The sequence below is a fragment of the Oncorhynchus clarkii genome, chromosome 17, assembly GCF_045791955.1.
Source record: "Oncorhynchus clarkii lewisi isolate Uvic-CL-2024 chromosome 17, UVic_Ocla_1.0, whole genome shotgun sequence".
NCBI lineage: Eukaryota > Metazoa > Chordata > Actinopteri > Salmoniformes > Salmonidae > Oncorhynchus > Oncorhynchus clarkii.
Window position 1 is genome coordinate 46,286,029 of NC_092163.1, and position 131,243 is coordinate 46,417,271.

Consider the following 131,243-nt stretch of genomic DNA (forward strand, 5'->3'; position numbering starts at 1 on the left):
GTTACTTCTACCGTAACTTTGATTGGACTGATCATCTCGACATCATAGGCTACTTTCAAAATATTAGCTATCAAGCTAGATTAGATAGCGAGGCAAGCAGTCATCATCATGAATCACGTCAAGAATATACTGTAAAATTATTTTCAATCCTTGTCATATGAAGAGAAATTACAAATAAATGTATTAGTGCTCATCAGCCATTGGACATAAACATCACACAACAAGACGGAAATCGAAAATTCAACAATGAGTGGTTTGGAAGGAATCAGTGGCTAACTGCAAGCAAGCGATCACTATTTTGCTTCCCCTGCCAGCTATTTGGTTGAAAGGGTGTGTGTTCCAAGTCCGGGTTTAAGGATTTAAAACATGTCTAAAAGGGTCTCTTTTCCAAGCTTAAAGGGTTAAACATTCACACACAGCACCATCGGCCAGAAAAGATTTAATACATTGTCCATGCTGTCAATTCAGGATGACTTTTGTCGCATTCAAAACAACTGGGAACTCAGAACGTGGAACTCCGAAATCTCCAACTTCAGTGCATTCAAGACAATTGGGAACTCGCAAAAAAATGAACTCCGACTGGGAAAATACATTTTGAATGGTCATCCAACTCGGAATTCCAAGTCGGGAACTCGGGCCTCTTTCTAGAGTACTTTAAGAACTGCCCATGTTCTGAATTCTGTCGCTGTCCATTTCAAAAGTAATAGACCCATGTAATTCTAGTTGATATTGCAAGGGTTGTTTTGTTTGTCCAATGCGCTGTCTATGCATTTGTATACTGTCTATAAAAGTTGATCCTTGTGATTGTATTTTCCTTTTTCCCTTTTAGACCATATAGGTGTCCATTTTGAAAGTGCTGAACGAACGCCTACCTTGTTGCAGCTTGTTTGCTTGCACTTGCACTCGTAAAAGTATTCAGACCCCTTGACTTGTTCCACATTTTCTTACATTACAGCCTTAATCTAAAAAAAATCCTCATCAATCTACACTCAATACCCCATAATGACAAAGCGAAAACAGCTTTTTAGAAATTCTAGCAAAAAATAAAAAAACAGAAATACCTTATTTACATAAGTGTTCAGACCCTTTGCTATGAGACTCGAAATGGAGGTCAGGTGCATCCTGTTTCCATTGATCATCCTTGAGATGTTTCTACAACTTGATTGGAGTCCATCTGGGTAAATTCAATTGATTGGACATGATTTGGAAAGGCAAACACCTGTCTAGAGCTCCAGAGTTCCTCTGTGGAGATGGAAGAACATTCCAGAAGGACAACCATCGCTGCAGCACTCCACCAATCAGGCCTTTATGGTAGAGTGGTATGATGGAATCCACTCCTCACTAAAAGGCATGACAGCCTGCTTGGAGTTTGCCAAAAAGCACAGAAAGGACTCTCAGACCATTAGAATCAAGATTCTCTGGTCTGATGAAACCAAGATTCAAATCAAATGTTATTGGTCACATACACATGGTTAGCAGATGTTAATGCAAGTGTTGCGAAATGCTTGTGCTTCTAGTTCTGACAGTGCAGTAATGTCTAACCGTCTTACAATTCCACAGCACCTACCTAATACACACAAGTCTAAGTAAAGGGATGGAATAAGAATATATATACATATAGAAGAACAGTTGAAACTGGAGCAGCAGCACGACCAGGTGGACTGGGGACAGCAAGGAGTTATCAGGCCAGGTAGTCCTGAGGCATGGTCCAAGGGCTCAGGTCCTCCGATAGAGAGAGAGAGAGAAAGAAAGAAGTAGAGAAAAAGAGAAAGCATACTTAAATTCACACAGGACACCGGATAAGACAGGAGAAATACTCCAGATATAACAGACTGACCCTAGCCCCCCGACACAAACTATTGCAGCACAAATACTGCAGGCTGAGACAGGAGGGGTCGGGAGACACTGTGGCTCCGTCCGACGATACCCTCGGACAAGGTCAAACAGGCAGGATATAACCCCACACACTTTGCCAAAGCACAGCCCCCCACGGGGTTATCTTCAACCACCAACTTACTATCCTAAGACAAGGCCGAGTATAGCCCACAAAGATCCCCACGGCACAAACCCAGGTGGAGGGTCGCCAACCCGGACAGGAAGATCATGTCAGTGACTCAACCCACTCAAGTGACGCACCCCTCCTAGGGACGGAGATGAGTCTTCAATAAAGACTTAAAGGTCGAGACTCTACATGAGAAAGCCCTGCCTCCAGCTGTTTGCTTAGAAATTCTAGGGACAGTAAGGAGGCCTGCGTCTTGTGACCGTAGTGTACGTGTAGGTATGTACGGCAGGACCAAATCGGAAAGATAGGTAGGAGCAAGCCCATGTAATGATTTGTAGTTTAGCAGTAAAACCTTGAAATCAGCCCTAGCCTCAACAGGGAGCCAGTATAGAGAGGCTAGCACTGGAGTATTATGATACATTCTTTTGGTTCTAGTCAAGATTCTAGCAGCGGTGTTTAGCACTAACTAAAGTTTATTTAGTGCGTTATCCGGGTAGCCAGAAAGTAAAGCATTGCAGTAGTCTGAAGTGACATACTTTTTGGACAGAAAGTTTCAGATTTTTGCAATTAAGATAGATGGAAAAAAACTGTCCTTGAAACAGTCTTGATATGTTCGTCAAAAGAGAGATCAGGGTCCAGAGTAACGCTGAGGTCCTTCACAGTTTTATTTATTTATTTATTTTATTTATTTATTTTTACCCCTTTTTCTCCCCAATTTCGTAGTATCCAATTGTTGTAGTAGCTACTATCTTGTCTCATCGCTACAACTCCCGTACGGGCTCGGGAGAGACGAAGGTTGAAAGTCATGCGTCCTCCGATACACAACCAACCAAGCCGCTGCTTCTTTAACACAGCGCACATCCAACCCGGAAGCCAGCCGCACCAATGCGCCGGAGGAAACACCGTGCACCTGGCCACCTTGGCTAGCGTACACTGCGCCCAGCCTGCCACAGGAGTCGCTGGTGCGCGATGAGACAAGGACACCCCTACCGACCAAGCCCTCCCTAACCCGGGCGACGCCAGGCCAATTGTGCGTCGCCCCACGGACCTCCCCGTCGCGGCCGGTTACGACAGAGCCTGGGCGCGAACCCAGGACTCTGATGGCACAGCTGGCGCTGCAGTACAGCGCCCTTAACCACTGCGCCACCCGGGAGGCCCCTTCACAGTTTTATTTGAGACGACTGCACAACCATCAAGATTAATTGTCAGATTCAACAGAAGATCTCTTTGTTTCTTGGGACCTAGAACTAGCATCTCTGTTTTGTCTGAGTTTAAAAGTAGAAAGTTTGCCGCCATCCCACTTCCTTATGTCTGAAACACAAGCTTACAGGGAGGGCAATTTTGGGGCTCCACCATGTTTCATCGAGATGTACAGCTGTGTGTCATCCGCACAGCAGTGAAAGTTAACATTATGTTTCCGAATGACATCAACAAGAGGTAAAATATATAGTGAAAACAATAGTGGTCCTAAAATGGAGCCTAGAGGAACACCTACATTTACAGTTGATTTGTCAGAGGACAAACCATCTATAGAGACAAACTGATATCTTTCCAACAGATAAGATCTAAACCAGGCCAGAACTTGTCCATGTAGATCAATTTGGGTTTCCAATCTCTCCAAAATAATGTAGTGATCGATGGTATCAAAAGCAGCACTTAGGCCTAGGAGCACGAGGACAGATGCAGAGCCTTGGTCTGACGCCATTAAAAGGTAATTTACCACATTCACAAGTACCGTCTCAGTGCTATGATGGGGTCTAAAAGCAGACTGAAGCGTTTCGTATACGTTGTTTGTCTTCGGGAAGGCAGTGAGTTGCTGTGCAACAGCTTTTCCCAACATTTTTGAGATAAATGGGAGATTTGATGTAGGCCAATAGTTTTTTTTTATATTTTCTGGGTCAAGGTTGGCTTTTTCAAGAGAGGCTTTATTACTGCCACTTTTAGTGAGTTTGGTACACATCCGGTGGATAGAGAGCCGTTTATTATGTTCAGCATAGGAGGGCCAAGCACAGGAAGCAGCTCTTTCAGTAGTTTAGTTGGAATAGGGTTCAGTATGCCGCTTGAAGGTTTAGAGGCCATGACTATTTTCATCAATGTGTCAAAAGATATAGTATTAAAAAACTTGAGTGTCTCCCTTGATCCTAGGTCCTGGCAGTGTTGTGCACTCAGGACAACTGAGCTTTGGAGAAATATGCAGATTTAAAGAGGAGTCCGTAATTTGCTTTTTAATGATCATGATCTTTTCGTCAAAGAAGTTCATGAATATATCACTGCTGAAGTGAAAGCCATCCTCTCTTGGGGAATGCTGCTTTTTAGTTAGCTTTGCAACAGTATCAAAAATAAATTTTGGATTGTTCTTATTTTCCACAATTAAGTTGGAAAAATAGGATGATCGAGCAGCAGCGAGGGCTCTTCGATACTGCACAGTACCGTCTTTCCAAGCTAGTCGGAAGACTTCCAGTTTGGTGTAGCACCATTTCCGTTCCAATTTTCTGTAAGCCTGCTTCAGGGCTTGGGTATTTTCTGTATACCAGGGAACTAGTTTCTTATGACAAATGTTTTTTGTTTTTAGGGGTGTGACTGCATCTAGAGTATTACGCAAGGTTAAACTGAGTTCCTCAGTTAGGTGGTTAACTGATTTTTGTACTCTGACGTCTTTGGGTAGGTGGAGGGAGTCTGGAAGGGCATCTAGGAATCTTTGGGTTTGAGATTATTTATTTTATTTTTTTATTTTATTTTTTTACCCCTTTTTCTCCCCAATTTTGTGGTATCCAATTGTTGTAGTAGCTACTATCTTGTCTCATCGCTACAACTCCCATACGGGCTCGGGAGAGACGAAGGTTGAATGTCCTCCGATACACAACCCAATCAGCCGCACTGCTTCTTAACACAGCGCGCATCCAACCCGGAAGCCAGCCACACCAATGTGTCGGAGGCTACACCGTGCACCTGGGAACCTTGGCTAGCGCGCACTGCGCCCGGCCCGCCACAGGAGTCGCAGGTGCGCGATGAGATAAGGACATCCCTACCGACCAAGCCCTCCCTAACCCGGACGACGCTAGGCCAATTGTGCGTCGCCCCACGGACCTCCCGGTCGCGGCCGGTTACGACAGCGCCTGGGCGCGAACCCAGGGACTATGATGGCCCTTAACCACTGCACCACCCGGGAGGCCCTGGTTTGAGAAATTATTGCACGGCTTTTGGTGATCCTTGGTTGGGGTCTGAGCAGATGATTTGTTGCGATTTCAAACGTAATAAAATGGTGGTCCAATAGTCCAGGATTATGAGGAAAAATATTAAGATCCACAACATTTATTCCACGGGACAAAACTAGGTCCAGAGTATGACTGTGACAGTGAGTATGTCCGGAGACATGTTGGACAAAACCCACTGAGTCGATGATGGCTCCGAAAGCCTTTTGAAGTGGGTCTGTGGACTTCTCCATGTGAGTATTAAAGTCAACCAAAATTAGAATATTATCTGCCATGACTATAAGATCCGATAGGAATCCAGGGAACTTAGTGAGGAACCCTGTATACGGCCCAGGAGGCCTGTAAACAGTAGCTATACAAACTGAGTAAGCTGCATAGATTTAATGACTAGAAGCTCAAAAGACAAAAAAGCAGTCTTTTTTTTTTGTAAATTGAAATTTGCTACAGTAAATGTTAGCAACACCTCCACCTTTGCAGGATGCGTGGGGGATATGGTCACGTGTAACCAGGAGGAGAGGCCTCATTTAACACAATAAATTCATCAGGCTTAAGCCATGTTTCAGTCAGGCCAATCACATCAAGATTACGATCAGTGATTAGTTAATTGACTATAACTGCTTTGGAAGTGAGGGATCTAACATTAAGTAGCCCTATTCTGAGATGTGAAATATCACAATCTCTTTCAATAATGACAGAAATGGAGGAGGTCTTTATTCCAGTGAGATTGCTAAAGAGAACACCGCCATGTTTAGTTTTGCCCAACCTAGATCGACACACAGACACAGTCTCAATGGGGATAGCTGAGCTGACTACACTGACTGTGCTAGTGGCAGACTCCACTAAGCTGGCAGGCTGGCAAACAGCCTGCTGCCTGGCCTGCACCCTAATCGATGCCAAAGGTGCTTCAACAAAGTACTAGAGTAAAAGGCCTGAATACTTATATAATTGTGATTTATCTTTATTTGTAATAAATTTGCAAAAATGTCTAAAAGCCTGTTTCTGTTTCGTCATTATGGGGTATTGTGTGTAGATTGATGAGGGAATAATTATATTTATTTATTTATTTCACCTTTATTTAACCTGTTAGGCCAGTTTAGAACAAGTTCTCATTTACATCTGCAACCTAGCCAAGATAAAGCAAAACAGTGTGACACAAACAACAACACAGAGTTACACATGGAATAAACAAACATACAGTCAATAACACAATATAAAAAGTGTATATACAATGTGTGCTAATGAGGTAAGATAAGGGAGGTAAGGCAATAAACAGGCCATAGTGACAAAAATAATGACAGTTTAGCAATTAAACACTGGAGTGATAGATGCGCAGAAGATGAATCTGCAAGTAGAGTGTACTGTAGTGCAAAGGAGCAAAAAATAAATAAATAAATAACAGTATGGGGATGAGGTAGTTGGATGGGCTATTTACAGATGGGCTACGTACAGGTGCAGTGATCTGTGAGCTGCTCTGACAGCTCGTGCTTAAAGTTAGTGAGGGAGATAAAAATCAGCTTCAGTGATTTTTGCAATAAGGCTGTAACGTAACAAAATGTGGAAAAAGTAAAGGGGTCTGAATACTTTCCGATGCACTGTACTTAGAGCTAAGTGTTCATGAAATAATAACAAACATTATGAAATTACTGAACATAAATGTAATAATGTTTGTGTATGGTTCAAAAGTCAAAACTCATTCCGGCATTAATATTGAAGGAGAATGCGGTTCTTATCGAGTTACACAAATCCACAAGGAGTCAGTAGAAATCATATTTACTTACGGAAGTCAGTCATATCAGCTATGTTTTTTTAAGGCAGTAAATGAGGCTGAATGAACTGTTTCGCTGCCAGACAAGGCTCGGCTGATAGCCAGGTGTAGCGGTGGTAAGGATTCATTCACTCCGTGGTGCTGAAAGGAAAGTTCTAACAGTTTGTAGGCACCGTTTGTCACCATTATCGTGCAATTAATTAATTGTTTAGTGTTCTGCTATGTAGTGGCTTTTCTGGCACCATCTAAAAAAATTGGTTGAGTTTGCCCCAGCAACATTTACAAGCTAAAATCGCCACTGGATCACGGGGTCTGGGGAGGGGCTCCCGAGTTGCGCAGCGGTCTAAGACACTGCATCTCCAGTCCCTGGTTCGAATCCAGGCTGATTCACATCTGGCCGTGATTGTGAGTCCCATAGGGTGGCACACACTTTGCCCAGCGTTGTCATCGTTTGGCCGAGGTAGTCCGTCATTTTTAATAAGAATTTGATCTGAACTAACTTGCCTAGTTAAATAAAGGTTAAATAAAAACAAATCCAGGCACAACTGTCTTCACCGGTGTAACAAATGAAACACCAAAATATTTTGGACATTCCTCGCGAATACCTTTTGGGCTGTTGTTGCATTGCATGCGCCATCACAACAGCTGTTCCTCACTTGGCTGTCATTCGGAAAATTCCTTCTTGGATCAGATGATGTGTGAAAATATCACGGCGTAACTAATCAGCTGGACACCAAACACGCATCCAACAAGTATTATGCATAATTATTGAAAAACCACGTTAATCATAGTATCGATTTAGGTTTTATGTATCAAGGTAAGGTGACTTTTTTGGTTAGAAGTATTTGATTTCTCAATTGCATTTATTATTTGGATTTGTGTGCGCATAAAAACGGTTTTCACCATGTAATATAAGGAGACACAATATGTTACATAGCTACAATGTATTTCTGAGTGTCACGTTCGTTATAAAGATCGGACCAAGGCGCAGCGTGGTATGCGTACATTCTTATTTATTAAAAGAATGAACACTGAACAAACTAACAAAATAACAAACCGAACCATGACGCTATACAAACGAGTGCTGACAGGCAACTACACATAGACAAGATCCCACAAACACCAAAGGGAAATGGCTACCTAAATATGATCTCCAATCAGAGACAACGATAAACAGCTGTCTCTGATTGGGAACCATATCAGGCCAACATAGAATTACAAAAACCCCTAGACCTAGAAAACCCTAGACAATACACAAATCCGAGACAATTCAAAACTAGCATACCCACCCTAGTCACACCCTGACCTAACCAAAATATAAAGAATATCTCAGGTCAGGGCGTGACACTGAGCTCTATACCAAAAACTGTCCGACAGCTAGATACAGGATTCTTATAGGGTTAAAGTTCAATGTCTATTTTAACTGATTCATGCTTAATATATTACATAACGACAACTTACACTGCCATAAATGCAAGGACAGAATTTGTTTATGCCACACGATTTTAGACAATTCTGTCAAGACACCAACCATGAAAAAGTGTTAAACACAGGATTTACATAAACTTGTACATTTGACTGAATATAGCTATGATCCCCCTTACATCTTAATTTAATGACATGAAGAAAATGGCAGATTACTATCAATGACGTATCAACAGATGTAACAAGTTGTACATTTGATTGAATATAGCTATGATCCCCCTTACATCTTAATTTAATGACATGAAGAAAATGGCAGATTACTATCAATGACGTATCAACAGATGTAACAAGTTGTACATTTGATTGAATATAGCTATGATCCCCCTTACATCTTAATTTAATGACATGAAGAAAATGGCAGATTACTATCAATGACGTATCAACAGATGTAACAAGTTGTACATTTGATTGAATATAGCTATGATCCCCCTTACATCTTAATTTAATGACATGAAGAAAATGGCAGATTACTATCAATGCCGTATCAACAGATGTAACAAGTTGTACATTTGATTGAATATAGCTATGATCCCCCTTACATCTTAATTTAATGACATGAAGAAAATGGCAGATTACTATCAATGACGTATCAACAGATGTAACAAGTTGTACATTTGATTGAATATAGCTATGATCCCCCTTACATCTTAATTTAATGACATGAAGAAAATGGCAGATTACTATCAATGCCGTATCAACAGATGTAACAAGTTGTACATTTGATTGAATATAGCTATGATCCCCCTTACATCTTAATTTAATGACATGAAGAAAATGGTCAAGTTGTCCAGTGTAGGAAATCACTGGTACCCTAGTTTACAGAAAGACTCACATACACACACACACACAAATATTTGCAGACAGTCATCTTACAACCAGATCCACAGCAGAACACAACCACGCCAACAAAAGCTTGGAGTCAAAACAAGAGCAACAAAAGTTACATGTCGTTGATATTGAAATACATCTGGATGCATATAGCAATTATAGGATATTATGACTGTATTAAAAGAGTAGATTGAAATGTCTCTAAAAGTACACCAATATCATATATTATGTCTACGTAAAGACATAAAGGTCAGCAAAAAAACATGGAAATGCCCTTGAGAGGGAAAAATGCTGGGCTATCTGTTCACCCAATATGACTTTCTGTTTCTGGTAATGAGTAATGCTTTCTGACCACTTCTCAGCCGTTTGTAGCGTACCTACGCCCCCCTTTCCCGGGCCTGTCACTTTTTCCAGCAAGAAGAACTTGCTATGACATTGCCCTTCCACAATTAGCTCTGTCAGAGAGAGAGCGTGTGCGTGCGTGTGTTGCTCGTGCGTGTGTGTATGTAGGGGAATACCAATGTTATCAGACACTCCCTTCACAGAAAAAGATTTACCTCTCAGCACTTCCTTTTTTTATTTTTTTTAGTGGAAACCAAACCAAAGAGTCCCCAACGAGGCTGTGAACACCAGATAAGCACTTCCCTTTCGCAGAGGGTGAATTTCTGGGGGGGGTGTTGTTGTTTTTTCCTGTGGGTGTTACTGTACGGTTGGCGCCCAATCAAAACTGTTAAACTTGGGAGTCTACAAACTAGATCTCCATGATTAATTGAGTCAATATATGGATGACAGATGTCAATGTATTTTATTGTGTCTGTAGGCACTAAACATTAAGAAATGCTCATTTTAGGTCATGTTATTTCAACAACCACAGGTTAACAGACAATGACAGTGACATCCCTACTGATGGATGCATAACTACTATATGCATTTACATTATGTAGCATGTATGAATATATTACACATAGTTCATGAATATGTTATGCGTTTCCAGTCAAAAAAAAGCATAACGTTTCCAGTCAATTCCTTTTCCTCTTCAGCACCTGGCACTGAAAACTCATGATCCAACATACACGCTCACCTCCTGCAACTCTCATGCAATCTATGAATAGAACTGCATTTTCCATTGCTGTTGAATCCTGTGGTGCCGCTTGAAACACGCAAGCAGACTATGTGTGTGGAGAGGTGATGCCTAAGTGTTGGTCATCATTGCACACTGATTGCAACTCGTTACGGCATGATAGCAGTCAGTCCCGCTCTGCTCCATCTGTTGCAATGGAGACACTGTTATTGCCTGGCATTGCATTTGACGGTGTACACTACAGTATGTACACGGCCCTGTCTGGGCAGTTGTGTCATCCCTAAGAGCTTATACACACACACACACACACACACACACACACACACACACACACACACACACACACACACACACACACACACACACACACACACACACACACACACACACACACACACAAGCCTTAACCGTGGCGCTCTGAGGTCAGAAAAAGGGCTCTAACATGAAGAAAAATCATTCCTGAGTGAAAAAGTTCACCTCAAGGTACAGTGATCAGACTGGTGTGTAGTACTGGTCTAAACAATTTTTCTCTCTTTCTCTTCCACTTTTTCCTCACTTTCTTTGCTTCCCATTCTCTCCCTCTCAGTCAGTCTCTCCTTTACTCACTTTCTGTGCCTCTACTTCTTTCTCAACCTGTGGCTTGTCTGCTTCTGTTTCTTTTTACTTTCTCTCTCTCTCTGCTCTCTCCTTTCTACCTGTCAATTATGCTCCTTGCCAATTTCTTAGCCCATCTACTCTCTCACTCACTTTTTAATTATGTCCCTAGCTACTTCTCATTCACACACTGTCTGACTCAATACCTGTCAATCTCTTGGTTTCTCTTTCACTTCTTATCAATGCTCGTCTTCCCTTTGAATCTTTCTCCTCTTCTTTACTCTTCCTCTCTTAACCTTTTCTCTCAACCTTTCTTTATATCTACCTCTTGTCTTCTCCACTCTTCCTCTCTCTCCCCCTGTCTCTCTATTTCTTCCTCTCTCTTGCTCACCCCCTCATGTGTTTCTGCCTGCCACTGTTCAGCAGGTGTCAGGTCTTGCACAACCTCCCCTGTGTGCTGGGTTGTCTGTCTGTGTAGCTGTGCAGCCAGTGGAGCTGGAGCAGTATTTGCATGGCATTACCTCAATCCCGCTCCTCTGACACGTATCACATTCCTAGAAGAGGCTTGACTTTCAGCCACACAGACAGATTCACTAGCTCATACCTGAAAGTGAAGGGGGCCAGCTTACGCAATGGCCCAGGGGATTGCTCAACCTCTCCCTCACCGCCAACAGGAACTGTGTCGACACACCAGGAGCGAAAACAAAAGTCAGCGCAAAGAAGTCACTATAGTAACTATCAACACATGCTACCAGCAATTAAATATTCAAAAATGTGGCCCTCCTCCTCTCTTCTCAAAACAAATCGTTGAGAGAGGTTGCTGCACTCCCAGATTAGCCCGAGGCATGTTACTGTAGTTAATTATATACAGGTTTCACTGTCTGTGCTCGTTTGTGGTGCATCTGTATGGAAAATCTGAGTGTGTGGTGTGAGAAATACTCATCATCACCATCATCATCTAGCCTCGTACAACCATCCTGATCTCACAGAATTTATGAGGCTAATTATCATCTCAGACAAGCAAACATTTCAGGAGAGTCACACTGAGTTATAAGAATACACCACATGACAGTGGTCTGAGGCAGAGGCCACCTTGAGGACACCCAAACCCATCTGATCCTACTCTGTTGTTAGAAGTATGACATTAACACAGTTACACACTGCCTCTTTGTTTAAACCCAGAAGTTCAGTGGAACTATGTTGAGACTGAGGTAATAGGGAGGTTGCTTTTTCCTCATAGCATGCTCTTTGAAATAGGGATGTTCCACAGAATTGATTCCTACCGCCGATTGCAAAAACGTCTACTTAATTTATCAGGAAGAAGGAAGGCTCATATTATCACAGGCTTTAACTCGTGACAGAAACCCTACCTTTCAGAATCCTACTTCTCCAGAGTTCTCACAAGACTCTGTGTCGTTTTCATTAAGTGCATGTGATTATGTCTGAATTGCATCATGCAGCGCTGTACACACTCTCCCCAGTGGGAGTTCGCAAGAAAAATAAAAACTATTTAAAGTTATTTTTATTCAACTGTCAAAAGTGAACAATGCCTGCAATTTGAACCAAACAGAGTGCCGATGGTAGAGGAAGATTATTTTGACCCTGGTGTATGACCCTCTATTGAATTGTCATGCCGACATGCGGCATTACAGAGTGTTTCATCAGAGTTCCAATCCCAAGCCTGCGTGCACTGAAATGGCTGCCACTACCCTAGCAGTCATCTGGGCAAGTGGAGTTAGGTGTTGTATTAGGAATGCGGGTGATATAAGCCTGAAGTAATAAGAAGAATGGGGTTGGGGTTATAAGTGAATTCCTGTATAAATCTGCAGATTTACAGTTAATTCAGAAAGTATTCAGACCCCTTGACTTTTTCCACATTTTGATACGTTACAGCCTTATTCTAAAATGTATTAAATAAATGGTTTTTCTCATCAATCTACACACAATATACCATAATGATGAAGTGAAAACAGATTTTTTGAACATTTTGCAAATTTATAAAAAATACAAAACACAAACACCCGATTTACATAAGTATTCAGACCCTTCGCTATGAGACTCGAAATTGAGCTCAGGTGCATCTTGTTTCCATTGATCATCCTTGAGATGTTTCTACAACTTGATTGGAGTCCACCTGTGGTAAATTCAATTGATTGGACATGATTTGGAAAGACACACACCTGTCTATATAAGGTCCCACAGTTGACAGTGCATTTCAGAGCAAAAACCAAGCCATGAGGTCAAAGGAGTTGTCCGTAGCACTCCGACACAGGATTGTGTCGAGGCACAGATCTGAGGAAGGGTACCTAAAAATGTCTGCAGTGTTGAAGGTCCCCAAGAACACAATGACCTCCATCATTATTAAATGGAAGAAGTTTGGAGCCATCAAGACTCTCCCTAGAGCTGGACTCCTGGCCAAACTGAGCATTCAGGGGTGAAGGGTCTTGGTCAGGGAACTTGATGGTCACTCTGACAGAGCTCCAGAGTTCCTCTGTGGAGATGAGAGAACATTCCAGAAGGACAACCATCTATGCAGCACTCCACCCACTAGGCCTTTATGGTAGAGTGGCCAGATGGAAGCCACTCCTCAGTAAAATACATATGACAGCCCGCTTGGAGTTTGCCAAAAGGCACCTAAAGACTCTCAGACCATGAGAAACAAGATTCTCTGGTCTGTTGAAACCAAGATTGCACTTTTTGGCCTGAATGTTAAGCTTTTTGTAGTCCGTGATTGCCTGTAGACTCTGCCACATAGGTCTCGTGTCTGAGCTGTCTCAATTGCGATTGAGATTTGAGATTGAATTCTTCTGCCTGAATACCAAGCGTCACATCTGGAGGAAACCTGGCAACATCCCTACGGTGAAGCATGTTGGTGGCCGCATCATGCTGTGGGGATGTTTTTCAGCGGCAGAGACTGGGAGACTACTCAGGATCGAGGTAGAGATGAACGGAGCAAAGTACAAAGAAATCATTGATGAAAACCTGCTCCATAGTGCTCCGGACCTCAGACTGGGGCGAAGGTTCACCTTCCAACAGGACAATGACCTTAAGCACACAGCCAAGACAACGCAGGAGTGGCTTCGGGACAAGTCTCTAAATAGCCTTGAGTGGCCCAGCCAGAGCCCGGACTTGAACCCGATCGAACATCTCTGGAGAGACCTGAAAATAGTTGTACAGTGACGCTCCCCATCCAACCTGACAGAGCTTGAGAGGATCTGCAGAGACGAATGGGAAAAACTTCCCAAATACAGGTGTGTCAAGCTTATACCCAAGAAGACTCAAGGCTGTAATCGCTGCCAAAGTTGCTTCAACAAAGTACTGACTACTTAAGTAAATGTGATATTTCAGTTTTTTATCTTTAATAAACTTGCTAAATTAAAAAAAAAACATTTTTGCTTTGTCATTATGGGGTATTGTGTGTAGATTGATGAGGGAAAAAATACTATTTAATCAATTGTAGAATAAGTTTGTAACTTAAAATGTGGGGGGGTCTGAAAACTTTACGAATGCACCGTATATGGGAACTACAGTACAGTGCTATTGCTATTTTATCAACTGTAATCTCGGAAGTATATCGTAACCTATTCATACTACTGCATTAATTAGTATCTAGTGTATATCAAATCCCCTCTATCAATCAATATTTAATTCTTGACTGGGTATGAATACTGTACAACCACGCTGACTAGTCCTCATTAAAGTTGCACACAGGATGAACTCCTTCAGTTCCAGGACATTTCTCATGTATCTGTCTGTACCCACCCAGCTATGCAAACGACGTGTTCACTTCCCTTTCCTTCCTGGTGTGCGACTCGGCTGCATGGGCGACAGGGAGACGGATGCTGTGGTGGCCGAGGGGAAAGCACTAGTACAAAGGAGGATATGAGGAAATCAATCAAAGCTCAGATAAAGCACAGACAGTCCCATCAGTTTCTTGCTCCTAGCAGGATGAAGCTCCCAACACTGAGATGAGTTGGCAACTGCTGATAAGAGTTATTTTCTAATGAACGGCAGTATTATTTTATCTACATTTGAATGACCTTGTCATGAGAGATATCAAATGGTATTTTCCCTGATCTCAATGTGCTAGACTCATATCAGTCTGTCAAATGTGTCAAGGTGCTAGTCAAGTCAAGTGTTTTTCGACATGGATTTCACAACCCTCCACATGCAGTTCTGGGGCCTGTTCTACCCGCAGCTGCATGGTCTAGGGGGTCTGGTTACTCACAGGAGTCATATGAGTGGGGAGCGGAAACGCTGGCTAAACCACAGACCTCAGCCCCACCACTTCACTACAGTAGTTTCACCCTTTCCTGCTGGAATGGGCCTTGTTGTTGCCAATGGACCTGTGTGGGACTTTGATGGGGGCTGAGATGGGAAATCCTCTCAGAGAATCCAATGGGAAGTGTCCCAGATAATTGCATCCTGATTCCTGACTACTGTCCCAGCCCTGTCTCCAGGGTCCTTAGTGAAATCCCTTGATCACAGAGAACTATTTTAGACTCCAAAACTTCAAAAAGCTGTCTGGTGGAGAATCAATCACATGGAACCCCTTTACATCTATATCTAGCTACCCACTGTCTTAGTTCATCAGAATGACAGAGATCAGTTCAGTCAAAATAGTCCTCTCTCTCCTAAATACAGCTTGGAAAGCAACTAAGATGTTACCTGTTAGTAACACATGTATCAGGGTGTGATAGAGAGGAGCCAGCAGAGGGCAAGGTACCAGGTGTAAAATGATCAGTAAAACTACAGAACAATCTACTTTAAAGCAACATTCTTATTGGGGAATCCCACAGGTTGTGACACGCCAAGCCAGTGAGAAAACACACAAACAGTCACTATGGAGTCAACACCAAACCCTACTACCCACACTAGAGACCGTGTAATCTGTACCACAGTCACAGAAAGACTGAGTCATTTATACCTTTGACAGCTGAACACATCTGTGAACTCAATAGCTCACTACTAGCCACTCAATATACAGTAGACTCTTCCAAATCAAACAGAAGGAAACCCCAGGTTAAGACTATTGAATCTGATTTTGATTGATGTCCATGTGGTGGACATATCAATCTGTCAATTGTGTCAAGGTGCTAGTCAAGCCAAGTGTCTCTGTATAGCCTTTCCTTCTTTTGCTTTAGCTTTCGACATGGATTGATTGCACATCCCTCATCCAATAAATAGATATTTTGGGAAATATAGTCTGACAAAACAAGCCTAAAAGGTGATACTGTGAGGAAGTTAAAGTGAGTGAGAGAGAGCAAATAAGACTCTGTTTTGATGATCAGACCTTCATTTTGGATGGGAAAACAGAGCTTAACAATAAGCCAAGGAGAACCCTGCTGTTTTGGTCCATACTGTATGTATGTGTTAAGTGTAGCCAGACCAGACCAGGCTGTGCTCTGTCTCTGGGCATAGCCTGGCGTTAATGGCAGACCACCGTTGAGTCAGAGCACTTGGCCTCTGATTTCATCACATTTTGTTATGAAAGGCATGCGATTCAGAGAGAAAACGCAGCTGACTCGAAAAGGCCACTTTTGTGGCTGGGTGTGGAAATGCATCTGAAATGTCATTCTCAATATAGAGATAGATCCGTTGCACCAGCTAGCAGCGATGGAACGAGATGAAACACAGTGGCTTGGAGGCCTTTAAAAATCACATCTCTTTGCATCCCAAAATGGCACCCTGTTCTCTGGGGTCCTAGCCAGGAGTCATGCACTATATAGTGAATAGGATGCCAGCCCTAGTGGTTTACATCTAGCTTGGACTGAAGGCTACAGTGAGCCATGGCAACACTCAGCAACACATACAGCATTACTCTTTACAAATGTATAAATCCTTTTCCTCATTTATTTTCCTTTTTACATGATAATTCCGCATTGGACACAAAATGAAGCATTTGGTTGACCCAAATCCTGCCAGCGATAATCCCATGTTAATTTAGTGTTCTGTTGAAAATAGGAAATTGCTGATGTGTCATGTGTAAATCTCTTGTGTATTTGTTTGTGGTTTGCCTTAATGGTAGAGACACACATACTGTAGACTATAGGGAAGAGAATGGGCTCATTGTGTGTGGCCTTGTCAGCAAAAAACAAAATACATTTCTCAGTATTTCACTGCATGCTCAACACAGGGTCTTAGTTATTAATTCTCTTTTGACCTGGGCATCCACTGGCTCTGTTCATGTAGACCCAGGCTCCTCAGCTTCTATGCCAGGTCGGTATGATTTCACTTAGCCCACATTATGATTTCATTACAGTCATAAGGCTCTCGTGAGATTGTATTGGTTGCCCTCGGCTACCGGCTCTGTTCACTTGTGAAAGGTCATTTCAGTTTCAGAGGCCCCATTCTATGTTTACACAAGACTCGAAGATATGTGTTTTACACGACTCACATAAACACAAAGGCAGGAGTTCATTGTGGAGACAGGCTTTTTTATTGTTTTGATAGAAAAGGGCACAAAACAGCTGAACTAACGTTAGGGAGGGGATCAAAGATAGATTGTCTGCACCTTTCCAGTGGCTAACGTTAGGGAGGGGATCAAAGATAAATTGTCTGCACCTTTCCAGTGGCTAACGTTAGGCAATAGCCTACAGCAGGAGAATGAACTGGTTCAAACAGCTGTTCAATGTTCATAGATTTTTTTTCTTCATTTACCAAAATGTACCAAAATAAGTTACAATAGAAGAAAGTCTGTGTTAATTCGTCATTATTATTAACCAGAAAATATCCAGCTAACCCCCCCAAAAAACTTGCCAACTGCTTGGAGAGACTTTCGGTTTCCTTCATAGTCATCACTTCCGAATAATTATTGCATCGTTAGGGACGTGACTTATAATTGTGAAATCTTTCACAAGAACTGCTTAACTCAGCATTTTCCGCTTTGTTTCTGAGTTAAGTTATGCCACACATTTCATCTGAAATAAACAAATAAGGGGAATGAACAGGGAAGTCCCTAATAGGTTATTGGGTGTCATGCTATGCTATCAATGTGAGCGATTGAGTTGAACTTTTTTCCCCCTCAAGTCTATAATCATACACCACTTAAATTAGCATTCCCATCTTTCCTCCCAATCATTTCTTAAATATTTCATCACGTAGTACACACTCTATGGAGTGCATTCACAATCATTTAAACGCTAGATTCCTTAGTTGCTAAATCCATTTGTGGACTTATAAATGAGTGGGGTCTGAAAATGTCAACCTTGATAAAGATGTGCAATAATGACTGTATAAAATAACTAATTTAAATACTGTGTTACAGTGCCTAGTGAAAGTCTACACACCTCTTGGAGTATTCACATTTTGCTGCCTCAAAATTTAATCTAAAAAGGGAACCAATTATATAATTTTTCTACAGATCTACACAACCTACAACCTGCTTATAGAAATGTTCCTTATTAATCCAAAAATAAACAAAGATGTCTTGATTGCATGTCTTCACACCCCAGAGTTAATACTTGTTGGAAGCACATTTGGCAGCCATTACAGCTGTGATCATTTAGAAAAAATATTATACAAACTTTTCACAACTCTTAGGGCAATATATGTCCATTGTTTTTGTCACAATTGCTCAAGTTTAGGTACATTTAGTTTGGAATCATTGATGGACAGCAATACTCAAACCTTGTCTCTGATTTTCAAGCTAATTTAAGTCAGGACTGAGACTAGACCACTCAGGAACACGCAACACCTCTTGGAAAGCCATTCAGGTGGGTCTTTGGCATAACAATGTGTGTAATTGTCTCTGACAAATACAACTCTCTCCCAGGGTTAGGTTTTCAGAAGACTGAGGAGGCTGGTTCTTCCACCAAGTCTTTACTTACCTGATCCTCCTTGATATTTTATTCGGAGTAAAAAGCACGTATTCACCATCACATGTACTTGAAATGTTATTGTGAAATAAATGTATATGATAGATATTTATTAATGCCATTGAAATTGTGAAATGATTCCAATGCATCGAGTACCATTTACCTTTTTGATGAAATTGAGCACATTGATAGATATTAAGTCAACTTTGAATAAGACCGTAATTGAAACTGTACAGCCTACGGACTTTGTTTGATATCATTCTTCATTGGAGACTATCTGTGCTGGTGGACATCTGCAAATTGGTGCTGGCAGGCTTAAATAATAAATTAATGTCAAGTTGTTGTTATTTTTGTTTGCTGTCACAGTTTACTATGAGGTGTAAAAAAATTACCAAAAAAAATGTGTAACTAGTACTTAAGTAGTTTTCTGTCTGGATACTTTTTTAGTCTCACAGTACTTGAGTAGTTTCTTTGGATAGCTAATTTTACTTCAGTAAATTACAATCTAAGTAACAGTACTTTTACTTAAGTACAGATTTTCAGTACTCTACCCACCTCTGGTTAACCTTTTCAAAAATAACAGGTCAAGAGAAACATGACCACAGTATATAATTGATTGTGGATTAGCCAGAGGCGGCAGTGCCCTTAAACATTCCTCATTCCGACCACACAGAAGCATTCAATTCGGTCAATACCCAGAACATCTATTAGCCAAAACTATACTGAACAAAAATATAAACGCAACACGCAACAATTTCAAAGATTTTACTGAGTTACATTTCATATAAGGAAAGCAGTCAATTGAAATCAATTCATTAGGCCCTAATCTATGGATTTCACATGACTGGGAATACAGATATGCATCTGTTGGTTACAAATACCTAAAAATTAAAGAAAGTAGGGTCGTGGATCAGAAAACCAGTCAGTTTCTGATGTGACCACCATTTGCCTCATGAAGCACAAGCACAAAACATTTCCTTTGCATAGAGTTGATCAGGCAGTTAATTGTGGCCTGTAGAATGTTGTCACACTAATTTGCTGGATATTGGCGGGAACTGGAACATGCTGTCGTACATGTAAAACCAGAGCATCCCAAACATGCTCAATTGGTGACATGTCTGATCAGTATGTAGGTAATGGAAGAACTGGGACATTTTCAGCTTCCAGGAATTGTGTACAGATCCTTGCGACATGGTGCTGTGCATTATCATGCTGAAACATGGTGATGGCGGCGGATGAATGGCACGACAATGGGCTTCAGGATCTCGTCACGGTATCTCTGTGCATTCAAATTGTCATCAATAAAATGCAATTGTCTTCATTGTCTGTAGAAATGCCTGCCCATACCATAACCCCACCATGGGGCACTCTGTTCATAACATTGACATTAGCAAACCGCTCACCCACACGACACCATACACGTTGTCTGCGGTTGTGAGGCTGGTTGTACGTACTGCCAAAATCTCTGAAATTATGTTGGAGGCAGTTTATGGTAGATAAATGAACATTAAATTATATGGCAACAGCTCTGATGGACATTCCTGCAGGCAGCATGCCAGATGCAAGCTCCCTCAAAACCTGAGACTAGAGGTCGACCGATTATGATTTTTCAACGCCGGTACCGATTATTGGAGAACCAAAAAAGCCGATACCGATTAATCGGCCAATTTTTATTTATTTATTTGTAATAATGACAATTACAACAATACTGAATGAACACTTATTTTAACTTAATATAATACATCAATAAAATCAATTTAGCCTCAAATAAATAATGAAACATGTTAAATTTGGTTTAAGTAATGCAAAAACAATGTGCTGGAAAAGAAAGTAAAAGTGCAATATGTGCTATGTAAGAAAGCTAACGTTTCAGTTCCTTGCTCAGAACATGAGAACATGTGAAAGCTGGTGGTTCCTTTTAACATGAGTCTTCAATATTTCCAGGTAAGAAGTTTTAGGTTGTAGTTATTATAGGAATTATAGGACTATTTCCCTCTATACCATTTGTATTTCATTAACCTTCGACTATTAGATGTTCTTATAGGCACTTTAGTATTGCCAGTGTAACAGTACAGCTTCCGTCCCTCTCCTCGCTCCTCCCTGGGCTCGAACCAGCAACACAACGACAACAGCCACCATCGAAGAAACGTTACCCATGCAGAGCAAGGGGAACAACTACTAGAAGGCTCAGAGCGAGTGACATTTGAAACGCTATTAGCGCGTGCTAACTAGCTAGCCATTTCACTTCGGTTATACCAGCCTCATCTCGGGAGTTGATAGGCTTGAAGTCATAAACAGTGCAATGCTTGACGCACAAGGAAGAGCTGCTGGCAAAACGCACAAAAGTGCTGTTTGAATGAATGTTTACGCGCCTGCTTCTGCCTACCACCGCTCAGTCAGATACTTAGATACTTGTATGCTTGTATGCTCAGTCAGATTATATGCAACGCAGGACACGCTAGATAATATCTAGTAATATCATCAAACATGTGTAGTTAACTAGTGATTATGATTGATTGTTTTTTATAAGATAAGTTTAATGCTAGCTAGCAACTTACCTTGGCTTACTGCATTCGCGTAACAGGCAGTCTCCTTGTGGAGTGCAACGAGAGAGAGGCAGGTCGTTATTGCGTTGGACTAGTTAATTGTAAGGTTGCAAGATTGGATCCCCCGAGCTGACAAGGTGAAAATCTGTCGTTCTGCCCCTGAACGAGGCAGTTAACCCACCGTTAAGCCGTCATTGAAAATAAGAATGTGTTCTTAACTGACTTGCCTAGTTAAATAAAGGTATTTTAAAAAATATATATTTTTAAATCGGCGCCGAAAAATACTGATTTCCGATTGTTATGAAAACTTGAAATCGGCCCTAATTAAATCGGCAATTCCGATTAATCGGTCGACCTCTACTTGAGACACCTGTGGCATTGTTCTGTGTGATAAAACTGCACATTTTAAAGTGGCTTTATATTGTCCCCAGCACAAGGTGCACCTGTGTAATGATCATGCTGTTTAATCAGGTCATGAAACATGGGACCAACACTTTACATGTTGCGTTTTTTTGTTCAGTGTACATGTTACTTTCTTAAGGGCGTTGGTTTAAAAGGATCAAATGTCTCTGGTGATTTGTTTAGGGGATAATATAAATATTTGGGGTAGGTCATGGAATCTATTTAAAACTGTATAGTCTCGGGACCTTGTTTGCACAACAGCATTTTGGATGCATCACTCTTTAGAAATGGTTTGAACTGCCATTAAAAGTAATGTGCAGATAATGCAGTAGGCACAAAGGACTGAAAGCAAAACTCTGTCGTCACTGAGCTAGAATAAATAAATAAATAGGGACTGGTGATGGGGGGGGGGGAAGGGGAAGACCATGGGGATTTACTGCTTCCTCAAAGGGCATTAGACATTAATGAGCCATTAGAAACAATACACAAACTGTGCCTCCCTACGCAATACACAAACACCCACAGCCCAGCTGTGGTGGAGCTACTCCACCACAGCCAGCAGTAAGAAGCGTTAAAGGCCAGTCATAATGGAACCTGACGCCTGCGACTTTTGATCTGTAAAGAGATTAGCGCTCAGTGTCTAATGAGGGGGAGGTCTGTCAGTGCACAGCTAGTTACAGTCAACAGGGCTAAATAGGTCACGATAGGTTCCAATACAATGTCTGGATGAAGGCCTTAGGACAGGCCATAAGGGACGGTGGCAGCAGTGTGGCCTCTTATAATTCAATTCTAGAAAGAAGCATACATTGACAGATGCCAGCTAATTGAATCTCCTCTCCATTGAAAGGCTAGAGGAAGGTGACAGGTACTTTGTAGCTTCTGCTTCAAAGGACAAATCTTTAATGTGATTAATAAAAGAGCAAACCAGATGGCATCATCAGGTTAAGTGGATAAATTAACACAATTATGAAGCTGTATTATAACTGTTCTGTTTAGTTAATGGGAAAATCAGGCTCAGTTTCCTTTTAATCTGTCTAATCAATCAATCAATCAAATGTATTTATAAAGCCTTTTTTACATCAGCTGATGTCACAAGTTATTGTCTTCATTAAATACCTTTAAGAACAATGAGCTATAACTGAAATAGAAGTTTTGTCAAATGTAATTGGGGAGCATGAGCGGCTTTTTTCAGGAGCACGGTCAGAGGAGCAGGTACCATTTGCCTGAGAAGAACACCACTGTCTAACTTGTTTATGCAAAAAGACCTGTCGCTGCAATGGAATTTCTGCTTTCGTAATCTCTTGCATTGCTGTGGCCGTGCCAGAATGAGGCCAAGCCGAGTATGGTTGGCTCTGCTGTTATTTATCTTCCTGGTCACAGTTAAAAAGTCCTGCAGATATTTTCCCTAACAGAGAACCATCCACCACAAAAGCAGCATTATGATGCAATACCCCAAACTTGCCCTTTTCTTTCCCCTGACTGAATCATTACAGTAGTGGGAAGAGGCCCAATTCATGGTAGTGTCTGCCTGTTGTGAATGCCAGGAACTCTGTGGTCTGATAGCTGAAGACCCAAACTCCAAAAGAGCCATTGAAACCCCTAGAAGTACTGATAATCCAATTACCCACATAAATAAAAGCTATAACCTCTTTGTTAGCTAGGCTAATTGAGCTAGCCCTCTCATTGAGCCAGCCCTCTCCAATCCATGTTCCCCAGGCTGAGAGTCTGTCACCACTGAACATTGTGTAGGGGTTACCAGGACATTTTGTATCATGGGTTACCAGAACAGCCAAGTCTACATGACTCCAGCATCAAGGCACGCCACTGTGAGAACAGCGACTTATGCTCCCATTGCGATAGGCCTACTGTTGCTCAACCCAGGAAGTATGACTTCAACACAGCTGAGAGTTTCAGAAAAATCTAGTCATTTTCCCCCACTAATCAATTTCCTCTGATTGCCATCTATTGTACTGAGATAGTTATTGGTTTATCATTGCACTATTTGCAGACTGCTATGGTGCCAACACAAATTATTCTGTTTCATAATCCTTCCATGTAAATGTTAATACAGAGGGTGATTCATTCATCATCAAACTGTGACTCACAGAGTTAATGAAGGAAGATTGAGGCAGCAGGCAGGCAGGGAGAGAAAGGCTCCCAGAGAATATTTTAGGATATTTAGTGCTGCCAAGTTACATTGCGACGAGTGACAATTTCATGGCTGTAGCCTCAGGCAATGTCTCTACCAGTCATGCAACGCTGTGTGTGCAATTGAAATGTTTCAATATTAAGGCAAGGATGATCTCCCACTCATAGGTCTGACTAGGTGTCATCACGGCACAGGCACAGGACGCTTCCCTCACCCACACACACGTTGGTTTTACTACCCAAGTAGGGACCAAAACTTTATTCCCATTCAAAATCATATATTTCCTAAACCTTAAATTAACCTAACCCTAATCTTAACCCCTAACCCTAATCGCAACCTTAATTGTAACCCTAACCCTAAAATGTAATTCTTTCTTTAGGTTGCCAGCAAAATGTCCCCACACATTTTCCTTGAATTACTATCCTTGTGAGGACTGTTGGAACCCAAAAGCAGTAAAATTAGTCAAATGAGACCACACACAAACACACACCCTCTGACTCAGCTCAGGACCACACCAGTAATGAAGCATTACATCCTATCTTTGGTCACACAAAGACGACTTTGAAGTGAACGTTGTGCAACTCAAGCACAAGCTCAGGCCATTAAAAGCTACCCTACCTATGCAGTACTAAAGATCCATGTGTTTCATTGACATTAATAATGTGAAACTGTCCTCCACGTGTGTGTTAGTGAGGCATACATACGTGGAGGACAGTTGTTGTATCAATAGCCGGATAAAATGTATTTGATCCAGGCTACTGAATTTGTTTAGCTCTGTAATCAATGTTAGGCACTTTTTTCTGATACTTGCAAAATGTGTTGAACATAGATGGTGAGGACAACACACTTCTACTTTCAAAGTCAATTTCTCTACTTTTCCATAGTTACAACAATCAAACAGATATTTGCTAACCCAAAATAACCAATGATTTACATATACACAAGATTACTTGACAGGGGCCTCTGTTTTGAAGCCACCGCGCCTCCATCTTAGCAGGTGTTAAAAATATTTTGGAAGATATAGAAATGCATTTATTTAATTTCTATATTTGTTTTTGCCACTTTTATGCTATTACAGACACCTTAATGCATACTTGTAAATGATATTATGTGAGCTAAACATAAAACAATATATATATAATAATTAAAAAATATAGAGAGATTTTCCTTCAAGTATATATTTTTTATGTACTAATGTTACTGTCCCCACTACAACAAAACATATTTCAATAAATGTTGTCCTTGAAACATTTAATTGAAATACTGTAGAATTCCATTCATTTCTATTTAGGTCTGCTTTTCTGAGGAGTGCCAATATGGCCAACCAGTGGCTTCAAAGCCTGTCCTTGGTCAATGCATAGCATCAGCAATCCATGGTTTATATACATGATTAATATTAACCCATCCCCATGTGCATGCCATCCAGAGAGCATGCATTGTGAAGAATGGTGCAATACAATCATTGCTATTGAGTCATAGCAGGGGTGTGGCAAACCCTGTCCAACATATGGTTGGGTTTATAGTGACAATTTGTTTTATCTTATTAAATAACATGCCCAATGTCCTTTGGAGAAAAATTAAAAATAATTATATATGCAACTCTTGCATGTAGAGTAAATCGTTTTGAATTAATTTGGTCAGTGCACATTTGGATGTATTCCACCTCAACTGGATTTTGTCACATAATTACTTTATGATCAATGACTTGCGCCACACCTTGCAATTTCAGATTTAAATTGCAAGATTAGTTTTGTTCCATTCAATAGATGTAAACTGCCTGGGTGACTATTGCGACGTTCCCCGGCTGATGTCGTCAGACCAGGGGGGTGGAGCTACGATGTTGCAATCATTCTCAGTCGCGCATCACCAACTTCACTGCTGTAACAGAAAGGATATTTGAAGCCAATGTGCTGTCCAGTCCATTCTCAATCAGTCGGTGGGGGCACGTCTGATTAGAAATCTACTTTTTAGGGACTACATTTGGAAATTAAAGGTTTACTATGCAATTGACCAAATAGGGGACGTGTAGCTTACTCTTTCTTCCCTTTGACCAATTATTTATCTGGACGCGTCCACGAGTTTCCATAACTACTTCGGACAAGTAGGCGCTCTTTCTTCATTATTGTGCAAGAGTCTTTAAACGTGTATTTTCACTATTTATAGAAGGTTTTGCTGGTTTTCTACTAAAAGTCGCTGGCTTTTTCGCAAGGAAAACACTGGATACACAAGTCGCTACACACCGGGAATGGAACAAAGGCATCTGTACCAACAACAGTAGAGACACCAGTGTTGCCGCCTCTCTTCAAAGCAAAATAACCTATTCAATTTGTCAAGGACTTTAATACATATTTTGCTTTGGATATGTGAACAGACATCCCGCACAACAAACGACGAAAGCTAATTTGAACTCGTATGTTATGGTTACATATTTTGCACATGCAACTGTATATACGTTAGACTCCCTTTAACCACTTTCTTCTAGAAGGAAGAAAAACATTTTGTCTGAAGCGATCAAAATTATTTGGTTTCCTCTACACAGCAAGGGTTTTGCTACGTTTACTGCACATTTCGAGTTTCTTGACAAGCAAAGCACTACACCAAAAGCTGGAGTTACCATACCATTGTTCTGTTCTGGAGAGCTGACCCCTTTGTCTTCCACTGCCAAGGTAAGAACTTGTTCACAATTTTCACCCTATCTCAGTATCCTATTTTTATCATACAGTTGAAGGGGTTGCTTGCAGTCCCGACATGTATTGACAATTCATACCTTTTTTAGTTGTATGTTGTCGTGAAACAACAATGTTAAACTTTTAGAAAGTGATGGTGCAACTCTCCCTTCCACTCTTCGCGCTCGTGAAGTATCCCGAGGTCGCTCTATTTCTCAGAATTGCTCGCTGGTCTGACCAGTTTTACCCGGTTCAACAAATATTTATTTCGACTAATAACATAACCCCATGTGACCTCTTCTAGTTATAATGTAAATGTATCATGTTTATTTTACTTGTAAAACTTCAGGCCTTGGCGCAAGCTAAGGGAAGCCTGACGTCACTTTTATCATGACGTCCGTCCATGTATTTAACTTTTTTTTTTCATTTGGCTGGCTGAGAGTGACTGACTCACAAGCCACATTTCGAAAGAAACCGTCAGTAATTTGAGTAATGCATATGACAGACATTGCTCATCAGTCAAGGCTCGATGGCGTCATCCAATAACTTGTAGCCTGTTATTTAGCACTGTTTAATGGTGGATATGATTCACATCTCTTCTCCAAGTTCCCCAAGTTGTAAATTATGCTTTGTATGTGCAATAAAAAATATACAGTATTTGCACACAGTAAGTTTTTATAGGTAGTTATTTCACTGTGTATTTGAAATGTGGTTATCAGCATATCCAATCAAACACAAATCATACAACCCACTAGGATGACCCTACCCTACATGTGGTTCAGTCACGTCCTACACATATTGCAATGAAACCCACTAAAACAATCCATGTGACTCTTTCAGATGAGTGTGAACATCTCTCCCGCCCCTGCGCCTACTCGTCCCCTGCGGCTGAAGCGGCTGGAGCTGGATGACCCCCAGGACTACACAGAGGCCCTGAAATGCAAGCGTCCTCGACTGAGCCTGCCACCCTCATCCCCCGGCCTGGCCCCATGCCTGAGGCCCCTGAGACACAGTCCGGGTCCTGTGGGCTCCGACCACCACTGTGTGTCCTGCATCGGGCCCTACGTCCTCCTTGAACCCACAGAGGGAACAGAGACTTACAGGGCCGTCCATAGGGTCACAGAGCAGGAGTACACCTGCAAGGTATGTATTGTAGCTACATGACCAGATAGTGGTGTGACTGTTTGCTTAATCAAGTCGCCCAACTGTCTGTCGGTACTTGCTTGATACTGTGCCTGTGAAATCGACCTATGCACACACATCCCTTTTGTGCCGTTCAAGTTCAGCTTATTTGTCATATGCACAGGAACACACGGTGTTCTTTGACACTCGAATGGGTACATTATCCTCAGGCAATAAAGAATATGCATAGCTGTACTGTAGTTCGGTCTGTAATTTGACCATGAACTTATGAATTGTAACCTAATTCTACCCCATGTCCTCTACCAGGTGTTTTCTATGAGGCGGTACCAGGAGCTCATCGCCCCCTACGCCCGCCTACTGCCCCACGACAACATCTGCCGCATCGCAGAGGTGGTGATGGGCGAGCGCAGCGTCTACGTCTTCTTTCAGCATAACTACGGTGACATGCACTCTTACGTGCGCACGTGCAAGCGGCTCCAGGAGGAGGAGGCGGTCCGTCTCTTCAGCCAGATGGCAGCGGCGGTGGCCCACTGTCACGAGCACGGCGTTGTCCTGCGTGACCTCAAGCTGCGCAAGTTTGTCTTCGTGGACCAGCAGAGGTTAGTAGTTGACACTTTTCTTAACTTAAATCGAGTTTTAGCTGAGGAACATGATCATCTGTTTGCAGGTTAGATTGCCTTACAGTAGTGACTGAGACCTGTCCCAAATTCATCATCTGAATGTTTAGACAGACCACATATGCCTGGCCATGTTAACTTCCGTTATGTCACGGCTAAAGAAAGCCCTTTAGTTGGGTAACTGTTAAAATGACTCTAAAGATCTTCATAATGTCTTAATCATGACATCATAACTGTCATATAGGACTGCAATTTCTCCAACCCTGTAAACTCCAGTGTTATTCCAGACAGTTATGTAAGCCACTGTATTATGCATGCATATGACCCAGTGCACCACCTGTAAATCACACAAAGCAGAAAACATGATGTCCCACCATGGGGGTTTGATTACTATGATGACTCAACCTCTCTCTCTGGTTTTCCTTAGGACCAAGCTTGTTCTTCAGAACCTGGAAGACTCCTGTCTGCTCCATGGGGACGACGACTCTCTGACGGACAAGCACGGCTGCCCGGCCTACGTGGGCCCCGAGATCCTCAACTCGCACCACTCCTACTCAGGGAAGGCTGCCGACGTGTGGAGCCTGGGTGTGGTGCTGTACACCATGGTGGTGGGACGTTACCCTTTCCAAGACGTGGAGCCTGCTGCGCTCTTCAGTAAGATCCGCCGGGGGGCATTCACAGTGCCAGAGTCACTCTCAGTGCAGGCCAAGTCGCTGGTGTGCTGCATGCTGCGAAAAGCTCCCTCAGAGAGACTGGAGGCCTCGGAGCTGTTGTTCCACCCGTGGCTGAACTGTTCCAACAACACAACACCTCCCAACACGCACCTCAACCCCAGGAACTGCACTGACCAAGTGGTCCCCAGCTACACCGACGACACGTGTTTCTAGAATAAAAATGTTAAATATCCTCTGTCCTTCATCGTCCACTTTGTCCTACTGATGCAAGTACAGCGGCATAATCTCCATATAGGAAATACTGGTAATGCAGTTTCTTTTCTCCCTACCTGAAATCTTTGGTGACATTTAAGAAACATAAGGCATTGCAAATGTCTACAACTGCAGTGTTGTTAACCTGCTGTTAGACATTAGCATGTATATATGTTGAAGTTGTGAACCTGTTATGCATGGCCGTCAATCTGAAGTGTTACCAAATGTATAACATAGTTCTGTGTCAAAGCATCTGTTGGCATTGCAGACAACAAAGCAGTAACTACCAAATACTGTATCTCCTGGCCACGTGTACACCTACCTCCGTCGAGGTAGTTGTACACTTGCTGGTCTAGGGTCCAATGCAGTTAGTTCCACACTGCTGTGAAACATCAAGAGAGGTGCTTTTCAAAAGCTACCCAACTATTGTGCTTCAACCAATGAAAATGTTTTGTTGACTCAATGGGAAGAACAGGTGAAAAATCTTCAGATAACATGCCCTATAGAAGCAGTCTGTCGAGCTGTATTCCCCTTCACAAAAAGCAGTAATTTTACTATTTTTTTGTCGAGCAACTCCGTTGGGAACACTAAATCGAAGATCTATATCTGACCGGATTGATACCTGATACCTCCGAACTTGACGAAATCCTGGAATACTTGATGCACGTTTTGTGCCTTTTTATGTAGGCCTACTGTTTATATATTTCAGTGACCGATGGATCCTACCAACCGTTGAAGTGCCTTGTTTTCATAACCACAGTTTATGTTTAGTCCCCCTCCTTATATCCCTATCAGAAGTTGAGTTTTGCTTTACCAAAGACTAATGCTGCATTCATAACCAAGTGGGAAGGTGGCATTTACCACATACGACTGGGAAAGTCCACTTGAACGCCCCTCCAACTGGTAATTACTAGTGGAAAACTCGTCTATCATCCCTGACTTCTCTTACATGCTGATCTGAGGTCACCTACTAAGGAAATTTCAGCAGTTAAATGCAACAAAACATTTATAAAAAGCAATCTATTAATATGGTTTTTGAACACTTTGTTCACAAGCATGATAGCTGTGCTTTTAGTTGTTGACAACTTGTTGGCCATTACCCAACTCGGCATTCTCAACAAGTTTAAAGCATCAATACATCCAACTGGTATTTACGACTTGACAACTGGTAATTACCACCTTCCCACTTGGTTATGAATGCAGCACTAGGCTACCCTCAATCATCACTTGTGGTGTGCTGATAGTTTGTCATCTGTGATTCAGTGACCGTTCGCCTCGGTCACAGGGTTTGTATGTTTTCTGACAAACGTATGATGTCAGAGTTAGCATGGTGTCCTAGATTCCTAGACAAGTGTAGTCATTACCTCAGGCGTGAGTTAATGTCTGTAGAAGTATATAGTGCAGTGGGTTAGATCCTGAAGAATACAGTGCTGTAGTGTACTTTAAACATCTTGAAAACCCATATAATGGTGAAACCGTGTTAGTATCTGTTGACCTGAAGAAACAAAGGCATCACATACATTACACAGTACTGTGTGTTAGTCGTGATGCCTGCATGCAGTTTGCTGACCCTAAATAGATCTAAGATCCTACACTAAGCCACAGCTCTTATTGTGACTTTGTAAATACTTTTTTGTAAGAAAAGTACACACTTTTTCTGATGTTTGTTTGGTGGATGTACTTTAGTGAACAAGTATTTGTTGCCAGTAAAAAATAAATCCTTGAACTGACTGTTTGCAAATGAGCTTTTTTTGTGATGAGACCAAACTGTGTTGTCAGAGATGGTTGTAACACTTCATTACCCAATCTCTATTTTCCGGGTCAGAAAAATAATTGCATTGAATCAAGAAATGATTTAACTATAAGCACGCCTTGATTCAGCTTGGACTATTACCAGGATGTAACGTGCAAGGACCGAGGTTATGGCCAATTCATACTTAATAGTAAAGATTCTGTCGGGTGTCTGCTACGGCTGACAATAGTAATGATGCACTACCTAGCCTCATTCCAAGTCTTGAACTGGTTGGATTACACCGATTTTGAAGAAAAACACTCACCCGAGTTTGTCAAGAAAATAACACATCTACATGATTTAAATCAGTGTTATAAAAACATGTTTTAGTCAAGACCTTTGTTGTACATGGTGAGTTGGTGACAAATGGAGAAAAACAACAAGTATGAGGTCTTTAAAAGGTGCCAGAAAGAAAATTAAACTATTTTGCAATGTATTAAATAAATAGGTCAACCTTGCGATGGGAATTTAAAACCAAATGTTTTGACAGATAATATATCCTGGTCTTTAACACAGACTAAAATAAATGTGTCTCTGATACAAAAGCATTAGCCTTCTTTAGCAATATTATCTTGCTTCTTAGTATGTAATTGGACCATATCATCAGGAAGTCAGAAAAAAAGCTTGCCTGTCCCTACCATGACAACCACCTGGTCATCACACATGGGCCAAATTGATCACAACAAATCAACAGTGACATCTACAGTACCAGTCAAACGTTTGGACACAGCTACGAGGGTTTCTTTATTTTCTACAATGTAGAATAATAGTGAAGTCATAAAAATATGAAATAACATATGGTAGGTATCATGTAGTAACCAAAAAAAGTGTTAAACAAAACAAAATATATTTGAGATTCTTCAAAAGTAGCCACCCTTTGCCTTGATGACAGCCTTGCAGTCTCTCAATTACCTTCATGAGGAATGCTTTTCCAAGTCTTAAACGAGTTCCCACATATGCTGAGCACTTGTTGGTTGCTTTTCCTTCACTCTGTGGTCCAACTCATCCCAAACCATCTCAATTGGGTTGAGGTCAGGTGATTGTGGAGGCTAGGTCATCTGATGCAGCACCATCACACTCCTTCTTGGTCAAATAGCCCTTACACAGCCTGGAGGTGTGTTGGGCCATTGTCCTGTTGAAAAACAAATGATAGTGGGACTAAGCGCAAACCAGATGTGATTGGGTATCGCTGCAGAATGTTGTGGTAGCCATGCTGGTTAAGTGTGCCTTGGATTCTAAATAAATCGCCAACAGTGTCACCAGCAAAGCACCCCACACCTTCTCCATGTTTCATGGTGGGAACCACACATGCGGAGACCATCTGTTCACCTATTCTGCATCTCACAAAGACACAGCAGTTGGAACCAAAAATCTTCACTCATCAGACCAAAGGACAGATTTCCACCAGTCTAATGTCCATTGCTTGTGTCTCTTGGCCCAAGCAAGTCTCTTATTTAATGTCCTTTAGTAGTGGTTTCTTTGCAGCAATTCGACCATGAAGGCCTGATTCACCCAGTCTGCTCTGAACAGTTGATGTTGAGATGTGTCTGTTACTTGAACTCTGTGAAGCATTTATTTGGGCTGCAATCTGAGGTGCAGCAGAGGTAACTCTGGGTCTTCCTTTCCTGTGGCGGTCCTCACGAGAGCCAGTTTCATCATCATAGCGCTTGATGGTTTTTGCAACTGCACTCGAAGAAACTTTCTTGAAATGTTCCGGATTGACTGACCTTCATGTCTTAAAGTAGTGATGGACTGTTGTTTCTCTTTGCTTATTTGAGTCGTTCTTGCCATCACATGGACTTGGTCTTTTACCAAATAGGGCTATCTTCTGTATACCCTACCTTGTCACAACACAACTGATTGGCTCAAACGCAATAAGGAAATCAACTCCACAAATGTACTTTTAACAAGGCACAGCTGTTAATTGAAATGCATTCCAGGTGACTACCTCATGAAGAGGTTGAGAGAATACCAAGTGTGCAAAGATGTCTTCAAATTCAAATAACATTTTATTGGTCGCATACACATGACTAGCAGATGTTAATGTGAGTGTAGCGAAATGCTTGTGCTTCTAGTGCACAGTAATATCTAACAAGTAATCTAACAATTCCACAAAAACTACCTCATACACACAAATGTAAAGGGATGGAATAAGAATATGTACATATAAATATATGGATGAGCGATGGCCAAGCGGCATCAAGGCAATGGGTGGCTACTTTGAAGAATCTCATATATTTTGATTTGTTTAACACTGTTGGTTTCTACATGATTCCATGTGTTATTTCATAGTTTTGATGTCTTCACTATTATTCTACAACATAGAAAATAGTAAAAATAAAGAAAAACCCTTGAATGTGCAGGTGTGTCCAAACTTTTCACGTACGTCTAAAACGTCTGTTAAGTAGACAAAGAATAAGACAATCAACAAGGAAATATGTACTGTAGCCATATCTACCTGCACAAAGTATGTATGTCTAAAGCTAATACGCTGATCACTTTGGATGTTGTTGACATTTGAAATCAATATCTGAGTAAATTCAGGACAGGTTTGCGTTAACATCTCTAGGGAGCATGTTCTACACTAGAGGCAGATAGATATACATCACATAGAAGGGACTGGATGCAACTTTAGAATACCCACCTGTATTTTTCTACTATTTTGTACCCAAAGTACAAAGGATGTGTCTTTGTCACATTTTACTTGAACAAAAACAGCCAAGAGCAAGACTTATGCCACATACAGATATAGGATCTTAATTTGAGCCCGTTTGCTCCACTAGGAAAATAATCCTGCAGCAACAGGAAATGTGAATTATAATTAATTGACATGTTTTGTAAGGGAAAATCCGGTCTAAAATTTCAAAGTGGAAATTACTTTTTAAACCTTAAGTACACTTACGTTTAAAATGTCCTGCATTGCAGGAAAGTTCACCTGCAACAGGGTGATCAAATGAATATCCTACATCTGTTAGAGTAACACTGTCCAGGTATTCAGTAGGACAAACACAATACTGATACAGTGGCTGTGAGGATCGATATCCAGCTAACCAACCACTCAAACTACTAGCCCTAAATAGGTAGCCTTCAGTCCTCCCATTAATCACAAATGCTTTATTCTATATTAAGTACATTTCCATTGTGTCATTTGATAAGGAAAGTTGGACGATAGGCATCACAGATCTCTACTGGCAGTTTTTTAGTGAAAGGAAACTCAGACTAGATTTGTTTTGAAACTAGAAGTCTAAAATTACATTTCAAAACACCACACACGGTGAGAGAGCAACAGTTGGACTAAACGGAAACTGCTCTATAGCTAGACTTCTGCGGTCATAAACTCTTCAGACAAACTAAAAACTGTTCAACTAAAGCAATACCTAAAAAGACTTTAAAGTTATTAAAACACAAGATATGTAAATTAGGTTCAAACAGTACACTCTACAGGCAGAGTTTGTATTTGGTGTGAGAATGCACGTCACACTCATCCTTAAAACACATCATAGGATTGAGAACCAGAACTAGATTCTGCTGTACTTTTGGAACAGCGATGCAGCAGAATTGTATTTGCTGGCTTGACCCATAAAACTATAGACTGCACTAAGTCCTGTCGCTAAATAAATAAAAACATTGTAGGTTTGAGTAGCATTGGTATGGAAGGCATAACATATCCAAGAGGCAGACTGATTCAAGCTGGTATGTGAGTTTTCCATCAGCTAAGTTGAGCATGCCCCCTTGTGTTCAAACATGCCCTCAAGCATGCAGTCTGAGAATGGTCCTAAACCTAAGTTGAGTCAATTTGGTAGACAACATCCTACACTTTGGAATGGTAAAGCTTGAAAAACAGAACATGATCATAAAAATCCCAAACTGTGCTTACCAACACCAGCATAGACAATGTGAAATATGTTGCAAATTAATGAGTGCCAGAACTTGCTCCAATACCAGGTCAAACAACACACACCAAACATAAATTATTTTGCTTCTGATAAACAAGGTAAGGAGAACATAGCAATGGAAAACTAAAATGAGACACAAATAAAGTAACAGAGTAACAGAGCTCCAAGCTCACAGTCTGACTTCAGTAAAACATGAGGTCCACCAAACAAATGAATAAGAAAAATGTTTAAATAAAATCCCAACCCGAACGAGTTTAAGATTGTAAGAGAAATGGTGGCGACGCGGGTACAGACAGACATCCAAGTATACGGTCTGCTCCTGCATGAGAATGGGACTGGCGCGTCACTGGGCACACAGGGCACCATACCTACTGAGAGAAGAAATACATGGTTCAGATTAGAAGATTAGACCGCCCCAAACTATGCATCCACGAACAGTACTAACTCAACAAAGACTGTAAAACAGTTTCATTCTCCATGTTTTCCATACCAATCACATTTTCGGTTTTCTATTTGGGGAAACATTTCTGTGAAGAATGCAGGCAGTGTGTCCTCCTCACCTCTCTTCATCCATGTTCTCATCATAACAATCTTCATCCAGCTCCAGGTCCAGTTCGTTGCCAATGCCAGAGTCCCGTGGGGCCATGAATAAACTAACATGCGGAGACAAAGGCAAATGTTACTCACCACAGACCATTTCAATGTATAAGAAATTCTTTCAGGGATGGCAGATAAGTATTTTGGGCATTCGCCAGTCGGAGTAGTAGACAGATTTCTACTGGCCCAGGTAACAGTCGGTCCAAAATCGGTGCCATGCGATGTTTGAAAAGACAAATATCACTGCCGGGTTAGTTTCTAACAGCCCAGTCTGAAAAGTACTAGCCTCAGGCTAGTGGGCTAGCTTAATTTCTATCCCTTCCCTGGTTCTTTGGCTATGTTGACTGACAGCCAAGGATATTTATCCATGCATTGAGCTTTGAGCAAAAGTTAAGTATTTATTTTGTTGATCGTATTGCCAGTATGCAGTTATATTGTCTTTGACCAACCATGTTCAGATCGTAAACAGATGATTTCTACTCAGATAAAAGAATACCATACCCAGACAACTGTCACTTCAAATGGACTTGAGAAGTAAAAAAAAAAGTATAGGTCACTCAAAAATAATACATTCATATTTGGTTAATTAGTCCATTTTTAATACAACCCCAAAGAACTGTGCACATCAATCAAGATTATTAAAATTGAGGACTTTCAATAGAGCACAAAACTGTAATAATGATGTGTTTTGCAGTCTTCAGTCTTACCTGACCGAGCGGCATGTGAAGAAGACGATCCTCTTCAGCCTCGTGTTGTAGAAGAAGTAGTTGAAGGACCACATGTTGCCCTCCTCTCCGTACGGGTCAGAGTCCAGGTCTGGGTTGTAGCTGCAACATCCAAAACAAAATGGCCTTTACATTCTGGTTTACAAATTACATGTACAGGTAACTACCAAAATAAAGCAAACCCTTGAGTAAATGACTATACAAAGTATTTTAAAAGCAGGTGCTTCCACACAGGTGTGGTTCCTGGATTAATTAAGGAATTAACATCCCATCATGCTTAAGTTGATGTATAAAAATGCCCAGTTGCCCATTATTTTGGCTACCATGACTAGAAGAAAATACCTCAGTGACTTTGAAAGAGGGGTCTCAAAGGAGCATAGGGGGTTTACAGGGTGTGTGTCTCAGTCACCAGATCTCAACCCAATTGAACACTTATGGGAGACTCTGGAGCGGCGCTTGAGACAGTGTTTTCTACCACCATCAACAAAGCAAATGATGGAATTTATTGTGGAAGAATGATGTCGCATCCCTCCAATAGAGTTCCAGACACTTGTAGAATCTATGCCACGGTGTTTTGAAGCTGTTCTGGCTCGTGGTGGAGCAATGCCCTATTAAGACACTACGTTGGTGTCTCCTTTATTTTGTCAGTTACCGGTATGTCTCCTCGCATATGTTTAAAGGTGGCGGTGCTCGTGCCGGAGCCTGGTGTAGTGATAGCACTGCCAACTCCAGACCACACATACCCTCTCTACCTTTAAGAAAAAATGGAATTGCTCACCTGTAGATGTCACACTCCGACAGGCAGATCTCTGTGTCAATGGCCTCCCATAGCTGGGGCTGTAGCCGACTGTACTCCTCCCCAGCCGCCGCCGACAGACTGCTGTTCACCGCGTTGAACACCTAACATCATACACTGTGTTAATAATGCCATATAAACACAGAACTTTCGTGTTTATCAGGCCCTGTTAGGATTTAGCCAACACTGACCATGTCTAGACATCAACTAATAGATTCAAGCACAGTGTCCAAAACTTCATTTTGGAGTTGATCTGTTAGTCCCCTTCCCAAGCCTTTTGTCCTCCAGGTAATGGATTACAGTCTCACACCACATGAGACCAGACAGGCTTTGGGTCGTGTACAAGCTGCCTCGGCACGTCAAGCCCAATCAACTCCAGCTACTGTGTAGTGAAAGCCAAGACGCAAAACCAGCAGAATACGCTGGTTCTGGTGTAAGCAATTCCTACCAGCAACGTGAGGCAGGTACAGGCACAGTTATGTAGGTAGGAGATATTAAATCCTCACCCAGTTTATGCTGGGCTCTCTGCTGAAGTCGTGGCTCTTGGTGCGGCTGAAGTCATAGTCGGGGCGGAAGGATTCGTTGAGGGTGGCAATCAGGTAGAAGAGGGTCTTCCTGCTGCACTTGTCAGAGAGAGGCCCCTCTCCCTCATCTCCACTCTGACTCTGGCTCAACCTACACCACAGCACAAAACCACACCCTAGTTAGTGTTATGAAGATGTTCAGTGCACACTTGTGAATACTTGTCATTCACACTGTCTGCTTGACAGGAACTAAAGGATTCTTCTAGGTCTTCCAAGTGACCAGGCCATGATCATTACAGAATACAGATAGAAGTGTAATGACTAGAACACATTCAATTCACTATCACTATATTATACATCTACTATAAAGTGTGTGTGAACACTACATGCATTAGTTACATTTATCTGAAAAACACTGACCATTTCTCCCAAGTACTGAATAGATCACTACTTCCTAAGGCGGCTGAAGAAAATCGACATGCTGCCCCGGGTCCTCTCCAAATACTACCGCTGCACCACCGAAAGCATCCTGACCGGGTGGTGAAGACGGCCCAGTAAATCACTGGGACCGTGCTCCCACCCATCCGGGACATCTACTCGAAACGGTGCCTGAGGAAGGCACGCAACATCATCTAGGACCCCATACACGAGCTGTTCTCTCCCTTACCGTCAGGCAGGCGGTATCGGAGCATGAGGTCTGATACCAACTAGTGATAGGTCGTTCGCGAACGAACAGCTCTTTTTGAAGGGCTGTTTTTGGTGAATGTCTGGAACCGAATCACCTCAGTGAAAGAGCTGTTCATTTAGCTCTCTGATTTGCATACTGCTATTACTGCTTCTTGAGCTCAAACAATGTTTTTCTGCAGATCTGTAGTCTTACTTGTTGGGGCTGATTCCTGAGGACTGTGGAGGGGACAGGGCTTCCAGGACATGAGGCAGTCCCTCCTGGCAGAACTGTTTGAACATCTGCTTGTCCTCGCCCGCCATCTTGCAAGAGTAGCTTTCGATCCTGAGGAAAGACACAGTGCAAAACAAAAAATGGTTCTTCACATCATGCATCTACTTAAGCAAATGATGTGATTGTGAAAATCAACTTCCTGTGTAACAAAGTTAAGTTGTGTTAGGTCTGTTAAATTCTGTGCAAATGTTTTCCCATTTCTAGGTCTACATACCAAATGGGTTGGTGGCACATTGAAGTGTTGAAAACTTACCTTCCTATTATCTGACAGTCCCCCATTTCAATGGTGAGTCTGGTGTTTATGGCTTCAAAACTTGAATTTTCCAGGAGTTTCATCTTGAGTTTGTTTTCTTATGCAAAATATATATTGTTTAAAATCCACTCATCCCCTGTTTAGCACCTAGGTTTGAATACTACACTGCTATTTGTCACCACCAGGAGGTCAAGTCATCAATTCTGATAAACAAAATTACACTTGTCTTTACACCCCTGTCTTGCTTTGTACACTTTAGTTAGATATTCAACAATGGTCGTACTAATTTAGTTAGGCTAACAATTAGCTATGCACTGGCCCACAACAAACTCGGTCAAATGTCTCGTTCAAAAAAACAGCAAGCGCTTAAACTTTTCAGGCCTATCAAGCTGCGTAGCTAATGGAGCTAGCCATTTTGCTAATCCTGCAACAAAGCTTGCCTTGCATTTAATACCTCCGAGACAACGGGCCGTGGAGAAGAAAGATCCTCAGCTCGCGCGCACAAAACAGTTCGGTGTATTTTGCGCTCGCTTAACTCAACACCAAAGTAACCAATTTCAATAACACACTTCAAATTCAATATTGCACGATTAATTTACGGATGATGTAAATACCTTTGTCGATGGCTTAAGGCACTTATATTTCTGATAAAAATATCTTCCTTTTTACTGTGAAATTTCCAATACCTGCCATTAAATAAACTGAAATTAGATACAAAAATCTTCATCCCAGCTTTTGTATCAGAACTTAAAGAGAAATCCCAGGCTTCTCGAAGCCTTTCGCATTCGATATGCACCTGAATTTGTCTATTAAAACAGCAAAACAATTTTGTTGTTTTGATCCTTCCTCAGTGTAACTGCACTTCCTTCTTCCCTACAAGCTCTTCCTCTTTCAGCCCATTTTGCCTCGAGGGGGCGCCATGGGGCCATATAAACATGCAATGACGTATTATCATAACACCCCCTCTTCGTCCATTTGTAGTATACTTGCACTTGCATTAGAAGTTAACACACAAAAAGCAAATATCATGTAATAAATTATTAAAATACATATTGGTCTATCTGGATGTTATGAAACGGCAGTCTCTCATCACTATCTATGTACAGTACTGATATGTCATAAATTGCAATATGCAAATGAATCCTTTAAAAACGTACTTCCTGAATATAGCTAGCTAAGTTTCGTTTCACTTTTCATTCCGCTAGCCTTATAATCTTGATAATGAAGTAGCTACACGTAAAGAGAAGTGGTTTCAAGTTCTATAATTACGTAAAATTTTGTGGCAAGAGAAAGGTAAATGAATTGTCAACAGATTAGGAAACTCTATGAAGAAGCCTGATAGCCCTATTACGTAACTGCGCGCTGATCAGGTGAGAAACCCATTTGCAGTTTTATCAACTTGAAGCTCGAGCGCCTTTACCACCTTCACTCTGCTGTGTGACCCATTCTATGTAAATTTCTCTCTCAATTTTGGTAGTCTCTGGATACTTATGGGTAAAGTATCACATGTCGTTTAGCATACAATACAATATTAATAGTAATGGTCTTCCTTATGGGATAGAGTACTGTCAAAGTGAACGTTTCCGTTTCACATGATGTTGTTTTTCACTGTGTGTTATTCTTCTCTGCATCATTACTTTCTTATTCTTGTCATTTCTTAAAATAGGTCTAACTATGACTTCTCCTGAGGTCTTCACAAGCAACTTAGTAGAGGGTAAGAATAGAGAGTTTTCATAATAGTCTCCTATCTGATTTCCTGATCATGTCTAAATGGGCAGGTCAATAAACGGCCAAAGAGCAATGATAGTATGACATCATATGAACGTGAAACGTACAATAGCTGGTCTATTTTTGACCAAGTTTAATTGAGTATCGAGTGTTCTGTGCATTGATGAAAATGTCATTTTTCTATTGCAGCGGAGGAGCTAGCCCAGTTTTTGAGTGAGGCCATCAGCTGTGGTGACAAAGAGGAAGCCAAAAGGTGTTCAGAGCAGCTTGCAGAGTTGTGTGTACCAGTATCTGTCATGATCTCCCGCAAGGCTTACTCCCAAGACTCTATTCGGTAGGTGGAATCATTTAGTAGTATTCTGTTGGGTCATACTTTACATTAGTTACATAGGATTAGCCTATAACAGAATAAACGCAAGTGGAATAATCAACATGTAATTAGTCTGTAACAAGCTATTAGGTACAAGCGATTGTGGATTACTTACTTTACTCTATCGCTCACCACCTTGAAAAACGTAAGATGCACTATGCAGAAATCGCCCCACCATTTCCTGGTTGCTACAAGTCTAATTGTTAAAACAAACAAGTAGAGTGTAGAAAATCATTGTACCATTCAAACCGCTATGAAATATATTTTCCATAAACAAAATTATTGCATTTTAAGCTGTTTGAAGCTGGTGTACCAAACCGAAAGTAAAATATGGAAATATGAAATTTAAGCACGTGAAGCATAGAAATAGTGCACATAGAACTTCTTATGCTTGCTTTCAATGAGAATGTTACATCTATAACACCAATCTGTATGTGAATTTGGTTGGTTGGCCCACAAAGGGACATATTGCAGCTTTAATCAATTGTAACACCTTTGTAACTGTGTTGTTTTAGTGCTGAGACATTCAGACCCAGTTACCTATATTGGTTACTTTGCTGCAGGTTGAAGGTGGGAGTCGGGGATGCACAGTCAGAAAACTATATTCCGGTTACTTTGTTGGTAACACTTGACATGACCATTTCAGATCTGAAAGAAAAGGTAAAATAAATAATTGTTGCAACCCATTTTCACCAACAGCTCTGATATTTACTCATTATCTTGAACATACATATTTGCAGTGAAAAAAAGTGGAGACCGAGACCCCATGCATTCTTGAATTTCTCTCTACAGATCAATACTGACTATGGATTTCATCCATCTCTGCAAAGCTGGGTGATCGGTAAGCGTCTGGCACGGGACTCTAAAACTCTGTACAGCCATGGGGTAAGGAAGAATGGAGACCAAGCCTACCTGTACATCAAGTCTGCCCAGGCTGCCAACCTCAGCCGGGAGCAAGTGAACCAGGAGGAGGAGCACCGTCGGCTAGACAGTAAGGATACTCTGTCATACAGCACTGACTAGTCTTCCAATAAGAACCTAGTATACTGAGCAAGGCACAGGTTGTCAACGTATCAGCTTGTGACACACACATGCACACTTACACCAACCTATACCTTAAAATATTTCCCTCCATTATAGACAGCCATGTTTGTATTTTGACTTGTTGCCATCATGGTATAGGTATCATTGAGTCATTGAGTCCTCTACTGGCCAGAGGAGCAACTGGACCAACCCCACCTCCCAAAACTAAACAACCAGCACCTCCTCCTCTGCAACCAAAGCCTCCGGTAAGATTATAATGCAAACTGTGCAATGACTCATTGTATACATATACGATAACCATGACCGTTTCTACAATAATGTGTGCTTGCATATGTGTGTGGGGACAACTAGGTGGGTTGGTCATGCTCTGTGTGCACCTATGCTAACAAGCCAACGAGGCCGGGCTGTGAGATGTGTGGGTCTGAAAGACCAGAAGATTATAAAGTACCTGAGGTTTACCAGCCTGATGAGCAGGAGATCCAGAGACTCCAGCGAGAGGAGATGGCCAATCTACAGTACCAGCAGGTATGCTTTAAACAAGATATGAGTTGCAAGATATGAGATATACACGTGTTACTCAGATTTTCGTGACAATCATGCCATAATTACATATAGCTAAAAAGACACTTGGTATGACTGTTTTAATGTGTGTACCCACCTTATTAAATGAGAAAGACAGCGTTCCCTTAATTTTACCGCTCTGTTGCTGTGGGACGATGAAGGCATTGGATGAAGAGCGGGAGAGGAATTTCTTGAGTCTGGTGGAAACAGACGCCCACAGCCTCGTCCCCAACACAGAGGAGCTTGACTGTCCTATTTGCCTCTGCTCCATTCCGCCAGGGGAGGGAGCCACACTGCGGGAGTGCCTGCATGTTTTCTGCAGGTATAGCACATCTTGGCTACATCTCAGTAAGGGGGTAAATGTTATTTATAATAGGGTTACATGGAGAAAATCGGACCTCTCTGAAATGAAAAATGGACTGCCCTCCCTTCAGCAAAATATATTTGACTTAAACCCTCTGAACGCTTGAAAAAAGTGACCATCCCCTATACCCAAAATAATAATTAAAATAAAAAAGATAGCAGAGAATATGTATACCGTTTACCCTCACTTCCTGGACAGACCAGAGCCTTAGATACACAGTTTTAGAAACTGTTCTTCATCCTGTAAGCATTACATGGCAATGCAGGAAGAGTGATAGCGCAGAGGGCTGCAGGCCAGGAGGTTGTGGGTGGAGGAATTGACCGACAAAATTTATGGCTATAGCCTAATTTAATCTGTCAAACAGGTAGGCCTACCTCTTATTTCTTAAATAGGAAGAAATAGAGTCAAATATAAAGCCTTGTTGTTGTTAGTTAAGTCTAATTAAAATTTTAAAAAATGGTTGAAATGAATTATGTCTACTTGAATTTGCCTACTTTCAGCACCATGAGGTGTCCGTTTCCGATTTATTGTGACGCGGCTGCTGCTTTAGGTTTTAGCCCCACGATGTAAACTACTCAAATTTGGCTTATTGTGATGTCAATAAATATGATAACTACATCATGGACAAGAAACATATTGTTTTTAATAAAATTAATTAAAGTATTAGCAAGCTATCAAAGTTGACCTCCGGTCCTCCTTCTCATTTTCGCGCTCTCTTCAAACTGATCAGAACATAGGATATAGGCTAGTCCGCGCGCAAGATAGTGCATTTTGTGGACTTGGCCTAATAAATAAAAACATTTGGAAGCAGCCTTTGACTCTCCTACTGAACTGCCACTGTAAGCCTACACAGCACAGCCATTGGCAGCAGACAAAAAGTTTTGGATCAGCAAGAGCAGAGCAGGCCGGGGCTCAGGGTTGGAATATCCATTGCCGTGTGTAATGCAGCCTAGTTTTATTTTCACTGCGGCTATCTTAGAAATATAACTTTGTTCTGTGCCTCTCCGAGCATGCACTTCATAGCCTATGGTCTATAGGCTATGGATCATTGGATTGAGACCAGACTAAATTTCCTATAGGCACACTTGATATTGCACGCCCAGCGGCAAATCAGAGATGAGGAGCGGCATCGAGCACACATTGATATATAGCCTAATAAGCAACTAATTCTAAAACACGGAGAAATATTGAAATTTCGTCAATTACAAATTACATGACCCTCCCCTGGATTAGATTGAAAAAGTACTAAACCCTCCCCTTGACTGAGATTGAAAAAGGAGGACCCTACGCAATTTCCCTCCAGGTACATTTTGATCAATCCTTAATATTATAAAATGGCTTCCATTACTTGTCTCATGCACGAGGAAACAAAGCTACAACTATTGAGACACAGCCCTGGCTGGTACTCACTGTCGCTCCACTGCTATCAATAATATATAAATTAAATACTTACTGACCTTGTATCAATTTTAGAGATGTTCCCATAAATGTTTTATCTGTAATAAATAAAAAAACGACCATCTAAATAATAAAATATTTTGAGACATACAGGTTAAATGCCTTCTTATTTGCGTGTTTTCTTTAAACAGGGAGTGTCTTAAAGGAACCATAGTGAATAGCATGGATCCAGAGGTGACCTGCCCTTATGGGGATGAAGACTACAGCTGTGATAGAAAGCTGCAGGACAGGGAGATCCAATCTGTGAGTCCTGCTGGTGCTCTCGCCATTAGCCTGGCAGCCAGTCAGTTTATGCTTGGTTGGCTAAAGAAAAAACAGAGCTGTACCCAGGCTATCTCACTATAGCTCTCTGTATCAAGTGATGTTAATGCCTTGTATCATTTATGTAGGGTGCTTATAATAATAATAAATAATAATACATGGCATTTATATAGTGCTTTTCAAAGACCCAAAGATGATTTTTGTGAAAGATATTCATCACCATAACATATATTTCATCCATTCCATTGTACTCTACAGTGTCCTGTTCTTTGTCTCTTTAGCTTCTCTCTCAGGAGGAGCACCAGAAGCTTCTAGAGCTGAGGCTCAGTATTGCTGAGACGCGGAGTGAGAACAGCTACCACTGCAAAACCCCCGACTGCGCTGGCTGGTGCATCTTTGAGGACGAAGTCAATGAGTTTATTTGTGAGCTCTGCAAAGAGACCAATTGCCTCCTCTGCAAGGTGTGTCAACTTTCTCTCTCTCACTCTTCCTCCTTTGTCCCCCCTTGAATGCTAAAATAAATTATGAAGATAACAATAGGTGCTTGGCCAACAACCTTTTTGTCAACCTCTTTTTAAGGCCATCCACAAAGACATGAACTGCAAGGAGTATCAAGATGATCTCCGGATCAGAGCTGAGAATGACGTGGCTGCAAAACAGACCACACAGATGCTGGAGGTAATGTGGTAACAGGCAGATAGTATTCCCTTTCAGTGATATAGCACTGTCTTGGATTGAACATGACATACTACACTACTGAACTTATATTTGAAGTCTGTTTTTTTGGGGGTGAAACATACTATCGGCCTATTATAGTTTTGAACTGAAATATGAAGCTTATGGGTTTAGATTACACATACTGTCAGCCTATTACACTACCGAACCCATATGTGAAGTCTACTGGTATACCTAATCTTGATTAAACCCACTATTGGGTTATTATACGACTGTACTGTGATATGATATCAATGGGTAAACCTAACCTGGAGCTCCTGTTGTCTTCTTCGATAGTCCTTACTGCAGAACGGGGAGGCCATGCAATGTCCTAAGTGTAAGGTCATAGTTCAGAAGAAGGACGGCTGTGATTGGATCTGCTGCCTGATGTGTAAGACGGAGATCTGCTGGGTCACTAAGCAGGCTCGCTGGGGACCAAACGTAAGACAGTTAAGGCCAAATCAAACGAAACATGAATGAGCGTTGCTCGTTCGACGCAAGAAAAATATATTTGCTGTCTAATTTGAAGCGCATGGCGATTTTGACGGCATCGACGCTCGCGGCCCATCTGATTTCTGTCATTCACTACCACTACCGTTTCGTTTGATTTGCCCTTCAGTTACAATAAACTGTACTCTTACAGCTACTTCCTCCCCACTCTAATACCTCACCGTGCTAGACCATTCTAAGAAGAACCTACCCTATGGCACAATTTCAAACATACACTACATGACCAAAAGTATGTGGATACCTGCTCGTCGAACATCTCATTCCAAAATCATGGGTGTTAATGTGGAGTTGGTCGCCCCTTTGCTTCCATAACAGCCTCCACTCTTATGGGAAGGCTTTCCACTAGATGTTGGAACATTGTTGCGGGGACTTGCTTCCATTCAGCCACGAGCGCATTAGTGAGGTCGGGAACGGATGTTGGGCGATTAGGCCTGGCTCGCAGTCTGCGTTCTAATTCATCCCAAAGGTGTTTGATGGGCTTGAAGTCAGGTCAAGTTCTTCCACACCGAGCTCAACAAACCATTTCTGTATGGACCTCGCTTTGTCATGCTGAAACAAAAAAGGGCCTTCCCCAAACTGTTCCACATGTTGGAAGCACAGAATTGTTTAGATTGTCATTGTATGCTATAGTGTTAATTTCCCTTCACTGGAACTAATGGACCTAGCCCGAACTATGAAAAACAGCCCCAGACCATTGTTCCTCCTCAACCAAACTTTACAGTTAGCACTATGCATTCAGGCAGGTTGCATTCTCCTGGCATCCGCCAAACCCAGATTCGTCTGTCGGACTGATGGTGAAGTGTGTTTCATCACTCCAGAGAACGTGTTTCCACTGCTCCAGAGTCCAATGGCGGTGAGCTAGACACCACTCCTGCCGATGCTTTGCATTGCGCATGGTGATCTTAGGCATGTGTGCAGCTGCTTAGCCATGGCAACTAATTTCATGAAGCTCCCGACGAACAGTTCTTGTACTAACATTGCTTCCAGAGGCAGTTTGGAACTCGGTAGTGAGTGTTGCAACCAGACGATTTTTACACGCTTCAGCACTCGCCGTCCTGTTCTGTAAGCTTGTGTGGCCTACCACTTCATAGCAAAGCCTTCATTGCTCCTAGACGTTTATATTTCACAATAACAGCATTTATAGTGCTCTAGCGGGGCAGAAATTTAACAAACTGACTGACTTGTTGGAAATGTGGCATCCAATGACGGTGCCACGTTGAAAGTCACTGAGCTCTTCAGTTACACCATGCCCAAACCGGACGCATGCGTGCGTGCGCCATCGTGCGCAAATTGATTTTGTCCCCCCACATCAAACGTGATCACGACATGCAGGTTGAAATAAACTCTGAACCAATTATATTTTGGGGACAGGTCAAAAAGCATTAAACATTTATGGCAATTTAGCTAGCTAGCTTGCTGTTGCTAGCTAATTTGTCCTGGGATATAAACATTGAGTTGTTATTTTACCTGAAATGCACAAGGTCCTCTACTCTATTAATCTACACGTAAAACAGTCAACTGAATCGTTTTTAGTCATCTCTCCTCCTTCCAGGATTATTTTTCTTCTTTGGACTATATGGCTTTTGACAACTAACTTTCATAATAAGGTGCATTACCACAACCGACCTCAGTTTATCTTTCAATCACCCACGTGGGTATATGTTCCAAAAAACCAATGAGAAGATGGCACGTGGATATATGCTTCTAAAGACCAATGAGGAGATGGAGAGGCACGACTTGCAGCGCGTTCTGCATCACAAATAGAATCAACTTCTATTTTAGCGTCTGGCAACGCAGACACGCATTGGCGCGCGCGAGCAGTGTGGGTGCAATGATTGAATAACATGTATGTGTAAATTTATTTTGCAACACTCGCTCATGCGACGCGACCGGTGTGGTCAGCATGTAAGGTCATTCTACTGCCATTGTTAATGTATTGCATGGCTGTGTGCTCGATTTTATACACCTGTCAGCAACGGGTGTGGCTGAAATAGCCGAAACCACTAATTTGAAGGGATGTGCCATCGGAAAGCATTCAGACCCCTTGACTTTTTTTCACATTTTGTTAGGTTACAGCCTTATTCTAAAATTGATTAAATTGTTTTTTTCCCCCCTCATCAATCTACACACATTACCCCATAATGACAAAACAAAAACAGGATGTTAGACATTTTTGCTAATTTATAAAAAAAAAATGGAAATATGACATTTACATAAGTATTCAGACCCTTTACTCAGTACTTTGTTGAAGCACCTTTGGTAGCGATTACAGCCTCGAGTCTTCTTGCGTATGACGCTACAAGTTTGGCACACCTGTATTTGGAGAGTTTCTCCCATTCTTCTCTGCAGATCCTCTCAAGCTATGTCAGGTTGGATCGGGAGCATCGCTGCACAGCTATTTTCAGGTCTCTCCAGAGATGTTCGATCAGGTTCAAGTCCTGGCCACTCTGTCTGGGCCACTCAAAAGACATTCAGAGACTTGTCCCGAAGTCACTCCTGAGTTGTCTTGGCTGTGTGCTTAGGGTCGTTGTCCTGTTGGAAGATGAACCTTTGCCCCAGTATGAGATCCTGAGTGCTCTAGAGCCAGTTTTCATCAAGAATCTCTGTACTTTGTTTCGTTCATCTTTCCCTCGTTCAAATTAAATTGGATTGTATTTGTCACATGCGCTGAATACAACAGGTTTGGCACACCTTACAGTGAAATGCTTACTTACAAGCCCTTAACCAACTTAACCAGTTAAGAAAAGTACCTAAAAAAATAAGAAATAAAAGTAACAAATAATTAAAGAGCAGCAGTAAAATAACAATAGCGCGGCTATATACAGGGGGTACCGGTACAGAGTCAATGTGCGGGGGAACCGGTTAGTCGAGGTAATTGAGGTAACATGTACATGTAGGTAGAGTTATTAAAGTGACTATTCATAGATAATAAACAGAGAGTAGCAGCAGTATAAAAGGGGGGGGGGGGGTTCAATGCAAATAGTCAGGGTAGCCATTTGTTGGCTTGGGGGTAGAACCTGTATAGAAGCCTCTTGGACCTAGACTTGAAGCTCTGGTACTGCTTGCCGTCCGGTAGCGGAGAGAACAGTCTATGGCTTGGGTGGCTGGAGTCTTTGACAATTTTTAGGGCCTTCCTTTGTCACAGCCTGGTATAGAGGTCCTGGATGGCAGGAAGCTTGGCCCCAGTGGTATATTTCGGGCCGTTCGCACTACCCTTTGTAGTGCCTTGCGGTCGGAGGCCGAGCAGTTGCCATACCAGGCAGTGATGCAACCAAATGCTCTCGATGGTGCAGCTGTATAACCTTTTGAGGATCTGAGGACCCATGCCAAATCTTTTCAGACTACTGAGGGGGAATAGGTTTTGTCGTGCCCTCTTCATCGACTGTTTTGGTGTGCTTGGACCATGTTAGTTTGTTGGTGATGTGGACGCCAAGGAACTTGAAACTCTCAATCTGTTCCACTACAGCTCGGTCGATGAGAATGGGGGCGTGCTCTAGTGTTAAGTCTCCGGGGATGTTCTCTTGATAAGTGTGTGGATTGGACCATTTTTCTGTCCTGCTAAGCATTCAAAACATAAAAAGTTCTTCAGGGAAAATGTATGGAGTAAGAGGTACATTATTTTCTTTAGGAATGTAGTGAAGTAGAAGTTGTAAACAACATAAATAGTAAAGTACAGATACCCCAAAAAACGACTTAAGTAGTACTTGAAAGTATTTTTACTTAAGTACTTTACACCATTGCATAAAGGCCTGATTGGCAGAGTGCTACAGAGATGGGGGGACCTTCCAGAAGAACAACCATCTCCACTGAGGAACTCTAGAGGTCTGTCAGAGTGACCATTGGGTTCTTCTTCCAGTTTGGCCGGGCGGCCAGTTCAAGGTCTTGGTGGTTCCAAACTTTTTCCATTTAATAATGATGGAGGCCACCCACTGTGTTCTTGGGGACCTTCAATGCTGCAGAAATGTTTTGGTACCCTTCACTAGATCTGTGCCTCTACTCAATCCTGTCTCAGAGCTCTATGGACAATTCCTTCGACCTCATGGCTTGGTTTCTGCTCTGACATGCACTGTCAACTGTTGGACCTTATACAGACAGGTGTGTATCTTTCCAAATCATGTCCAATCAATTTAATTTACCACAGGTGTACTCCAATCAAGTTGTAGAAACAGCTCAAGGATGATCAATGGAAACATGGTGCACCTGTGCTCAATTTCAACTTTTATAGCAAAGGGTCTGAATACTTACAGTACCAGTCAAAAAATAATTTGTATACATTTGCAAAAATGTCTAAAAACCAGTTTATCTTGAAATTGTGCCATAGGGTAGGTTCTTCTTAGAATGAATGGTCTAGCACGGTGAGGTATTAGAGTGGGGAGGAAGTAGCTGTAAGAGTACAGTTTATTGTAACTGAAGGGCAAATCAAACGAAACGGTAGTGGTAGTGAATGACAGAATGTCTAAAAATGTATTTTCTTTAATCCATTTTAGAATAAGGCGTAACAAAATTTTGAAAGTCAAGGGGTCTGAACACTTTCTGAAAGCACTGCAGTATATCACTATGGTCACCAAAAGATTTGAAAGATACCATTCCCAGTTTGAATGCTATACTCTTTATTAAGTCATTCAGATATCTTAGGTCAGATATTAAAATCTGATGGATTCTATAGTGAAAACACAAAAAATCTATATTATTAACTGATCTACCCCAATCCAGTACTGCTTTGGTGTTAAATACATGGTACAGTACTATACGGCTTTGCATATCCTCTAGAACTGAGTGTATTAAAAAGTTTGTACCATGGCATTGTTTAATACTCATTTCTGATTGGCTTGAAGGGCATTCTAGCGCGTGCATTATTTCCCCATAATGCATGGTATATTTTCGCAGTAGAATTCAATGGCTATAGTTCGTTCCTACATGTTCTATGTTTGAGCTGCTTTTGAATGCAAAAGTATAATTGAAAACATTATTGGCATTGTTGAGTTCAATTGTCATAATAGCAAGCTAGGACACCTGCATTGCTTGCTGTTTGGGGTTTTAGGCTGGGTTTCTGTACAGCACCGACATCAGCTGATGTAAAAAGGGCTTTATAAATACATTTGATTGATGGTTTAGTTAGCTAAACTAGCAAGTCTGTTTGTTTTGTCACTAAGGCAACTACTGTCACAATCTTGTAAACTTGCTAAATACATTCATTTCTAGTGGCTAATGTGTTAAATTATAGCCATAGTATGAGGGATAATCAACTCAGGGCTCAATGCGTTCTCTGGAAAATAATTAAACTCGTGTTGGTCAGTTCCACTCCGCTAGTGCATCTTGGAACTTGTTGATTATTCCTTACGTATCTGATGCCTCTCTGCAGGGTTCTGGGGACAACTCAGGAGGCTGTGGATGTCGATTCGATGGGGCGCGTTGTCACCCTAACTGCCAGAACTGCCACTGAGGGGCCCCACTCCATCTCAACATGGTGCTGGATGGGCAGTCCATATCGGGACACACTCAGTGTCCTGTGAGGCAAGGAGACTATTTTTCACTCCTCAGTAATCCTAACCTGGACTAACCTGAAAAGATCATGCACGGATGTCAAGGGGTGATTTGGGTAAAAACTTTACTTCTGCACATGGATCTCAAGTTATTCAGTCCTTTGTGAAGGCACTGGCTGGTCTTCCTTCCAAAGGCCTTTTATATTACTTTGAACACCAATTATCCCTGGGCGGTGTTTAATTGATGGTTCAATTGACGTTGGTGTATCACACATTTTATTACCTAGTTAGAGGAATAATATAAACGTTTTGCTCTATACATGTAGGACAATTGTTAAATATGTTAGAGGTGTATAACCACCTATATCTGACAGGGGACACTCCATTTAAACAAAACAGGGCTGTGAAATAAATTCAAGATGCTTATTGTTTTCTTTGAGATGCACGCTTCTGTTTTGTTAAATGGCAAGAGTCTTAGACACTGGAAGAATATTGTATATTGTCCTTCATGTAGAAAATAAATGTTGGCTAATTGTTTAACTTCTCATCAGCAGTAAGGTCATGACCTTAAAAGCATTAACACTAGAGATACTAAAACAGATACATATTGTAACCTTGTAATGGGGATAATTATTTACTATTTTACTACTTTGAACTGAGCGTGTACAACTGTAATTAAGTGATATTTAACATTCATTAGTTCTGTTAGATTTTGTAAGTTATCAAAGGCAGTAATGAACAATCCCAATTCTTCTGTAGTTTGGTTTGACCACTCCTCCAGCCTTATTGGAAGTGTTTTTTTGAACACTCCCAGCAGAAGCCATCCATACTTTTTTGTTATTGATGACTACAACTAAACCGATCTGTTCGGCGTAGCCAATTGTTTAAACACTGCATACAGTGCAGTATAATGCAAGTCTTAGCTATGTTCATTAGCTACTTTTTTGAAGGATGATACCATTGCAGGGCACAATTACTATTTTGTTTGGCGAATGTAAAGCATTATTTACTTTAGGGAAAAGAACAACTTTTCTTCATGAATGATCCAGAATAAAGGGGTTTTATTGTGTTGTCTGTCTGCTGCTTTGAGTAATTTTTAGCCCTTAGCGTAAACAAAGATGGTAGAAACCTTAGACTCCGGTGATTTTCAACATTTCCTTCATTTTTTCATTACTGCATTCACCTTGATGAAATAGTCTATATGTAGTGATACATAGGAACTAAACAGATATGTCCACTCAACCTATGCAGTTTGCATTGATCTTGTTTTTAATTTATTTTTTATTGTTCTCATGACAAATATAACAATTCAACATAAAAGGCAGATAAAAACCATTGCAATGATACAGAATGAGGCTATTTCAGTGCAATGAAAACCATCCATGGCTAACACTGATGGAGTCAATAGGCACCGCTGAGTATCTGCGTGTCACAATCGAGTCGACTACACATGATTCTACTCATGTATCTCTGTTGAACAAATTTCAGTAGGTCCAATGCGACACATTCAAATTGTGTCAACTGTAGTCTTTAAACTCAAGTGACATTTCTTAAAATTAAATGTGCAAAAAAACTTGTAATTTCTACGACCAGGCCATTTGGTGAGTTTGGTTGAAATGTGAGGATAGGGTGTGCAAACAATGTAATAGGACTTCATTATAATAAATAAAAGCATGGGATCAAGCCAAGGCTCGTGGGATTGTCTGGGAGTGCTATCGGTGCTTTGTCGCAGATCACAAAGCTAACCTATTCCAAACCTAACCTAATTTAGGCATGCTGTGGAAAAGAGCTATTGCAAATTGTTATCCATAAGGTCAGAAGACCCAAGTGGATTCTGTTAATTTAATATAATGTTAAATATGGGTGTGCTTGTACAAAAATTATATTTCCTATAACTTACTTAACAATAATAATGATGCTTTAGAAAATTAGAAAATGAAGTGCTAAACATACAAAGATGGGACTAATACGTGGGTATTTGGTCTCGGTACAGAATGAAAGGAAAGGAAGAGGGACATGATGTGCTGAAGGCAAGAGGATTCAACTTGATGATCTGCGGGGGGGGGACCATACCAGTGGCGGGATCTCTGTCCTTGTGCCAATATGGCCCATGTGAGGTTCAGAGGGACATTTAACTCACCCCTGAACCTGACAGCACAGACCATCTAAATGAAACCCTATTCCCTATACAGTGCACTAGATAGGGAGCCATTTCAAGACACATCCACACTCTCACACACGCTCTTTATTGGCAACAGTTTCGACCCCAGTGACAACTCTTCAACCTAGGAAACCTAAGTCTTTGCTATAAGTTGTCACTTGCCATCACTCCTAATAGTTTAATCTCGCTCAACATAACATTTATCACCATTCGGTTTTATTAACAAATATAAATTAAATACAACGTTGACAGTCAAGTCTCTGTTCCATTCACGTCCTTCATATTAATGTGGAAAATAACTTAATATTCTCTTTACAAAGATCTCTATTCTCTCTCCTTCCGTGGATGTCTTCTGCTGTAATGGCCGTCAGCCCCCTTCACTCGCCTACAAGTCCCCTTCACTCGCCTACAAGTCCCCTTCACTCGCCTACAAGTCCCCTTCACTCGCCTACAAGTCCCCTTCACTCGCCTACAAGTCTCCTTCACTCTCTCTCAGGGGAAGAGGTGTAGGTCCAGTTTGGGCGCCCACTCTAGGGCCGTGTTGACCAGGGTTAGGGCGGCTGCCCCCAGGGCCACAGTGAGCCCCATGACGGCCAGTCGGACGAAGCGCCGAGCCGTGGTGGGTTGGGCGGTCGCCACCATAGCACCTGCAGCAGCTCCCTTCAGTGCCTGCTTCTCTCTCCGCCGCCTCCGCAGCACCGTGTCCGGCCGCTGCTGCTCCGGGGTCAGATCAAAGTCTTTAAAGGTGGAGGCTGCCATCCTGAGAGACAGATGGCAATGCTTTTAACACCAGGAGGGCTACAGCCATGTTCAAATTCAAGAGTCATTGCTTAATATGCTGATAAGTACATGATATTAGCCTGTAGGTCTGTTGTGAAGGAGGAGACAGAGGACAATGTTATTAACACCAAGCAGCTACTGCTGGGATAGCACAGAGGAATTTGCATGATTTCATGGCTGTTTGGGGCTAACCGTGTTACTTGTTCTAGTACAAACTAGTTCTATTGGTCTCCCATACTAGTGGTATAGCTTAGGAGAACAAACATCAGAAGGACATGTATTTTCCTAAATATACAGAACCTTCGCTTGGGGTATGTGTGTATTTCTATAAACATGGTTTGTGTTGACGGATTTCTCTAATTGTATGACATAAAACAAAACTTGTCTGTCCTTGCATTTATGGCTATGTAAGTTGTCATTATATAATATATTCCGCATTAATCAGTTAAATTAGACAATGAACTTGAACCCTGTAAGAATCCTGGATTTTTTTGTATGGAGATCTCAGAATTTAAAATTTCAAGTTAATGTCACATGCATAAGTATAGTGAAATACCTTTCTTGCAAACTCAAAACCCAACAATGCAATAATCAATAACAATGTTATACTAGAAAAAAAAAACAAGAAATAGGAAGAGCACAATAAGTAAGCAAGCATACTATATACAGGGTCAGTTTCAATACCATATTTACAATGTGCAGGGACACTGGAGTGATGGAGGCAGATATGATGACTAGACAACAGGATATATGATAAACAGACTAGCAGCAGTTTGTATGTGAGTGAGTGTGCATGTCTGTAGGGTCAGTAGAAATTATATTGTGCATATTAAGTGTGAGTGAACAGATGAAGTGTGTGTGGAAGTGTGTTGGGCCCCGTAAGTGTGCATGGAGACAGTGCACAAATAAAAATAAAAAGTTCAATTAATTAGTCCATGTAGCTATTTATCAATCTTAATGCTTGTATAATCTGTTCAAGAGCCTGTTGTTGCCAGACTTGATGCACCGGTACCTTTTGCCATACGGAAGCAGAGAGATTAGTCTATGGCTTGGGTGGTTGGAGTCTTAGCGATTTTCCAGGCCTTCCTACCACGCCGCAGTGTAACATTTTGTGTCTCCTTAGGTTACGGCGTGAAAACAGTTTTTATGGGCACACAAATCCAAAATAATGTATGTGATTGCAAAAAACGAATGCTTCTAACCGAGTCACCTTACCTTTATACTTCAAACCTAAATTGACACTGTGGTTCTTCAATAATTATGCATAATACTTGTTGGATGCGTATTTTCACACATCATCTGATCCAGGAAGGAATTTTCAGAATGATAGTCAAGTGACAAAAAGCTGTTGTGATCGCGCATGCGATTAAAACAGCCCAAGTGTTCGCAAGGAATGTCAAGAATATTTGTCTCTCATTCGTTACGCTGGTGAAGACAGTTGTGCCTGGATCCATGTTGGATCGAATATCCCTAGTGAATTGTTGTTGATCATCGGTTGTTGTCGGTTTGATTTACAACAGGATCTCGTTAGATTTAACAGAGAATGCATCAAGGTAACGAGTTCATGATTGGATAGTCTACTGTGTGCAATTGTGTAGGATAGGCTATAGCGCAACACCCAACGCTATTCCTAATAATTATTCTGCATATATATGGCAACAAATGACATAGCCTAGTGGGCTTATTGGACAATATGATCTGGTAATGAAATAACATGAACAAAAGCTGAAGAACAAAAGCACATCCAGGTACTTTCTGCAGTTGCTGGAGCCAAAATGTATTTATCATGTTGTTTAATTGAAAAACGCAGCACACTGCTGCTCATGCTCCCAAGTGATATTTATCTACAACAACGCCTGATGAAGACCTAAGGGACGAAACGTTGTTGTAGATAAATATCACCTGGGAGCATGAGCAGCAGTGTGCTGCGTTTTCCTTTCTGTTTTTCAATTAAACAACATGATAAATACATTTTGGCTTCCATTTTACAACTGCAATGTTAAACAATACAAGGAGCTTGAAGTAGCCTACTTGAACTTGGAGCTCAGAAATTCAAGTACTGGTATAGGCCTACCTTAAACATGTGGTGGTTGAAAAGTCCTTGTAATTATTGTAGTCAATTGATAAATTGCCATGCTCCCTTATAATTATCTGTGATTACATTTTTAGCCGTTTTTGTAAGATGTGGCCACTTTTGTATGTTTCCCGCTACTTCAATTGAAGGGTGTTACTCTACTCTGTTGAGGTAAAACCATGTGCGGTTATTATGAGGACAACATCTAATGTTGGCTTCAACTTGGCTTTCCATACAAATCCTTCTGTTTAAAAAAGCAACCTGGTTTTTGGTCACTTTCTCATTATAAAAACAGCGACGGTGAGATTAATGCTACCGCTATTCATGGCTTTATGTGTGCCTGCGTCTGCCACACAGGAAACAGAAAAGTCGCCAGACTTACCCCAATCTATGTAGTCATGCAATGTCCACATTGTTCTCATATTTTAAGAATGTAATAATTGAATATCAATGCCTAAGCAAGGCCTAAATAATTAATTATTTCTAAAGTGGTTATGGCCTATTTTTGCATGCTTTTGGGGGAGGGAGGGTTCTATATTATGCCATATATGTACAATTAAATAAATGAACCCTGCTTAAAGGATGTATAGTCCTAGACGCATGTTGTTGTATAGCTGGAGTTATGGGCCAATTTGCATATATTCACATTTATTCCTCAAAGTACACATTTGTAACTGCATAAAATGTATTTTAGTTTAGTTTCAAACTATTTAGAAATGTTTATCCCAATGTCACACATTGGCCACATTACTTATAGAAAGACACACGTACATGTTCAAATTCCTGTGTCATTGTTTAAATACGCTGGAAATAAGTACATGACAATTGTCGTACAGGCTAGTGTGAAGGAGTAGACAGAATTAGCTCAGTGTCAGGTTATTAGCGCACAGTTCACCTGTCAGGGGAGATGAAGGTTATTCTGTCAGATTACACGCTCTCATCTCAGAGTGTTAATGAGGGAATTCGACTCGCAACAGCAAATAAAAAGAGGGGGGGGAAGAAAAAGAGAAAAAGAAAGGGGGAAAGACAGAAAAATGAAGAGGCTTGGAGAAAGGAGATGTAGGAGGAGGTAGAGGATCTAGTGGGGGAGGGTGAGAGAATCCATGGGAGAGACTACATGACAGAGTCAAGCGAGAGAGGCAGGCAGGCTTACTGTTGACTGTACTGCTGGGCAGCCTCCCTGGCCAGCTCGGAGGGGGGGAACTGGACAAAAAGGTCTCCTGCGCGGCTGATGAGCGTCTCGTAGGGCAGGTCCTGGGGGATCTGGGACAGGAGATGGTGCACCGACGCCATGTCACACTCACAGTCCAACACCTCGTCCTCCCGGTACTGCACAATCTGGAACAGACACCGACCAAACGGCGTGTGAGCGCGCACACACCCACAGTACAACAAGCAGTTAACATTTTATTGAATTCAATAGATGTTATCAAACTTCTACGGCAACTTAGAATACATTGTCCGAAGACAAGAACACAACATAAGTGGTCAGCTAAGCTCTTTGCTGCTGGAAAAAAACATTTATTTGTATTTTTTTTAATAAAAAGGCACATTTGAACTCTAAGGATGGCTAAAGCCACATTTCCAAATATCAGATCCATGTCAACTGACAAAAAAATAGGGTTATGTTTGGAGTCACTTAGAAAAATGCTCTACTTTAGTCCCAAAAAGAACACTCACCACAGCAGCAAAGTAGATTGGCATCAGGGGATGGCAGGCCAGGAAGAAGTCATACAACCGCACAACGTGTCGGAAATCTGACAGGACATGGCCAAACCAGGTGATGAGCCAGCTAAGGGCAAAGATGGTGCCCACTTCCGCCCTGAGGACACAAAACGTAGTGACACCCATTTAGCAATAAGTCAAATAATTGGTATTATAGCTACATCAGTTTTGCTCATTAGTTATTTGAACAAATTACTGATTGTACTAACAGAACAAGAGAAAAGATGCTTACTGCTGCATGAAGTCATGCACCTCTGGATTGACCCTCTCGATGATTGGCATCAGATAGTTAAGGATGTGTTTAGTGTTGTCCATGGTGGGGTCCATAAAGTCCCTGCAGTAAAGAAACAGGAGAGAGAAACTGGACACTTGACAAACTGAACCAGAATCAGATAATCAACAAGACAGTCTGTCAAATCATAAAAATAGAAAGTAGCACTGCGTATTGTTAAATTAAATGCTTCGAGACTTGCCTTGTCTCCAGCAGCAACTGTATAGGATGACTCATCTAGCCAGCTGTGCGCAGTTTACAGTTATTTAAACCTGTACACAGTATAAAATGCTGAAACTAACAGGAGGTGCTGTTATTGTAACTGGCTACGTTCTATTTTCTACATGGCTTCCCTTCTACTTAAAACCCCTTTGAAAGCCAAGCTCCTATGGGAGGGAAGCACCTAGAGAGACAGAGACCCACCTGAGGTGGTGCGTGGAGAGTTTCTCCACCAGAGCGGTAGCAAGCCGCTCGCCCAGCACCAGCAGGAAGGTGACCACGATGTCATGGTAGCCCTGGTAGTAGTGCAGCTGAGTGTTCCTTCCCAGCACCCGCAGGATGATGTCAATCAGCTCCTCCTGGAGGCCCTCACGCTGCTCGTCTGGCATGCCTACACAGGGAGATGAGTCAAATGTCAAAAGGTCACAAGTCAAAATGCCCAGCTGATTTCCTCATTATGGGCCAAATCCTAACTAGAGAAAAGCATGTATAACTTGGCCTTTGTGTATCTTATGCACGGATGTCAACAGGAGACCAAGTTATGCAGGCAGCTCCCAAATTGGGCTTCTGTAGTATACAACTGAAAAAGAAGACGTCACACCCTTCCTGACAAAATGACCAAACTTTCACATACAAAAAGGTTGTCTTGAATTCTTGGCCAGTGAAACACAAGCATGGCAGAATTCCCAGTAATCATTTTGGGACTTTCTGCTGCTTTAATAAATAAAAGCAGTAACATACAGACATCTAGGACACTCTCCAAAAGAAACAAATACAAACTGACAGGGTTGCGTAGTCTGTAGGCCTACATCACACAAGTCAAATTGAAGCGGGACGCAGGCAGATCAGACAATGATGACAAACCACACCACTGCCTCACATGATTTAGTGCTATTCTAAGACCAGTGTCACTCACCAGGAGGGAATCTTCGCAGGGAACGCTGGACATCCAACAGCACCTGGTTATAGTCCTTATTATTCTCCCGCTCTACTTCCTCTGGAGAAGAGAGAGATCAGGTCACACTTAACTAGGAATGCACGATATATCGGGTGAACAAAAAATGCCAACATCGGTATCGGCCGATGTCTAGTTTAACACTGATGTGCAAAACCGATGTCAAAACTGACGTACCTACGTTTATATAGGTATGAACATTACGTAATGACGCCACGTAAAATTTGCAACAAAGCATTCCTAACTTATCCCACAATGTCTGCTGTGTGGCTCGAGCAGTCAACAAGTCGAGCAGTCATTTGAAAGTGTAAGACAATTTCAGCAAGACAACTCAAAGGCGTAATCCATTAAATCCAAGATAATGGAATTCATTGCCCTTGACAATCAACCGTTCTCTGTCGTGGATGATGTTGGCTTTCACCGACTGGTCGTGCACCCGGTAAACACTACCAAGTGCGCTATTTTTCAGATGTTGCCCTACTGGAGTTACACAGTAATGGCGTCACTGCTATTAGCTTTAAGAAGTACATACTATCGAACACCGTTTGGGTCTTTGCGTGTCAAAAAAGATACAGTAGCACTGTCCAAAATTTACCCCAAAAATTCTGCAAACAAGAAAACACCGGTCACGAACGATGTGTTTACAATACCGCGTTGGTAATAAAGCATCATTTGTTTGACCACAACATCTGGCGTAGTTAGCTTTAGCTTGGTACCTAGCTGGCACTAATACAACCAGCCTGAAAACAATGACCAGTAGAAACTGCAGTCATTTTCATTATTCTTAGCAATGATATAGGAATCCTTGTGAGTAAGTATTAGCTAGGTTGCCACTTGTTGCTCTATTGAAATTGAACTTAAGTTCATGAAAATAAATAGCTAGCCAGCTACTTAACCTTGTTGCCCAAAGCTAATGTTATATGCAGCCAGCTAGCTTCATCTGGCTAGTGAAGCTAGCCACAATAAGGATTAGGCACAAAAAATGAATTTGCGGTCATGTCATTGACAGTGATGAAAATAAATACAATTAGTATAATTATGCCATACTTTTATTCTGAAGGCTAAGCGCAAGGTCCACTGTTGTGGCTAATCCTTATTGTGACTAGCTTCACATAGATGGGTCCGAACACCATTAATCAAATAAGAACTGTCTTATAAATTAGGGTTATTTTAGATGACACCTGGCTATATAGTTCGCTAGCAAACTATAGCTACTGAAACAGATGTCGTTTTGCTATGTTTTTGGGAAAGAACATTGTTTGAATCCATGAGCTAGCTAGCTTTTTTTTAAATGACCAGCACTGTAGGTGCGCGAGACAACTTTACCAGCATCATAGCATACATCAATGAATTGTTATGACATATGAAATACGAGTGAGTGGTACATGACGTAAACGGGTAATAACTTTGTTGAAAAAATTACCAACGCGTTAAATTATTATATGATGTGCAGTCATATTCAGGTCCTGATTGGTTAACAAGCTTAATCGACACATCAAATCGTGTTAAATAGTATATTTTAAGACACGAAAAGACCCAAACATCGTTCCATAGAAATCCTGGTTGAGAATCAAACGACTGAATAACGAAACAGCGCAGCTGTTGGGGACATATGGGGACATATGTATATGCCAAAAAAATAACTTTTTAGTCAGTGTGGTGTGTGTAAACTTTATTTAAAGTCAGTTAAGAACAAATTCCTATTTACAATGACGGCCTACACCAATCCAAACCCGGACGACGCTGGGCCAATTGTGCACCGCCCTATGGGACTCCCAATCACAGCCGGATGTGATACAGCCTGGATTCGAACCAGGGGCTGTAGTGGAGCCTCTTGCACAGAGATGCCGTGCCTTAGACCGCTGCATCCATGTGTGTGTTAACTATTTAACTGTAAAAGAATGCTTAAAAGTACACTAAAATTCAAAATATTGGTATCGTTTTTGGCAAGGAAAATATTGGATATCTGTATTGGCCAAAAATGTCACATCGGTGCATTACTACTGTTAACCAACAACGGTTGTTGGGCGCATGGAAGATATATAGGCAATTGCAGTGGGGATGTGGACTCTACTGTAATTTATTAAACTCTCAGGTTCAGCAATTAGTAGACTAACTCAAGTGACAAAATCTGCTGTCAATTAAGCTCAGACCACTGCCAAACCCTAAATCCCCCTTAAAAATAACTCCAATGCATGCCCCTACGCTTGATACAGGACTATTACCCTTTTTAGCCTTAGTGGCATCCCTGGTCTGTCAGTGGCAAGGCAGCTCACCTGATTTCTCAGGCAGGATGTCGGTGGGCACGTTGAGCAGCCGTGGCCACACTTTACAGCGGATCTCATCAGTGAGCAGCCCCCCCTCGCTGATGGCCATCCTCCTCAGCACTGCCACATCCACTGGCGTCACGTTCAGGGCCTGAGAGATCTCCGCTAACTTCCTCTTCCTCCGGGGGTCCCCATCTGTCCACATGACAATGGTTCAGGTGAGGTCTCAACTCACAGCAGTTACAGTAGCACAGTGGCCATTAGCCAGAACATCCTCCTGAGATAGCTAAACTCGGAAGCGGACAGGCAAAGTATCCATCAGACCTGGGGTTCCTAAACGTTTTTACTCAGGCCCCCCTTCCAGCAGTGGGGAACATCCTGAACCCCCCCACGCACATGTCTATTTCTATAGGCACAAGCACTGTTCACACCCCTCTTGTTGACACAGAACATTTGTAGGTTAAAAGCCCATTTTCGTGCAATTCTACACATTTTGTCATATTTATTGTTTATTTATGTGATATTTGAGTGACTCAAACATTACAACAAAATGTATGGGCTAAAAAACATTAGCTGACATGGGCTAGGTGATCTGGACATTTCTGACAAGTTATAAATAGCTCTCTAAGGTATGCAATGACCAGTGGTGTAAAGTACTTAAGTAGTACTTTAAAGTATTTTTACTTATGTAGTTTATTTAGGTATCTGTACTTTACTATTTACATTTGACAACTTTTACTTTTTCTCCACTACATTCTTAAAGAAAAGAATGTGCTTTTTACTCCATACATTTTCCCTGACACCTAAAAGTACTCGCATTTTCAATGCTTAGCAGGACAGGAATCGGTCCAATTCACTCACTTATCAAGACAACATCCCTGGTCATGTCTACTGCCTCTGATCTGTAGGACCCACTAAACACAAATGTTTTGTTTGTAAATCATGTCTGCGTGTTGTTGTGTGCCCCTGGCTATCTGTAAAAAATAAATAAATAAAAAACAGTCTGATGTGCTTATTATAACATACACAAGACACTCAATAAACACAAATGCTTAATTATGTCAGTGTTGGAGAACAATTGTAAAACAATACATAAAAACAAGAAAATGGTGCTGCGTGATTTGCTTAATATCAGGAATTTGAAATGATTTATACTTTTGATACTCAAGAAGATTTAAAACCCAAATACTTCTTGACTTTTACTAAAGTAGTATTTTTCTGGGTGACTTTCACTTGATAATTGGGTACTTTTTCCACCACTGGCAATGACTGACATGACAAGAGGAAACCTGATGATGCACTACTCAATTTCGAAATTGCACCTTGTGCATTCTACTATTAAAACTTTCAAGAATAAGTTGAAAGCTGGACTGAGTTCCTAAAATAAAACATTTTGTTTAGGAAACACTGCAACAGACAAGCAAGTACATACCTGACAAAACTGAACTGCAGACACCCAGCTGACTGAAGTGTGAGGGAGTACTTCAGTAAATTAACCACTGGGTTGGGGAGTTACAACCATCATGTAATGTAACGTTAGTACCTGGCTAGCCCAATTCATGACCTTTTGACAGTCCCCCTGCACTGTGCCTTTGCTGGATATTGATGTCACTGACCCACACAAACTGGCAATACTTGTGTGCTTTCAGGAGTATTAAATATTTATTATAGTTAATTTAGCTATGTATTTTAAGGAAGCCTGTAGTATAACCCCGTTCTCTTATACGTTCCTAGTACTGTTCCGGTGATTGGTGAAAGAGTTAAGGAGACCATGTAACTACCAGAGTCAATGGTGTGTTGTTAGCTAACGTTAATGCATTTCGTTTTCCAGCTGTTAACGTAAACGTTAGCTAGCTAATCTAGTTAAAACAAGTTTGCAAACATGCGTCATGGCATGACAACTAGTTAGCTAGCCAGACACATTGGGTAACTAGCTAACAGCTAGCTAACGTTAACTAGCTAGCTAAACAAAAAAAACAATGAATGTCCATGACGTTAGAATAACGTTACCTTGTTTTCCAATCCCATTCAAAGGTGAAGACGCACCAACACTTCTAGATCTTTTCATGGTTTCCACACTACAATCTTCTCGTCATCGTAGATTATACTATTGGATAGATATCATTTTCTTTCTCCAACAAACTGATTAGCTGTACATGACAAATGTTACCAATACCAAGCTAGCCTAGCTAGCTAAATAGATCAGTTATCTACGTCATTCAGCTATTGGTTATTTTATCGCAAAGTATAGCCAATTGCAAACATTTGATTACTCACATAATTAACAACGTAATAATTTAGAGAGATACAATGTAGCTAGGCAGCTAGCTACGTTAGGCTTTTGCCGGACAATTAATTTGATCAAAGACGGTACAGTATGAAGATAGGATAAAACTGTTTATCCAATAGAATTCCCCGATCACGCTTGTAGGCGATGTCATGGCGACGTTGTATAAGCAAGGCTCATGCGTACAAACTTGTAATCGGGACTAACGGTCGTCTAGCGCCAAGCTCCGCATGTGCAGGCCGTCAAATCAACGGAAGTCTTTCGTTATCAAGTCGTTTTTGACGAAAATGAAAACGTGTCAGTTTGTTACTTTCACAAGGTTGGGGTAATACCATGTTCGATTACTTAAAACATTGGCTCGAATCTAAGTTGTGCCTTTAGATTTAGAGAAAATTAAAAACTAAATAATAATTGTTCACTTCTCTCATTGACTTCCCGCCTCGTCTATTTAGCCAGCCTTCCCGGAAGTCTCGTAATGTTGCGCCTCTGGGTTTAGAAACTCTGTGATTCGATGCTTTGGTGAAGGTGCCCGCGCTGATTGCTGTCGAGCAGGGGCATATTCATTACGGAAACCGTTGACTTACAGAGTACTGTATATGGTTTAGCGTTTAAGAACCAAACGGAAGCAAATATAGCAAAACGACAGTTTTTGGTAAGTCCTTCCACGTTTCGTTCAGTTTGCTTCCGTTTAAAAAACATTTTTCAACAGAATCGTCGTAATGAATACGCTACAGGTGATGTTGACGTACAGAGCAAGGATGCTGCTGGAACCCGTCTTTTTTCATATATATATATATATATATATATATATATTTATTTATATGAGGTTAGCCGAAGCCACTGCCCTTTTCAACAAGGGTTGTAATTCCTACCACATTACAGACCCAATCAGTCGATATAATGGGGAATTATCATCAGAAATCACGGGATATGAATCAGAGGGGCGCCGCCTGACCCACAAGTAAGTCAGACGGTTCAAATCAACGTTTCATATCGTCATTTCCGAGTAGGCAAAAAGCATCAACCACGGCAGTTATTACACCCAGCATACATTGGTGGGGGTAATGAGTAATAAATTAATTCGGCCATAATCAATGGATTTCACGACTGGGAATACAGTTATGCATCTGTTGGTCACAGATACCTTTTTTTTTAAAGTAGGGGTGTGGATCAGAACCTGTCAGTATCTGGAGTGTAGCATAACACATCTCCTTCGCATAGAGTTGATCAGACTGTTGATAGTGTCCTGTGGAATGTTGCCCCATTCCTTTTCAATGGCTGTGCGAAGTTGCTGGATATTGGCGGGAACTGGAAAACGCTGTTTTACAGGTTGATCCAGAGCATTCCAAACATGCTCAATGGGTTACATGTCTGAGTATGCAGGCCAGCTTTCAGGAATTGTTTACAGATCCTTGCGACATGGGGTTGTGTATTATCACGCTGAAACATGAGGTGATGGTGGCGGATGAATGGTACAACAATGGACCTCAGGATCTCAACACGGTGTCGCTGTGCATTCAAATTGCCATTGATAAAATGCAGTTGTGTTCATTGTCCGTAGCTTATGCCTGCCCATATCATAACCCCACTGCCACCATGGGGCACTCTGTTCACAACATTGACATCAGCAAACCACTCGCCCACACAACACCAAACACGTGGTCCGCGGTTGTGAGGCCGGTTGGACATATTGCCAATATCTCTAAAACGTAATTCTCTGGCAACAGCTCTGGTGGACATTGCTGCAGTCAGCATGCCAATTACACACTCCCTCAAAGTTTGAGACATCTGTGGCATTGTGTCTGCCGGCCACATATACAGTGCCTTGCGAAAGTATTCGGCCCCCTTGAACTTTGCGACCTTTTGCCACATTTCAGGCTTCAAACATAAATATATAAAACTGTATTTTTTTGTGAAGAATCAACAACAAGTGGGACACAATCATGAAGTGGAATGACATTTGTTGGATATTTCAAACTTTTTTAACAAATCAAATTTTGTCTGTCATAGTTGAAGTGAACCTATGATGAAAATTACAGGCCTCTCATCTTTTTAAGTGGGAGAACTTGCACAATTGGTGGCTGACTAAATACTTTTCTGCCCCACTGTATAAACACCATGGGACCACACAGCCGTCGTACCTCTCAGGAAGGAGACACGTTCTGTCTCCTAGAGATGAACATACTTTAGTGTGAAAAGTGCAAATCAATCCCAGAACAGCAGCAAAGGACCTTGTGAAGATGCTGGAAGAAACAGGTACAAAAGTATCTATATCCACAGTAAAACGAGTTCTATATCGACATAACCTGAAAGGCTGCTCAGCATGGAAGAAACCACTGCTCCAAAACCGCCATAAAAAAAGCCAAACTACGGTTTGCAGCTGCACATGGGGACAAAGATCGTACTTTTTTGGAGAAGTCCTCTGGTCTGATGAAACAAAAATCAAACTGTTTGGCCATAATGACCATCGTTATGTTTGGATGAAAAGGGGGGATGCTTGCAAGCCGAAGAACACCATCCCAACCGTGAAGCACGGGGGTGGCAGCATCATGTTGTGGGGGTGCTTTGCTGCAGGAGGGACTGGTGCACTTCACAAAATAAATGGCATCATGAGGGAGGAATAATATGTGGATATATTGAAGCAACATCTCAAGACATCAGTCAGGAAGTTAAAGCTTGATCGCAAATGGGTCTTCCAAAAGGACAATGACCCCAAGTTGTGGCAAAATGGCTTAAGGACAACAAAGTCAAGGTATTGGAGTGGCCATCACAAAGCCCTGACCTCAATCCTATAGAACATTTATGGGCAGAACTGAAAAAGCAAGGAGGCCTACACACCCGATTCCGATACACCAGCTCTGTCAGGAGGAATGAGCCAAAATCCACGCAATTTATTGTGGGAAGCTTGTGGAAGGCTACCCGAAACATTTCACCCAAGTTAAACAATTTAAAGGCAATGCTACCAAATATGAATTGAGTGTATGTAAACTTCTGACCCACTGGGTCAATGTGATGAAAGAAATAAAAGCAGAAATAAATCACTATTATTCTGACATTTCACATTCTTAAAATAAAGTGGTGATCCTAACTGACCTAAGACAATGAATTTTTACTAGGATTAAATGTCAGGAATTGTGAAAAACAGTTTAAATGTATTTGGCTAAGGTGTATGTAAACTTCTGACTTCAACTGTAGGTAGGTCCAGGACAGCCAGCCAGATACAGTGCATTCGTGAAGTATTCAGACCCCTTGATTTTTTCCACATTGTCACATTACAGCCTTATTCTAAAATTGATTACATCATTTTTTTCCCCTCATTAAACTACACACAATTCTCCATAATGACAAATTGAAAACAGGTTTTTATAAATATTTGCAAATGTATTAAAAATTAAAAACAGAAATACCTTATTTATGTAAGGAAATAAGGTATGCTATGAGACTCAAAATTGAGCTCAGGTGCATCCTGTTTCCATTGATCATCCTTGACATGTGTCTACAACTTGATTGTGTCCACCTATGGTAGATTCAGTTGATTGGACATGATTTGGAAAGGCACACACCTTTCCAAATCACTGGAAAAGGATAGAGGGAAAGATGAATGCCGCAAAGTACAGCGAGATCCTTGATGAAAACCTGTTCAAGAGCGATCAGGACCTCAGACTGGGCGAAGGTTCATCTTCCAACAGGACAATGACCCTAAGCACACAGCCAAGACGATCCAGAAGTGGCTTCGGGACAAGTCTCCGAATGTCCTTGAGTGGCCCAGCCAGAGCCCGGACTTGAACTCGATCGAACATCTCTGGAGAGACCTGAAAATAGCTGTGCAGCAATGCTCCCCATCCAATCCGACAGAACTTGAGAGGATCTGCAGAGAAGAATGGGAGAAACTCCCTAAATACAGGTGTGGCAAGCTTGTAGCATCATACCCAAGAAGACTCGAGGCTGTAATCGCTACCAAAGGTGCTTCAACAAAGTACTGAGTAAAGGGTCTGAATACTTACATAAAATGTGATATCAGTTAATCTTTTATTAATATATTTGCAAAAATGTCCTAAAAACATTATGGGATATTGTGTGTAGATTGATGAGGGGAAAAACAATTTAATACATTTAAAAATAAGGCTGTAGCGTAACAAAATTTGGATAAAGGGGTCTGAATACTTTCTAAATGCACTGTAGCCACATAGCTAAGTCCGTCCGGCCAGCGATATAGTTAGGTCCGGACAGCTGGTTAACAGCTAGGTCCGGCCGGATGGCCGACAAGATAGGTAGGTCCGGACCTACCTAACTGGCCGGCAGGACCTACCTACCTGGCAGGCCGGACCTACAACCTCCTGGCCAGCCGGACCTACAACCTCCTGGCCAGCCAGACCTATCTGGCCGACTGGCTGGCCTTACCTATCTACCTGGCTGGACCAACCTACCTTGCCGGCTCGCTGGCTGGACCTATCTGGCTGGCCAGTCCTATCTACCGTGAGGGTCTGCCGACCCATCTACCTGGCCGACCAGACCTTCCTACCTGGCCAGCCGGCCGGACTTATCTTCCTGGCCTGCCGGCCCTACACTACATTACCAAAAGTATGTGGACTCCTGCTCGTCGAACATCTCATTACAAAGTCATTGGTAATAATATGGAGTTGGTCCCAACCCTGCTGCTATAAAGCCTCCACTCTTCTGGGAAGGCTTTCCACAAAATGTTGGAACTTTTCTGTGGGGACTTGCTGCCGTTCAGCCACAAGAACATTAGTGAGGTCAGACACCGATGTTGGGCGATTAAGCCTGGCTCATAGACGGCGTTCCAATTCATCCCAAAAGGTGTTCGATCGGGTTGAGGTCAGGGCTCTGTGCAGGCCAGTTAAGTTCTTCCACACTGATCTCAACAAACCATTTCTGTATGGAACTTGTTTTGTGCACAGGGTTAGTGTCATGCTGAAACAGGAAAGGGCCTTCCCCAAACTGTTCCACAAGGTCGGAAGAACAGAATCATCTAAAAGGTCATTGCATACTGTAGTTTTAAGATTTTCCATCACTGGAACTAACAATGAAAAAAAGCCCCAGACCATTATCCTCCTCCACCAAACTTTACTGATGGTACTATGCATTCGGGCAGGTACTGTTCTCCTGGCATCCGCCAAACTCAGATTCGTCCTTCGGACTGTCAGATAGTGAAGTGTGATTCATTACTCCAGACAGCGCGTTTCCACTGCTCCAGAGTCCATTGGCGGCGAGCTTTACTCCATTCTAGCCAACCCCTGGCATTGCACATGGTCATCTTAAGCTTGTGTGCTCGGCCATAGAAACCCATTTCATAAAGCTCCCAACGAACAGTTATTGTGCTGACATTGCTTCCAAAGGCAGTTTGGAACTCACTGAGTGTTTAAATCGAGAACAGACAATTTTTACACGCTACACGATTTAGAACTCAGCAATCCAGTTTCTATGAGCTTGTGTGGCCTACGAGTCATGACATAAACGTGGTTGCATAAAGATAATGTAAACGTGTGAAAAGTCATTTCAATACCCTTTTTTCCAGGACAAACATACCATACGAGTTTAACATATTTATTCACACAAAACAATTTTTTTAGTAAGGCAACAATATATACAGACAATGATTTATATATGAATACCATACGTACAGTTGAAGTCGGATGTTTACATACACCTTAGCCAAATACATGGCTAAATTCCTGACATTTAATCTTAGTAAAACTTCCCTGTCTTAGGTCAGTTAGGATCACCACTTTATTTTAAGATTGTGAAATGTCAGAATAATAGTAGAGAGAATGATTTATTTAAGCTTTTATTTTTTTCATCACATTCCCAGTGGGTCAGAAGTTCACATACACTCTATTTGTATTTGGTAGCATTGCCTTTAAATTGTTTAACTTGGGTCAAACATTTCAGGTAGCTTCCCACAATAAGTTAGGTGAATTTTGGCCCATTCCTCCTGACAGAGCAGGTGTAACTGAGTCAGGTTTGTAGGCCTCCTTGCTCGCACATGCTTTTTCAGTTCTGCCCACACATTTTCTATAGGATTGAGGTCATGGCTTTGTGATGGCTACTCCAATACTGATGCCATCTATTTTGTGAAGTGCACCAGTCCCTCTTGCAGCAAAGCACCCCCACAACATGATGCTCCCACCCCCGTGCTTCACGGTTGGGATAGTGTTCTTTGGCTTGCAAGCCTCCCCCTTTTTCTTCCAAACATAACGATGGTCATTATTGCCAACAGTTCCATTTTTGTTTCATCAGACCAGAGGACATTTCTCCAAAAAGTACAATCTTTGTCCCCATGTGCAGTTGCAAACCGTAGTCTGGCTGTTTTATGGAGGTTTTGGAGCAGTGGCTTCTTCCTTGCTGAGCGGCCTTTCAGGTTATGTCGATATAGGACTCGTTTTACTATGGATATAGATACTTTTGTACTGGTTTCCTCCAGCATCTTCACAAGGTCCTTTGCTGTTGTTCTGGGATTGATTTGCACTTTTTGCACTAAAGTACGTTCATCTCTAGGAGATCGAACACGTCTCCCTCCTGAGCGGTATGACGGCTGCATGGTCCCATGGTGTTTATACTTGTGTACTATTGTTTTGTGCAGATGAACGTGGTACATTCAGGCGTTTGGAAATAGTCTACCATTTTTTTTTTCTGAGGTCTTGGCTGAATTGTTTTGATTTCCCCATGATGTCAAGCAGAGAGGCACTGAGTTTGAAGGTAGGCCTTGAAATACACCCACAGGTACACCTCCAATTGACTCAAATGATATCAATTAGCCTATCAGAAGCTTCTAAAGCCATGACATAATTTTCTGGAATTTTCCAAGCTGTTCAAAGGCACAGTCAACTTAGTGTATGTAGACTTCTGACCCACTGGATTTGTGATACAGTGAATTACAAGTGAAATAATCTGTCTGTAAACAATTGTTGGAAATTGACCTGTGTAATGCATAAAGTAGATGTCCTAACTGACTTGCCAAAACTATAGTTTGTTAACAAGAAATTTGTGGTGTGGTTGAAAAACGAGTTTTAATGATTCCAACCTAAGTGTATGTAAACTTCCGACTTCAACTGTAAATGTATTTCATGACTAACATGTCATTCACTAACAGCACTAGCCTGAACACGGTCATGGTTTAGCATGTCATGTTAAAGAGTACCTAATGCTTAAGCCTCTTCAGAAGTCTCCATACTGTTGGGGTGTCCATTAGCAACCCGACTTTGTTCAATGTGGCATTTTGTAGAATTCTCTAAGCAGCTACAAGCTTTTGACAGTGATGTCTTTGACATAACATCCCTTTTAGATTGTGTACTATGAACTATGAACAACCCCTTTACAAAGGTAGAACCCTTTTACAAATAACTTGCAATACAAGACCACTGAATCCTATTCATGTACGTACAGTGTAACCAAACTCCAATAGCATATACTGAGCACATTTCTTGTTACTTTCATCAGCAGTGCAAGATACAACAAAAACACATTATTCAATATTTGACACCTTGACCATTGAGGATTCATGTTACGAGGCATTTTGGCCATCTCCTAACCTAATAATTCCAGAGAATATGTGACTTCAGAGTGCTTGCGTGGTGAAAGGTCCATTTTGTTTAGTGTTAAATGTCTCCACATACAGATCACCATTTGGCAACTGAGTTTGACTGTGCAAAGTATAATAATTATAGAAGACAAATATGTGATAAGCCTACAAACGGCTTCCTGCTTTCTCTGATACCTCTGTCAGTTTAATACCTAGCTCAATCTTTTGTGCCCTAAACTACAATTTTTTAAAGTCAAATTAGTAGGTTGCTAGAACGTTAATGTTCCTTCTCTTCAAAGCTGAGTCTGAGTTCACAGTCATTTACAAAAATATAATCAGATTCTGCATAACAAACATCAATAATATTGATTAGTACTGAATTAGAGGATGAGCAGACACGGGGAGTGGCTTGAATACAACACCTTGGAAAAGACCCTGGGCCGTGATGTGTCAGTTCAAACAGATCTGGTTCTATTGTTATGACGATGCATGAAGCAATATTGGGGCTCAGCTGTAACTGTTCAAAACACACAGAGCTTATTTAACAAAAAAGGTGGTACGGCCATGAAGTGATGAATTACGAAACAAAATATTAACTGTCAGGTTCGTATCAAGCATGTACCATAACGTTGCTTTTAAAAAAAAATACAATGGAACATTTTGTTGTCTAGTGTTACGTAGCCTGCCTGGATTATTTGTGGGCAGTTGGATTTCAGAGTATCAGACAAGTGATGTTGATTTCAAGATAAAGTGGCTAGGGGATGAGTGGTTTCCTTCGTCATTACACACAAATACACACACGCAACCGTGCCCCACACACACACACCGACACAAATACGGCCCAGCTCTCTCACACAAACCGGCCTTACACACACCCCTCAGCCGTAGTTGTAGGTGAAGTTGTAAGTGCTGGGCTCTTTTGGGACAGGGGGAGGGGCTTCAGGTATGGCGATGTTCTCCAGGTCCAGGAGGCGGAGCTTCATCTCCATGGAGATGAGTGTGTCCAGGTCGCTGCGGGTGAGGTCACTGCCCATCTCTCGGCCCAGCAACGCACACAGCCCATCAGTCCAGACACAGTACTGCTCAGTGCAGGCAGGCGCATGCACGCACACAACACACAAAGCAAATAGAGAGCACGGGTCAGATAACAGACAGTACATTTGCGGTATGCCCTCACATACAACGCAGATCATGTCTTCAGAGTTATTAATTCTGAGGGGTTAAACATGCCGTTCACCTCATATTTGTTGGGGGCCACAAAGTTGAGGTTCTCATCAGGATCGTACAGGACGGAGAAGGCCAGCTCTAAAACCTCCTACCCAAACAAGAGAGCACACCTCATGTCCAAACCTCTAATATAAACATCATACAGTGCACTAGGATGATGTGGAGAATCTCAATTGGATTTCCTCGCATCCTCTCCTCTGTCCTCGCCTCCTTTTGGAAAAAGGTAATCGAGGAGACGAGGAAACGTGAAAACAAATGGGCTTGTATGAAATGAGACTCCTTCTTTAGCACATTATCAGACAAATTACGTTTACAGGAGGTGGAATCCCAAAACATGTGTAAAGAGATAAAAATAAATGTAGCTAGTTGTGCTATTTTATAGATAAAAGGATAAGTAGCGTATATGTAACCGGTGTGAAATGGCTCGCTAGTTAGCAGAGTGCGCTAATAGTGTTTCAATCAGCGACGTCACTTGCTCTGAGACCTTGGAGTAGTTGTTTCACTTGCTCTGCAAGTGCCGCGGCTTTAGTGGAGTGAATAGTACCGATGCTTCATGGAAGGCAGTTGTTGATGTGTTCAGAGGGTTCCTGGTTCAAGCCCAGGCCGGGGCAAGGAGAGGGACAGAAGCAACACTGTTACATATAGCTTTTAAATGTGTACATGCTTTCCTCATCCGAGAAAACAGCTGTTTCAAAGGGGATGTGGCAGAATTCAAAAGTCTTCCCACAGTAGGATACACCGGAGTGTCCTCCGCTGGAGATGGCAATCGAGAAGAGGAGCAAAGTCCTCCGTTGGCATATTAACGAACTGACACTCTCATATATATGGAGACCACTTATTGGTTTCCAGGTCATGTAGGAGAGGACGGAGGAGTCGAGGAGAGAACGGAGGAGTGAGAAACTCCCTAGATACTCCATAACCAATGAGCTGAAGAAGAGGTAGGGCGCGTAGCTACATATCAGTCATGCTAACAGACATCACACCAACAGGGTTATGTCCCAAATTGTACCCTATATCCAAGTAGTGCAGTATATAGGGAATAGGTTACCATTTGGGATGTACTCTGCTGATAAGAGGCCACAGTAGCCTACCTTGTTTTGTTTCAGTGCACTCTTCTCCTTCATGTGGGGGCAGTCCTTCCCCGTCACCACAGACTTAATATCAGACACGGGGACTGAAGGGGAAGACGACAAAGAGCAGGAAATTAAGACGAGACGAACAGGCATTTATCTAAGTCAACCACTGCACAGTTCCACTGACCTAGGTGTGATGTGGATCAGTCAGTGTCAGTCATAACACTTGACTGGATCGTCTGCCCTCCAGACGACAAGTGAATCTGTGCAACATCAGCTCAGAGCTAATGCCTCTCCATGTTCAATGAGACTTCACCTGATTAGCTTGCCTTTTGATAGGCAACCTCACTCGAATCTCAAATAGTCACGATTGCACAGGTCACGGTGACCCCATCACTGAGAGTGAGTGGGGGGAGACACAGAGTTGCAGCCAGGAGACTCACTCTTGTCGGTGAGCAGCTCAAGGGGCACTTCCCCCTGGGGAGACTCGTCCAGATCTCCATAGTGCAGCACCTTGTGGTTCAGAGACAGGCGGCAGAACCAGAACTTCTCTGAGGAGGACAAAAGATGACGTCAGTGAAAAAAAACACAAATATTCAAAAACATATCTTGTTGCAGGTGCGTAGGAATAATGTTTTTTAAAAGAAAACCCGCACACTGCTCTTGCTCCTACCACTTTGTTTATTTAAGTGTGTGTGCCCACCTTGTCTGCGGCGGTTGCCCAGCTTGCGGAAGCAGCTTCCCTCACACAGGCGGTTGAGCCTCTGCTGCTTGATCAGCTCCAGGATCTCTGGCTGAATCCTCTCGCGTAGCTCACTGCAACACAACACTCACATAGGTCTGTTAGCATTGAACAGCAACCAAAACACACACGCGCTAACTAACCTATATTGTTCATAGAGCAGGGTGGGAGTCAACTCCATTTCAATTCAGTCAATTCAGAACGTAAACTGAAATTTCAATTTTCCTGAATGCTTTTCAATGAGAAAATTGGAATTTCAGTGTCCCACAGAGCCCCTTTAGTCATGGTGGAGAAAGAAATAAAAAAAACAGCCAGGCTAATCCGGTCCCACTTTTTTTTATCCATTCCCTCTGGATTTTTTATTTGTTCCCTCTGTTTTTGTATCCGTTCACAGATAAAAAAAAATCATTGCCTTATGTAGGCTACCATGACAGCCCCACATGGCCGATAACATATTGCAGCCTAAATATAATTCTATCTAGTCAATTACATGCTTCAAATGGTGATGAACACTGACCATTCAATAGCTTATTTCCAGTTTCAGTGTTTTCATATGCCTCCGAGTCATATGGGCAAATAATAGGTAACGGGCGTGCAAAACCCCTCAAGGTACAAATACGGTGCAGTGATGAGCTCTCATCCCTAGGCAAGAATTCCATCTGGCTCTGCTTCATGACCTTCGCTGTTCTATATCTGTATTCTGGAAGAGTTCTTTAGCTACCTACCCTAGCCTGGAACTTAGTTAATTTCCAGGTGACGCATTGTCATCGCAACAAAGGAAATAGACAGTTTTAGTTATGAACATAGAGCCAGAGCTGATTTAAACCATCGATCTGTGCCTGGTTGGCTACGTCGCACAAGAAGTTCACCTGCCGAGCGCAGGGACGAGTGCATCATTGTACCTGGTAACACCGAAGCCTCTTGGAAATGATGCACAATCAATTTGCATGCCTTTCCTTTCTGCCTTCTATGAGTCACATGCACAATTGTAAACAACAAACACACCCAGGCGCTTGGCTGCACCATGTTTTACTGGAGTACTTGGCACTAACTTTATGCACGAGGGGTAAAACACTGGGTCACAGGGATGAGAGGCGCGCAAAATAGACAACTGTGTAGCCTATTTGGTTTGCATCGTAAACATGCATCATCCAGTTGACTGCTAGTGAGGCTCCTGGCTTTTCAGGCTATTGAAATGGCCTAGCCTACTTCATGGGTTTTGCACACCCGTTACCTATTTGCCCATATGACTCGGAGGCATATGAAAACACTGAAACTGGAAATAAGCTATTGAATGGTCAGTGATCATCACCATTTGAAGCATGTAATTGACATGGCCGATAATATGTTATCGGCCATGTGGGGCTGTCATGGTAGCCTACATGAGGAGAATGGAGTTTTTAGGCTTAGAGCTACACAAATCAGGAATAAACTGAGGGAACGAATAAAGAATCTGAAGAAATGGATTAAAAAAAACAAAGGGAATGGATTAGCCTGGCAGTTTTTTTCTCCACCTTGACCCCTAAGGGGCTCCATAGTTTCGTTCCTGAATTTAAATGGAATTGACCCCAATCCTGTCATACAGTACCATGAAACTTTTGAAATGAAAACAAAGTCTGAAGAGAGGCTAAAATACTGACACGAGGGGTTAAACCCAAACACAGAGGCAGACTAATCTGATGGACAAAGTCAAAAAGTTAACGTGGATGTGGGACTGACATAATGGGTGGTGACTGGAAGTCGTCCTGACTCATCCTCTCCGACTGGCGCAGACGCAGGATCTCAGAGTAGCTGAGGCCTCGCAGTTTACCCTTCAGATGGTCCAGGGAAGAGGGCTTCATGGCCAGAGCCCGGGTGATCTGCTCCCGAACCACCTGCATCACCTGGCCAACCAATGGGTTAACAACCAGAGTCAAACATTTAGTAAAAACCCTGATAAATTAAGGCAGCTTAGCTGTCGAAACATTGGTACTTGTTACATTACATCGAAGCCATGCGAGTTATCAGCTTTTCCTTTACCAACCAGTCAACCAGATAAACAAAGTGGGATGGATAGGAGTCATTAATGGCCTAAGTCCTAAGTAACCAAGTGATCAACCGACTCCGGTGGATGAACTCTGACCTTGTTGAAGTCCTCAGCCGTGGCCCTCATCTCCTTCCAGGTCTTGTTGAGCAGTTGGATGCAGACGCAGAAGAACTCCTCCCACGCCCGGTCGTGAGTAAAGAACATGGGGTGGTAGTCGTTGCAGCCCTCGTTGGCTGGAGAGAAGGAACACACACACACACACACACACACACCATCGAATACTTATTATAATGCATGAGGTTGTCCTGAAAAATTATACATCAGTTATCCCTCTGAGGATACAAGTACATTAAAAATGAATGAGGTTGGCCACTCTGATTAGCTTGGACAAGCCCCAAAAAGATTGAGGCTTCCTTGAATGCCACGTCCGCCTTAAAGCCATCGTAATGTGTGGTGTCCATCTGCGAGAAGTGTACTCACGCAATTCTCCCACTTGTAGTATCTCACACAGCATACGAGTGAGCTCGATGGCACAGCGACCAAAAGGACACTCGTGTTTGTCCTCGCGGCTGCTGTTCTCCAGAACAATCTGATGTGAGTGACACACACACACACACATGGTCACACTCAGGAAAACTCAAGTGCTACCATTTGAAATATAACATGTATTTGTTCTGAACTTTGTCACAGAAAACCGTCACTGGAGAGTGTGGTACAGGCTCTGTCTTAAAATGGCACACACACACACCCTGATGTAGGTGTCCTGGTGCAGCTTGGCCAGGTAGAGCATGTTGTCCAGGGCCAGCATCCCTGGAGGAGTCTGCGTGAAGTCCATGGCAGGGTTCACATGGTTCTGGAGAAACAACCGACAGGTGAGTCAATGACAGACCCTTAGCAATCCCTTTATGACCCCAAACAACCGTTTTAACACATCCACTCACTCTCCGACCCAAACAACCTCTCTAGAGAGCAGTTATGCAGATGAAAGCAACCCACTAGCTGGACTCACAGTGAAGCCCAGCATCTTGTAGTCCTTGGTGTACATGGCCTTTCTCTTCTCCGTGCCACTGGGGTCGTTCTCCCCGTCAAACGCAATCCTGCGCAACTCGAAAATGATGTCCCTCTGGGCCTGGAAATTGATGAGCGCAGAACTTAAAAACATCAAATGGTATGAGGGTGAAAAGGGTTGAGGTAAAAGACTCAGGGAATACAAAAATAAAAACTGCTTCTGGTCGTTTTACCTGGTCGCTGGGATCCATCTTGGTCATCATGCGTTCCTCCAGAAGGTTAAAGGTCAGCACCTGCAGCACGTAGAGCTGGTGCGCCATCTCGGCTTTGATTGGTCTGTTGCCTCGGATAACGTGCTGCGAGAGATGACACACATATTAGGAGCAGCAGCACCTCTCCATCTGTACTGTTTAGAAAGCATCATGTTATTATGAAGGGCTGTTTGGTTGTGACTGGTTATCCAAGACAAGTACACTCAGGCTTTCCCCGAAACTCACATTGAGGATGATGGATCGCAGGTGTTTCTGGGCCAGGGTGCTCGCCATCTCCTGAGAGGGAAATAGACAAATACAGTGAGCCTCAAAAGCAAGGCCAGTACGGAACAGCTAGGCAATAAGCTTACTACCAGACAACAATATCAAAAGGCTCATTTGAGGAAAGGCTCACAATCAAATCACTAGGCCCTGGATGGATTCATAACTGTTACAATTCCATATTTATTGTGTGTGTGTGTGTGTGTGTGTGTGTGGGGGGGGGGGGGGGGGGGGGTCACATCATCATAGATGTCATCACCAGTGAGACATGTCTAATAGTGCAGAACGCAGCTGCTACCACTATAGGGACCCAGAGTTACTATGACAAGATTGCATACTGTATTCTTCCCCACTGACTTCATCTGAGTGGATTGAACTCTGAGGGTGGCAGCCCATGGTTCTCTATGGATCAGAGGGAAGAGGGGGCGGAGAGGATGGAGCGAAGGATTGTGGGATGAAGTGTACTCACAGTGAGCCGCTGGTCCAGGGGGTTATTATGCTCTTCCTGAGAGGGGGTGGATTGGGAGGGGTTCCCGGTGATGGCAATGGCAATGGAAACAAATAGTGCACACTTATACATGGTTCATGAGATACAGGCATACATCACAAGATACAGCATGCACAGTAACAGCATGGTACAGTAAGGTACAGCACGATATGGCATGGCAACGCGGAGCACAACAGTACAGTATGTGACATGACACAGCGATGTCCTTGAGTGGATTGCGGGGGAGCCGGAACATGGTCATAAATAATTCGTACACTGCAAATTGACCTCAAGAATCCCAAACAGATATAGCATGACAAAAACAGAATAATTTCAAACCTTGATAACATTTGGATACGATCACATAGGCCTTTGCCTCTATTAATGGGAAAACTTGGGAACATATTTCCTAATCACTTTGAGATAATTTCTTGATGATTTTAGAGTTTATGTCCAACAACGAAAACTAGAACAATAAAAAAATACACTTTTTTTTTTTTTTTTAAATACTTTGTTTTTGCTCACAAAATTTGGGGGTCAAATAAAATTGGGCCAGCGGGCTGGAACCCTGCTCTAGAGGCTAATGGAGAGAGCTCAGGCTGACACCATGAAGCATGAAATTCTCCTCTCCACCCTCTCAGGGCTGGTCGTCTCAGGGACTGCACAGGAACGACTTTGGGAAACCTTGTTTTAGGTAATTGTCCTGCTGAAAAGTACATTTATCCCCCAATGTCTGGTGGAAAGCAGACTGATCCAGGTTTTCCGCTAGGATTTAGCCTGTGCTTAGCACCATAGTTTATTGTTTTATCTTGAAAAACTCCCCAGTCCTTAACAATTACAAACATACCCATAACATGATGCAGCCACCTACGCTTGAAAATATGGAGTGGTGCTCAGTAATGTGTTGGATTTGGCCCAAACATAACACATTGTATACAGGACAACAACGTAATTACTTTCGGTGACTTGTTGCCAACAGGATGAATGTTTTGGAATATTTGTATTCTGTACAGGCTTCCTTATTTTCACTCTGTCAATTAGGTTAGTGTTGTGGAGTAACTACAATGTTGTTGATCCATCTTCAGTTTTCTCCAATCACAACCATTAAACTCTAACTGTTTTAAAGTCACCATTGGCCTCATGGTGAAATCGCTGAGATGTTTCCATCCTCTCTGGCAAACTGAGTTAGGAAGGATTCCTGTATCTTTATAGTGACTGGGTGTATTGATACACCATCCAAAGTGTAATTAATAACTTCATCATTCTCAAAGGGATATTTCACTGTCTGCATTTGTTTTTTTTTACCCATCTACCAATATATTCCCTTCTTAGCAAGGCATTGGAAAACCTCCCTGGTCTTTGTGGTTGAAATTCACTGCTTGACGTTATATATTGTATAGATGAGGTAGTCTTTCAAAAATCATGTTGAACACTAATATCACAGAGTGAGTCCATGCAACTTATTATGCACATTTTTACTTCTGAACTTACCTAGGCTTGCCATAAACAAAGGGATGAAATACTTGACTCAAGACATTTCAGCTTTTCATTTTCATTCATTGATTTGTACACATTTAGATATGATGGGGTATTGTGTGTAGGCCAGTGACAAAAAAATATATTTAACAAAATGTGGAAAAAGTTCAGGGGTGTGAATACTTTCTGAAGGCACTGTAGGTGTTATGCATAAATGCGTGACCATGGTTCAGTGTAAATACACTATATATACACACAAAAGTATGTGAACACCCTTTCAAATTAGTGGATTTGGCTACTTCAGCCACACCCGTTACTGACAGGTATATAAAATCGAGCACACAGCCATGCATTGTGGAAGGCTACCTGAAACGTTTGACCCAAGTTAAACAATTTAAAGGCAATGCTACCAAATACTAATTGAGTGTATGTAAACTTCTGATCCACTGGGAATGTGATGAAAGAAATAAAAGCTGAAATAAATAATTCTCTCTACTATTATTCTGACATTGCACAATCTTAAAATAAAGTGGTGATCCTAATTGACCTAAGACAGGGAATTTTAACTAGGATTAAATGTCGGGAATTGTGAAAAATGTTTAAGAGTTGCCATGTTTAAGAGTTTAAATGTATTTGGCCAAGGTGTATGTAAACTTCCGACTTCAGCTGTACATATGGTATTCATATATAAATCATTGTCTATATATATTGTGTTGCCTTACTAAAAAAAAATATTTTGTTTTGTATGAATAAATATGTTAAACTGGTATGGTATTTTTGTCCTGGAAAAGAGGGTATTGAAATGACTTTTCACACGTTTACATTATCTTCATGCAACCACGTTTATTTCATGACTCCTCTACATTGTATTGGAGAGCAAGCCATCTACTACAGCAGTAGTACACATTTGTGTTGTAGCCCTGGACAAACATACCTCATTCAGCTCATTGAGGGCTTGTTGACAAGTTTAATCAGGTGTGCTTGTCAAGGGTTATAAAATTCAGGCCAAATAGTTCAATCTTGGTTTCATCAGACCAGAGCATCTTATTTCTCATGGTCTGAGAGGCCTTTTGGCAAACTCCAACTCCGTCAGGCCACTCTACCATATAGACATGATTGGTGGAGTGCTGCAGAGATGGTTGTCCCTCTGGAAGTTTCTCCCATCTCTACAGAGGAACTCTAGATCTATGTCAGAGTGACCATCGGGTTCTTGGTCACCTCCCTGACCAAAGCCGTTCTCCCCCGATTGCGCACTTCCTAGAGCCGGGCGGCGAGCTCTAGGAAGAGTCTTGGTGGTTCCAAACCTCTTCCATTTAAGAATGATGAAGGCCACTGTGTTCTTGGGGACCTTCAATGCTGCAGAAATGTTTTGGTACCCTTCCCCAGATCTGTGCCTCGACACAATCCCGTCTCGGAGCTATACGGACAATTCCTTTGACCTCATGGCTTGCTTTTTCCTCTGACATGCACTGTCAATTGTGTGACCTTATATGGACAGGTGTGTGCTTTTCCAAATAATGTCCAACCAATTGAATTTACCACATATGGGCTCCAATCAAGTTGTAGAAACATCTCAAGGATGATCAATGGAAACGGGATGCACCGGAGTTCAATTTCGAGTCTCAAAGCAAAGGGTCTGAATACTTATGCAAATAAGGTTTCTGCTTTTTATTTTTAATAAATTTGCTAAAATTCTAAAAACCTGTTTCGCTGTTATTATGGGGTATTGTGTGTAGATTGCTTAGGATTATTTAAAATAATGCTGTAACTAAACAAAATGTTGAAAAAGTCAAGGGGTCTGAATACTTTCCGAAGGCACTGTAGGCCTAGGCTATATGAGGTGTGTGACTTTCATTTGGAAAAAGTCTCACAAAAAAAGCATGCGCAACAGCTGGGCATGATTCACAAGTGATAATATATCATTCACAAAGTGATAGGCTAATATTGTCACCCATCACAATATTCTTGATTCAATATTGTCTTTACATATACTAAATAATATGTGTGTGAAATTTGTTTTAAATTTAGAACGGACCACTATCATGAACCTGTCACGAAACCGGAGCAGTGGAAAAAAAAATGCGCCATCTATGCAATTAGATAGCGAATGGAGTATGCTTTTTCCGTGGTTAATTTTCATGCCAGGCAGGTTAGCTATACTCCTTTTGTAAAGAGACGCGATGTGCTTAATATTAGAAAAGTTGAGAAATAAATATAGTAGGTCTAGTCTATAGAAATCTGGTGGGATCCTCTTTTTAGTAGAGGCCATCACTCTGTTTTCTCATGCAATTGCATAGCCTATTGAAATGTTGCGCAACATGAGCTCATGGGCTCTCATGAAGTGTTAAATTAGATTTTCGATTACATTTGCATCGATGTCAGAGTGATTAGAGGGACTATAGAGAGCTGAGTACCAGGCAGTTAGCATGTTTGGTAGGCTACTAATAGCCATCAGCAGCATCAGAGCTTGGAGAAGCCTAATCACCATGACTAAACGGTCAAGTGGAATTTGACTGCCGTCATGACTCGTGACGGCCAGTGTGGCGGGAATACGGTCACCGTAAGAGCCCTAGTGTCCACATACTTTTGGTCATGTAGTGTTTATTGCAAGGGTACCCTTTCGGTGTATTGGTGAGCAGGTACTGTACTGACCTGCCGTCTATCCTCCGGTGCCTTGAGGAAGAGGGCGTTGATGAGTGCGATGGCATACGTCTGGATCTCCTGATTGGATCTAAAAAGGCATATCAGACACAGCAACACCAGTTAGAAGCATCTGGTTCTAGGAATTCTCACATGGTTACAAAAACTAAAGTAGCAGCTGGTTAAATGTATTAATACAGTACTCAGATAGTATTAGTCTGGGGTTCTACACTTCTAAGCTTAGTCATAAGGTTGCGTAGCAAGGCAAGGCTCGTCATCTACGTTTGATTCCACCGACATTAGTAAGTTACGCCACTACATTTCTACACACTAACTTCGACTACATCCCCCACATAGCTGTATGTGGGAGGCCCCAGTGCGTGTGTGTGTGCTCACACTTGCAGGTGTCCGATGAGCTGTCCAACAGTGATATCCTGCGCCACCCGGTGGTAGAGGCTGTGGCTGTTGAGGACCATGCTCTCCAGGATGGCCAGAGAGCGCTGCAGGATTGACACATCCACCATCGGCTGGTTCACATAGCCCGCAATCTGACCAGACAGGATAGGAGAAAAAACTCCAATAAAATGGACACATAAATCTAGGGTCTTCTTGATTACAACTTGGTTTATGGAAGTAGATTTGAAAACTTGAGACTAGGACTTGAAAAGTAGGTCTATGAAATGACATACAGTTGACAAAAAAAATTAATAATATCCATACTTGTGCATAAATGCACAGCCTATAGAAAACGATGCATCTAAATTCTACAGTGCTTGTTGCTGTGCAGCACTTCAGAGGACTTCATCAGGGTGAAAACTTCACAGACAATTCAGCTGAAAGAGCTCCAAATAACATGGGAGGTTGCTAGGTAACCGCAACCCACTCAGTTCTGGCAACCAGTGAGGTGTTGAAGGTCAAGTAATTAAAGAAAAAAGAAAAAAAAACATGGGGGAGGACTTCGAGATAGGCCTCAAACTACTGAACCCACCCAAACTCATTTACCAGTGTTCAAACTGAGAAAGATAGTTCACATACTGTATAGGGCCAAGTTCCATCAAAATAAGTCAGAAATACATTGAGTCTTACTTCCATTGTGGATGGTGTAGGAATCTGACAGTGGCTTCCTTATATGACAAGTGTTACGTTGAGAGTGTCTGCCTTACGAAATGGCACCGTATTCCCTATGAAGTGCACTTTCTTTTCCCTATGAAGTGCACTTTTAACCAGAGCTCTATGCACCCTGGTCAAAAGTTGTGCACTGTATAGGGAATAGCATTTCCGATATATGCAGCCTGAACTGTTTAGTTGAGGCAGGTATGGATTCTGACCTGTTTGATGAAAGACAGAGAGATGAGGTCCCAGGACACTATTCCATGGTCCATCAGCTCCAGGAAGGCAGTGAGAGTGAAGGCCAGCATCTCTCCAAAGCTGATGAGGAAACCAGAGTCAGAGGACAACACTCACCAACTTATGGGGAAAAGAAGCAAGACAACTGCAGCCACAAACAGCAAGGTATCAGTATAGGGCAATCAGTGTTAGCTTACGGCAACCATATCCAGAAAGGCTTCTAGTAGCCAGTAGAAGTAGCCCAAGGGCTGTGGTGTGGTATGTACCCTACAACATGGTTTGTCTGTCTGTACAAGACCATAATGAGACTCGCTCCGGAGTGAAGTTTCCCCGTAGGTAGAGATCTAGAATCAGCTTCCCCTCGCCCAATTCTTACCTTAATCATTAGTGGGGAAAATGCAAAACTGACCCAAGATCAGCGTCTAGTGGCAGTTCACCATACACTGCATGAGACTCACTGGGTGCCGCTCTCCACAAGACGCGCCAGGGTCCCGATGCCCTCCATGTTGATGAACTCGGTGGCAAAGGTGGGGTCAGCTGACAGCTTGGCCAGCTCCTTCAGGGCCTCCAGGCGGGCATCTATGCCATGAGACTGGATCCTGTCCAGGAGCTGCCGTGCTGCACGGGCCTATTGTGGGTGGGGGGGGGGGTCAGGCAAGGCAATGATGGCCATTATTGACAGTTTTTTTTTAACCTGGTTTACCTCAACAACTACATTAGCTTGATACATGTAGGCAGCGACCGAAACGTATTAGTTTGCAATAGGGTTAGTCTAAAGCAGCTGCCATGTTTTTGATCTGTTTATTAGGGAGAAGCTATACGGATACGTCAGGTGCCCAACTTGATGACATGTCACTCAGCTGAGAGCAGAGTGGAAACTAATGGATTCAGTTCAGTCAGTCGTTCTGATAAGCCCTTTCCAGCTAACTAGTTTATGCTGGCTATCTGGCAACAACAGCACTGCGCTAGTTAAAACTTGCAAAAGAAAGTTGTGTTTATTTTTGATGGGCGAGGGATAAATAACTTAGTATTGGTCACCATCTGGAATCTGGATGTCACCGTGACATGCCAATTAGCTAACGCAAGCCTGTGTGAATGACCAATGCAACGGTGTTGTATGTTGTACCGAGGCGCTTCACTGCTTTCCACTGTTGCTTCCCACTGGGCAATAGTTTCGTCACCGGGCAGCTGTATAACGTCGCTGGCATTAGACAATTTGTTCAATACTCTATTATATTTTTGAGTAGGATAGCAGCCTACACGAGAAATAACTTCCTGTAACTATCGGGATGACCATTGGGCCTCTTACCAGAATGCTAACAAAATGAGCACAAACTAATAGCGAAATCACAAAGACGCTGTTAGCTAAATGCTAATGAAAGACATAAACGGACATAAACTAATCCCAAAGACAGGAAAAAAACAGCTCATAAGAAATACAAGCATAGCTAGTAGCTACCGAATATCATTTTCGATTAGTGTGGATATTTACAAGCAAAAGTGAACAAGATAAATTGTGCAAATGAACAAAGTTGTGATGAATGCTTTTCTGAAGGAAGAGCAGAATGTGTACACGGAGCACAGAGGAGAAGAACGGATTTAAAAAAAACACTAGTAGGAAGCATAAGGAAAAATGTAAGCTGTACAGATAACTCATCCAGAGCTCTTTGACATCTGGCAGAAAGCTGTTGGGGAATAATCAGAATTAGTTGGTAGCATAGGTAAGATGTTTTATATTCATCATATGTTTGTAAGTTACTTCTCATCAGAATGTTATTTTTGTATAATACTGTGGCGGGGTTGCAGTTATCTGTTCTATGTCAAGACTAAGTTGCTTGGGCCGGAGAGAGGGGAGAGGTCAAGCGTGTATCTCTTGGCTCCACAATGTCTGTGTGCCAGTCAGTGTGTCTCTGTGATCTTGTCAAGATAGGATGGATTTGATATATGCCTGTTGATATGGAGGGTTGGTTTATGGTTCTGAGTTTGAGAAAATAACATAGTTTAGGAGACAAAGCTGAACGATAAATTATGCCTATGCTGTCTCACTATGTGTGTGTCTTTGCTATAAAGGATCTCAGTTGAAATGTGTAAGGGACTCTCAGAGAATTCATTGATAGACACTGAATTGATCTGAGAGTCACAGGGTTGTGATAGAGCTCATATAATTAAAGATGGACTTTTGTGATAACTAACTCTGACTTGTGTGTGGTTTGCTCTCATGATTTGGTAAATAGAGGACATTTCCACAACAAAGCCATTATAAGATATCTGATGGCAAACATTTAGTAGTGAATTTAATACAAGTGTAACTTCATCACCCCATGTACACCGCACAACAGAGCCTCGCCGATATAGAACACTATAGACTCACCAGCTCCCTCCGTCTCCCGTTGTGCTATTTACAAACAGACTGGCTCAACTGTTCTGAGAAAATACGGTAAGCTTCATAATGTAAAATAATGTGACAGGTGAAATGAAGAACACAACCTGCTTTATCTCCTAAAGTATTGCACAAGTTGACTGCAGGTATTAAGTTAAAAAGTAGCTACAAATATTCAGATTTATTCAAAAATGTCTAATAAATAATTTTGAAGGTATTGAAAAACAATCCCATGTTTTTTCCAAATAACCAGGTATATGATATACCACCCAAGCCTACCAGAAGATACCGACCCTACCCTTACGCTCGTTTAAACTGAGCTGCACTGGGGTCAGAACGCATTCATGGTTACATTAAGACACCGTGGAGCCAACACGCAATATGGGTCTGAAAACGTACCTTAATGCTGGGATGGGATATACCACGGTACTCCAAAATTGTACAATTATCTACACTGCTCCATTGCTAAGATTGAAATACTTTTCCCGAAAACTGCCCTTTGCATCCTCATGCTAGCTACCAGTAGCCATTATGGAATGATACGTCACAAACAACAACGGAGCTGATTGGCTGACACTGCCATTCCAAAATTGGCTGCGGTGGCTACTGCTAGCTAGCATGAGGACAAAAAGGGAAGTTTTCCGGAAAAAGCAGCAGTATTTCAATCTTCTCTATGCGGCAGTGTGGAGTACAGTGGCAAATACATTTTTTATTTGATATCCCATCCCTGAATTGAGGTACATTTTCCGACCCATATCTCATGCCGGCTCCTCGGTGTCTTAATGTAAGCATGATTGCATTCCGACCCCATAGCTCAGTGTAAACAAGCGTAAAGGTAGGGTCAGTACTTTCTGGCTGTCCTGCAGTAACTCATTTTTAGGGAAGTAGCTATAGTGTAGCTAATATCAGGCAAGGGTGACAGGTAGCTAAAGCACATTTGTTGATTATGTAGTCCAATAAAAACTGAATAATTCTGAACACTCCCAAGTCCCAACTTCGGCAAACAAGTTTCACATTCTCACTGAAGTTTCTAGCCACAAGCATAAACTAGCTAGCTGAGGAGGTCTCATCAGGGTGACTGACTGAACCGAATCCATTAGTCCACACTCAACTCACTGCGCGACATAGGTTATCAATTTTGGGCACCAGGCATGTCTGTATAGCCTCTCCCTGTTTATCATTGGTGAAACTATGAGCATTGCAGTCACTATATAGAGTTAATAAAATATACCTAAGAAATACTGGTAATTTACTTGAAAAAAATGAAAATAACTGCATGTACAAGAAGAGAAAGTGTCTCACGGGAGATATGGCTAATCGAAGGATGGTCCCATTCTTCATTTCACTACGGCTCTGGAAAGAAAGATGGTGAACATTGCTACTACCACAGCATGATGCTGTAGTAACAACAACAACAACTTCATATTGGTGATATGACATACACTATATATTCACAAAAGTATGTGGGCACCTCTTAAAATGAGTGGATTCGGCTATTTCAGCCACACTCATGCTGACAGGTGTATAAAAATCGAGCACACCGCCATGCAATCTTCATAGACAAACATTGCCTGTAGAATGGCCTTATTGAAGAGCTCAGTGACTTTCAACGTGGCACTGTCATAGGATGCCACCTTTCCAACAAGTCAGCTCGTCAAATTTCTGCCCTGGTCAACTGTTATTGTGAAGTGGAAAAGTCTAGAAGCAACAACGGCTCAGCCGCGAAGTGGTAGGCCACACAAGCTCACAGAAAATGACCGCCGAGTGCTGAAGTGCGTAAAATCTTCTGTCCTCGGTTGCAACACACATGACCGATTTCCAAAATGCCTCTGGAAGCAAAGTCAGCACAATAACTTTGTTGGGAGCTTCATGAAATGGGTTTCCATGGCCGAGCACCCACACACAGGCCTAAGATCACCAAGCTTCAGCTGGAGTGGTGTAAAGCTCGCCACCATTGGACTCTGGGGCAGTGGAAACGCATTCTCTGGAATGATGAATCACGCTTCACCATCTGGTAGTCCGACAGACGAATCTGGGTTTGGCGGATGTCAGAATGCTACCTGCCCCAACGCATAGTGCCAACTGTATAGTTTGGTGGAGTAGGATGTTTTTCATGTTTCGGGCTAGCCCCCTTAGTTCCAGTGAAGTGAAATCTTAGCGCTACAGCTTACAATGACATTCTAGACAATTCTGTGCAAACAGTTTGGGGAAGGCCCTTTCATGTTTTCACATGACAATGGCCCCTGTGCACAAAGAGAGGTCCATACAGAAATGGTTTGTTGAGATCAGTGTGGAAGAACATGACTGGCCTGAACTGAGCCCTGACCTCAACCCCATCAAACACTTTTGGGACGAATTTGAATGCCGACTGCGAGCCAGCCCTAATCGCTAATGTTCATGGCTGAATGGAAGCAAGTCCCTGCAGCAATGTTCCAATATCTGATGGAAAGCATTTCCAGAAGAGTGGAGGCTGCTATAGCAGCAAAGGAGGGGACCAACTCCATATTAATGCCCATGATTTTGTAATGAGATGTTCGACGAACAGGTGTCCACATACTTTTGGTCATGTAGTGTACTAACAGTAACATATTAACTAAGGAACCACGTAGTGTATTATAGTATTGAATTCTGCCAAGGTGTTGAGGCTCACCTGTTCAGTGATGTAGAGCTGAGGACCGTCAGCGTAACGCAGGGCAAACTGCTCAGAGCCAGACAGAGACCAGCTGTGGACACATGCACAAAATCAATTGAAAAGTAGGTGAATGAATTCACCAATTTTCCACTCAATACCAGAGTGCACTGACCTCCCTAAACATGAGGCAGGCAGAAGCTAAACCCACACGTATCTCAATAAGACCTACTGTAATGCTGTGCATTTGTTTTTCCACCCTACAGAAAATACATACCATGTGCATAAGGTTAATAAAAGTCATTATCGGAGCCTCGAGCATTTCTATTTGCAAGAGGAGCAGATGGAAAAGATTGTACAGGGTGATATTCAGTGGGCGAAAAAAATACATTCAGATGCGAGAGGGAGAGCAAGAGAGTAGGAGGAAGCACTGGAGAGAGAGGGATAAGGAGAAGTAGCGAGTTAGGAAAAGTCTCAGTAATCATAGACAGACAAGGTGGATCAGGAGACAAGAGAGAGGAAACGGAAAGGCAATGGGAGGAGGCACTCGAGGGGGGGGGGGGGGTCTAAATGGTTACATAAGTATATAAACACATTAAAAGTTCAAGTCTGGCCCCCCATCTATGAGCCATTAGACATCCTTTAGTGTATTGGCTAGAGGTGTGTGTTTATTGGCAGTGGTATGTGAGTAAGCGCAATAAAAACCAGGCAAGTCAGTTAAGAACTTATTATTTACTTATTAACTTATCTTATTTACAATGACGGACTACCCAGGGCAAACCCAAACGACGCTGGGCCAATTGTGCGCCGCCCAATGGGACTCCCAATCACAGCCAGATGTGATGCAGCCTGGGTTCGAACCAGGGACTGCAGTGACTCCTCTTGCAGTGCCTTAGACCGCAGCACCACTCGGGAGCCAAGCAGAAGGTGGAGTACCACAGCATTTATGTGTATCTGGAGATAACACTGAAATGCCTCGTATGTTATTGTAGAAATATCTGCACCTCAAAAGTGAAGAATGATATCCAACATCTTTGAATGCAATAGCATTCTAAACTTGTGTGATAATATAGCATAGTGAATCAATGGGTATGATGGAGCAAGAATGTAGAAAGCATTCAAATGAATGTTTTGTATTTTGAGCAGAACGTTCTGCAGTATTCCAACAGGCACAAACTGTTCCATTTCTACACAGGGTAATATATTATAATATATATAGACCCTTAAAGAAGTCATTTTATAATAAGAATTCTGTCATTGTAATGAAACTCATGTGTGATCCAGTCCATGTGTAATGGCTCTTTCTAATGTTCCTTTGTGTGTTCTCAATATGGACCTGCTATACATTTGGCCCTAACTAAGTCTGTCTAGCTAGCACTAATCTTACATAAGTGAACGCAGGGTGTGTGTGTCTGTGTGTGCGTTCACGTGTGTGCTCATATCACACACATATATAAATCAGTCGTAAACATTGTGCGGCCATTATCTCCAGCGTGAGCAGAAACAGCTGGGTGTGGACCTGGTGCTTACCCATCACACACCTCCCGTATGATAGAGGACAGAGGCTTCTTCTGCAAACACACAACAGACAAAAAAAACAGTCAAACTCTGCAAAGCCACTGGAATCACAGGAAAGTTGCCGATTGGTCATAAAAAGGCCCTATAGCAGAGCTTTACAAAAGCAATCCTGTGGACCCCAAGGTTGCACGTTTTGGTTGTCTTAGCACTACACAGCTGATTCAAATAATGAACTCATCAAGCTTTGACTATTTGAATCAGCTGTGTAGTGCGAGGGCAAAAAACAAAACGTGCACCCCTTGTTGGTCCCCAGGACCGAGTTTAGGAAACGCTGCCCTAAAGTATCTTCAACAATGGTTCTCATTCCTTGCCTAGCTTGGCATTCAGTGGAAAACAAACGTTGATGGATTTGGTTTCATGTCATTGCCGGCGACATACATTACAGTTCATGCTGAGAGTCGAAAGATGTGCTAGACTTACCAACAAAATCTCAGTAGTTTATGCTGGTCTGAGCAGAAACATACTGTAGATATCTTTTCTCTACAATTACTTAACATGGAGTCTCTGGAGTTTAAAGTCTCCGGCACCCGGAAAATAGACTTCTATAAAATGTTTGGTTGAGTATACAGAGTGGAAGATTGATGTTGTTAAGGACAAGACCAACCAACACAATCAGCAGCCGAGCACAGTGGCCGTCCTATCGCCTCTGACCACAGAACATCGGCTCTCATTTTTCTGTTAATTTCCCGACGATTCTACACGTTGAATCGACACCGTTCGCCGATACCAAGCAGGTATTCTACTGTGCATGACCGACATTCATGTTGGTATGTCTTGTCCTTTAGGGGGAGGGGGGGGGGGGGGGGGTAGACGGGCACTGACCTGGTCAATCTCGATGAGCTGGGCGTTGGCGCCGGGCCACTCGATGGCCACCTTGACGATGTCAGAGTGGGGTGGCATGACTGCTGTCCTCTCACACGCCACTGGAGGACAGACATCACAGAGAAGATGAGAGCCCTTTATTACTGTTACACTGTTAGATATAGGGATCCCATGTCTGCCACCATGTTACATTATTACATATGGTCACCATGATCACATTATGTTGGTATGAAGGTTTGACAGCAATTTTTACATTTCATAGTTAAAGCCAATTGTGGCTTAAAAACACCATGACGCCTGTCGTAAAGTATTCTAGAAAGCCTGTTCCTAATCATTGGCACAAGGTCAGACAAGTACACTCCTCTTAAATGTACATTTTAGCAACAACATCTACTCAATTTAGTCTCATTACAGTCCAGTTTGTCATAGCCCATCTTTGGTAAAGCTTTCCCCACATGACAAAATGTTGTTTTTAAGAGGACATGTTAATGTAAAAAGATGGGCCCAGGACAGCTTTTACAGCTGCAGTGGCTTAAGATATCAGCTATCAATGCCATTAAATGCTCAGATGTATTACCCGTGGTAGGTAGCACCACACTTTGTTTAGCTATTACCTACATCCACTTCAAAAGGGGCATTTCAACAGCCTGATGGACAAGCCCAACGATGGGGAGAAAAAGTCTTCTAAATATCAGTGCCCAGGGGTTTTCAACATCAAAGCCCTGCACCACCGAGTAGAAAACAGGCTGATATTATGCATCTTGTAGCCTGAACTAGACTCCAGCTCTGTCGCTGCCAGAAATAGACACGCACTAAAACCAACCAGATTTGACAAAGAAAAACATCCCGTGTCTTGTTAAAACACACATTGTTTTGTCTGTCTTCCGATGCAGTTTTCTCTAGGATTTTTTTCAGCAGCGGTGGCAAAGACAGCATGGGGAGGGGGGTGAGGTTTGTGCTCTTTGCTGCGGGGGTCAGGGCACATGCATCCTGGGAGATTTTTTTTTTGTAGAACGACTGAGAAGGTCACTTCTGGTGACTTTTGAAAAATACATTCTACTCCAAAATGCAACTATGTTGACACCATCTGAAATACACTGCTCAAAAAAATAAAGGGAACACTTAAACAACACAATGTAACTCCAAGTCAATCACACTTCTGTGAAATCAACCTGTCCACTTAGGAAGCAACACTGATTGACAATAAATTTCACATGCTGTTGTGCAAATGGAATAGACAACAGGTGGAAATTATAGGCAATTAGCAAGACACCCCCAATAAAGGAGTGGTTCTGCAGGTGGTGACCACAGACCACTTCTCAGTTCCTATGCTTCCTGGCTGATGTTTTGGTCACTTTTGAATGCTGGCGGTGCTTTCACTCTAGTGGTAGCATGAGACGGAGTCTACAACCCACACAAGTGGCTCAGGTAGTGCAGCTCATCCAGGTTGGCACATCAATGCGAGCTGTGGCAAGAAGGTTTGCTCTGTCAGTGTAGTGTCCAGAGCATGGAGGCGCTACCAGGAGACAGGCCATTACATCAGGAGACGTGGAGGAGGCCGTAGGAGGGCAACAACCCAGCAGCAGGACCGCTACCTCTGCCTTTGTGCAAGGAGGAGCAGGAGGAGCACTGCCAGAGCCCTGCAAAATGACCTCCAGCAGGCCACAAATGTGGATGTGTCTGCTCAAACAGTCAGAAACAGACTCCATGAGGGTGGTATGAGGGCCCGATGTCCACAGGTGGGGGTACAGCCCAACACCGTGCAGGACGTTTGGCATTTGCCAGAGAACACCAAGATTGGCAAATTCGTCACTGGCGCCCTGTGCTCTTCACAGATGAAAGCAGGTTCAGAGTCTGGAGACGCCGTGGAGAACGTTATGCTGCCTGCAACATCCTCCAGCATGACCGGTTTGGCGGTGGGTCAGTCATGGTGTGGGGTGGCATTTCTTTGGGGGGGGCCGCACAGCCCTCCATGTGCTCGCCAGAGGTAGCCTGACTGCCATTAGGTACCAAGATGAGATCCTCAGATCCCTTGTGAGACCATATGCTGGTGCGGTTGGCCCTGGGTTCCTCCTAATGCAAGACAATGCTAGACCTCATGTGGCTGGAGTGTGTCAGCAGTTCCTGCAAGAGGAAGGCATTGATGCCATGGACTGGCTCGCCCGTTCCCCAGACCTGAATCCAATTTAGCACATCTGGGACATCATGTCCCACAGACTGTCCAGGAGTTGGCGGATGCTTTAGTCCAGGTCTGGGAGGAGATCCCTCAGGAGACCATCCGCCACCTCATCAGGAGCATGCCCAGGCGTTGTAGGGAGGTCATACAGGCACGTGGAGGCCACACATACTACTGAGCCTCATTTTGACTTGTTTTAAGGACATTACATCAAAGTTGGATCAGCCTGTAGTGTGGTTTTCCACTTTAATTTTGAGTGTGACTCCAAATCCAGACCTCCATGGGTTGATAAATTTGATTTCCATTGATCATTTGTGTGATTTTGTTCTCAGCACATTCAACTATGTAAAGAAAAAAGTATTTAATAAGAATATTTGTGATCCCTTTATTTTTTTGAGCAGTGTATAACAGATGAGCACCACTACACTATAGGGAGATGAGAAAGCAATGGCTGTTTGCTTGTGGCTCTCATTCACCACACTGGTCGCTCGGTTTGCTACAAATATACATCGTGACTTGTCACTGATCTTCAAAGGATAGTACAAGATTTGGGAAATTAAGCATTTTCTCTACTAACAAAGAGTCACTAACTCATGGATACCATTTTTGTCTGCGTGCAATTTGAAGGAAGTTGAAGGTAGTTTTGCGAGCCATTGCTAACTAGTGTTAGCGCAATGACTGGAAGTTTATGGGAAAAGCTAGCATGCTAGCTGTTCCTGTAGACCAGCGGTAGGCAACTGATTCAGCCACAGGACGATTTTTGATGGACGGAAGGTCGGGGGTCCGTAACAGTTATAATAATTTATACACTGCAAATTGACCACCACCAAACTCAAAAAAAGATTGTATTTGAAAGTAATCATTTTACACCTCGATTGCATTGAGACACAATCACATGGCTCTTTTATTCGTGGGAATAGTAGGTGAACAGATTAACTAAATTAAACAAAGTTTTAGCTGAATTTCTTGTGATTTTAATATTTTTTACCAAAAAAATCCCCCCCTCGCCTGTTGCTGACCACATCTGTAGACATCCAGCATGCTAGCTGTTCACATAGAGGTCCAGTTATTGTGCTAATGCTAGTTAGCAACTTCTTTCAAACTGCATGCAAAGACATAACAATGACTAAAAAAAAATATTTTTTTTTAAACAGCTTAAATTTCCAAAACATTGCACTATTCCTTTAAAAGCTGCAGCTAAATGAATATATGGGAAACTCCACTATAGGGTGGTATTCTCTGGTGTTACTGCCAGAAAAATCTAAACATTGTCATTCATCGACATTGTATTCAGATGCCTACGGACTGAGAATCTTTCTGCGCATTTCTTTACAGAAAATGTGAATGCAATCACACACACAATCTGTGGTAGTGAGAAACAGCAAGTTTCATACATCCACATCTCTGGCAGGCTCAGTCCTCCCACTCAGGAGCCCTAGAACCTGTACGTGGGCTGGGGTTGGTTTAGCACAGCTCCCCGATCTACTGCAGATACAACAGCACCAGCATCAGGTATACCCCTGCTAGCCTCCCTATTCTAAATCCACAGGGATTCTTTGCTCCGCACTCGGCTGGCGTCGTGTGACGACAGATGAGAGTGCGCGTCAAAGCAGTAGAAATCAGTGCCAACAGCGGGCATTTTACTTGGGGAACCACACAACACATAATCAAGCAGTGCTTGTCACTGCACTGGGCAGATGCCAAATAGCTGTAACCAAAATGTTTTGTTGAGTATTGGGCGGTAGGGGGAGAAGAGAAGGGTAGGGGGCTTTTTAGAGGAGGGGGGGCTGTTATACAGCTCAGTTCATGCTTTTGTTCACATTTGGCATGAAATACATTGCAGTTATAAAGTTAATTTCCTGCAATTGTACACATTTTGCCATCATGCTATCTTGGCCCCCCAAAACTTCAGAATTGTTTTCTTTGCGTGCCTGTTCAGTAATCCGGCCCTGACTCTGGCTGGAGATCAGATGGTGTGTGGACATGGTTTAAAAGTGTCTGTTTGCTTGCCTTGGTTCTCTGAGGACACCTGAGTTTCAATACAGATATTTTCACAGCAAACAATTTCAGGGACCATGAACTAATAAATTCAAGCATTTCAGTTGATGATCAATTGATTCTACTGAAAAGACAAAGTTAAATTCATAATCTGCAGTAGTAGCCTAATGATCAACTCTTAAATGGTCTGTGAAAACACTTGTTTACTTTGAGGAAAATGTAATTCCATTCGTAACACCTCTAATAACAAGCTGGATCCAATTCAATACTGCCTTTTGATAAAGTATTTCCTCTTCTCTCAAATCAGGCAATAATATCCATACATGAGGAGACTTGCCTGGTAGGAAGGATAGGGGATAGGAGAATTTAGCTGAATGAGAACACCAAGTCAAACAACAATCAGTGATGAGACTTGGCTTGGAATGATGAATGGGGCATTGTGCAACAGGCTGCCTAAACAGGCTGTGAAAAAGCTGCAGAAAAATACTTAGAAGAATTTAGTCCAAGACTGGCAAGTGCAGGACAGCTCATCAGAGCACATTCAGATACTCTGACTTCACTATAACCCACCACATCCACAAATGAAAGAACAAGAAAAACAGACCTGTAAAGTTAACCACACTGTTATACACAAAAGCATATGCTAATGAACCATGTTTCACTGCTGCATACAATTACACAAACGGTTTATAAGAACACATCAAAAGCGTTGGGGATTCTTTGTGAGGGTTTAATTCTCAAAGTCATTTCTATTTTTTCATTTCACAGACAACATGTTTTTCTTGTCAGTGCATTTGTGGCCAAACATCAACAACAACATGAAAATAGACGCCGGAAGACAAGGCACATGTAATGGCTAACTTAACCTTGCCAGACAGGAACTCCTGCCATGACACATCATCTGGGCCACAATGCTGCCATTGTCTGGGAGTATAAATAAGAGAAGTCCATTCCCAGTCCCAAATGGGAATAACTAGGGCCTATTAGAGCTCTGGTCAAAAGTAGTGCACTACATCGGGAACAGGGTGCCATTTCGGACACAATCGTCCATTCCCAGTCCGAAAGTCACTGACTAGAGGTCTTCACAGATCCATCCACCTGTACCCGAATACTCAAGACCCAAAGCAGGACCGGATCCAGAATTCTAAATAATGTCACGGGTCTGATCTGATTTTCACAGGTCTCGGGTATGTGTAATTTTAACCGACTTGTCCAGAACGGCCGTACAGATTCGAACGAGACCACTGCAGTAGAAAGAGAAATTGTATTATTTATGCTGCTGCTCATGCTTTTTCATGAGAGTGGAGCGTGACGTGTGTAGCTTATTGTTGGCCAATCATAAGTCAAAGTGGCAATAGGCTACAGTCAGAGCCTCCATGTGTGGCAAAAGTTAGGAGATACAGTGGGGCAAAAAAGTATTTAAATAAGCCACCAATTGTGCAAGTTCTCCCACTTAAAGATGAGAGAGGCCTGTAATTTTCATCATAGGTACACTTCAACTATGACAGACAAAATGAGAAGAAAAAAAATCCAGAAAATCACATTGTAGGATTTTTTATGAATTTATTTGCAAATTTTGGTGGAAAATAAGTATTTGGTCACCTACAAACAAGCAAGATTTCTGGCACTCACAGACCTGTAACTTCTTCTTTAAGAGGCTCCTCTGTCCTCCACTCGTTACCTGTATTAATGGCACCTGTTTGAACTTGTTATCAGTATAAAAGACACCTGTCTACAACCTCAAATAGTCACACTCCAAACTCCACTATGGCCAAGACCAAAGAGCTGTCAAAGGACACCAGAAACACAATTGTAGACCTGCACCAGGCTGGGAAGACTGAATCTGCAATAGGTAAGCAGCTTGGTTTGAAGACATCAACTGTGGGAGCAATTAATAGGAAATGGAAGACATACAAGACCACTGATAATCTCCCTCGATCTGGGGCTCCACGCAAGATCTCACCCCGTGGGGTCAAAATGATCACAAGAACGGTGAGCAAAAATCCCAGAACCACATGGGGGGACCTAGTGAATGACCTGCAGAGAGCTGGGACCAAAGTAACAAAGCCTACCATCAGTAACACACTCTACCGCTGACTGCAGTCTCCACAAAGGAACCTCTACGATAACAGTTTGAGCCACAGCACTAGTCAAGTCCAGTACAAATGGTACTGCAGCTGTCAGCTCCACTTTGTGAATGGACTTCTGATACGCTACATGGCCATAAGTATGTGGACACCTACTTACACGAACATCTCATTCCAGGATCATGGGCATTAATATGGAGTTGCCCCCCCCTCCAACTAAATGCTGGAACATTGCTGTGGGGACTTGCTTCCATTCAGTCACAAGAGTATTAGTGAGGTCAGGCACTGATGTTGGGCGATTAGGCCTGGATCGCATTTAGCGTTCCAATTAATCCCAAAGGTGTTCGATGGGGTTGAGGTCAGGGCTCTGTGCAGGCCAGTCAAGTTCTTCCAAACCGGTCTCGACAAACCATTTCTGTATGGACCTCGCTTTGTGCACGGGGGCATTGTCATGCTGAAACAGACAAGGGTCTTCCCCAAACATTTGCCACAAAGTTGGAAGCACAGAATCATCTGAACTCAGCAAAGAAAGAAATGTCCCCTCACTGTCAACTGTGTTCATTTTCAAACTTAACATGTGTAAATATTTGTATGAACATAAGATTCAACAACTGAACAACAAGTGCATCTCCTCCTTATGGACTGCACCAGATTTGGCAGTTCTTTCTGTGAGATGTTACCCCACTCTTTCAACAAGGCACCTGCAAGTTCCCGGACATTTCTATGGGGAATGGCCCTAGCCCTCCGATCCAACAGGTCCCAGGCGTGTTCAATGGGATTCAGATCCGGGCTCTTTGCTGGCCATGGCAGAACACTGACATTCCTGTCTTGCAGGAAATCACACACAGAATGAGCAGTATGGCTGGTGGCATTGTCATGCTGGAGGGTCATGTCAGGATGAGCCTGCAGGAAGGGTACCACATGAGGGAGGAGCATGTCTTCCCTGTAACGCACAGCATTGAGATTGCCTGCAATGACAACAAGCTCAGTCCGATGATGCTGTGACACACCGCCCCAGACCATAAAGGACCCTCCACCTCCAAATTGATCCCACTCCAGAGTACAGGCCTCGGTGTAACGCACATTCCTTCGATGATAAACGCGAATCCGACCATCACCCCTGGTGAAACAAAACCACGACTCGTCAATGAAAAGCACTTTTTCCAGTTCTGTCTGGTCCAGCGACGGTGGGTTTTTGCCTGTAGGCAACGTTGTTGCCGGTGATGTCTGGTGAGGACTTGCCTTAGAACAGGCCTACAAACCCTCAGTCCAGCCTCTCTCAGCCTATTGCGGACAGTCTGAGCACTGATGGAGGGATTGTGCGTTCCTGGTGTAACTAGGGCAGTTGTTGTTGCCATCCTGTACCTGCCCCGCAGGTGTGATGTTCGGATGTACCGATCTTGTGCAGGTGATGTTACACAGTCTGCCACTGCGAGGACAATCAGCTGTCCCCCGTCTCCCTGTAGCGCTGTCTTAGGCATCTCATAGTGCGGACATTGTAATTTATTGCCCTGGCCACATATCATCACCTCTCCTCATACCTCTTATCAGCATGCCTAAGGCACGTTCACGCAGGAACTCTGGGCATCTTTCTTTTGGTGTTTTTCAGAGTCAGTAGAAAGGCCTCTTAGTGCCCTAAGTTTTCATAACTGTGACCTTAATAGCCTATGGTCTGTAAGCTGTTAGTGTCTTAACGACCGTTCCACATGTCCATGTTCATTAATTGTTTATGGTTCATTGAACAAGCATGGGAAACAGTGTTAAAACCCTTTACAATGAAGATCTGTGAAGTTATTTGGATTTTTATGAATTATCTTTGAAAGACAGGGTCCTGAAAAATGAGATGTTTCTTTTTTTTTGCTGAGTTTAGAATGCCATTGTATGCTGTAGCGCTGAGGTTTCCCTTCACTGGAACTAAGGGGCCTAGCCCGAACCATGAAAAACAGCCCCAGACCATTATTCCTCCTCCACCAAACTGTACAGTTAGCACTATGCATTCAGGCATGTAGTGTTCTCCTGGCATCCGCCAAACCCAGATTCGTTCCTTGGACTGCCAGATAGTGAATCGTGATTCATCACTCCAGAGAACACGTTTCCACTGCTCCAGAGTCCAATGGCGGCGAGCTATAGACCACTCCAGCCACCGCTTGGCATTGCGCATGGTGATCTTAGGCTTGAGTGCGGCTGCTCGGCCATGGAAACCCATTTCATGAAGCTCCCGACAAACAGTTATTGTGCTTCCAGAGGCAGTTTGGAACTTGGTAGTGAGTGTTGCAACCGAGGACAGACTATTATTACGAGCTCCGCACTTCAGCACTTCTGCGAGCTTGTGTGGCCTACCACTTTGCGATTGTGTCGTCGTTGCTTCTAGACGTTTCCACTTCACAAGAACAGCACACTTACAGTTGACCGGGCAGCTCTAGCAGGGTAGAAATTTAACTAACTGACTTTTAAAAGGTGGCATCCTACGGTAGTTCCACGTTGAAAGTCACTGAGCTCTTCAGTAAGACCATTCTGCTGCCAATATTTGTCTATGAAGATTGCATCACTGCGTGCTAGAGCTGTATGCTAGTACCTAGAGCTGGCAAGAATGGTGTTAATTTTCTCAGTTCACTGACTAGCTCGACTAAAATCTTTAAAAATTAGGGTATCAATGAAATTCTTGAACCAAAGCAAGCAAACATGACTGATATCTATCATTTAATTTTAAATTAAGGAAATCATTAAGAGCTGAGTCAATATTCTACATGGGGAACAATGTGCATGGCATGAAACACTAAGTCCAGCATAGTGAGGATACCGTCTGAATACTAACTCAGAATTCCAGTAGTTGACAGATGGCCATGTGCTTACAACCACAATGGTGGGGGAAACCACTAAGCACCAATAAGAAACCAGAGTCCATGAAGGACAAGGCTAAGAGGTTATTAAGAGAAACAGTATGTGTGTGTGTGTGTCTAGGTTGGAGGAGGCAAATCAGACAGTCAGTACATGTCAGGACCTATGTGCCTGGGCAATAAGGGAGGGAATTGAAAACAGATGCCCAGTAAGCCTGAGAGAGACATTCTTAATTTAGTAGGCTTCTCCCTCTGCCCATAACGAGGACTATGCAGTCTAGACAGCCATCTTGTTCAATGTGAATTCAAAACAAAAAGCCCTACTCCTTTTCCATCCTAGCACAACTTTCCCCCACACATTTGAAGAAGAATCTCAGCCAGGGCTCTTCTCTAATGCCTAAAGGCAAATCTATCAAGTCGGCAATGCTAATCTCGTTAACTGTTAACTTCTTTGGGACTGGGGGGCAGTATTGAGTAGCTTAGATGAATAAGGTGCCCAGAGTTAACTGCCAGCTACTCGGGCCCAGTTGCTAATATATGCATATTATTAGTAGATTTGGATAGAAAACACACTGAAGTTTCTAAAACTGTTTGAATGATGTATGAGAGTATAACAGAACTCATATGGCAGGCAAAAACCTGAGAAGAAAATCCAACCAGGAGGTTTGTAGTTTTTCAACTCATTGCCTATCGAATACACCGTGTCTATGGGGTCATATTGCACTTCCTAAGGCTTCCACTAGATGTCAACAGTCTTTAGAACCTTGTTTGATGCTTCTACTGTGAAGTGGGGGCGAATGAGAGGGGATTGAGTCAGAAGTCTGGCAGAGTGCCATGAGCTTACCACGCGCGTTCACGTGAGAGTTAGCTTGCATTCCATTGCAATTCTACAGACAAAGGAATTCTCCGGTTGGAACAATATCGAAGATTTATGAAGATTGATTCTATACTTCGTTTGACATGTTTATACGAACTGTAATATAACATAGTCTGAACTTTCGCATGGACTTGCCTGTGCGTCGTGAGTTTGGACTGTGTACTAAATACGCAAACAAAAAGGAGGTATTTGAACATAAATGATTAACTTTATCGAACAAATCAAACATTTAATGTGGAACTGGGATTCCTGGGAGTGCATTCTGATGAAGATCATCAAAGGTAAGTTAATATTTATAATGCTATTTCTGACTTTTGTTGACTGCACAACATGGTGGATATCTGTTTGGCTGTTTTGTTGTCTGAGCGCTGTACTCAGATTATTGTATGGTGTGCTTTTTCGGTAAAGCTTTTTTGAAATCTGACACAGCGGTTGTATTAAGGAGAGGTGTATCTAAAGTTCCATGTATAACACTTGTGTTTTCATCAACATTTATGATAAGTATTTCTGTAAATTGATGTGGCTCTTGGCAAAATCACCGGATGTTTTGGAACTACTGAACATAACACGCCATTGTAAACTCAGATTTTTGGATATAAATATGAACTGTATCGAACAAAACATACATGTATTGTGTAACATGAAGTCATATGAGTGTCATCTGATGAAGATCATCAAAGGTTAGTGATGAATTTTCTCTCTATTTCTGCTTTTTGTGACTCCTCTCTTTGGCTGGAAAAATGGCTGTGTTTTTCTGTGACTTAGCTGCTTACCTAACATAATCGTTTGGTGTGCTTTCGCCGTAAAGCCTATTTGAAATCAGACGCTGTGGCTGGATTAATGAGAAGTTTATCTTTAAAATGGTGTAAAATACTTGTATGCTTGAGGAATTTTAATTATGAGATTTGTTGTTTTAAATTTGGCACTTTCACTGGCTGTTGTTGAGGTGGGACGCTACCGTCCCGAATATCCCAGAGGTTAAGTGGGTGCCATGGTTTATGTTTTCTCCTCTCATCCTGGGTCTCATCTTAACAAGATACGGTGACCATCCTCACCTGTTGGAGCGTTGAGTGGGCACCTCACTCGCTCTCTCAATCTCACGTTTCAGACCATGGCATCAGTTCCCCTGTAAAGACAGAAACTGTCAAGGCATCTTTGGGTCAAACACTGGTGCAAAGCCTAACAGTGGGAAAGTATCATTAGAGGAACTGTAAAATATAGTCAAACATTCCACCTTTAAATGCTTCTCCACCCCTATAAAATCCCTTCCTTGAGAAGTTCCCTTTATCCTTGTCTTGATGTTAATAACCAGTCAAATACAGACAACCTGCTTTCATGCAGACATTCCTTCTAAAACTGTTTTAATTGCATCTCAGATTGGTTTCAATCTTGCAGAACGCTTTTAACTGACATCATTTGAGTGTATTGAATTTCTTATTTTATAGACAGAGGGATTCTGTCTTGCAATTCTTATTGATGTGGGAATGTAAAAACTGCAAGACAAAATACACATTTTCAAAGGCATCCTGACTAAAATAAAGGATAATACTGTCTGCTGGTGATACTGCTGAGGAGCTCAGCTACTCAAGCAACCACTGACGTACCTAATCTGTAAAAGTTAGGAGAGACTTCAGATAACTGATCCTAAAGACCCCATAGCCTACCATGTACTGGCCCTAACTACAAATCCTGAGTGGCAATGTTACAGGAAAATGAGTTAATCCTTTGTTTTCAGGACTCATGCATGATCCTGGCTCTTCACATAGTATGACAGGTAGGTAGGTCTGATAGGTTACTGAGTGACACGTCCCCAGCTTGCAAATATCGACCTTCTGTAGAATGATGGGGACAGAGAGTCCCCCCTCAGACAGATGAGGGTGGTTTCAGTGTGTCACACAAGGCAGCTGGATACATTGTTACAAATGTATCCAGCATCAATTACTGCTGACCACCACCACCTTGTAAGGCCAGTGTAATTAAGACAGAATGGGCTGCAGCCACAATGCATTGCTTTAAAATGACATTCCTGCTCTTAACGCTGTATTTTCAGAAACCTGGCCAAATTGTGAAACGGATATTAATAATCATTTTATAAACCATGATAACCTCACATGTAGCCTAGTGAGCGTTGATAATTTACTAGCAACCAAAGGCAGTGGGACTGTAAATGAGCCACATCGGATGGCAAAGCATGTAAATCCATTTACTAATTTGAGAAACACAGCTACCTTGAATTAAATTGTAGCCAGCGCTCAACATAACTTCTGGGCATTCATATTTCAACAATTAAATCCCATCCAAGTGAATAAAATCCTAACTGTATGAATTTATAGAACGTATTCGTCTCAAGAGTGAATCACCACACTGAGCAAAAAAAAGCCTACACACGATATTCCATAGGAGAGCGATTTGTTCATTCGCAAACATCTATTTTTCACTAGGCTACTGCCGATGTGCTTTTTGGTCTGCAGGCGCGCAACAGTGACTACAATATAACGACAAAATTCTATAATTACTCAAAATGGTTCATTTACTGATAGTAAATAGTTCATGTAACTGCGGTTACCTACCCCATGGCCTGGACCGGATCGCCGCCGTTTGATACTTCCACCAATGCAGCATCTGTGGTAAGACGATACATCACCACGCCTCGTAGGCGGGACATAAAGTATATGTCCATGGCTACTGCACAAGAATCCTGTCTTTCACATAAATTCAACATTTTGATTTTAATCAGTGCATGTGCAGGGCAATGCACACATTAACATTTAATACATATCATAATGTGACATGTACATGTTATAATTGATCTCATGACACCATATTAAAAAAATATTATATCTACCAAGGAAAGGGGGGGATCTAAAACAGCATTTACTACAGACATGTATGTTTTTATTTTCCATCCAGACAACAGATAGTGCACATACAGTGCCTCAGAAAGTAATCACAGCCCTTTACTTTATCCACATTGTTGTTTTACAGCCTGGATTTAAAATGGATACAATAGCGATGTTGTGTCACTGGCCTAGATACAATACCGCATATGTCAAAGTGGAATTAGGTTTTTAGATTTTTTTTAAAATTACACATTTAAAAAAGCTTTAGTATCTTGAGCCAATAAGTATTCAGCCCATTTGTTATGGCAAGCCTAAATAAGTTCAGGAGTAAAAATATACTTAACAAGTCACACAAATTGCATGAACTCCCTCTGTGTGGAATAATAGTGTTTAACATAAGTTTTTAATGACTACCTCATCTCTGTCAAGCACTGAATTTCAAACAAATGAAACCACAAAGACCAGGGAGGTTGCCTCGCAAAGGGCAGCTATTAGTAGATGGGTGTAAAAAAAAAAAAAAAAATTTTTTTAAAGCAGACATTGAATATCCCTTTGAGCATGGTGAAGTTATTAATTACACTTTGGATGGTGTATCAATACAACCAGTCATTACAAAGACACGGGAATCCTTCCTAACTCAGTTGCCAGAAAGGAAGGAAACTACTCAGGGATTTCCCCATGAGGCCAATGGTGATTTTTTTAAAGTTAAAGAGGCCTCCCAAGAAGCAGTGCGGCTTGGCGGGGTCGTGTTTTGGAGGACACATGGCTCTCGACCTTCGCCTCTCCCGAGTCCATACGGGAATTCCAGCGATGGGACAAGACTAACAATTGGATATCACGAAATTGGCGAAAAATGAAATAAATGTTGAGAGTTTAGCGCTGTGATGGGAGAAAATTGAGGATGGATCAACAACATTCACAATACTAAACCTAATTCAGAGTGAAAAGCAAGCTTGTACAGAATAAAACATGCATCCTGTTTTCAACAAGACACTAAAGTAATACAGCAAAAAATGTGGCAAAGCAATTAACCTTTGTTGTGTTTGGGGCAAATCCCATACAACAGAGTACCTCTCCATATTTTCAAGCATAGTGGTGGCTGCATCATGTTATGGGAATGCTTGTTTTTGTTAAGTGGTGAGGGTTTTTATTAGGATAAAACAAAAATAATACATGGAATTGAGGCAAAACACAGGCAAAATCCTAGAGGAAAACTGGTTCAGTCTGCTTCCCAACAGACACTGGGAGATTAATTCCCCTTTCAGTAGGACAATAACACAAAACACAAGGTCAAATCTACACGGGAGTTGCTTACCAAGAAGACACTGAATATGGCTGAGTTACAGTTTTGACTTAAATCTAGTTCAAAATCTATGGCAAGACCTGAAAATGGTTGTCTATCAATGATCAACAACCAAATTGACAGAGCTTGAAGAATTTTTAAAAGAATATTGAGCAAATTTTGAACACTCCAAGTGTTCAAAGATGATAGAATTACCCAGAAAGACTCGGATGTAATCACTGCCAAAGTTGCTTCTACAAAGTATTGACTCAGGGGTGTGAATACTTATGGAATTCACATGTACTATATATACACAAAAATATGTGGACACCCCATTCAAATGAGTGGATTCAGCTATTTTAGCCACACCGGTTGAAGTGTAAGATTTAACACAGCCATGCAATCTCCATAGACAAACATTGGCCTTACTGAACAGCTTAGAGACTTTCAACGTTGCACTGTCCAAGGATGCCACCTTTCCAACAAGTCAGTTCATCAAATTGTCTGCCCTGCTAGATCTGCCCCGGTCAACTGTAAGTGCTGTTATTGTGAAGTGGAAACGTCTAGGAGCAACAACGGCTCAGCCGCGAAGTGGTAGGCCACACAAGCTCACAGAATGGTGATAATCGTCTGTGGAAAGGCGTTCTCTGGAGTGACGAATCACGCTTTACCATCTGGTAGTCCAAGGAATGAATCTGGGTTTGGCGGATGACAGGAGAACACTACCTGCCCCAATGCATAGCGCCAACTGTATAGTTTGGTTGAGGAGGAATAATGGTCTGGGGCTGTTTTTTATGGTTCGGGCTAGGCCTCTTAATTCCAGGGAAGGGAGATCGTAATGCTTCAGTATACAATGACATTCTAGACTATTCTGTGCTTCCAACTTCGTGGCAACAGTTTTGGAAGGCCCTTTCCAGTTTCAGCATGACAACGCCCTCGTGCACAAAGCGAGGTCTATACAGAAATGGTTTGTCGAGATTGGTGTGGAAGAACTTGACTGGCCTGCAGAGCCCCGACCTCGATACCATCAAACACCTTTGGGATGAATTGGACCGCTGACTGCGAGCCAGGCCTAATCGCCCAACATCAGTGACCGATCTCACGAATGCTCGTGGCTGAATGGACGTAAATCCCCACAGCAATGTTCCAACATCTAGTGGAAAGCCATCCCAGAAGTGTGGAGGATGTTATATCAGCAAAGGGGGACCAACTCCATATTAATGCCCATGATTTTGGTATAAGATGTTTGACGAGCAGGTGTACACATACTTTTGGTCACGTAGTGTATTTCTGAATTTCATTTTCAATACATTTGAAAATAATTCTAAAAACATGTTTTCAATTGGTCATTATGGGGTATTGTGTGTAGATGGGTGAGAGAAAAAAAGCTATTTAATCCGTGTTCAATTCAGGCTGTAAGACAAAATGTGGAATAAGTCAAGGGGTATGAATACATACTGAAGCCACTGTACATACACCCATAACTGTACATTTTACACATACATATTACAGTACTATAAGGGACAAACCTAAAGTAATTATGGTTCACATGAGATTCAAGAGCATTGGAGGAAATTCCCTTTAATCAATCACCAATATGGAATGCTTGTTTAGATAAGTTAGTGGAACTCAACTTACCAACGCCCACTGTACTTAGAAATACTATGTTTTTCAAAATAAAAAAATGACCTTTTTTTTTTTTTTATCTCCAAACCATAGTTACACATTAGGAAACCAAGTACAATATCATAAAATAGTATTTGTTGACTGAACAATGAGATCGACAAAGATTATGGGTGGCAATCTCCAATGTGGCAGTCAAAACATGAATGGACATAAAAGCACATGGTTTACTGTACTTTTCAGCGTTAGGCCTATATTTCACTAAACCGCACTGCTGAAAAGTCTTCATTACCATCAATGGTAAAAAATATGAGAAGATTCTTTAATATGTGCAAGTGTTACATAACACATTTATACCTAATGATCTACTGAGACTTGTAGATCTATAAAACATAATATCTAACATTTAACATCCTTTAGATTATAACACTGGAATTCATTGATGAATAATCTCTTTTTTTTTTAATAACAAAATTGGGACTAAGAATGTGTATTTTAGCTTGGTGGAGACAGCCCAATCGCTACGTTCACCATCAGGCTGGTTCACCATCCAGGCTGTGTGCTTCGTCATAAAACTGAATATAGTACAAAAAGTCAAAGCATCAGAAATATGGAGGCAAACTGTAAACAGCAGCACCTCGTTTTACGTTCATATTTTATCATTTGATCATACATGCTGTCCATCCAATAACGGAAAACACACACCATAACACACACTTAAAACCAAATGGTCACCGGTTTATCAATAGATAGACTATGAGGACAGCTCTTTAAGGCTTGTAACACAACATTAAAATAGAGGGTGGGGAGAGTGCAATACCGCAAAACATGCACTACTACACAAGCGTTGCAGTTAGTCATTAAAGTTATCCTGGTGTGTAGAAAACAACTCAGACAGTCTTTGTTTCTCACACAAGACAATGCAAGCCACACCACATCAGCCCATATTGCTGTGGTTCCACCAGAAAAACAGCCAGGGGAAGGAAATGCCAACAATCTGGTGCAATTAAGAAATAGTAGCCTTGCCTTGTTCTCTTTTTCATGAGTGAAAAAAATAATCTAGGCAACGCCGCTCTCTCACATAGATACAAGGGTGAAATTGAGAGTTCCAACGTGAGACATTACAAGGGGAGATAGTAAACAGTAGGAACTAGGCTAATCTGTGAAAAATGACTATGGAAAAGCCAGCAATTCAGAGGACATAGAAATGCCCATTTAACCCCTGCATGCGAACACAAAAACATGTAAAATCGAACAGGGTCAAGGGATTACATGGCTGAAGTTTGCATGTCAATGTAAAACATCGGACTCATCTTAGAAGTCCAGCGAAAAGCACTTTCAAAATTGGCAGTATTCAACCTCACTCCTTGAGAAGTGACTGTCCGTATCAAACTGAAATTCGTATCAAAGATTCTTACATGACTGGCCTGAGACGTGTTCTTTGCCCATTGTCTGTTTTAACATGAAAAGTCATGAAAACTTGGATGCAACACTTAACACAGACATGGAGACTGAAAAGATCAGCTTAATGAGAAAGCTTCTTTTTTTTTTTTTTGGAGTGTGTGTGTTGAGGACAATAGACGCAACTAGACTATACTAGATCCCACTGAGGTCACAGAAGGTTGCTGAGGTCACAGAAGGTTGCTGTGGTGCTCCCACAGGTTCGGCAGTATTACATGCAATGAACCGTAAGTCAGAGTTACAGTCCCTGCTCCAAAAACAAATGTGTCCAGTTCTCAACACACACACAATAATTGTACAACTTATCACATTAAATTAACACATTATCATTTATATTACAGTTAGCTGCTGAGATTAATGCCATGCGATCGACAACCACTGATTGGGTGGTGGAATAGTGCTTTAACACTGTCAACTGCTTTTTAGACTAGGTTGTATTTAAACCTAAATGTACTTATCCCCTGTTCCTCATCAAAATAACCAAGTCGTACCGACTCATAAGAGCTTTCTCTTCAGGTTTCAATGAAGACGGCTGAGAATGGAAAGAAAAAAATATTGGTAAAAATACTATACTTGCATCACATGAATCCAGCAGCTACATTTTATACATATAACGCCATTGCACAATGTTAAGCATCATCATACCAAGGTTAGCTGCAGTCAAAAAATTGACACACAAAATAACATTTTGACCGTAGGTTTTAGTCAACACAGGCCTGTTGGGGTGCAAGGGATGCTGGCTTTACACGACAGCACACTAAACTGGATTCCAGTTCCTTGTCAATTTCATTATGCATAAATTGAGTGTGGAAACTCAGAAAGTTGAAATCCCCATTTTTCAAGGGATAACCACTGACAGACCGGGCTCCTCTCACTCTGGTTGAGTAGGTGACTGCCGCCATCTTTAGTTAAGGATGATGTATTAAAATGTCAGACTATAGACTCATTAAACCAAGATGGCATCTTGCCTTCTAATATGGAGATAACTTTAAATGTGACATAAGATGACGACTCTGCTTACATTTAGATTTAACTCCTGTAATGAATTAAAGAAATGTATACACATCCAGGCAAAATTAAATAGACTGCAACCTTCCTTTAAAATGTGTAAATATTCAGGAATACTCAGTGTGCGTTGAGATCAATTCCATTTCAATTAGTTCTTATTGAGTGATAAATACATACTGAACTGGCATTGAACTCTACCCAGGTTAGAGACAGAACTGTGCAACTGTAAAAGTGCCTGTGAGAAGGAAGGAAAGAGAGAAGGCGGTGAAGGTAGAGGAAAAGGGAGAAATAGAGCTGGGGAGGATTGTGAGTGAGGCCTCTACCAGTCTGCATTGTCCCAGGTTTCCTCAGCAGGTTTGGTGGGGGCGGCTGCGGGGCTTTTCTTGCCCTTGGCCTCTCCCCCAGCAGCGTTGTCCCAGTTGTTGTCCCAGGCCTCCCAGCTGTCTCCAGTGCTGTGTTTGTTGTTGGATGCCGCCTTCGAGCCCCAGTTGTCCCAGCTGTCGGAGCTCTTCTTCTCAGCGGCAGAGTTGTCGACGTTGGTCCAACTGTCGCTGCTTGGGGACTTCTTGGCCTTGGAGGAGCTGGCGCTGCCAAAGGACGTCCAGAAGTCCTGCGCAGGGGCCTGGCCTAGTTCTGGGCCTGAGGAGTTGAACTGGTAACCTTCAGTGGCGTCCATGTTCTGGTAGCTCTCTCCTTCTGACCTGTGGGAGAGGGTTCGTCATAAAGAGGGGAAACTTATCTCAGAAATAAAGACCCTCAACTGACACATCACTATGCCAAATTCCAGATTTAATCATTTTGATTTACCCGTCCTCGGGCTTTCCAGCAAAGAAGTCAGTCATGTCTTTCCAGCCTTTTGCACCAGCATCCTGAACCTGAGAAGAGGGAACACATGTCAAACAAAATTGAGGAAACAACAATAGACATGAAATGTTGATAAAAAGTCTACAACACTCACCAAAACAAGTTTACAAATCATGTTTATCAGATTCACAATAGTTCATTGACCAAAGTAAAGGTTGTATAAGGTTGTACAAGTTAATATAAGTACAATTCAATCTACACAGTACTCACCACCAGAATAACAATAGCAGCAAGAGAAAAGGGAGATACAAATTGCATAAATATCTTCAAAATGTACATCAACACACCCAAACTAGTCTCCTTTTCAGAGTAAGCAGTGCGATGACAGCACCAACGTATTTTGCCCTGCTAAACTTAAGCTAATTCCTGATGAATGCATAGCTTCCCACGACCCTTGCTCAGGAGACTGGTTGTAGGTGTGCAGTGTGGCAGAGGTCTGCCTTCTCCTACCTTGGATGCCAGCCCAGCAATGCCGACAGACATTTCATCTAGCAACTTTCCATCTTTAACCTGGACAAGCCAAATCACCGTTAATGGAAATGGAGACATCTCACAGCATCAAGAGGTGGGTGTGTAAATCAGGACATCACCACACAGACTAGCTCAGGCAGTGTTTCTAATTGTGAACAGTTGCACATTTTATTGTGCGCAAAGGAATTAGTCTTAGATTTTATTTTACTGAGAGGACAATAATGTGATGATTAGCCTACTTATGAGACAGTAGGTGATTTCTGTTAAGTCTCAGTCAAGATAGATTTGAAAACACCCATTTTAAGAAGCTGTGTGAAATTTTTCTACATCAAGCAATTAGCTATTGCACATGCACACTATAGTCAGTCACTAGAGCAGACACATTCCAAAGGAGACAATGCAAATCAAATGTAAAGCTGGTTTTATGAAGCATATTAGCCTATTAACTAAACTTTAAACAGTTACCTTTTCGTGGGTAGGTTTGATAACATTCTCATTTAATGTCTGTCCTAACTCTGTGGCCTAGTTGGGAGTGACAGGGAGAAGATGTGTGAATTAAACAGAACAGTTCGACATTCACGACAATGCAAGACACTGACTGAATTTCTGAGTAGCAGGAAGCTGAGGCAGGCGAGGGAACTGTCATTCCATTCACTAGGACATTAAACAAGCACAGTCAGCACAGCGAGGGCTGACCCTCAAAGGGAACTGAGCAATGGAACGGTCATGCAGGGATAAATAACTATGGTTGGCGAGTACAAAATAAGTGGTCATCATGTTGATTATTATGCCAAGATTTCTTTCTTTGTAAATGACAGGAATGTTCACACTCCTTGAATGGTTTCTCAACCATGGTCTTAAATGGGCCACTAAAGTGAACGTGACCAAGAACTTCATAATAATTAATTTAATAATAATAATTTAAACTACGACAACCCTTGACATTAAGATTATCCATCAACTGCTAAATATGTTTTTCTGTCTGCAGCCAAGAAAAGCTCAATGTAACACTACTGGTTAGGCTAACTGTACTTATCCACCATTTTGCAGTGGTGGGTCTGGTCATTTTCACATACATTTTCAGACAGGACACCGATGACCAGCCGACAAGCTTAGGGTGGGAATGAATACATTCATGAAAACAATGAGTAAAATGGGATGCAGGAATAGGGACAAAGAGCATGCATTTGTTATTGATTTTACCGGCTCTGGGGGCGGCTTATAGCCCCTTAACTACGTCCAGAGAAAGCAAGGAAGTTAAAGAAGCGACAAACAGTTCAAACTAGAGTAATGTTCACAGAATAAGGGCAGTTATTTATGTCCAGTTCATTTATGAGCAAAAATAAAAAGGGAAACCTGTGGAAGAAAATGTATGTTCCATGAGCTCTAAAGGCTAAACATTTGCACTGCTGTTTCTGCTGCAGAGGGAATCACATACAGTGGTGCATCCATAGAATTAAGTTATATCTGGAATAATGATTTTTCTGTGGGTACATCAAATGGAATTAGGAGGTTGAACCTCTTAACCAATACATGAAAATGTCTTACTCAAATAAATGACTCTAGCTTGGTACTCAAATAAATGCTTCAGAGTTCAAGTAACAGACTCATCTCAACATCAACTGTTCAGATGAGACTGTGTGAATCAGGCCTTCATGGTCAAATTGCTGCAAAGAAACCACTACTAAAGGACACCAATAAGAAGAAGAGACTTGCTTGGGCCAAGAGACACAAGCAATGGACATTAGACCAGTGGAAATCTGTTGTCTAAATTTGACATTTTTGCTCCCAACCGCCATGTCTTTGTGAGACGCAGCGTAGGTGAACGGATGACCTCCGCATGTGTGGTTCCCACCGTGAAGCAAGGAGGTGGTGGTATGATGGTGATTTGCTGGTGACAGTGTCAGTGATTTATTAAGAATTCAAGGAACACTTAAACAGCATGGCGACCACAGCATTCTGCAGCAATACCCAATCCCATCTGGTTTGCGCCAATGTGGGACTATTTGTTTATCAATGGGAAAATGACCCAACACTCCTCCAGGCTGTGTAAGGGCTATTTGACCAAAAAGGAGAGTGATGGAGTTCTGCATCAGATGACCTGGCCTCTACAATCACCCGACCTCAACCCAATTGAGATGGTTTGGGATGAGTTGGACCGCAGAGTGAAAGAAAAGCAGCCAAAGAGTGCTGAACTCCTTCAAGACTGTTGGAAAAGCATTCCAGGATTATGCTGGTTGAGAGAATGCCAAGAGTGTGCAAAGCTGTCATCAAGGCAAAGGGTGGCTACTTTGAAGAATCTAAAATATATTTTGATTTGTTTAACACTTTGGGTTACTACATGATTCCATGTGTTATTTCATAGTTTTGATGTCTTTACTATAACGTTAGAATTTAAAAAATATTAAGAATAAAATAAAAACCCTTGAATGAGTACGTGTCCAAACTTTTAACTGGTACTGTGTATCATACTAAATCAAATGACGTTTTATTTGTCACATGCGCCGAATACAACAGGTGTAGTAGACCTTACTGTGAAATTCTTACTTACAAGCCCTTAAATCAACAATGCAGTTCAATAAATAGTTTATTTATTTATGCATAAACCCACCTCAACCACTCCAGTAAACCTGCACATTGAATAAATGTACTGGCACTGACCTAAACATACTCTTGCATTCTCGTGTTTTTTTTTTTTTTTAACTCTCATCGTAGTTATTATTATTATCACTGCATTGTTGGAAAGAGCTCTGAAGGTAAGAATTTCCCTGTACTGCTTTACACCTATTGTATCCTGTGCATGTGGCGAATAAACTTTGAAACCTATTTATTACTTGTGTCATGCGAGCATGAGCATAATAATGGTTTGCTTTTTCATCAAAAAGGGATTCACACAATCACATCTTTATCAACTTTGTTAAATGGCATCTCAGACCTGTTAGGTTAAGAGTTTGTATCTACACATTCATATAAATAGTAAAACAAACCTTAACGATATCTTAATAGTAACTAAAAGTTTAAAAACTTGGTGCTAATCAATCCGGTACTAATGAACTGTTTAATAAAAGAAAGTAATACCTTTAGAGTTGCTGAGGTTGCAAGTTTTGCAGTCTGTTCCAATGAAAAGACAGGAAAAAAAGCTATTAATAAACACTGAAATTAAGTTCTGTGACAGGATAACAGCTTTCCTTGGAGATACTTACATTATCTTTGGCGACTGCTGCAATTTTGCTTGCTCCGATTGTGAAATTGTTCCAGCCCTATCAAACAAAACATGTCACACACAATTCACCACGGCAGATATCTTAAACTCTGCGTCCCAAATAGACACACGAATCACCATGACAGATACCTTAAACTCCATGTGTGTCCCAAATATAGGGAATATGGTGCCATTTGGGAACCCCCCCCCCCCCCCTTACTTCAGGGCCACGCAGATTCCCAGATGCTGTGCCATATTACTGCCGTACCGAGTAAATGGAAGATAGAGCGTTGTTCAGGACATCATCCTCCTTCTTCTCTGGGGTCGGTGTATTCCCAAAGCCAACATAGCGGTTCTCCTGATTCCCACTATAACCGCCACCACTACAGGGGAAATGGTATGTTTGCATAAATTACAAGTCTTCATAAAAAGGTGAGCAAAAACATAATAAATTACATTTAGGAAATGCTTTTATGTAACGTGACTTACAATCATGCGTACGAATATGGGTGGTCCCAGCGGGAAACGAAAAAAAAATGACAAATATGGATGAAATTGATCTTAAAGAAAAAGTACAAATGTGTACTTTGTGGTATCTTACTGTTGGATTAAGACCCTGTGCTATACAAGAACATATAAAGAGAAATTCAAGTTAGATTCAAGTTATCTTTAAGCAATAGTCAAATGTGCTCTGTGGCATCTTGCTTTTGGATTTAGACTGTGCTTTCTGGGTACAATATGTTAACAGTGCATTCGGAAAGGATTCAAAATCCTTGACTTTTCCCACATTTTGTTACGTTACAACCTTATTCTAAAATGGATTACATAGTCTGGAGTTTCCCCCCCCCCCTCACCAACATACACACAATACCCCATAATGACAAAGCAAAAACAGGTTTTTAAAGTGTTTACACAAGTATTTAGACCCTTCACTAAGTACTTTGAGGCACCTTTGGCAGCAATTACAGCCTCGAGTCTTCTTGGGTATGATGACACAAGCTTGGCACTGTAAACTGTCCATCCAGACTCATATTAAACATCTCCAATCCAAAATTAAATCTAGAATCGGCTTCCTATTTCGCAACAAAGCCTCCTTCATTCACGCAGCCAAACATACCCTCGTAAAACGGACTATCCTACCGATCCTCGATGATGTCATTTACAAAATAGCTTCCAATACTCTACTCAGCAACCTGGATGCAGTCTACCACAGCGCCATCCGTTTTGTCACCAAAGCCCCTTATACCACCCACCACTGCGACCTGTATGCTCTAGTCAGCTGGCCCTTTCTACATATTCGTCACCAGACCCACTGGCTCCAGGTCATCTATGCTAGGTAAAGCTCCACCTTATCTCAGCTCACTGGTCACGATAACACCCACCCGTAGCACGCGCTCCAGCAGGTATATCTCACTGGTCATCCCCAAAGCCAACAAATACTTTGGCCTCCTTTCCTTCCAGTTCTCTGCTGCCAATGACTGGAACGAAATGCAAAAATCGCTAAAGCTGAAGACTTATATTTCCCTCACTAACTTTAAACATCAGCTATCTGAGCAGCTAACTGATCGCTGCAGCTGTACATAGCCAATCTGTAAATAGCCCATCTGTAAATAGCCCACCCAATCTACCTACCTCATCCCCATTTTTTATTTACTTTTCTGCTCTTTTACACACCAGTATTTCTACTTGCACATCACCATCTGCTCATCTATCACTCCAGTGCTAATTTGCTAAATTGTAATTACTTCGCTACTATGGCCTATTTATTGCCTTACCTCACACCATTTGCACACACTGTATATATACTTTTTTCTATTGTGTTATTGACTGTATGTTTGTTTATTCCATGTGTAACTCTGTTGTTTGTGTCGCACTGCTTTGCTTTATCTTGGCCAGGTTGCAGTTGTAAATAAGAACTTGTTCTCAACAACTTACCTGGTTAAATAAAGGTGAGAAAAAAATATATATTTACTGAGTTTCTCCATTCTTCTCTGCGGATCCTCTCAAGCTCTGTCAGGTTGGATGGGGAGTGTTGCTGCACAGCTATTTTCAAGTCTCTCCAGAGATGTTTGATCAGGTTCAAGTCCAGGCTCTGGCTGGGCCACTGAAGAACATTCAGAGACTTGTCAAGAAGCCACTCCTGGATTGTCTTGGCTGTGTGCTTAGGGTCGTTGTCCTGTTGGAAGGTGAACTTCGCCCCAGTCCTAAGCGGATCTCTCTGTACTTTGCTCTGTTCATCTTTCCCTTGATCCTGACTAGTCTCCCAGTCCCTGCCGAAGAAAAACGTTCCCACAGCATGATGTTGCAACCAACATGCTTCACCGTAGGGATGGTATTGTCCATGTGATGAGCAGTGCCTGGTTTCCTCCAGACGAGACGCTTGGCATTCAGGCCAAAGAGTTCAATCTTGATTTCCTCAGATTAGAGAGTCCTTTAGGTTCATTTAAGCAAATTCCAAGCGGGCTGTCATGTGCCTTTTACTGAGGAGTGGCTTCTGCCTGGCCACTCTACCACAAAGGCCTGATTGGTGGAGTGCTGCAGAGATGGTTGTCCTTCTGGAAGGTTCTCTCATCTCCACAGAGGAACTCTGGAGCTCTGTCGGAGTGACCATCGGGTTCTTGGTCACCACCCTGACCAAGGCCCTTCTCCCCCGATTGCTCAGTTTGGTTGGGTGGCCAGCTCTAGGAAGAGTCTTGTTGGTGATGGAGGCCACTGTGTTCTTGGGGACCTTCATTCCTGCAGAATTATTATTTTTTTTAAATTGCTACTCTTCCCTAGGGGACAGGATTGTGCCTCGACACAATCCTGTCTAGGAGCTCTAGGGACAATTCCTTCAAACTCATTGCTTTTACTCTGACATGCACTGTCAACTATGGGACCTTGTATAGACAGTTGTTTTACTTTATTTATTTCACCTTTATTTAACCAGGTAGGCCAGTTGAGAACAAGTTCTCATTTACAACTGCTACCTGGCCAAGATTAAGCAAAGCAGTGCGACAAACAACACAGTGTTACACATGGAATAAACAAACGTACAGTCAATGACACAACAGAAAAGTTTATATACAGTGTGTGCAAATGAAGTAAGATTAGGGAGATAAGGCAATAAATAGGCCATTGTGGTGAAAATGACAATTTAGCAATTAAACACTGGAGTGATAGATATGCAAGATGAATATGCAAGTAGAGATACTGGGGTGCAAAGGAGCAAAAAAATAAAATAACAATATGGGGATGAGCAGCGGTCGGTTGAAGAGCACGCATTTAGTTTAACTTGCATTTAAGAGCAGTTGGAGGCCATGAAAGGAGTGTTGTATAGCATTGAAGCTCGTCTGGAGGTTAGTTAACACAGTGTCCAAAGAATGGCCAGAAGTATAGAAAATGGTGTCGTCTGTGTAGAGGTGGATCAGAGAATCAGCAGCAGCAAGAGCGACATCATTGATGTATAGAAAAAAAAGAGTCGGCCCGAGAATTGAACCCTGTGGCACCCACAGAGACTGCCAGAGGTCCGGACAACAGGCCCTCCAATTTGACACACTGAACTCTATCAGAGAAGTAGTTGGTGATCCAGGCGAGGCAATTATTTGAGAAACCAAGGCTGTTGAGTCTGCCGATAAGAATGTGGTGATTGACAGAGTTGAAAGCCTTAGCCAGGTCAATGAATAAGGCTGCACAGTATTGTCTTTTATCGATGGCGGTTCTGATATTGTTTAGGACCTTGAGCGTGGCTGAGGTGCACCCCATGACAAGCTCTGAAACCAGATTGCATAGCGGAGAAGGTACGGTGGGATTCGAAATGGTCAGTGATCTGTTTGTTAACTTGGCTTTCGAAGACCATAGAAAGACAGGGTAGGATAGATATAGGTCTGTAACAATTTAGGTCTAGGGTGTCTCCCCCTCTGAAGAGGGGGATCTCAGACGATTCGAAAGAGGTTGAACAGGCTAGTAATAGGGGTTGCAACAATTGCGGCAGATAATTTTCGAAAGAGAGGGTCCAGATTGTCTAGCCCAGCTGATTTGTAGGGGTCCAGATTTTGCAACTCTTTCTGAACATCAGCTATCTGGATTTGGGTGAAGGAGAAATCGGGGAGGCTTGGGCAAGTTGCTGTGGGGGGATGCAGAGCTGTTGACCGGGGATAGAGGTAGCCAGGTGGAAAGCATGGCCAGCAGTAGAAAAATGATTATTGAAATTCTCAATTATCATGGATTTATCGGTGGTGACAGTGTTTCCTAGCCTCGCTGCAGTGGGAAGAGGTGCTCTTATTCTCTGTGGACATTAGTGTCCCAGAACTTTTTGGAGTTTTTGCTACAGAACGCAAATTTCTGTTTGAAAAAGCTAGCCTTTGCTTTCCTAACTGCCTGTGCATATTGGTTCCTAACTTCCCTGAAAAGTTGCATATCGCGGAGGCTGTTCGATGCGAATGCAGAACGCCAAAGATGTTTTTGTGCTGGTCAAGGGCAGTCAGGTCTGGAGTGAACCAAGGGCTATATCTATCCCTGGTTTTGCATTTTTGAATGGGGCATGCTTATTTAAGATGGTGAGGAAAACGCTTAAAGAATAACCAGGCATCCCTTCCCCAGGGGACAGGATCATGTCCAATCAATATAATTTACCACAGGTGGACTCCATTCAAGTTGTAGAGGATGATCAAGGATGATCAATGGAAACAGGATGAACCTAAGCTCAATTTCGGGTCTCATAGCAAAGGGTTTGAATACTCAGGTAAATAAGCAAAAAATTCAAAAAAATTATATTGTGTGTAGATTGAATCAATTTTAGAATACGTCTGTAACGTAACAAAATGTGGAAAAAGTCAAGGTGTCTGAAAACTTTCCAAATGCACTGTATACACACACAAAACATTAAGGACACCTGCTCTTTCCACGACAGACTGACCCCTACGATCCCTTATTGATGTCACTTGTTAAATCCACTTCAATCAGTGTAAATGAAGGGGAGGAGTGAGGTTAAAGAAGGATTTTCAAGCCTTGAGACAGACTATGTGTGCCATTCAGAGGGTGAATGGGCAACAAATTATTTAAGTGCCTTTGAATGGGGTATGGTAGTAGGTGCCAGGCGCACCAGTTTGTGTCAAGAACTGCAAAGATGCCTGGTTTTTCACGCTCAACTATTTCCAGTGTGCATAAAGAATGGTCCACCACCCAAAGGGAATCCAGTCAACTTGACACAACTGTGGGAAGCAATGGAGTCAACATGAGCCAGCATCTCGGTGGAACGCCTTGTGAAGTCCATGCCTGACATGTACATCTGTACATCTGCTTCAGAGACAAGCAAGTCATGGATACAATGGTCTCACCTCTGATAAGAGTTCACATCGTCACTCAACCAGTCCTCAAACACCTTGTCTGAAGGGTTTCCCGAGTTCTGGCCAGGGCCCCCTGAGCTACATTGGAAAACCAACCACAGATTATTTTGGGATGTGATAATATTGGAAATGAGTACTTTGAAAATATTCAAGTCAAAGTGAAATAACACTTTTCACCCTTACCGATGAGACGTCGAAAGTCCGGTCTTAGCCTGAGGCGGAGTCCAGTCCTTGGCAGAGGAAGTTTCAATAGACCACTCTTTCCCCACTGCAATGGTTGCAACCTGTCAATCGAATAAAGAGGCATGCATTTCAGTGAGTGAGACCATTATAGATGTACTGTTTGATCTTAGCATTGGAAATTCAGAAATGTTGATTTGGAGTGTCCCCGGCAACTTTATTATGTACATGACCATTAAAATAATGACTCAAAAGGGAGGCTTCCTTACCTTGTCTCTGAAAAGTGCAGCAGGTCTGCTGTTATATTTGTCCTGCATGGTCCAGGTGGCATCGTAATCATCTTGGAGTTCCAGAAACATACGAAACTTTCCGTTCCCTCCCGCCTTCATCTTCTCCAGCTCAATGTCCTTCCACTTGTCCATGGTAACAGAGCGCACAAAGCTACAGTACAGAGATCACATTAGGGGTTAAATACTTCCAAACCGACTTGACAGGAAATGTTACTTCATTTTTTATTTAACTAGGCATGGGACCTTATATAAGAAGACATTTGGATGACTAGGTGAGTATGGTGGGTTAAAGAATATAAGTGGTAATCACCATCTTAGAAGGGCCTGGCTGAAGGCTTGAACAATTACTTATTCAGGATAAGAGATTCAACAGTAGAGGCTGGACATTCATGCACAGACAAGCCTCTGCAGGCAAGCATAAATACCAACAATCAGAAAAATTGGCCTTTTGGAATTTACTCACCTAAGGTGTACTCCCAAGCCTCTGTGTTTGCCAGAACATTCCAAACAAATCCAGATCCCATAGGTCACACTCACCCACTGAGGATTGAAGCCCCCACACTCAAAGCAAAGCTGAGAAAAGAGGGGAAATGTTGGCTCACTATTTGATGTCGATATTGAAAACATGGATGTGGACACTATCACATTGAATATCTCAACAGAAATTGTTAACCCACAAGGTCCTAACGTCAGTGTTCATATTAAACCTTAGATAGTTCAGCCCTGGCTCTTTGGGCAAACAGCAAGCTAACGTTAGCTAGCTACTCACGTTGTTTTCCTCCTGGGTTCTCACTTCCTTCAAAACTCTTCTGGTCCTTGGGCTTGCCATTTTCACTGACACTGAAGAGAGTAATTATTAGCAATCTTACACATAAATCATGTCCTAGCTTCTTCTGTTATCACCAACCAAGCCGGCATCAAAGCAATAACGTGTATAGTTTAGCTAACTACCAAGCGGCTAACGTAGGACGCCTTTGACAGACTTTGAAAGCCATACCTTGTTAAATAAACAATATTCGAACTGACTGCAACTAGAAAGCTGAATGTCATTCAATAGTCTATACTATGTATGATAGTGTATCTGAAGAGATCTAATAGTTACTGTAGCTAACTGATGTTAACTACTACTATGCTACTGCTAGCTCGTGGTCTCTTACCAGGCTGGGTATTGTAGAACCTAAAGAACGCGGTGTTTAAAGCGTCTCTCTTGCTTAGCTAGTTCGATAAGGCTTTTTGCTAAATACGTGGAGTTAAATGACATCCCATTGAGAAGAGCTATGATAGCGGATTGCAAACACTGGTGGCCATGTTGACAACTAGCCAGTGGCAGATTTGCCTACGTTGGCATTGCAATGCATTATGGGTATATATATTTTTTTATTTTTTTATATAAAGGACTGTGACACCGACATTCAAACACTGTTATGTGGAGCATTATTCCATTTGCCTGAGTAATTGTACCTATTAAAATGCAGGATGCATACATAGCCAGCTACAATATTAGTCTATTGAAGATAAATGTCACTTATAGAGCCAAAATGTTAGCGTCATGAGGCTTTCATCTCTGCAATAGTAATGGCATATTTTTGTAGGCACTCATAGCCAAGCCTATGGGAAATCAATGTCGTTTCTGGAGAGATTTGGGAAAAACTCCGAAAATAAGGTCTGTGGTAAACACAGGTTTAGGAGATATCATACGTTTAGATAATATTCATTAGCTAACGTAACTTTTTGTGAATTTTGAAGCATGTATTAACTTTTTTTTTAAGCACATAAAAGGCTTCTTAATTCATAAAGGTCATGTTAACTGACTGATATTATCTCTTAGAACAAAACGTATTAGATCTACTAAGCCTGTGTTAACCTCAGACCTTATTTTGAGCTTTTATCCCCAAACCATGTTTTTTTCCCCCATTCATTTGCCCCATGGGAATGGCTGAACGAACCAGAGGTAAGTCATTTGCGGTTTTTATGACTACAAGTTGGCGAGCTCTATTAATAACAAGTTTAGGCTAATTATGCATAGGTCGTTTTTTATTGTATTTATTTATGTCAATACTGCTTGCTCATTTCAAATTAACATTCAATGTAGCCTACATTTCATCCCAAATGAAATAGCTAACTAAGCCTAAACATTTTTATAAGGTTAGATCAAGGAAAGCCACAGCTTTATCAGAGACATTGGTTTACATCATCAGAATAACACCCATATCTAATAATCTACAGGGGTGCGAATCCTATATTTTATTTTGCTTCAACGATTGGAAATTACGCAACACTTCAAAATACGCTTTCATAGTCGTGGAGAAATCTAGGCAACTAAATATGAGGCGTATGAGCCATTTGGATCTAACAAGCAACATGCCGGTAGGCCTATTTCCCCATGCCAACCCCTCCCCACGAGCCAAAGAACAGACCGTGCATGATCCTATACAAAGTGGTTGGAGGTTCATCAGTGGCGAGTTAAGTGCAACCTCAGCCCACTCACATTCCTGGGGTAGCCTTGCTTTAAAGAACTAAGTAAAATAACCTTTTATATATACTGAAAAAATGTATAGATGCAACATGCAACAATTTCAACGATTTTAACATTCAATTCTCTGGCAACAGCTCTGGTGGACATTCATGCAATCAGCAAGCCAATTGCATGCATCCTCAAAAGTTTAGACATCTGTGGCATTGTTGTGTGACAAAACTGCACATTTTAGAGTGGCCTTTTATTGTCCCCAGCACAAGGTGCACCTGTGTAATGATCATGCTGTTTAATCAGCTTCTAGATATGCCACACCTGTCAGGTGGATGGATTATTTTGGTAAGGATAAAATGCTGACTAACAGGGATGTAAACACATTTGTGCACAATATTTGAAAGAAATAAGGTTTTTGTGTGTGTGTAACAATTCTGGGATATTTTATTTCAGCTCATGAAACATGGGACTAACACTTTACATGTTGTGTTTGTATTTTTGGTCAGTATATATGCCTATACAGTGCATTCAGAAAGTATTCAGATCCCTTGACCTTTTCCATATTTTGTTACATTATAGCCTTATTCTAAAATGGATTAAAATGGGGGGTTTTACATCATCAATCTACACAGAATACCCCATAATGACAAGGCAAAAAAAGGTTTTTAGAAATGTTTGCAAATGTATTAAAAATAAAGAACTGAAATATCGCATTTACATAAGTATTCAGACCCTTTGCTATGAGACTCGAAATTGAGCTCAGGTGCATCCTGTTTCCATTGATCATCCTTGAGATGTTTCTACAACTTGATTGGAGTCCACCTGTGGTAAATTATATTGATTGCACATGATTTGGAAAGGCACACATCTGTCTATATAAGGTCCCGTAGTTGACTGTGCATGTCAGAGTAAAAACCAACCATGAGGTTGAGGGAATTGTTCGTAGATCTCTGAGACAGGATTGTGTCGAGGCACTCTTCATAGTGCTGGCCGCCCGGCCAAACTGAGCAATCGGGGGAGAAGGCTTTGGTCAGGGAGGTGACCAAGAACCCAATGGTCACTCTGACAGAGCTCCAGAGTTCCTTTGTGGTGATGGGAGAATCTTCCAGAAGGTCCAGACAACAATCTCTGCAGCACTCCACCAATCAGGCCTTTATGGTAAAGTGGCCAGATGGAAGCCACTCCTCAGTAAAAGGCACATGACAGCCCGCATGGAGATTGCCAGAAGGCACCTAAAGGACTCTCAGACCATGAGAAACCACATTCTCTGGTCTGATGAAATCCAGATTGAACTCTTTGGGCTGAATGCCAAGCGTCACGTCTGGAGGAAACCTGACACCATCCCTACGGTGAAGCATGGTGGTGGCTGCATCATGCTGTGTGGATGTTTTTCAGAGGCAGGGACTGGGAGACTCGACAAGATCGAGGGAAAGATGAACGGAGCAAAGTACAGAGAGATCCTTGATGAAAACATGCTCCAGAGCGCTCAGGACCTCAGACAGGGCCAAAGTTTAACCTTCCAACAGGACAACGACCCTAAGCACACAGCCAAGATAACACAGGAGTGGCTTCGGGACAAGTCTCTGAATGTTCTTGAGTGGCCCAGCTAGAGCCCGGACTTGAACCCAATCAAACATCTCTGGAGAGACTTGAAAATAGCTGTGTTGCGACATTCCCCGTCCAACCTGACAGAGCTTGAGAGGATCTGCAGAGAAGAATGGGAGAAACACCCCAAATACAGGTGTGCCAAGCTTATAGTGTCATACCCAAGAAGACTTGAGGCTGTAATCACTGCCAAAGGTGCTTCAACAAAGTACTGAGTAAAGGGTCTGAATACTTAGTTGTGGCGGGCCAGACAAGGCCCCTGTGGCTTCATTTATAAACCATGCATAGTAAAAAAATATACCCGAAAATGTGCCAGCCTAGTTTTCACGCAAAGTTAGATTTTTGTTTTTAATGAACTTGAGGGGAGAATGTGCTCACCTCCCTGAAAACTTTAGACCAGTGGTCACCAACCTTTTTGGCGTGAAGATCACTTTCGCAGTCAAAATCTACCTCTCAGAATTATTTTAAACACGACTTAAAAATTGTAACATTAACCTAAACCTATAAAAACAATTCTATAGGAATGAGGTTTGTGCAGTAGGCTTAATACATTATAACAGCATATTGGCTATAAGCCTGGCCTGACTATTGTTATTCTCAGACAATATTGATTGTACTCTGACTTATCATATAGGCTAGTATCAAACTCTGCTGTGGCCGGGGTCATGGAAGCTATAGGCACTGTGGTTGTAGCTATCCGCTTAGCCAGCGCAGTAGGCACCCTCGATTTAGCCACAGATCTCCCATGCAACAAATTACCATGCGCAACTATCATTTAATTGGACCTAGTAGAATATATACACTATTGAACAACAATTTGTCTTTTGTATGCCGTGCCACGACATGCCAAGAGTTCCAAATGATTCAGCAAATAAAGGGGTGTTTTTATCACCATAAAAAGGTGAGTGGATTTGTGTCGTGCTCATTTAATGCTCATTCAGAAATGTAGTGTGAAATTTACTCAACTGTTATAAATGAGGCCACAGGACGACTGTTGTAAAGCTCGAGTGCCTGTAATGTCTATATATGCCCACTAGATATCAACATATTCATACAAATGAAGGACACAACTTGGAAACAGCACGTTTGTAGAAGTTTGTAAAACCTTCAAAGTTTGAAAAACCACTTGCCAACCAACCCAGCACAATTTCACTGATAGGAGCTAAAGCAAAGGTATATTCTCATCCACTGCAATAATACACACTTTCTTGAAGAGGTAGAACCCTTTTTCCATTTGATTTGGAATGTTTTGTTGAATATATTGTGCTGTACTTCACTAAAAAAGATTGCAATATAACTGCAGTATACTGCAAATACTGCATCCAAAATAACACTGTTTTTTTACTGCAGTAATTTTGCAGTGTAACTGCAGTTAAAGTGCAGTATAGTTATTCTGCAATTATTGCCTCCATAATGCCACAGTCGACTGCAGTTTTTGCACTTTTACTGCAGTTTCAAAACTGAAATCTTTTTTTGTAAAGGGAATTGTAAAGATATAGAATTACTGAAACATTATTTTTTATGCAAAGTCAATTGTTTGGGCATCTTTTGTTTCGAAAAACGTGTTCAATACTATAATACCTTTGAGGCATTAGCTCATTAGCTCAGTTCTTTTTCTTCTGAAAAACCATTTCCCTTACTTATTCAAAATAGACCCTGCATGGCTACTAACCTAAAAATGTATTTTATCTGAATCCCTAATCATTTCATTAGTACACATTGTTCTGTGAAACTGTAGAACGTGCTGGATTGTAAAAATGTTACTGTGGGTAATTTGAGGGACCAAAGTACAACCCTGTCTTCAGCGGTAGAGATGTGGAGTCCTGTGTAGCTAGCTGTACAGTGTGCGTTTCTGCTCTCTGCCAATTGCCAATCTTTATCTGGCAGCAGAGCTATAAAGCGTGCGGCTGCAGGAGTAATTGGCCTATGTGAGGTGTCCATTCCACCATGAATAACTCCACTAGCATCAGGGTGCGGTTGCCAGTGCTGGTACTGTTGATGGAAGTGGTTTTCCTTGGTCTCTTTGCCGGCTTTGTCACCTACGACGACAATGCCAACGCCAAGTTTCAGAACAATGAGACCAACCCTATGGACAACTCCCTGTATCGGGACTATCCCTTCTTCGCGGATGTGCAGGTGATGATCTTCGTTGGCTTCGGCTGCCTGCTGGCCTTTCTGCGGCTCTATGGCTTCAGCGGGATGGTCTTCAACTTCTTAACAGCCACCTTTACCATCCAGTGGGCCATCTTGATGCAGGGCTACTTCCAGTTCTACTCTGATGGAAAGATCCACCTTGGGGTCATCAACCTGCTCAATGCTGAGTTTGCCTGTGCCGTGGTGCTCATCTCCTTCGGGGCGGTGCTGGGAAAGACCAGTCCGGTGCAGCTGCTGGTTATGGCCCTGCTAGAGGTCCCTATCTTTGCCGTGACAGAGTGGGCTGTGCTGAAGTACCTAAAGATCAATGACGCAGGTGGCTCCATCCTCATCCACCGGTTTGCCTGTTAATTTGGGTTGGGGGTCACGTTTGTGCTGTATCGGCCTAGCCTGAATGACGGCCACGTCAAGGAGGTTACCAGTTACCAGTCAGACATCCTGTCGTTGATGGGCACCCTGTTTCTCTGGGTGTTCTGGCCCTCTTTCAACTCTGCTCTGACCTTAAAGGGTGATGACCAGCACAGGGCCGTCCTGCACACCTTCATAGGCCTCAGCTCCTCAACGATGACCGCTTTCGCCTTATCTGCCGTATTCAACAAGAGAGGCAAGCTCACCATGGCTGACATTCAAAATGTGACTCTGGCGGGTGGTGTGACTGTTGGGGCCTCTGTGGACATGATGATCTCCCCTGCAGCCGCCTACGCCCTTGGGATCATGGGCTGCACCGCCTGCTTCATGGGATACAGGTACCTCACCTCGTTCTTGGCCCGCCACTTCAGGATCCAAGACCAGTGTGGCATCCACAATCTCCACGGCCTCACTGGCCTCATATCCTGCATGGCTGGCATTTGTGCCATCCTCATGGCCAACGAAGAAACCTATGGCCCCAGCATGTACCAGATCTTCTCCCACCGTGCACCCATGGAGGGAGACCCAAAGCTCCTAGAGCTACAGCAGCTCATCCCAGGGCTGAGGCCCGGGCTGGGGCGCACCGCCAAGGAGCAAGCCGTCAACCAGGTGGCAGCTATCTTCTCTACCATCGGGGCAGCCGCTGTCGGTGGGGTGCTGACCGGCTTTGCACTGAAATTGCCCTGTCTCGCTACGCCGTCTGACGAGTTCTGCTTTGACGACGAGCTGTTCTTCGACGTGCCCTCTGATTTTGCCAGCATGGGGGTGCACAAGGCCCCCCCCAGCATAAAGGACATTTAGGACAATACCAAGGTCTGAACTCACATTTCAGGCTTCCAGCCCTGTATGGGGACAATGGGTTAGCAATACTGAGGAATGAATGTGAAGGTGTGACGCTGCAAAATGTTGCACAAATGTTCCACTCTCTCTTATATGACATGAGAAGATGGGATTGACATCTTATACATTCTTGCCAGCTTTCAAGTTCTTTGGCATTTTGATCAATAAAAAAATGTGTTTGTTGTGTACAGAAGGAATAGCTGCTGTTCATTTTGGCCTGTTATTGTTATTGACAATTGTTATACAATTATTTGTTTTGTTAATTTTGCAAGATGACAATTTCAGATATGCACTTTTTTACAGAGTGAATGTAAGAGTGAGAAATAAAGTGTTATACTCAAAGATGCTGTCAGAGGAATTTACACAACTATTTTAAAAAGATGAATGCAATAATGGTGATATAGAAATATTCATAATGGGCTGAATTTGTACAAAAATGATCAAAGATTTGACAATACAATTGATGCTTTTTTTTGTATGTTTATTGATGTTTTCAAATCATATTTTTGACTTTATTGGAAATAAAACATGAATTATATTTAATTTATATTTGTTATTCAACTTTTTGTTATTTGTTATTAGACATCATGACAACTTCTATGAAAGCTTTAGTGAACAAGGAAACATGCGTTGTTGATCCTCACATCAAGAACACAGTTAGCCCTACTCATGTTCACTTGTGATGTTCATGGTCTTGCACTATAACCTTTCAGTTATTAGCTTTTCAATAAGCTTTGTATACCTTTTTTGTCTACGTTACGGTATGTTTTATGTACATCCATTATTAGTTATAAGGTTAGACAGGAAACACTTTTTATGTCTCAAAGGTTGGCATTATCGGAAAACATTTTTTGTTATGATTCCCAAGAAAGAGAGGTCCATATATTTATGAGGTTATACAAGGGACAATTGGTGTTACATGAAAATGTTTTATGTGTTTCATGTCCATTGACAGATCTTGAGGAGATCTGCATGTTAAAAATGTGTAATTAGTTTAGGAATTTGGAGTAGCTTAACGCTACGCCTCTAATCAAACTCTCTCAGCTGTCATTCACTTCCACGACAGAGTCCAGGACAGATATCTAACACCAGTTTTTTTTCTCACTGTAAAAAAAAATACAACTTAGAAAAATGTCCATGGAGCTTAAATATCCAAGTTGGCTGGACTTCATATTGGGAAATTGGTCAGCTGACATGGAATACTCCACTAACCTAATGATTTTTGCTCAAAGTGAGCTGAATTTGTAAGACAATGTTGCGTGAACTGAAATATTTAAGTTGAGTTGAGTTTATCACACAAGAGAGTTTAGTTTGCTGAGACCCGTAATGTAAAATACTGTGTTGGCTTAAAAACATGTGTTTCATTAACATATTACCCAATGTACCTTTCTGCAAGTTGTTTTGACTTTATTTTAGTCAAAACTAGAAAGGACTCAAAGCGGACTGACTCGAAGGCTGCGTTTACACAGGCAGCCCAATTCTGATATTTTTCTTTTAACCAATCAGATCAGCTCTGAAAAAGGTTGGATGTATAGTGCTGATTTTCCAGATTATTAAACAACTAATTGACCCATGTTGGTTCAATTACTTGAATTCCATTTAGTAAATTATTTTGTGAGCTCAACAAGCCGTTTCAAGCACAAGATTACATCAAATCCAGAACGAATTGTGGGACGGTGAAGGAGTTGTTGTTTTCAATGGGAAAATATCCAACCTAGTTCAGCGCAGAAAATGTGATAATTAACTACAATGACCAGAATCCATTGCTCCTATTCTTCCCGGGCCTGCACACATATGAGAGAGGAATGTCCAACACAGTGACGAGACCCGATTGATAGTTGAGGCAGACTTGAAAGTATGCCTTATCTACTTTGAAGAACTACTAAAATAGTGATTTCGTCAGACAGCTCTGCAGCATGGGCAACTGTGGTAACCCAATGATCACGGGATACCATTTTCACTGTCTGTCTGCTGTCTGAGAAGAGATAACAGGATGACATTAAGAAATTAAATAATAAAGTCATACATTTAAAAAAATATATATATGTATATATATATATATATATATATATATATATATATATATATACACAACTGAAATATTTTATTTAAGTAAAGTAATGTGAATAAATGATGGTGGTTAATAAGTGATAAGACTTAATGGGCAGTCTCTACGATCATGGGGCTCTTATTAATTGCTTTATTCTGTGTTTTCAGTGTTTTGGCAATTGAATGTTCTCAATATTTGGCTTGGAATTTCAATGAAAAAGCTCTAAAATCATTTCACGGTCATATTTCATAATGCATTTAATGTAAAAAATAATATAATAATTTAAAACCATGATTATTTTTTTTACAAAAGAACCAAAACCAAACCGAGCCCTAAAAACACTAATCGCTCAGCACTAGTCTGATGTGAAAAGATCTGATGTTATTGGTCAAAATACCAATTTGTGGAAACATTTTCAGAATTTAGCTGCCTGTGTAAACACAGTCTTCATGCAACATTAACATACTTGTTCCATCCAAAATAAAAAATATATAACAGCCATCAATAACCAAATAATTTCCATAGTGGTAATTCTATAGAGCAATGGTAAGATGTTGTAGTCACTGGCTCTGGGTCCGAGTCCCGGTTGGGGCTACCCACAGAATTCGCAATCTTTTCCCATTGATCTTAAATAGTTCAGCTGAGCGGGTTGGCTTGCATCGTTAAGTTGAGAGGACTTGAAATCAAAGACACAGACAAATGCTTCACCTTGTCGACTCGGGAATTCAAACCAGCGACCAATGCTCTAACGCCGCTAGGCTACCTATCACCAATAGTTAGGGATTATTGTTGCTGAGTGGACTGTCTTGGTTGAATAATAAAATAATAATTGCCCTCATAAGTAAATTGCCGCTATTAACTACAAATATTTTTTTCAATTCTGTTCAAGGTCGTGGGATCACGTGTTGAATCTTTTAATTTCCATTACAAGGTCCAGAGTTGTTCCTGGTCAGGTTATATGGTCAGGAAACCCCCTGGCCCCAGACATTAGGAATAAACTATTTTTATTAGCAAGTCGGTGGTGTTGCTTTTGCACTTGATAAAGCAGTCTAGTGTGTGAAGCCCTATGCTGCTGGTCCCCTCTTAGAGGAGCTCTGGGCACAGAGCCATGTAGGATTACTGGTTTCCTGATACAAAGGGTCAAAGTGGTCAAAACATTGTACTATGTCCACAATGTTGATTTCAGCCAGAGCTTCGACACAATACCATCCACGTTACACGTTATCTTTGGTAGAGAGTACAGAGCAGGATCACTTCAAACTACTTTGAACTCTCTGTCCACTTTCAAGTACGGGTGCTGAGGATGCTGCAGCACCCCCTGAAAAATCTGAATTAAAAAGAAAAATAATACATTTTAAATATATTTTTTTAAATATATATATTTTTCACAAAAGTAGTGTACTGGGCCTTTACTAGTATTAGCGGACCGATATGGTCTTTAGCGCAGAAAAAATATTTTTGCAGCATCTCTGCTTTGGCAAAAAAAAGTAGTTGTACAATTAAGAACAGTATCTTGCATGATTCAATTGTTGTAATTGTAAGAGTTGTTGTCCTGTCCATTTTGGTGTGATTGTCATTCTAATGTATTCAGAAAGAACAAAACCCTGTCCTCAAACATTTAAATCAAAAGGTGGAAAGTTATATGCAAAGACACAAAACATCTACAAATTAAATATTTTTCT

At 42.0% G+C, this 131,243-nt stretch overlaps 6 protein-coding genes and 1 pseudogene across 15 annotated transcripts; 3 read left to right on the forward strand and 4 right to left on the reverse strand.

Moving 5' to 3' along the window:
- The first annotated feature begins 25,761 nt into the window (after nucleotides 1–25,761).
- LOC139370956 (tribbles pseudokinase 3) lies at nucleotides 25,762–29,213 on the forward strand. The gene is made up of 4 exons (XM_071110884.1): nucleotides 25,762–26,547; nucleotides 27,388–27,690; nucleotides 27,997–28,289; nucleotides 28,735–29,213. The coding sequence occupies exons 2-4, from the start codon at nucleotides 27,388–27,390 to the stop codon at nucleotides 29,192–29,194; spliced, it is 1,056 nt and encodes a 351-aa protein (XP_070966985.1). The 5' UTR covers nucleotides 25,762–26,547; the 3' UTR covers nucleotides 29,195–29,213.
- A 3,800-nt stretch (nucleotides 29,214–33,013) lies between these two features.
- On the reverse strand, nucleotides 33,014–39,677 carry LOC139370959 (repressor of RNA polymerase III transcription MAF1 homolog). 2 transcript variants are annotated; one of them, XM_071110893.1, is made up of 7 exons: nucleotides 38,775–39,677; nucleotides 38,444–38,572; nucleotides 37,546–37,714; nucleotides 37,022–37,143; nucleotides 36,226–36,345; nucleotides 35,482–35,574; nucleotides 33,014–35,292 (listed from the first exon to the last, which is right to left on the reverse strand). In XM_071110893.1, exons 1-7 carry the CDS (start codon nucleotides 38,855–38,857, stop codon nucleotides 35,265–35,267), a joined length of 744 nt encoding a protein of 247 aa, XP_070966994.1. In that variant the 5' UTR covers nucleotides 38,858–39,677; the 3' UTR covers nucleotides 33,014–35,264. The 2 variants fall into 2 exon arrangements, with proteins under 2 accessions (XP_070966994.1, XP_070966995.1); XM_071110894.1 differs by having other exon boundaries at nucleotides 33,014–35,289; nucleotides 38,775–39,673.
- A 250-nt stretch (nucleotides 39,678–39,927) lies between these two features.
- On the forward strand, nucleotides 39,928–52,338 carry LOC139370948 (RanBP-type and C3HC4-type zinc finger containing 1). Of its 2 annotated transcripts, none has more exons than XM_071110868.1 (13): nucleotides 39,928–40,144; nucleotides 40,441–40,488; nucleotides 40,692–40,836; nucleotides 41,436–41,532; nucleotides 41,665–41,863; nucleotides 42,055–42,161; nucleotides 42,268–42,441; nucleotides 42,639–42,799; nucleotides 44,431–44,542; nucleotides 44,842–45,021; nucleotides 45,140–45,238; nucleotides 45,572–45,715; nucleotides 51,147–52,338. In XM_071110868.1, the coding sequence occupies exons 2-13, from the start codon at nucleotides 40,449–40,451 to the stop codon at nucleotides 51,225–51,227; spliced, it is 1,539 nt and encodes a 512-aa protein (XP_070966969.1). In that variant the 5' UTR covers nucleotides 39,928–40,144; nucleotides 40,441–40,448; the 3' UTR covers nucleotides 51,228–52,338. The 2 variants fall into 2 exon arrangements, with proteins under 2 accessions (XP_070966969.1, XP_070966968.1); XM_071110867.1 differs by lacking the exon at nucleotides 39,928–40,144 and adding an exon at nucleotides 40,147–40,268.
- Nucleotides 52,339–52,467: 129 nt separating this feature from the next.
- LOC139370953 (TBC1 domain family member 20-like) lies at nucleotides 52,468–64,465 on the reverse strand. Of its 2 annotated transcripts, XM_071110879.1 has the most exons (8): nucleotides 63,730–64,465; nucleotides 61,729–61,914; nucleotides 59,414–59,494; nucleotides 58,702–58,888; nucleotides 58,240–58,341; nucleotides 57,963–58,104; nucleotides 57,436–57,620; nucleotides 52,468–54,188 (listed from the first exon to the last, which is right to left on the reverse strand). In XM_071110879.1, exons 1-8 carry the CDS (start codon nucleotides 63,785–63,787, stop codon nucleotides 53,921–53,923), a joined length of 1,209 nt encoding a protein of 402 aa, XP_070966980.1. In that variant the 5' UTR covers nucleotides 63,788–64,465; the 3' UTR covers nucleotides 52,468–53,920. The 2 variants fall into 2 exon arrangements, with proteins under 2 accessions (XP_070966980.1, XP_070966982.1); XM_071110881.1 differs by lacking the exons at nucleotides 61,729–61,914; nucleotides 63,730–64,465 and adding an exon at nucleotides 59,630–60,380.
- Nucleotides 64,466–70,562: 6,097 nt separating this feature from the next.
- Nucleotides 70,563–104,101, reverse strand: LOC139370943 (engulfment and cell motility protein 2). 4 transcript variants are annotated; one of them, XM_071110857.1, is made up of 23 exons: nucleotides 104,060–104,101; nucleotides 102,545–102,615; nucleotides 91,515–91,615; nucleotides 90,645–90,685; nucleotides 89,136–89,208; nucleotides 87,788–87,838; nucleotides 84,564–84,733; nucleotides 84,087–84,186; nucleotides 83,161–83,306; nucleotides 82,771–82,849; nucleotides 78,625–78,660; nucleotides 78,120–78,170; nucleotides 77,856–77,978; nucleotides 77,624–77,743; nucleotides 77,363–77,467; nucleotides 77,095–77,203; nucleotides 76,711–76,847; nucleotides 76,308–76,471; nucleotides 74,550–74,662; nucleotides 74,290–74,397; nucleotides 73,865–73,947; nucleotides 72,784–72,861; nucleotides 70,563–72,625 (listed from the first exon to the last, which is right to left on the reverse strand). In XM_071110857.1, exons 3-23 carry the CDS (start codon nucleotides 91,590–91,592, stop codon nucleotides 72,425–72,427), a joined length of 2,166 nt encoding a protein of 721 aa, XP_070966958.1. In that variant the 5' UTR covers nucleotides 91,593–91,615; nucleotides 102,545–102,615; nucleotides 104,060–104,101; the 3' UTR covers nucleotides 70,563–72,424. The 4 variants fall into 4 exon arrangements, with proteins under 4 accessions (XP_070966958.1, XP_070966957.1, XP_070966960.1 ...); XM_071110856.1 differs by having other exon boundaries at nucleotides 83,155–83,306; nucleotides 104,060–104,094; XM_071110859.1 differs by lacking the exon at nucleotides 78,625–78,660 and having other exon boundaries at nucleotides 104,060–104,094.
- A 3,070-nt stretch (nucleotides 104,102–107,171) lies between these two features.
- LOC139370952 (ADP-ribosylation factor GTPase-activating protein 1-like) lies at nucleotides 107,172–121,384 on the reverse strand. 4 transcript variants are annotated; one of them, XM_071110876.1, is made up of 13 exons: nucleotides 121,195–121,384; nucleotides 120,807–120,877; nucleotides 120,501–120,610; nucleotides 120,017–120,188; nucleotides 119,751–119,851; nucleotides 119,559–119,645; nucleotides 114,509–114,623; nucleotides 114,242–114,298; nucleotides 114,117–114,149; nucleotides 111,504–111,560; nucleotides 111,018–111,077; nucleotides 110,511–110,572; nucleotides 107,172–110,404 (listed from the first exon to the last, which is right to left on the reverse strand). In XM_071110876.1, exons 2-13 carry the CDS (start codon nucleotides 120,864–120,866, stop codon nucleotides 110,023–110,025), a joined length of 1,296 nt encoding a protein of 431 aa, XP_070966977.1. In that variant the 5' UTR covers nucleotides 120,867–120,877; nucleotides 121,195–121,384; the 3' UTR covers nucleotides 107,172–110,022. The 4 variants fall into 4 exon arrangements, with proteins under 4 accessions (XP_070966977.1, XP_070966976.1, XP_070966978.1 ...); XM_071110875.1 differs by having other exon boundaries at nucleotides 110,511–110,578; XM_071110877.1 differs by lacking the exon at nucleotides 111,018–111,077.
- Nucleotides 121,385–126,056: 4,672 nt separating this feature from the next.
- LOC139370951 (ammonium transporter Rh type B pseudogene) lies at nucleotides 126,057–127,472 on the forward strand (annotated as a pseudogene).
- The last annotated feature ends 3,771 nt before the right edge of the window (nucleotides 127,473–131,243 follow it).

Excerpts from the sequence above, each read along its gene's own strand:
- LOC139370956 (XM_071110884.1), top strand. The coding sequence starts at position 27,388 with ATGAGTGTGAACATCTCTCCCGCCCCTGCGCCTACTCGTCCCCTGCGG. Across the intron at positions 27,691-27,996 it reads AGCAGGAGTACACCTGCAAG|GTGTTTTCTATGAGGCGGTA; the intron begins GTATGTATTGTA and ends GTCCTCTACCAG. Across the intron at positions 28,290-28,734 it reads GTCTTCGTGGACCAGCAGAG|GACCAAGCTTGTTCTTCAGA; the intron begins GTTAGTAGTTGA and ends GGTTTTCCTTAG.
- LOC139370959 (XM_071110893.1), bottom strand. The coding sequence starts at position 38,857 with ATGAAACTCCTGGAAAATTCAAGTTTTGAAGCCATAAACACCAGACTC. Across the intron at positions 37,715-38,443 it reads TCAGGAATCAGCCCCAACAA|GTTGAGCCAGAGTCAGAGTG; the intron begins GTAAGACTACAG and ends GCTGTGGTGTAG. Across the intron at positions 35,293-35,481 it reads GAGAACATGGATGAAGAGAG|TAGGTATGGTGCCCTGTGTG; the intron begins GTGAGGAGGACA and ends TTCTTCTCTCAG.
- LOC139370948 (XM_071110867.1), top strand. Across the intron at positions 41,864-42,054 it reads GGAGCACCGTCGGCTAGACA|GTATCATTGAGTCATTGAGT; the intron begins GTAAGGATACTC and ends ATCATGGTATAG. Across the intron at positions 45,022-45,139 it reads CCAATTGCCTCCTCTGCAAG|GCCATCCACAAAGACATGAA; the intron begins GTGTGTCAACTT and ends CCTCTTTTTAAG.
- LOC139370953 (XM_071110879.1), bottom strand. The coding sequence starts at position 63,787 with ATGAAAAGATCTAGAAGTGTTGGTGCGTCTTCACCTTTGAATGGGATT. Across the intron at positions 57,621-57,962 it reads CAATCTACTTTGCTGCTGTG|ATTGTGCAGTACCGGGAGGA; the intron begins GTGAGTGTTCTT and ends TGTCTGTTCCAG. Across the intron at positions 54,189-57,435 it reads GCCCAGCAGTACAGTCAACA|GATGGCAGCCTCCACCTTTA; the intron begins GTAAGCCTGCCT and ends TCTGTCTCTCAG.
- LOC139370943 (XM_071110856.1), bottom strand. The coding sequence starts at position 91,592 with ATGCCACCCCACTCTGACATCGTCAAGGTGGCCATCGAGTGGCCCGGC. Across the intron at positions 89,209-90,644 it reads ATACGGGAGGTGTGTGATGG|CTGGTCTCTGTCTGGCTCTG; the intron begins GTAAGCACCAGG and ends ATGTGTCCACAG. Across the intron at positions 76,848-77,094 it reads ACTACAAGTGGGAGAATTGC|CCAACGAGGGCTGCAACGAC; the intron begins GTGAGTACACTT and ends CCTTCTCTCCAG.
- LOC139370952 (XM_071110875.1), bottom strand. The coding sequence starts at position 120,866 with ATGGCAAGCCCAAGGACCAGAAGAGTTTTGAAGGAAGTGAGAACCCAG. Across the intron at positions 119,646-119,750 it reads GGACTTTCGACGTCTCATCG|CTCAGGGGGCCCTGGCCAGA; the intron begins GTAAGGGTGAAA and ends TTTCCAATGTAG. Across the intron at positions 114,624-119,558 it reads GATGTGAACTCTTATCAGAG|TGGTGGCGGTTATAGTGGGA; the intron begins GTGAGACCATTG and ends TTTCCCCTGTAG.